At 40.1% G+C, this 144,179-nt stretch overlaps 1 long non-coding RNA gene across 3 annotated transcripts; it reads left to right on the plus strand.

The window, feature by feature from the left end:
• Positions 1–49,505: 49,505 nt before the first annotated feature.
• Positions 49,506–115,072, plus strand: LOC131583104 (uncharacterized). 3 transcript variants are annotated; one of them, XR_009278444.1, is made up of 7 exons: positions 49,506–49,557; positions 52,382–52,510; positions 57,454–57,538; positions 65,409–65,521; positions 99,804–99,988; positions 110,996–111,051; positions 114,484–115,072. It is a non-coding gene; the product is annotated as an uncharacterized LOC131583104 (long non-coding RNA). The 3 variants fall into 3 exon arrangements; XR_009278445.1 differs by lacking the exon at positions 65,409–65,521; XR_009278446.1 differs by lacking the exons at positions 52,382–52,510; positions 57,454–57,538; positions 65,409–65,521 and having other exon boundaries at positions 49,508–49,557.
• The last annotated feature ends 29,107 nt before the right edge of the window (positions 115,073–144,179 follow it).

Here is a 144,179-nt window from a genome sequence, read left to right on the forward strand (position 1 = left end):
TGGAAGTTGTGCTAAAAAAGGGAACCAGCTTGGCATGGCCATGGAGGCAGAGGCCCAAACCTCCATCAGGCTCACTCAAAGCAAGAGCTTTATGCTTCTCTTAGTGGCCTGGGTGAGGCCCCCAAGTAACAGGCTGTCAGCTGATTTGGTCAAGCCCTGCCTTTCCTGTAACACCTCACTGGGTCAGTATTGTGAAGCAATTTCTCTTTATTCCATGAACATCTCCATTCTGTGTTGGGGAGCCTGTTGTTTTTCTTATTCCTGTTGCTACCACAACAAAAGGGAGGAAGTCACTGGGCCAAGAAGCAGAGGGAGACATCACCCTTTCTTTATTTTCTTTTAGCATTCCATGTGCAGGTCCCAAATGAAAAAGAGGGAAGACTTAGAGAGCCTGAACATCATTCAAATAGTCAGAGACATTATCAAAAACTATTATGGCTATTTATTTGCAAAGAACTTAGAAGTCCTGTAGGAGGGACTCAAGTAGATTTTTATTTCTTTCTAGATGTAAGGGAATGGCAAATGAGAAGCAAACAACTCGAAATTCACCAGAGAATTTGGAGTGCAAATTTAATTTATATGAGAAGACTGTGGTGATGGGAAATATAGAAAACCCTAAGTTTTGATGGTTGGACCAGGCTCAGAGCCTAAAGGCATATATCACTGAAGAGTATTAAATATTTAAAAGAAGGTTTATTTAGAGTCCTCAAAACTGACAGAATCTTAAATACAAGATCATATGGCAAGAAAGCTCAATATCATTCTTGTCAGGGTGAATTAACTGTGGTGTGTAGCCCTGTATAAGTAAGCAGCCATGGAAACTCCCAGCTTCATTTAAAGTCCTGAAATACCAAATTATGTCCATTGAGAATAGAAAAAAGAATAAGACCAGGGTAAGAAGAAAGAAGATGAACCCAAGCTTTCTGAGGAATTTTATCAGCACATATTTCTCAGGTAACTCCTCAATTATTTTTAAAGAATACAGAAAAAAATCGTATTTCCAGGATCCATTGTTTATTCCCCAGTACCACTGGCATTGGTTGGAATGAATTACACTTATAGTGCATTTCATCATACAATTTTTCAGTTAAATCTTTCCCTTTTAGGTGTTTCTTCAAGCTTCTGGGGAAGTGCTCCTCCCTTGTTGTAAGGAGATTGAGCCAGGCTGTAGCTGAGAGATTCATTGTGAGTATTCATCTGTGCCTCTATTTAATCCTTCTCACTACCACAGCCCCTCTTGCCTCAAAAAACAGCTCCCCTTGCTTAGACTGCTGAAATTTGTGACTTAACAAAAAATAGTTTGGCCCAGTAAAGGATAATGAATTCCAGTGTGTTGGTCATGCTGCTGGAAAGGACGTGGGACTCCCCCACAGAAATGGAAAGAAAGGAGCCTTGGCCAAGAGCTGGCGTGGTGCACACATTGTTACAGCAATGTGCACCTCCTTTTACCTCATCTGTGCACCAAAACATGCTTTGGGAACATTTTGAGGATCTTCACAGTGCCAGAATTTCTCCATCTTAAGCTGTAGCAGAGAGCTGCCAACGTGGTGTTGTACTGCTGTGGGAGCCTTTCTGCAGGTCAGTGGGGGAGTGTAATCAGTTTAGAACTGGATGTTGTAACTTACTTGAATGAAAGATTTTTTTTTCTAAAGGTGACATTAAGATGAAATATTTAAGATAAACCAGAAGATTTGAGTGGAAATTCACAATGTCCCTCTGAAACAGTCCATGCTGATTTACTGATCTTCCACTTTCAATTTATGAGCTGAGACCAGAGTATACCACTGGAGGATGAGAATACAGTAGTCATATTAGAGCCAGCTCATATATCCTACGGACAGACTTTGGAAGAATTAGAAAGTATAATAAAGTGCTTGTCCCTTTAAGACACTGCTTTAAGACACTGGGATCCTTGCCAATTTAGATCCCAGAGCATTAGATATTTTAAAAGCCCTTAAAACTGTCTCTCTTCTTTTTCCTTTCCCTTGTTGTTTGAGGTTTTCACCTTTTAACAATACAGAAACAATGGTAGGAGCATCCTTTGCTTTACAGCTTTCTCTCCCTACAGCATATTGAGAGTGGAATTCTGTTCCCCGTCACATTATTTTAAACATGAAATAACTCTTTAGAAGGCCGAGCATGTGTGTGACATGTACAAGAGAGGGAAAACATACCTTGTTTTAAGAAGTCAAATCCTAGGTTTTACATAGGAGCAGTAACACTGGGATACACAAGGGCATCCAGGTACTTTTCAAGCATATAAATACTGCCAGGGCACTGCAGTGACCTTTGGTCTCTGACATTTTCAGCTAATGGTCACCGTATGTGGCAAAAAAGGCTGAGCCTGGGATTGCTGGGGGACCTGCTGGGAGGTTTGGATGTCTCCTTGGAGAGCAGCACCTTATCAGCCAGCTCAGCAGCCCATGGGTGAAACAAAATCCCAGTTTGGGCTCTGCTGCAGCTCCCAGTGTCACACACCCGATGCAGCCACTCCTCCCAGGGAGAGCAAGGGGGCTTCAAAGCCGTCACAATCATTCTGCAAGTATTTCTGAAGTGAATTTTGTTCAAAAATAACCACTCAGCTAAATAACCACTCTCAGAGTGCCTAAATAAGGAATTTTGTTTGAAGATACTCTCCCAAGAAGGTTTTTGGAGAGTTCTCTTTGGGCTGGGCTCTGAAATATAGTTTGATACAAGACAAAAGGAATTTGGGTGAAAAGGAAAGGTGGTCTGGGACAAGAATAAACAGAAAGTGAAATAATAGGCCATCAATCTGGGTCCATTTTCTGAACAATACAGAGTAGAGGAAGGACCCAGGGATCTTTGTGCCATAGCAGATGAATGGAAAATTGTGATTCATTCCCCTGTTTGCTATTCCTTCAGATCTGATTTTTCTTCTGGTAGGACCCAGGCAAAGATCCCCTCCAGTTTTAGGCAGCAATTTCATCTCATGCAATGGGGAGATTAAGCCTGCTGAGAGACCTCTTTGAAGGAGGATTCAATATTCCCTTCTCTCTTCATGGAGATTGTAAGATAATGCATCTGGAACAACATTAGCTCATCCAGGTCTGTGGTTTTATTTTTGATAATTAAATCCCAGAAATCTTATTCTTCATCTGCCTGAACATATTTTTGGGTAAGGGGTAGACTTCAGCTACCACACATGGCTGTGGTCAGATATTGTGAGATCTCCTAAACATGAACAGAAAATTTCCGTCCTCTAAGTCATATCTAAACATTCCTCTTTCTCTTTTGCTGTATTTTCTTTCTGCAGCTGAGAGAGTTATGGTAGTTCAGGCCAAGAGAACATGTTTATTTCTCCTTTGATAGTGTTTACTCAGCAGACTCCCAAACTTGGGTTCAGGCTGCATTTGCTTTGAAATGAGAATTATTTTGATGGCCTCAGCCTTATTCTATATAGTGCAGTGGTGTCAAGAGCTAGCATTAAGTCACTGTCTGTCTGGATTAAGTTTTAAGGGTACAATGAAGAGTCTGTGGATGTCTTGTTAGGAGACAGCTGGCCAAATGGACATAGACTTCCTTCTGAGTCTCAACAACATCTGCATCCTTAAACAAGAGTATTTCTTACAAAACCAAGGAGGTTTCCTGTTAAGTTTAGCCTAGAAGTGAGATAATTATGGTGGAAAAAAGGCTGAAACACATCTTAGGAGCTTTTAGGAGCTTATGACACTTTGTTTGGTCTTTTGAGACAGCTATTAGTCATTTATCCCCTTTCAACTGCAGAGCAACATCTGTGCTCTGCTTCACCTTCCTCAGGACCATTCAGCAGAGGTGGAGCAGATCTTCCCACCAGCATCAATCTCCTGTCTCAGGCATCTGACTCTGTGTCTCACAAAGTTTTGCATTTTGTCAGTGAGGACATTACTTTTTTAGTGACTTCTGCAAAAGCAAGCTTCTTATAATGTTAATTGCAACATTATAAAAACATACATTATGCATTAATTCTAGTCTTACAACATCTCTAATTATTAATCATACATCTAATAAACAAATTCATAAAGGGCACTAGTTTCAATTACACTGATATAAATTATGAATAAATTATGAAGTGGCATAAGATTTGTGCTGTGTTGTGGATCAGTGATGATGCTTTTTTTATAAAGCAGGTGATGTTAACCTAAGAACCCTTCAAGATCTGTCAGTCCTGTAGAAGATATTCTCAATACAGCTTTCATGTTGTCCAAACAGCCACAAACATATTTAAATATTTAAAATATTTAAATAGTTCCATTTTTTTTGGTAAAAAGGCTGAATTTTATTATTATTTGAGAAATGTAATGTAAAAGAATATTATTTTTCCCAGTAAACCAGCAAAATTTCAAAGTCTTATTTTTAGCTTTATGAAGTATTTATTTTCTCATTTTATATTTTGCTCAGAATTATTATTTAAAAAATTGATCTCCAGAAGTTGCCTGGATTCACTCTGTTGTTAAAAAAAAATCAGCTTTTTTTTGCCCAACTTTTTTTTTTCCATGAAATTTGCTCATATCCATGAGATGATGATAAGCAGACTGGGGAGGGATCTGAAGAAATTGCCCTGCATTTTAGCCCTCAATTATACAAGGTGATCTTAAGAAAACAAGAAGTCAAGTCCTGAAAGGTCTCTGAATAGCAGTGGAAAATAATTCATGCCAGATTGTTCCTTGTTAGTAGTAAAGAGAGACTGTTATAAATTGATTAACACAGAGAGCTGATGGATATTCTTCACGCCTAAAGAGCAGTTTCTTTGGTTTTACAAACTGATAAAAACAGGTGAATCAGAAGCCTAAATGACAGTGAAAGCAAATACAGAGTAAAATACTCGGATCACAAAGTATTTGAAAATGCCCTGGTGGGGCAGTGAATCTTGACTTTCTAGCATCAACCAAACAAATAAAAGGTCTTCAAAGTTATGAACTCTGTTATCTTTCAAAGGGTGAGATGAGAGAAATCAAAATGGTTTCATGGCAATTCATCTGATAGTCTGATGGTCTAAATAAGTGTTTTATAAACTGCAGCCAGATGTGTGTCAGGATCTGTGCCACCTCAGACCTATAGAGCATGGAAAGATACCATAGTAAGTCATCATAATAATATTTTTCATTAATAAAGATTTCCAGCAAGTCTACAGATGTAACAAAGTGAAAAATGGAAGGTGTCTGGTCAGACCTATCTACCTTTGCAAATAAAGTCTAGTGCTGATATTACTTCTCTTAAAAAAAACCTATCAGTTTAGGTTAGATTCCTATCAGAAGGTGAAGAAGTTACTTCTGCCCTTGATGAAGACACATGGTTGGTGTTTGGGAGGCTGTACCAGTGCAGGCACCTGCAAAACTGAGTCATTTAGCAAACTGGTGCATATTCATAGTAGCACAAATAGTTTAAAATGGAATCTGGAAAGGAAATGCTTTTTTCTTCATCATTGACTTCTTGCCACAAGTCATCATACAGCGTCAGGCAGCTCTGGACTAACATCATCACCCTGCAGCTCAGGTGACTCCCTCACCTGAGGCAGTGACCAGGATTGTGATCGCCAAATATTCCTTGAGAGAAGCCCTTGCAAACAGCTGAAGGCTGGCAATCCATCTTATAGGCAAATATTTATGGTTAATAAAGGCATGGGCAGGATGCTGGATTGATTCATAAATGCTTTTTGGCACAGAAAAAATTACCCAAATACTCAGTGAGTCACATTTGAAGGGAATAATTAGAACAGTTCTTAGGCAGTCTGAAAACCTCATCTCTATCAAAGTGTCTTTGGAAGGGAGCTAAGGTGTTCAGTTTAACCTACAAAAACACAAAGCTTATGTAACTGAAAAAACACCTCCAGGGGTGGAAAAGCCCTGAAGAAGAATTTCATAGATTCATGAGTGTTTTAGATTGGAAGGGACCTTAATGCCCATCTAGTTACAACTCCCCTGTCTTGAGCAAAAACACCTTCCACTGAACCAGGGTATTCCAAGCCCCACCCAGCCTGGCCTTGGACACTTCCAGGGATGGAACTAAAATGATTCAAGCAGTCCATGTGAATTTGAATTTGGTCAAAACGAGGTCTGCACAGTATTTCACTAGATGTTCTCAGGTAGGTCTTCAGGCATGAGATCCTGAAGAATGAATTAATGCAAGGGGACTTGCTCTTTTCCTCTCTCATGTGTGAGGTTTCTCCTGGATGCCACAGTTCCTTCTCTGCCAGTTCATTCCTGCCTCAGGGGAAGGACATTACTTAAAAAAAATATGTTTTGGGTTTTAAATACGAGGTTTTGCATTGAAATAGATATCTGAGCCAACCCAGCAGAATTTGTGTGATATGACAGGAGCAGAGTGGCAGTGGTAGACCAGAATGGCTGCCCTCAAAAATGGGAGACAAATATTACAACTGAAAGGAAACCTCACTCCCTGCATTTGTGTATTTTAATATGTAACATTCTTGTATTATAACTGCTTGGTGACAGACTCTAAACTCCTGCAAACTTTGGGATTCTGTTCACTATTTAAATCATCATTTAGGTGTGAGGGTCAGGATTAACAGCAGGCAAACTTTAACCATGTCTGCTGGACCTCAGCAAGCCTACCAAAAGTAGGGAGTGGGTTAGCTAAGAGAGTAGTCATTGGGGAAAAATGAAACTCAGATGTATTGAAAATGTAAAAGAAAATTACAAGCAGCACAGGGAAGGAAGCTGATTGGACAGAGTAGGGAACCTTTGCAGCTCTTGATAGAAAAAGTGAAATTCAGTGAAAAAAAGCAATAGTGAGAGGGAATAGGAGACAACCAGAAAATAGGAAAAATGTCAAAAGGATGCTTATGCTCTACATGGAGGGTTCTGAACCCATGAAACAGGGAAAGAATTTATATTGGCTTTGGTTCTGGTGACTTGCACTGTGTCAGAGGAGTAAAACTCAGGGGTACACAGGAAGGTTATAATGTTGTGTGGGTTTGTCCAGAAGATGGCTAAGCAAGGCAATCAGGAGGAATGCAAGGAGAGCTGTGTGTTATTTGTTAGAGAAAATAAGTTATTGCTGCTTTGCCAGGTGGGTTGAGGCAGAAATCTCATACCTCTGAAAGTAATACCAGATCCCAAGGGCTGGCTACGTGGAAATCTCCTCTATCCACAGTGTTCGTTAGGCCATTTGCCTCTATAAAGATCAGACAAATTTATGTTGAGCTAGGTCACATGAGGCCAAAACCTCACCTGCTTCAGGCTTTCAGGACTCTGCTTTAATGACAATTTAGGATCTAATGGAAGGCCAGGAAAAGGGTCATTTTATATCTGGAATATACTAGTATCTAACGCCAAAATGATGTAATATATCTGATTGCACATTATGTATAAATCAGGACAGCTCTTTAGTAGAAGGACCATATGTTTTCCACGCCAGTGGAGATTTATACAGATTCCTGGGACTACCTGCCCGGGTTAAGGCACTGTGACTCTCTTTTTCCCTTCCCAAAAAGCTTGGCCACAGTGCTCCAGCCAAGCTGGCCTTTAAAATAACAAGCCACAATAGCAAGAATGACAAAAACAAGCCCCAGAGCCAGCAAGTGTGCAGTCAGGCTCTGCTGCCATAAAGCTCAGAGCTGGCATTCTTTGGGAGTGTGGGGCGGGGGGAGTTGCTGCATTCCCCTGGAATGCGGCGAATGGCTTGTAAATTAGAGTCCCTAATGAAACCGTGCTGGTGTCCAACTGCAGCAATCATCTGGTTAAAATCAGGCAGTAATTCCACTAATTTTACTGCCCTTCTCCCAGCCCTCAACGCCTCATTTAGGAAAAAATGTTTATGTTTCCCTCAAAACACCTGCATTTTAACTTGGGTCCCCAAAGCAATTATTTTTATTTTATTTTATTTTTAAGACTTTCTGTTGTGAAATGCAGCATCCCTCCCTTTTCTGAGCCGAAGCACATGAATGCCCTGGGATTCCCAATCTTCAGGCATGTTTAACTAGCACTATTTTTCTTGCACACTTCACAAGCTTCGCCATCCTATATATTTTCCACCCACAGCTGCTGTCCAGAAGTGTTTAGGATATATTTTTTTCTCCCCATCTCAGTAAATGATGAAATAAAACTACGTAGAGCTGTTTGCATTGTGACTAAGGAAGTTAAGGTTGATGGAGGTGATAGTGACTGACACTTATCCAATTTCAGGCTTTCCAAAACGTCTGTGGTTCTTATCATGATTTAGTCTCTACTAGACCTTGTAGACATTAAACAACAAGAATGAGCACTATTCTCACTCAGGAAAAGAAACATTATATATTGGATGCTGGAATACTACCACGATGTGCTGTGAGATCTTACCATCTGCTATTCCATTAGGGTGAGTTATTCATTTTGTCTCCTTGGTTTCATGTTCATTTAAAGCTTTGATAGATTATGACTAAAGATCTCCTTCAAAAGTTGTAAGCAGATATCCCTAGCCCGTGATGATACCATTTCTTGAAGCACAGACATCCCAGACAAGGGAAATAGGCTTCCCATAAACAGTCAAATGTCTTCTTTTCTCTCCAGTCCACACAATCCTGAAATACTTAAACTGTCAGCAAATTCTTTGAGAAAACAGATAAATTTCCCACTCCCCAGTCACCTGCAAATATCTCCATCCAGTTTGCTGAATTCCTACAGTCCTTTCCATCAGGGCAAAGTCTCATCCAGGCCAAGGTGTGCCAGTGCTGGGATATAGATCCTGATAGATCAGGTAGGCAAAACTAGGTGCAGCATCAAACTCCCTCCCTATTTCACCTCAGAAATAAAGAACCAGGGCTTAAGATATTGTAAGATACTGTAAGATAATGTAGCTATCCATATGACTGTTAATTCTGCAGTTATAATTGGGTGGAATGGGAATTTTCTATGCTAAGCCAATTCCGTGGGGAACACTAATTTGTTGAAACTGAAAATTAAGTTTTCTCTAGCTAGCAAGGAAAATGCTGGCCAAGATTCTGAAGAAGCAGATCTGGGAAAGCTGAATCTTGAAGCACTCAACTCAAGAGTGAGGAAGCATCTCTGAATTCCTATTTTCTTTCCCTTACACCAGTGTAGCACACTCACTGTTAGTAAACCTGGAGTCAAGCATGCCTAAAGGAGGGAAAGAGTGGTTTGTTTTGGTTTCTGCATCACTTGGTAAATGGCAGAATCTTTGATGCTCTCACAATAGAGAAAACAGATAGAAATATTTGCCCCTACAACACCAAAAAGCAATTTTCTTCCTTCTGCTGCTGCTGGTTTGATAAACAAGTTATTCTGGACACATGGCATAATATTTTAGTGGGAAGACAGTGTGCTGATTGCAGTTAAGGGCTGATGGAAATCCTACATGCAGAGAGTCTCTGCTGCCTTTTGGGATTTCTCTCTGGGCTCAAGGCTAAGAACAGAGGCTGGTTATGTCCACCAAGGGCTGAAGCCCACGATGAGATGAGGGAAAAAGAAGCAAAGTCAACTTCTGGACACACCTGGTCACAAGAGGAGATTTAGGAAAAAGAAAGACCTATTGACAGCACCCAGAAACACTGTGGGGGGAGGCAGTAGCTCAGGCAAAGCAGAAAAACCAGGCCTATGCTTAATCTCAAACTTCAAAGAAAAAAATTCCTCAGAGCTAATAGGTCCCAAACCAAAATATGGTCAGGTATGGAACATGTGGTCACCACAGCATCCCAGAGGCTGCGAGAGGTGAAGGCTTACAAAAGCAACTGGGAATCTCCCTATTTTTTTTCCCCTTTCTTTTTATTTCCCCTTCCCCCAATATTTTCTGCTTGCCTGCCTCCTTTAAGCCTTTGTTTTGGGCTAACTGCATCTGAACTCTCTTGGACCTGATGGTGCAGGCCTACAACAGAGCAGAACACACAAATGTCATCCCAATAATGAACGAGAATGAAGGAAATATCATATTGAGTACTGTATCACATCCAGTTTTAATTAAAAGTATCACAAGCAGATTTATGTCCAGCATAACTTCTGCCGTTTCCAGGTTGTATTTATCTTCTAATTTAATTGTTTTTTAGTGCCGTTTATGAAAGCTGCCTCCCGACCAGAGATAATGCTGCATTTTAACACTTTATCTGAATTTACTTTCAAGGAGCTTTCTGCTTTTTGAATTTTTACTCAATTTGACATCTTTCTGAGAGCTGGCAGAAGCATAGTGTAGCTTGATGCTTTAAAATGTGAAATTGTTGGAAGGTAGGGAAAGAGCCTTTCTTCAGCTGACTCTTATTATGAACTCACTGCTGGGACTGAGACTCCAAATCAGCAAATAGCATCCCATTAAGGTCAAAGAGCCTGTTGAAGAGTGTGAGGCAGTATGAGAAAAAGAGAAAGTAGGGGACCTTACCCTCTAAGGTGTTGCTGAAAGCCTATTTGAAAGTCTAATATTTGATTTTTTTTGGGAATACAGTTATTTTTTTTAATCTGGATGAACTTAAAGCTTCAAACTTCCAGTATTTCTTCCAATCTTTAGCCAAAATGTACCAGAAGTGATAATGGTTCCCTTTTACCACTGAGAGATTAATAATCTCCTAATTTCTGTGTTTTCCTTTCTTTCTGTCTTCAGGGATCTCTGGCAGCTAAATAAGAAGAAAGGTATTTTACTGGGAGCTTTTCTGCAGTTTGACAGGTGGGAAGTAGGGAAAGAAACTGCTTTTCATAAGAAAACAGCAGAGCTAAAATTAAAAGTAGGACTTGGCTCTTAACAACTTTAAATTACTAGACAATTTGAAACCCACATTTCACTGCTTGACTTTTTGCTTGGAGAAGTCAAACCAGAACCCCGAACACATCCATTCTCAAACCTTGGGAGATTTCACATCCTGATCTGAGCTTTCCAACATGCTCCCATTTCTGATTAATGCATACCAAACCTACTCTGTTATAAAGTCAAATCAATGCCAAATGTGGTGGTGATTTTTTGATAGGGAATAAGCGACATCCACCAATATATTTAACACAGGTCAGTAGACAGCCTACAGTCATGACAGTCTTGAACTAGTGACCTAGAAATGAAAGACTCCTTAATCCCTTTACCAAATCCTAAACCACTCAATTCCTGCCCCACCTCAGCAGCCAAGGTCTTTTATAGATGTGCTGGAGGGTAATATGTAAGCCAGCAGAGTGTAAATTAAAGAGGGAAAAAAATGCTCTACTTGCAATAACATCGTAATTGTGGAATTTGAGAAAATAAGGGACTCAGGAGAGGTCTTCAGTCAGCTTGTCTCAAATTCAGTGCAAATTTATTCTGAGAATATTTTGGCACCTGCAAGCAGCCCAAAACTTTTATAAGCATCATAGCAAGGGAAAAGTGATGCAAGTGAAAGACTGCAGATAGACTCAGGAAAAGGTCTTGATTGTTCATCTGACCTGTTGGCTTCCTCTGTTGCTACATGAGCTTACTTTTATGGCTGTCTAACTCCACTGATTCCCATGACGACATTAGGAAGTCTCACTGGCATACAATTGGAGGGTTTAATCTACAGGGATGAGACTCATGCCTTAGAAAAGAAGAACAGAAGCCACAGACATCCATCTCATAAATCCTGTGTTGTTTAATCTGGTTTCTTCATTTTTGTCTTGGGATTGCCATAGGAAGAGGTTCTCTCTTGTGTTTTCCTACTCCTTCTCACAGGTCCTGACAAGAGGAACCATGAGAAAAATATTCATTTCGGAAGCTGTTTCCAGTAACATAACAGAAACTTAAAAAGGAGTGGGTTTGAATTCTAATTGAATTCAAAGCTACACAGCACAGACCAACAACAGCAAACTCTGTGCCTGTACAGTTGGAATTTTGCTGCCAAATGTGGTTAAACAGTTTTTCACTTTTCCCCAAAACATGAACATTGTCTAAGTAGAAAAGTATTTCCATTTGTAGAAGGGACTTTTTTTCATTTTGTACATCTGCAGGCATAAAAGGGCCATAATAGACCACAAATTAGATCCGGGAACTGAAATAAGCTCAGCTTGTAACTGAGACCACAGGTCTGTAAAAAAACTATAGCATCATTTTTGGGTGAGCTCTTTTTTTTTTTCTTGTTTGTTTGCATTATTTTTTTTTTATGGCAAAGCAAATGAAAACTCATTTTATATTCAAATATGACACCATCTGTTCCCTGAGTTAGAAAAACTGGGTGAACTGATCCAATATACATTGCGCTAGAAGGAGGGGAACAAATGCAGAAATATCTCTTTCTCTCATCTCCTGTTTTGTGTCCCACTGTTCCATGACTTGACCACAAAGGACTTGCAGATGGCACATGGGGGTTTTTGTTTTGTTTTTTTCCTCTGTTTGATCTGGTCCTCCCATTCTTCTGGGCTAGAATTTTCCCTTTCTCAGTGTGATCTGCTGTCTGTCTCCTCTCCCCTCCGAAACAGCCTCTGCTATTGCTCTTCCCCTGAGGTGATGGAGAGCAGATCACGTAGGATCTATTGCCATAGTCCTGTGGCAGACCTGTTCTGAGAGAGGTGATGCTGTTGGGCTTGAAGGGGAGGTGGTTTGTCATAGGAGACATCTCACTGCTGTTTGTGTTCACTTCTCCCACTCCTCACGTGATCCTATGTAATGTAGGAGCTGCCTCCAGGAATGGCTTGGGCCAGCACAGTGACCAGATGCTGAAAGTTCCCCCCTTCTGGATCAGTCCTATGAAAACCCTTTTTGTGTTTAACTCTTTATTTGTAACCATGAAAAGAATAAAGCAGATCCCTTGCAATCACCTGAAGCACTGGACAGCAACATGTGGTAATTAAATAAAAGGAGGAAAGGGACAAGTAAAAAACTGCCATGTGTGGAAATCCCTGGGAATATGGAAAATACTCTAGATAGCTTTAAAGCTCATCAGTTGAAACAGCACAAAGAAAAGCTCCTACAAAAACCTCTACCCCCTACCCCCCCTACAATGAGCCAGAAAAAGAGTCCCTAAGCTTACCCAAGCCTGACAATGGCTGGTTGTGAGGCACATGTTAAACAATTTTGGGTTAACATGGGCAAAGGAAATCAACTATGAAACTGTATTAAGGAAACATGAGACAACTGTAATCTGCATAAAAATAAATTTGGGTATATTCCCAACACACAATCTCACTGTGGAATGGCAGGAAGTGGGCTAATGGGAGGGAAACTGCTTTCCCTAAAGAAAACCTGCTTGGGATTATATTTTTTTTTGTGGAAATAAAGCTACTTTCATATTCCTCTCATATTGCTGTCCTGTGTTTGGAGTTGAGTGAATAGTTTGGATTAAATAATTTCCTCCATGAAATGAACCTTCTATTATTATTGCTCAAAGACTGTTGATAACATGCTGGGGTTTCCTGTGCTTACTCTTCATTTCTAATTGTTCATCAGCTTGAAATTACATATGTGTATTCCTCTAAGGCTTGGTCAGGGTTTGGGTTGAGTGTTTGATACCCTTAGGGCATTGGAGTTCTATCAGTTATTGTGACAGGTTCCTTCAGTTTCACCTTTTCCACGGCCCCTTCTGGAAGGGGTGGGCCACTGGAGCTCCCAGAAACAGATCAAATCCAATAATAATTCCTGTTGGGGTGGGCTCTGCAGAAGGTGATGCAAGGAGAAAAGGTTGTGTGAGCTTTATCCTTTGCTCACTGGAGCAGGGAACAACTCCTCTGAGCAGGGACCATCACCCAAGGGGACCTTTTGTCCCTCTCCAGGGCTGTCCCCTGGCTGCTACAACACAGGCTTCCCAGTTTGCAGGCAACAGGTTTGTTTTTTGTTATCCTTTTGGCTTTACTCCCATTTGAGCAGCAACCAACATTTTTTAAAACTTGGAGCAAGGCAAGGCCTCTTGTGTTTCTTCCCAGGAAATCCTTGGGGCTAATGGGGTGATCATGCTGGGTGCCACCACTGCTGGCCAGGCTCTGGCAGCATGGGACACTGCCATGGGACACTGTGGTGACCACCTGGGCACTTGTGGTCTTTGTCTGGGCCACCCCTTGTTCCAACCATGCAGTTCAGATATCCTGACTGAATGCCTAATTCATCATTTTTGCCCTGACAAAATTCCCATGAGGAAAAAAGGTCAATAAGTTCAATAGCTTGGTGGCACACCAGGTGCTCAAGAAAATTGAGATTTTGCTTGCTTGGCTGCTAAAATCAAAGTTGTTTGAGTAGTTTCAGAGTGCTCTTTTATGAACACCTCTGGTCCCACCTACTAAGGGTTCAGGCAGGGTTCTTATGGTATCCCACCCTGAAGAAGAAGGGAACTCATCTCAAAAAATATATTCCCACTGCAGCTGTGCAAAAGCAGGCATGAGCCCAGGGTTGTCCCTGTCTCCCTTCTGTGAGCAGTTATTTCACACAGGGAAAAAGAGGGAGCAGAGGCAAATAATCATTTCAGCAAGAAATGTGTCTAATACTTTTCTTTCGTGAGTCACTGAGGCTGCCAGCTGGGTGTTTGCTGAAGGAAGAGAACAACAAAATACAGAGCAGGACAAGGAAGGACAAAACTTACTTGGCTAAAAGCAAATCCAAACTTTTCATGTTGTAAATTTGGAGGAAGGCATGCAGTCCCCTCCTTCCTTCCCCACCACTCACACACACCAAACAACCTGAAGCTTGTAGTTAAGAAAATAAACTGCAGAGAAAGCCCCTGAAGGGCCTTGGCAGCAAACTGTTCCCACTAAATTGGGAATCTGCACACTCATAGTCTGAAATAAATTAAGATGCTGGGGGGTGGAGGGGAGGAAGAAAGGAAGGGAGGGAGAGAAGACAGGGGAAAATCAACAGCTCTGGGGTGAAACACAGGTTGATGCTGCCTCATCATTTTTAAACCTAAAATAAAACAAGCAAATTTTCTTTAACTGCAGGTCAAAATAAAAGGGGAAAAAAAAAATTCTTCCCTCATCTGTTCACGGTAATTACTAACAGAACTCAGCCCCTGCCAGCTGCAGAGTTCATGGATAAATGGAGGGACACATTATTCTCTCTCTCTGGGATCAAAAACTCAAACTTTGTATCTCAATTTGCCTGTGGTATGTCTTTCATATACTCCTGCAAAGTCGTTTCACTGGGCTGTTCAGTCGGGACTTTTTCATCAGACAAAAATTGTGATGTTTGCAGGCTTTCAAGTTTATTTTAAGTTTGCTTCTGAATGAGAAACATGACTCCTGCAATTTCCCAAACTTTTATTATGTCATTATAGCGTATTTATTATTGGCTCTATCCACTTTCCTTGTTAGCAACCAGTCCCAGCAGGGCGGGTTCATGCTCTAACCCACAGACTTTGGCTGCTCTGGATGCAATGGGGTGTGGAAGTCCTCTGGAGGTACCAAACCTTGTGAATATTTGGAAAGGATGAGGTGATATTCGCCAGAATAGCTCAGCTATTTACTCTGGTTCCAGTGCAAACTAGTAATTGATTTTTCTGCATAAGTCACTCGTCCCGTGGTGTGGCATTTCCTGGTCCATGAGCTGTTGAAGTGGCAATGATGATAGACCTCACTGAAAGCAGTGTACATCGACCAAGGGGAAAAGGATCTTATCCTATCCCTGATATTTGCCATTGGCTGGTTCTCAAGGCAGCTTAGGGTCCTTTGCTGAGCACAAGTAGAACAGCCTAGAGATTTCTTGAAGTTGTCACAAATAAATTAATTGGATGAAATAGAGTTTGCTTGGAAGCTGCTGTGATTCAACAAGTTGATTGATTGAATTCCCATATGAATTCATCATACTGCTGAACATTGCCATGGATCAAAAAGTCCTTCCCTCACAGATAGCAACAGGTAATTAAGAGCCACAAAGTGTGCATGTCTGTGTTTGCATGCACTGTTTCAGGCAGGGCAGTGATGGGGTGTGTATTTGTGCTCTTTGTGAAGTTAAAGGATCTCCCATGTTCTTTACAGACTGTTCAGCAAGACCCAGAGACACGTGATCTCATCATAATTTGGTGGTAAAACAGATGATTTGCAGTACTTTTTGAACCTCTCTGATGTGGGAGCATGGAGAGCTTTTCTGCTGTAAAAGTAGTGGAGTGATTAATGAGAATTATGAGAATTTTTAAGAAAACTATTACAGCTTTTTTCAGAGTAAGGGAAAGAAGGAGCAAGCACAGGAGCAGAGATCAGATCTAGCTATTATCTGTCTCACACTTGCTACGTGCCCTTGGTCAGGGCTTCATGTGCTGGTTTCCTTACCATAAACCAGACAGGGTTATCTTCTTTCACTGCCTTTCAGGACACTGCGAGGTTTAATTCATGCCTCCTTGCAAAACACTTTGACATCCTGGGGCTGAAATGCAAAGCCTTTTTATGATTCAGGGTTTTATTCATTTTAGTGTTGTTTCTTTGTGACACGTGCTAAAGACATGGCACCGTGGCTGCAAAGTGAACTCTGTCTGTCCCAGCAAGTCAGTCTGATGGACTGCAGCATTTCATTGATGCATTTTAATGTATACCTTTTATACCTTCGCCACTCTGAAGTGGAAAACTGACATTATCTGGTCCGATCTCCTGCTTTCTTACTGGCTGATTACACAACAGAAGAGGCTAGGCCTGGGGCAGATCTATTTTCTACACCTATTATGCTGTTGCACAGTTGAAGTTCAGTTGTTAGCCGCTTTTAAAAACGACAAATGTGCTCTAATTTTAGAGCATCATAGCAATCATTGTTTTTATTTCAGTAGAGAGGAAAAGTGGAGGGAAAAAACAGCTTGGGACTTAATAAACACCTTAGCCTGCAGCCTTCGACTTTATTCATGAGGTTTTTTTATCTTCTCTTCCAATCTCCATGCACTCACTGCATCTTCTTTACTGCATAGTCTTAAATTACCATTGCAAAGGTTATATGTTTATTTACAAAGAGCTGGCTATGAATGGTGATCCTAAAGGCGAGGAGGGTGTCTCATGGCAATAAACATCTCTTGCTCTCTTAAACACCAAGGCCAAATGAATAAGGTGATGTTTAGTGCCTCAGACATATTATGGTTTATGGCTTCATTAACTACCTGACCTGTATTGTGTGCAAATTTCATCAAAGTGAGATGCATATTTATTCCCTGAGGTGGGCTGGCTGATAATGTTCTTATTCTTAAAGGAACAGCACAAGCAATTACTTACAATTAGTGCTGTGAAAGTAAGGGAATTTTGTGAGGCAAGGTAATTTCACATACCTGAAATTTCACTTAACAGAAAGAAGATAGTGCAATGAATATTTATACTTGGGTGAAATTGAAAATACACCTATATGGCTTTTCTTGACTCTTTGCAGCACAAGGGATAATTTTAGTCATTTAAGCAATTAAAAAAAATAAAACAAATAACCCTTTTTGGACGTTTTTTTGGGTGTGTGTAGTCTCCCTTTGCCAGAGCTGAATCAGGTCTTTAGGATCAACTGAATGTGAAACCTAAAGTTTTCAAAATTTTTGCCCCATCCCACTCCCCCCTCTTTGCTTTTTCTCCATACAGTGTCAGTATGTCCTAGGAGCTGTATTTAATTTCCCTACAGGGTGCTGGGGATATTATTATCATTGTGGGTTTTTAAAATTATAATTATACATACAGATCCTCACCAAACCAGTGGTTTCAGTGGTTACACTGAAAACCTGAATTTCAGTCTACCATCTGACTGGAGGCCAGTTTTCCTGGAGCACAAAGTGCGTTTGGGGTGGTTTCATACAGAGATGTTGGGATGAGGGTTTCCCTGCTATGAGAGGGATTATTACTCATGGAACAGCTGCAGCCAAAGCAAAGGAGTCTGTGTGGCTCAGGAGTGAGTATAGAAGATACCCCATAGCCACAACAGTGTTTGTTTATAGGGTTAATAAAAACACAGCTTTATATTCATCTGCCTTTACTGTAGTGGAGATTTTTCCTAAAGCCTTGAAGGATGCCTCTAGTGTTTGCAATGACCAACTTTGACTTTGCTGGTGGGTCAAAGGTAACTGGAATATATGTGGCCCTTTGGTATCTCAACTGTATGTGGCCTTTCCACTCCAGGATCAGTCAAAACAACATGTGCAGTCTGTCCAGTAACATGATCACAGCTCTCAGCCCTGACATTTCCATCAGGCCTGAGCCTCCTCCTCTCCTTGTTGCAGGTACTTACATTTTTAATTCTATCAGACCAGGAAAAAAGACACTGGGAGCAACCAAGCTCAGAGGATGAGTTGGTGTCTGGCTGACTGCAGGAGACAGCTCCAAGGAGTCCTGCTGAAAGGACTTCTTGAGAGTCGCATTTCAAGTGTAACCAGAAGTATATGATGTATTTTGCCATGTGCACTGACTTAACCAGAGAATGTCATGGAGATAATTCTGAGCAATTGGATGTCTGTGGTCTAACCACCAGTAATAGCTGAACACATGATGAATGGCCTATGGTCAAAGTACATATCCTGAACACGGGGAAGCACAGCTTAAGCTGCTGTTCCTCTGTGGTAAAGTTGTTCTGTGGCACAAGGAAGTTTCCTTGTTCTGTGAATGTTTGCTTTCCAGCTACTGTAAAAAGAAAACTTTAGCAATTAATTTGAGGTGGGGGAAAAATTTTTTTCTCAAGTGCACTGAGATATCCCAGATGGCAACTTGAGCTTCAGCCTGGGACTGGACAGTGATCCCTACAACCCATGAGGCCCTCAGCAAAGCAGCTCATCCACCTTTCAGATGGAAGGGACCCACCTCTCCTGCAATAGGGTCAGAAGTGGCTTTTTAGCAAAGGCAGGATCGAAATTCCTGTGGGCATTCAGTGCAAGCGAGCGGAGGCTCCAGTGGCTGTTTGCTGGATGTTTGGCATTCTTCGGATTTGACGTTCCCTGACAGTTTTCCAGGGGTCAAGCACAGCCTGTGCTTGGCCTCATGTATCCATTTGGTCTCTTGCTAGTTTCTTCCTGGGAATAAACTCTGGATCTCATGTAGGAGATTTTTGATTTGGTCATTAGCTCTAAACACCATTTGTTTCTGGCAGCAATGGCCAGACTGGTTCCATTCCTCACAGGAGTTGAAATATGATTGCTAGGCAATGAGCATGCCATAGGGGAAAACAAAATGAAAGGCCTGCACATGGAGATTTCATTGGATATCTTGGAATCAAAAGAACTGCAAGCCACCTTTCCTCAGTATCTGTCTTTAGCCACTACTGCTTCACCACTCCCTTCTTTCTGGCAAAGGACTTCAGCAGATAATAGTCCTGGTTTTGGGAGACAAAATACTTGCCCCAGTCCTGCTGATACGTATGGAACCAGCTTTTCACAATTTTGTCATGCATCTGGGAAATTTTCTCTATTTTTGCTGCTGCTATCTTAATTCTATCTGAATCCAGGTATTTTTTGCGCAATTTCTTGAAATTCATGACATTGAATAAAAAAACCCTAAACAATTAACTAGGTCAGATGCAGCATCTATAATAGATACAGAAATAATTCAGAACTTTCTCTATTCCTTATGGCTGGAATGAATTTTTTTCCCATTTTGTTAACAAATAAAAAGAAACACAACAGCAAAGACAGAGCCATACAGAGAACAAAAAAGCTCCTTGTTTAGACAGAAAGTTATAGCATTTTCTCACAGCTAACATCCAAACTGGGAAAACTTGCTTTATTTTTTCTACTGCCATGAGATTCAAAAACCATCTAAATTATGAAGCTAAGGGAAGTGTTTTTTTCAAGGACTCAGAACAGATTTTAAAATTCAGTGTTCTCTGCCTTAGTGTAGCTTCTCCCAGCACAGGTGAACAGTGGCACCAGCATTGCAGGTACTAAATAAACCCAATACTTATTTTTTTTAGCATTCACACATATATAAAAGGCAAGAGCAAAAAGAGGGGAAAAAACCCAACCCCCAAAAGACCAAACAGAAAAAAAAGGGAAGGACAAGCAGCAAAGGAAGGAATGAGAAGAGTGATATGCCTCAGTAAAAGATAAAGTTTACAAGGGCAAGGACAAAATTAGACAGACAGTGTAGAAAGCCAATGAAAGAAAACACGTGTGATCATTAAAACTGTAATGTCAGCACTGACCTGGCCAAGTAAGTAGAGAACAACAGCTTGTGAGTGTTTGAGAAGTCCCAAACCTGTTAAACTTCTTCCTTGAAAAGTGCACTTTCTGACTTTCAAGTTATTCAACCTTTCACCTGTTAGGCTTCTGCCCTCAACCTTGACTCCTGCTATTTGTGTACTGTGTTAGTAACTGAGGTTAGAAATCTAAAAGAGGGTAAGTAAACGTGCAGGAAGAAAACTCCAGAAGTGTGCAAAAATTTGGAAACTTGAATTACATGCAGCTTTTATTTTTCCATAAGAGTTATTTAATCTGTAGGGGAAAAAAAAAAAAGGTTTGTCATTCCTTAGCAGCTTTGTTCAATCTAATTTAATGTTTTTTCAGTTAATAAAAATGGTCTAGGCATGAGATTTGGGCAAAATAAAATCAGACCTTGGGAACTATGTTACAAAAAGTAACAGAGAAAAAAGCAAGAAACAAGTTTGAAACCATGTTATGGTAAGAAATTATATTGATGGGAAGATTCTGATTTCCAAGCACTGACTTGATGTGGGGAGAGCCCACAGGACCTGGATCTCAGATGTTTTAAATTGTTACATGGAGGGGATCTGTTGTACTCTGTCCACTGACCTGGGGACAATCCTCAAAGTTGTGCCTTGCTCCACCTCATTGTCTGAAGGAGCAGATCCCCAGAATCAGGCTGTGCTCACAAATGACATTTTCCCCACAATTTACTGTCATTCTGCCTTGTGTCATGCCACAGGGGGTCACCCAGGAAAAAGGTACCTGTTTTTCACGGGCTCCACAAAGGCTCATACCTATTCAGAGATGTGCACACAGCAGCAAATGTACTTAGAAGTATTTCTGAACCCAAATAATATATCTGTGGTGGAGGCAAACTAGATTTTTCAGCGTATCCTCTCCCAATGAACAGTGCTCCTTCCCCGAGATGCCAAATTGTTCAAAGAAAGGTTTGATGAAACTGCTACACTGCTCTACTTCAATACTTTCTAAAAATTCTTCCATTGCTTGGAACTCTGTTGTTTTGTTTGCAATGTAAGTTAGGTAAGTTAGGGAAAAATCATGTGAAAAAAACTCAAACCAACAGAATTAGAAGAGAAATTAAATCCTCTTCTCCTTAGTGAATGTGTGGAATTTTGGTGTCTAAAAATATTGGCTATTTAACCTTTAGTCTTGACTTTAGATAGGAAAGCTTTTTTAAAATGTCATATTTACACATGGAATGGAAAAAACATTTCCCGTCTTGATCTAAAATGTGAGTTATGTGTATGGAAATGTTGTGGGTGCTTTTGTAGATTCTCTCTCCATTAGGGTTTGTGTGCAGTTTTGAAATTACATCATGGGCTGGACCCAGCACAGACTAAAACAGTCCCAGGGAAACAAATGCTACTGGAACATCTGAAGATTTTATAAAGTGATAAAATGCCCCTGGAGGGATAATGAGTCTTGAGAAAATTCATTTATACTAAGATTTCAAAGTCAGGCTACCAGAAAATAACCTCCAGTCCACTGAACTCTGAGATTTTCATTCTCTTTCTGATGTTTATGCACAGAAATTATTTCTGACCACGCTGAGACCAAATATTCTCCTAGTCTACTTACTGTATTCCCCTAGATGCTTGTTTTATTCCTTTATTTACAATGAATGGTGGAGATTTGATGTATAAATCATTTGCTGATCTAGTACACGGTGATGGGATTCTTATTAGATGGTTTACAGATAAGCATAGGCACCTATCTGGACAAAATAGGGTCATCTCAAGGATAACCATCAGGGCTTGTATATCAAGAGAGTCCAGGTAGAGACAAGTGTACTTGTGGAGACACCACGCTAAGTGTAACCAGAGAGAAGAAATTTGTTGCTCAATTTTGCACAAGCTGGAAGGTGGTGCAGAAAACACAGATTTTTCTGTGCCAAGGAGGAATAATGACAGTAACTGAGCTGCTGGTTCATGCAGATGTGCTCTTTCATTGCAAGGCCACCGAGGATAGGCCAAAAGGCTGGATATTACTGAGGGAAAATGCTGTGAATGACCAGCAGCCCAGGAGGTCAGAACTGGGGCTTGCAGACATCTCTCTGTAGCCAGGAGATTGCATGAAGAGCTTTTGAATAAGAGCCTTCTTTCCTGCCAGAGCCTTAGACTTTGCCTTCACTAGGATCAGAAGGCATTGTTTGAACATGCTAGCTCACACTTTTTGATTAAAAGCTTTGAGGTGAGGCCTTAGTTCCATTTAAAGTTAATGGCAAAATTCTCACTGACTTTTCTGGAACCAGGATGCAATGTCTTTGCGTGAACAAACCCATGTTTCTTACTTGTCCACACTAGATAGACTATTAAATCAAGACTGTGATTTATGGAATGCATTGCCCAGCTACACTGATGTGTATTTTTAAATTTTAAACCTCTTTCTTTTTCCAAGGCATGTTTCCTTGAACCTTTTACCCTAATATACATGTACATTACTTAAAGAAAACTTTAAAAATCAATAAAATAGTTAAACCCTGTGTCACATGTATGAAGTCTTGCTCTTCTGTATTAAAATGATTTGGACTGTATACAGAACTATCAGTTCTGTATTTAGAACTGATGGCTTGTTGTTATCAAGCCCCATATTGCCATTGTTACCCAGTAATCCATTAAAACCACTTCAGGGAATGGGGTAAATGGTAAATTTTATCCTGAAGCATTGGGAAACTATAGTGACATCCACCTAAACAAGGACACCAAAGACAAGTAGAGGATTTTACTTCAGAAAGTACCATCCAAAATAAGACCATATTCATAACTCAGTCAGAAGGCAGTCAAACATGTGGTGGAGAATGTTTGAAATTTGTTGACGCATATATGTCCAGCTGAAATTCTGCAGGAAAGAGATCTGGATAATGCTCTGTGTGGTATTCTAACATTTCTAAACTATCAATGTGATCATTTGCACAAAAAAGTACTTCTAAACAGCTGCAGACAAAATAATGGTATATATTTAAGGTGAAACGTAGAAAATGAGGGTGACTAAAATCCTAAACTGCCCTGGGGGTGGGAAGATTCCCTTTCCCTCTCTTCAGTCTAGGACCCAGTTTTGACAAAGGGAAACGAATACTTTATATATTTTCAGTGTTAATAAAGGAAGACCCATGTTATTTCATGTGATGTTACCATGAAATTACTGGGTGGAAGTGAGCAAAAGGCCAGCTGGGAAGGCAGCCATCACCGAGGTGCTGTGGAAACACAACCCCTTCTGCCCAAGCATCCTGTTAGCCAGGGGTAAAAGTCATCCCCTGCAGTTACTGTTTAACAGTGTCTGGAGAGGGAATGTGAACCATGCAGGGAAATCCCCACTTCAAATCAAAGCCTGTTGCGAGGCCAAAAATGCCTCTGTGATTTTATAAAGGTGAAGGGAATCAAACAAAAATAAACATCATCTCAGGAGCGTTCCGCATCCCTCTGCCTGCGGTCTCCAGATGCTCGTGGGCCTGAGTCACACATGCCAAGGTGGATACGCTGGAAAACCCAAGCAATGTCTTGGTGGAGCTGGAAGGTGTCTGGGTTTGGTTTTTGTGATTCCTGCAGCTCATTTAGAATGAGAGTCCCTCTGAGGTAGACAGTGTGACATAGTCCAGAACTGAAAGGTTTTTGCGCAGATGAGCTCCGCAGGTCTGCAGTGGATCATCTGGCAGGAGGAGAGGTTGGATGTTACAGCCCAAAAACTGAACCCCACATGGGGCTTGAGAGGAAGGAGAAGGGGCTGTCCCCTGAGTACTGGGAAACACTGACAGCTCCCACCTCTGGACAAAGCTGCCCTGTCTGACAGGACCTGGTCTGTCTGGTGCAGCTTGCTGAAACTTTCCTTGGAAACCCCCTTTTCCTTCCTCCCACTTTTTTCTGTTTAACAGGAGCATTTTCTGAAATGAAGGATGCTCATGTTAGCATCTCCTTTCAGACAAAGGGAGCCCCTTTCCTGCCATCAGGACCAGGCTCTGCATTTCCCAAGGCTGTCCAGGCAGCGCCTCTCAGCTCCTCTATCCCTTCCCCCTTCACTTTTTGTTGCCATTCCCAGAAAGGAAAGTGAATTTTTGAGAGTGTCAGGATAGTGTAAATGCTGATATATAGGCCACAGTTGTTTGAGGGCCTTTTGAGAGACAAACTCCTCCCCTCTCCTCTGTTCCCTTCAAGTTGGGAATGATTCATCAGCTGGCCTTTGGCAAGAAAAGAGCCCTGCCCTGGGTCTCGGGCCTTTGACCCGGGTGAAGAGAGGGGTCAGGCCGCGAGCAACTGTGCAAGCGCCGCTCAGCAGCTACGGGCCTGGGAGACACAAGGGAGAGGGGAGGGAAAGAATGGAGTGGGACGGTGGGAAAAAGTGGGAATTTATAAAAGTTAAGAGTATATTTCTAAGAGTCTCAGCGGATCAGCTGACAACTGGGGTCAGGGGTCGTATTTATGCTTGATTCCCTGGGCATGTTACAGTAACATCTGCTTGTTAAGGGCCTGTGGGGACCAAATGCTCCTGACCTTTGCCTACGGAAGGGGACAAACCAGGAGATTAGGGGTGTTCATATTAATGTTTGTGTTTGACTTGAAGGTTTCCCCTTATCTGAGCCTGGTTTGTCAGTTTTGCCAAAATTCTTTTATGCTCTACCCAAATAAACAGGTCAGCCATGCCAAGGGTCTGGCCAGGGTTTGAGGTCATGAGGTGTTTGACGTCACTTGACTCCTAAAAAGGAGAGTAGGAAGGGTGGAAACCCTTGCTCTGGGAGGTGAGGCTCGGTCCACCCTCTGCTCTGGGCACAGTTGTCAGTCATGAACATCTGGAGCAAGCCCCTGGTCCCTGCCTGCATCTAGATTTAGTAATGAAAAAACAAATGCCAAGATGTAACCAGAAGCTGACAGAAAGGATAGGGCCTCACTCTAACTTCTGTGGTAGATTTTGTGACCAAAAAAACTCATGTATGGAAATTCCTTATTGTATACAGAACGAGTTAATGCCCCCTCACAGTTGCATTTGAATTTCTCTTTTGGGAATCAATAACCAGAAATGACATCCCTTTATGAACTATAATCCCAGAACTGCAAAGATCTTCCTCCAGTTGTATGGAACAAGAGAAAGGTGCTGTACAGGCCTTTTACTTACAAAAGTCTCTTTTTATTTCCCCACTAACTAAAAAGAGGTTGGTTTTTAAGCAGCAGATACACTGTGCTGAAATAGGGATAAATAAGCAGTTGTGGAAATTTTTCCTTCTACCAGAGCTTTGGGGAGGCAGACTTAGTTGAAGGATTTTATCCTTATGTTTATGTCATTGAGAAAGGGACAAAAAATACTACCCCATTTAAAGAGAACAGAAGAGCACCTGACCACTAACAATGGGCATTGAACATTTTCAGTGCATTAAAAAGTTCCTTTTAGTACCTGGCTTTATCCCAGTCACTTATAAGATTCAATCCATGACTGTGAGTATCTATGAACACAGAGCATGTGGCTGCATTTCTGGACCTGGGAAAATAGGACTGTTGATTTTTAGCTTGTTTACAGACACTGTTTGTGACATTTGTGGTATTTCACTTCTGTCCAAAGTTAGTCTTAGCTCAAACCCCAGAGACCACGTGAAGTTTAATTTCAGCTAAAAAAAGCCTCAACCCTGGAAACTTTTTGTTTGTAGGAGTATATTTTGGCTATTTTTATCGAGAGGCAGCTACAAGTTGTCTTATATCGTGCTGTCGTTTGTGTTGCCTTATCCTTGTGTCCAAAGTCAGCAACAGTTAAATTTGTATTGTGCAACCCAGTTTTAAATGTACAAAAGAGAAAAAAACCCCAAGAAAACACAACAGGGACTGGTGCAAAACAGAGAACCTGGATGAGGTCCAGGAGCTGGAGGAGAGCTGAAGCAAAGTGGATCTAGGTGATCTGTGCTAGTTTAAAGATGGGGTCTCGAAGTGAGTAGACTGGTGAAGGAGAGGAATGTAGACCATTCAAATCCACCTTTGTGATTATAAATAATAAAAAATTTCATTCGGAAGTGCATTCTGCCAAACTTCACAATAAACCTCCTAGCAGGTCATTGAAATTCTCTTAATCAGGGTCAGAACCCACAAGCTGGGGTCTGCCCTGTGAGTTCAGTGGGAAAAATATTCTTCTTTCCAAATAGTCTTTTTTCCTCTTTCCTTTTCTCTTTCAGTTGGAAGGGACCTCCACATAAACATGCAGAGCAATTTTCCAGTACATTAACCCGGGAGGGGGGAATCCTCACTAGCAATGCAACGGGTAGCCTAAAAAAAAAAATAAAAATGGAGCAACCGGGTGAGCAGAAGATGGATGAGCCTGGGATATAAGACAGGGTAGTTTTTCCACTGTCCTGCCCTATACACCTAGGACAAAGACTTCATTGAGTGAGATGCTTGACATCAGCCTCATAAACTAGTAGTTGGTCACAAAAGGTCTGACACTTGAAAGTACCAGTCCCTGCCCTCTTTGCATTGCAGCTGCACAGAGGGGTTGGGTCTAACAGTTGTGTCCCTTTGTCGTCCCTTAGGACAAGAGGTGAAGATAAATAGTGTTGACTTTAATGCAGTCACACAATTTTGCCTTTTCCCAAAAGACAACATTTCCTCACAGGCCTTACTTTATTACCTCGAGCAGCTAGAACCACCTTCCTTCCCCTGGGGGTGGGGACAGGCTAGAGGTAGTAGAGGGCAAAGGGAAGAAAGATGAAACCCAAGCCCTGGTACCTCTTCCCCAGCAACGAGGTGAGCTGTAATTTTTTTCCGTCTTTGTTATGGTGGCTTTCTTCTCTTTCTCGTGGGATAGCTGGAAATGGCCTGAAAAGCTTGGAAAGAAACTGAAAATGTATGAATTAAAACCCCACCACCTCTTAAAAAATTAAATACTCCCACAAGATCTACACCAGGAAGAAGGCTTGAATTTTCTGCGGCAATTTCCTGGAGAAAACTTGTGAGAATGTGTCTGCAAGCAATTGCCTTGCAAAATGGTCATTCATTAGTTCCTTTGTTGTCTTGTAACCAGAACCATAAGTATTTCACCTGGAAGTGTAGATAGAATCAAAATATATGTTGGAGGAAGTTTTTAAATAGTAGGATCTTTTCCACTGCAGACAGCGATGGAGGAAATTTAGGAATGGGGAGGCTTCTGTTCAGATTTGAACTTGGCAGGCCACAGCCAAGTTCAACTGTTTAGGATATTCTCTGTCTGGTATTATGCTCACTGGCTGTGGAATGGCCTTTTGGATGTGTCTGTGTCCTCCTGTACAGTGACTCACTCCTTCAACAACGAGCAGAACATCTCAAGTCATTCGTATTTGTCCAGCTTGACCCTTCCCTCTCCTTCTCTGCGGTGGACTGGTGGTAACGACACCACAGAGGATGAATGAGCTAATTAAAAATGTATTAAGGGGAATTCTACACTTGGAAGAAAAATAAATGTTAGACCTGGGACATGAGGGCTGTGGAGAAACAAAATAATCTGGCCTATGATCTATGCTAGATTGCTTTTGGTATTTAAGTCAGACTGGTTCAATCTGAACTAGGCATCTCCCCAGGGCAACAAGTCAAAAGCTAGGAGCACCTGTAGCTGTTTTTTGTACAAAAGTATGTGGAAAGAAAGCCTCAAGAAAAGGTCCCTCCTGATTATGATTGCTTCCATTTTCTGAGGTAACAATATTTTTAGTTTTTCAGGCCTTGTTGCCTAGTGGAGTTTGTTTCTTGGCTTTTCATTGACCTGTGATCTTGGACTGACTTGAAAGGCTGCCTTGTCTGCTTAAAGAGTGGGGTTTGTGTCTGTTTAATAAGTTGTCGGGAAATCTAAGAAAATAAAGACAGGCAAGGTCTCTCAGGCTGTTTTGAGTTCTATCAGCCCTTAGGACTTGGAAACTAAACAGAAGATGAGAAATCATGCATTTGAAAAATAAATTTGGTTCTGTAAGACCAGAGGGATAGGCAGGAAAAGAGGCTTTTTTGGCCTCAGCTTTGTCCTCTGCAAATGTTATAACTGAGTACCCCATCACTGTGTTATGCATTTCAATAGAAAGAAAAAAAAAAAAGCCCAGTGGATTTGACAACTGTCTGGCAGCAAAAAGAGTCCTGGGCAAAACTGCTCACCCCAAGGAGCCAGTGACAAAGTCCAATTGACTCTGATGGGACAGGACCTGTCCCCTGGGAACAGTCCTGGCCAATTTGGCCAGGGACTAACTGCTTGCTTTCCCAAGTCACCCCAGCAAACACTGCCCACTTCTTTCTGTGCCTGCATTTTTCTGTGATCCTCCAGAGCACTGAGTGACCTAATTTCTGGGGCACTGAGCATCATCTGAAGTCAAAGGCTGCTGAGGGTGTTCTTTGCTCACTCACACTTCGAGAAATCAATTGAGATTTATTTCACAGTCAGCAAAATCAACTCAGGCTACTAAAGTCTTATTTTCAAAGCTGTTTGAAGTCAGCTGAAATTAGGGGCTAAAACAGCTTAGAAAACCAGCTGGCACCTATGTAAGTATCTTTAAAAATCTGCCTCCATCTCCTTATACTTAGCATTTCATTTTTATTTTTTTTTTTTTTTCCCAGGGTGCCCATAGTTCCATGACCTCACTGAAAGGAAAGGCACTAAAATTATACAGCAGGTTTTCTAACACACACAGACACGTTGCAGTGTATGTAAATGCGTGTCTGAGGTCTGGAAAGAGGTTGAGCCTTTCACTGGGCTGAGGGCCAAGTAGGTGCTGGAATTAGAGCAGTGTAAAGATTATGTCTGTGAGGTGGGGGAGGCACTGAATCGTTCAGGGGCCTTAATGCACCTCTTCAGTCCCCCTGGGGGGTGTGCAGAGATCCCTGGGGTGCACATTTCCCCCATCCAACCAGAGCCAGCCCCTTGGAAGGGGCAATCCTTTAGCATGACAGGATTATCTGATCTGCACAGAAGCATGTACAGAAAGCTGGTGATATGATCTCCCTTTCATCCTCACCTAACTTGTCTCTACAACCCCTGTGGGGATGTGCTGCCTAATGTGCAGAGAGAGCCTCAGCTCTAAGTCATAGCCAGGATAAGGAGGGTATACTTGCTTTCCCCCCTCTTTCCTTGCTCTCCAAATTCTATTATTGTGTTATTTTTTAACAGTCTGAGAAATTTTCAGTAGCAAAATTGAAGAATTTGGGCAGACCCCTCCTTCAAGTGGAGTAAAATGGTCCCAAGCAGCCAAAACAAGAGTCCTCTCTCACAGAGGTGTCTTTGTGCAATATAAAACTAGCAGAGCTGGGTCTGTGCCACCTTTTCCTTGCCCTGTGAAAAGTGGAGGGCTGAGAGCATGGCTGAAAAAGGCTCAGGACATTCTCACAGTCGGGGCTGGCAGGACTTGTCGTAAGACTGTTCCAGCTGGCTGGGATCAGAGCATCCCTAGGGGTGTGACAGATTCCCCCAAGAATGAACAAGCAGACTGAAGAACATGAAGATGTGTCTCTTTTCTCTCACTCCCTGCTGGGATCCCAAACCCAGGTCAAAACCAGCTAGTTTCAGCCCAAAAAATAGCCTTTTGATATCTCTTCCAGAGCCAGTCTTTCTATAGGAGCTATTTAAAACACTGCAAGTTTCTGCTATCAAGATTTTCCTTCTGTTTGCCTGGGGAAAATTACTGATACTGAGCTTAAATAGGCATCCTCCTCCATACAATTCTTTTCTCTAAACAAATTAGCATAAGTTGGAAAACTGTCTTGGAAAGGGGACAAATAATGACTCGACCAGAACTGTTTATGTTGGCTGAACATTATGACACTGGGAAAGTCCAACACTGGTCAATACTTTTTTTCCTTGGGAATTGACAGTAATAGCTTACTCAGAAGAAATGCAGCATCTTGCATATTACCAATACCAAGTCTGGAGCTGCTGGCAGAGCCTTCTGTTATTTTAAGGATGTTTTACTGTAATTCTTCATTTTAAGGAGTTGCTTGATTGCATTATTTCCAGTATATGCTTTATTCCAAAGAAGCAGCTAGGATTCTTCCCAGTACACAGCTGTCTTGGCACTGTGAACTCTTTCCCTGAATTGTTGCCTTGTAAAAAGTCTCATTGATTTTGAAGTTTTCTGACTTACATTTAAGTCTTAACTGTCTGAGGTCCAACATACCTAACCAATTTTCTTTTACTTCATATTATATGCTCAGCTATCAAGTGGAATTGACTATAGTGGTTGTAACACCGTGACATATGGGGAGAGTGGCCCAACGCCTCGTGTAGGAGAGCTGGGAGTGTCCTGTCCTTCACTGCAGCCAGATCCCCACCACATGTGGGTTCTGACATCTGCAGCACACAGATGAGGAACAGAAAATATCTGGGGGATGAAGGGAAAAAAAAAAAAAAGAATAGAAAAAGCAAATTACTTCTGATGGTGATTTTGAATGATGAAATATTTTGACTAGCTCATAAAGTGACTGCAAAGGGAAAGACAAAAATAGCTAATGGGAATTTCACAATTTCATTTTTTTTTTAATTCATTTTACCCATAAAAAGATACTTTGAAGGCTTCGTGTGGAATTTCTTTAAAATTCACAGAGTTCAGGACATCTCAAAGAAAGGTGATAACATTTGAATCCCTTTTTTTTTACAGATGGTGAGACAAAAATATTCCTCACATTCACCTTATACAATAGTCTCTGTCATCTAATAAAACCTGGCTCTGGTAGGGCCACTGATTGCTCAGCCTGGGAAGAGAAGCCATAGAAGCTTTTAGGGCCTCCTGAATTTTAGTTTATTCTCCACAGCGATGGAAGGGAATTGGAAATATCTTCTGGAGTCAACTAAGTTAAGATGGTAAAGTGTATTGACAATACACATTTAAACATGCTTCTAACTTTAAGAGCAGAGTAGTTTTCCTGAAATAATCCAAGACTGCTCTGTGTTTAAAGTTAGATGCTTATTTAAATGGGCAGCTAAATCAAGATATTATTAACTTTTTCTATCAAGAAAAGCAAAGCTCTAAAAGAAGCATCTCCAACTTGAAATGAGAAGTTGTTTTTTCTTTTTTATTTTAAGAAGTACTACACAGAGAATAATGTTCTGTTAAAACTAGCTTTCCTGTGGAAGCTGCAAAGAGAAACATCCTAATTTTATGGGCCTGTGAAAAAATAAAATATTGTTCATTTGAAACTGGATTTTTTTTCTGAGTAGATAAAAAATAACAGGCATCTTTAAAGAAAACTTATTGGATCAAAAAGACTAAAAAAAAGAAGAAAGAATAAAATGTCTGGAGTCATATTGATCCTTAAGAAAAACTTGGATTGGACCATAGCTCAATTTAAAAGCTGCCAACACCTGAAGAAAATACATTTTCATCTTGAAAGCTTGTGTGCTTCATTTCTAACCCATTTGTTAGTCCAATAAAAGGTTGCACTTTAACTATCTTGACTCACTTGAGAATAATTGGCATTTCTTTCATTTTATGGCATCATTTAAGTTTAAGAATGGATTATTTGCTTGCATATTCCTGCCTTTTGCTGCTGCTGATGGATGAATTCCTACTCAGCAGGAACTCTCCAATTTCTCTTTTTGAGCTATATACTGTGCAGCTACTGTGAAATCTATTAGACCGAAACCCAGCCCAGTGCAACGGGCTGGAAAAAGGGCCTTGCCATGACTCCTGCCCTGCAGCAAGGTGCTCAAGGGGGCTGAAATGTTGGGTTACAGGTCAAACACAAGGTTGTGTTCTCCAGGGAATTCAAATAAACCAAACTGGGAAGCGCGGACGATGATGCGGGGAGAACGATGTTGCTGCAACACCACCAAAAGAAAAAAAAAAAAGAAAAGAAAAAAGAGTTCTCTGTACATGTGTGCATTCTGACCCCCAGACAGTGTTGGATTAATCCCTCCAGGGCTTGGATACCCTCTGGATTAGCCTCATGGAGCATCACTCACTGCTCCTGCTGTCAGTACTCCAGGGGAGTCACCATGAACAGGCTGTCTCAGAGCCCCCTGCATCCACTGGATGGATATAAATTCCATCTTCCTTTTACAGAGTCCGGGCTTGGTTTTTATGTGAAAAAGTAGGGATTTTGCCCTTAGCAAATTCTTGCTTCCTGCACACAAAATGTCCTGTCTGAGGGAATTCTCTCTATCAAAGGAGAGCCATTTTCATCCTGATTTGTGTCTGAAACATGAAAACAACATAACAGCTGCATGCTGCATTGAATAAAGAACATACACATGCATTTAAATCACTTATATCTTACTTTTTTATGATGCAATTGTGAATTATGTTCTTTTTGCATCTGTAATTAGAGGGCAGAACAGATGGTGAAGGCTCCGTTTAAAGTGATGTGTCCATTAAAATAACCTATGCTGCCAAATGATTGCTCACTATAACAGGGTGCTCATTCACCAGAGAAGGCTTTTTGCTCTGTGGAAATACGCTGGGAAGGCCTCTGGACTTGACAAAATCCTTTTTAATTTTAGGGTTTCCCTATAAAAAGATTGACTGTACAGGGTTAGTGCTAAACCCTCAAAGTGTATGTTTGACTGTATGTTTGTAATTTTAGGATGACCTTGTTTGTAAAGAAAAGATGGCTGTATATAAAAGATAAAGGGAAAGGAAAATTCAAAGAAAACGAGAATACATTAATTTCCTTTAAGGCATAACTATTTTGCGTTTTTTAACTAATTTATTAAGGGTATAAAACTAATTATTACAGGTTATTCTAGCCAATCTAGAGCAGGGAGTGACCTATTACCAGGATAGGGTCTGTCCTGAACTCAGTGCAGAAGTGATTAAGGTCCATGGCTAAAGTGTTGTAGAAATATTTAACACTGATCAGTGCAGTCACATGTGATGGTTACATGAAAAGAAGTATTTCTGAGTCTGATAATGAGGGTAAACACTGAAACCGCCCCTTTCTCTTCTTATCCTCTTCTTGGGAAATCATTTCACATAAAGAGAATGGGGAAATAAAAGATCCACTTTTAATCAGATTTCCTTTTAGCATGAGAACAGGTGGAGAAGTCACTGTTAGAAAACATCATCTTAAGGAATAAAACCTTTGTGCTTTGGAGTGAAGCCAACTTTGGCCAGTTGTGATTGCAGTGCACTGCCAAAGTCAGCTAGGGAGCCTGTGAAAGCCTGGTCATCAGTCTTCATCCAAGTTCTTAGTCCAGATGTATTTTAATAATATAATTTGGTTTTATGAGTGCATGTGTGTGTTCTCGACAGGGAGGTCAATGACTGAGTGGAAAATGAGATTTTTTCTTAACAGATATTCCTCCAATTCAGCATAATGCTATAACAAGATAATAGCAATGGCAGAGTTTCTGCAGTGCTGCTAATTTCAGCTCTGAGATGGAGAATGTTTGTCAGGATCGTCCCTCAGCCCACCTGCTGAACCCTGGAACATGGCCATGGTGAAAGGATGCAACCTAAAACCACAAGTCCTTTTACTCGAGCCACCTAAAGAATATTAATTGATATATGGACCAGATAGCTTAAGCCAGTTTAGAATAATTTATCGTGGAGATACCAAGTCAAAGTCTTTGGTGCTTCAAATGAATATAAAGGCCTGTGACATAAAGCAAGCCATTTCTGTTCAACATGTGAAGACAGCTGAATGTTCTGCATGCTGACGTGTGATTTTGATTTGTGGGCACCAGTCAAGTGATTCCCGTGCTCAGCTGCCCCATGGCATTGTGAGGCTTTGCTGGGCAGAGGAACAAGAGCTTGTAAAGTTGCCTGGCTCAGGTAATTCCTGGGAACACCAGGCTCCCAGACACATTGATTGCTGGCATGATACATAGGTCCCTAACGTAGGGAGCAGCTAACAGCTGAACAGATTACATCACGGGCTGAGAAGAAAACAAATTGTGGTGGCTAAACACAATCTTTTTAATTGACGTTTGCGTTATGTTCTGTATAAATACATTTTTGAGGGGTGGGGATTCTGTCAGCACTTGAGCAGTTTCACATGCTGCTGTTTGTGCTCTCTGGGCTGCAAAGCAGCTCTGCAGTCATCAGTAGATCTCAGAGTGGATCTACTATTCTGAGCAGGAATAATAATACAGAATAATTCTGAGCAGGATTTGGATAAACTCTTTCTTTTTTTCAGCATACCTAAGACTTTTGTGTTTCCATACCTGCCATTGATCATCCTTTCCCAATTATTGTAACATGAGAAGCACACATGGTTTCCAGACTGCACTTCTGATCTCTAGTCCACAGCTGTTTGCTTAATGAATGCTTGTGGCTTGTTTCCCTTTCTCTGGAATTATAAAAAAAAAAAAAAAAATAATAAAGAGGAAGAAGGGAGGGAGGGAGGGAGGGAATAGATCAGAAAAGAATTTCCTAATTTAAATGTTGATTATGAAATAAGTGGACTCCAAGATACTGTCCAGGTTACACTCCAGTAAGATCAAAAGTAGTGTTCTGAGCCTGGTCACCCCAGAACTGGAATGAGTCTGGGTATGGGAGATGAGGAGAGCATCAGCACTTAAATAAACGCACGAGGAGGTGATGAGTGACATGCTTTCATGGAAGACAGTTTTCAGGATAAAAACCCCCCTTTTTGGAACAAGCACACTCCAGAAAATTACAGCAGGACAAAGACAACATCAATGCAAAACTGCCAGCAGCCTGAGATGTTCTGCCAGGGTAGAAAACAAACGATGGGCACAAACTCTGTAAGGCGCTGAGTTAGGATAGCAATAATCCTTAATGGCAATTGCAAAATGATGCATTGCATTTGGCAACAGAAAAGAAAATGCAAATTGATTCTTTTTGTTTAAATTTAAGTGCTTATCAAAGTCTGTAGGTAGACCTACAGTTAGGCTCATCTGTCAGACCAAAGGAATCTAGTTTACTCTCATAAATGTAAAAGATTTTTTTTTTATTTTATTGGGGTTTTTTTTTTTTGTGTGTGTGTGTGTGCTTTTGTCAAATACCCCCAACCCTGGTCCCCCTTTGCTCCCTCCCTTTCATTTCCAATACAGACAGTGTTTTTAAGCCTGGTCTCTTCATATTCCCCTGTTGACACACCTCTGAGCCAAGCTGATGGACAAAACGAGTCTCGCAGCTGAAGCCCTTCAGAAATGATACACAAGAATTAGTGCTGATATGCATGGAAGGGGAGCTCTGCTTTTGTTTCTTCAATGGCTGAGGAAACTGATCTAGGACAAACTTTGGAAATCTATTACAGCCATCTGATGCAAAGTGATTTTTAGCTTTCTATCACCTTTGACACTTGAATACTGGCATAACTTTTGTACTACTGTGGTCCTTGCCAAGGGGAGTTCATCAGATAGCAGGGATTAGGGACAAGTGAGCTAGTTCAGCTGGAATTCCTGCCCAGCTCCCCTTTCACCTCTGTGGCCTATTCTGTGATATGTACTAAATCTGAACCATATACATTACATTCTACTATCACCATCCTGTGTAACTCCTCTTTAATCTCTTGCTGCCATTGAATAGTGTGGAGCCAGTACTTCTAAATTTCATGACGCCGTTGAATTCCGTGGGGGAAATCTGGGCTGCATTGAAGTCAACAGCCAGCCTCTCATGGGTGGTCAGGTTTTTACTCAGAGACTCCACTTCCACTTTTCTCAAAAGGAGAAAAGCTGATTTCAAGCCAGCTAGAAATTTTGTTGAGTGATTTTGGAGGGTCAAAATGCAGCTTTTAAGAAAATCACCTATGTTAGAGAAAAATGTGCTTTCTAACGACATTTGATTTCATAAAAAAATGCAGTGAAGTATTTTAATAATGTTGAAATATCATGAGTCTACACTAAAGCATAGATTTTTTTTTTTTCATCTCAAGTTACTTTTATGACAGAAAATTCAGTATTTACTGTGCAATTCTCTCAAGTCTAAAATATCACCATGGAATGAATACTCTGATGTTACGCAGATTAAATGTTTTGTTTTGACTCATAATAAAATTTTATTTTGAAATCTCAGTTCATGTTAAAACAGCTTTGAAATAGGAAAAGAAACATAAAATACCAGTCCTTCCTAAGTATGGGAAATATTCAAGCTCAAATCCATGTATTTTTTATACTCTTATTCACAAATTTGTTTGATCTATTCAATATTTTATTATTAAATTATTTTATGCATTCAACTCCAATTTAGGAAAATAGCAACCACTGTGAAGATTATTTCTTTAGAGATTTAACTTTGATCATGATGTTGGTGAAATCTCTCCAATATTTCAAGTCCACATATTTTCTTGTTTCTCTCACTGAGCCCTTGCTGTTTCTGAGTGCTGCCTTCCAATGAAATGTATCCTTAAGTGGTGATCCATGTACCTGCTGACAATAAGGAAGATAAACATGGATTCATAAGCTGTTATGTAGGGGCAAAATTGTGAATTTGCTGATATAAAAACAACAACAAAAAAAAAATCAGATAAAAGACACAAGCATAATATGTCCAGCAAAATACAAAAATTGACTTCTGCAAAATGCGCCACTTATTAGCAGAACTGAGGAATACAATGTGTTGCTTGTAATATGAAATAGGTATCTTTAATCAAAAGTTAATTGATCTGTATACCATATTTTTCTTACATTCTTCTGCTCTTTCTCTAACTTCAGACAAACATGTATCAATTTTTCAATATGTCACGCTGGTTCTTGGGACTGATCCTCATCAGAGATCCATTGGCTTAAATTTGAAGCAACGCCATTAACTTCTAGAGGGAATTTAGCCTGTTGCATCTGGCTCACATCTTTCCCTTTCATTCAATTAGTGTTTGGCACAAACATACAGCTACTTAAAAGCTTTCGATCTGGTTGGGAAAAGTCCTTATGGCGAAAGACAACAGAAAGAGCAATCCAGTGACCTGCAGGCTTAGGTGACTGAAGCCAGATGTGTTCAGCTGCTTAGTGGTCTTATAGCCACTTTTTGGGCAAGGCAGAGCAGCATCTAACATTGCAGGAACCTTTCATGTTGCTTTGGTGGAAGCATTTCAGCGTGGATCTTAAATCTAAGTTTTTTTAATGTCCTCAGGAGGAATGACCAGACAATTATGGTACAGGATTTGTTGTATGTGTTAAAAAGATGATGCAGTAGAAAAGGTTCTTATAAATGTTGCTGTTACAAATTGCAGGGTTTTAGACAAGAGCTGGTTTGGCTTGAGGAGAAAATATTAAATGAAGAATAAAAATGTTCACTGGGACAAATGTGGGGAAAGTTCAACATCCTGGTCACTATTGCAGCAAGGGGTTAATAGGACATTGATGGGAATTGGATTAGGACGAGGATAAAAAAATAAAATAAATTGTGATAGTTTCTGTAATTCTAGACAGACGTTCATAGATAATGAACAGAACAGAACATGTACTATTGAGCATATCCAGTAGATATGTTTGCCAATGTCACAGTCATAATTGTGACATAGAAGACTGTTTTTATGACACAGTCTTTCTGTCTTTCTGCTGAAATTACCATAAAATGGGTATTTTAGGAGCAGTTTTTCACTATGTGTATGTTTTCAAAATTAGAGATGTTATTTTGCCTAAACTTACTGTTAATATAAGCTGGATTCAGATCTGTGACCAAGTGTAAAATAGCTTTATAGCTCATATATAGTTATTCAATTCATGGAGCCCTGATCAGAATATGGTGCACTCTAAGGGGAAATGGTGGCTTTATCATTAATGTTGGTTGGGATGAAAAAGGGTGATGCAATCTATAACAGGCCTTCTTTTCACAGCACACGTGCCAAACAAAAACAAAAATACAAAACTCAGCACATTATAAATGACATAGGAAATGAAAACTCCCAACCACTGCTCAAGGGAAATAGAGAAAAGAGAGAGATAAGCAATCATTACAGTGCATTCTTTTTCTGCTCAATAATATTAAGTTCAGGCAAAACTGGAAGGGCTCACATCTTCAGACAAGGAAAAATGTTTTTCATTCCCTTTAAATTCAATCTTTCATTCTTGTCTTCTTATTTATTTGACTTCTGAGACATTATATTCATTCAGGTGCTAAGCTCCCATTGGGCTTGAAGTGGAATTAGCTTGGGATGTGGGAAGCAGGAAACTGAGCAACACAAACCTTTGCACCAATCCCTATGAAACTAAATTAAGTAGTTGGCTCATCTCTTCTCACCGTGTCTTACTTTGCAATAGAACAAAGGGGAAAATTTAACCCTAGTGTGAGAGGTCAAAACAGTTAAGAATTAAACCAATAGGAAAATTTCTCTTTATTTGACTAACAAGAGAAAGCCTTCTGTATAAACAGGCATCCTCCTCCTCTTCCTAATCTCTTAAACATCCGGCCAGGATTAGGGTCCTGTTGCACTAACTGCTATATAAACTCAGAACACAGAGCAGTTCTTCTGCAAAGGCTCTTTATTTTAAAGGCACACAAGGAGAAGGATGGAGAGAAAGAGATACTGTACTCAAAAAAGAATCAAGTTGGTGAGAAATCCTCCCAGATCCCAACTTTGGAGACACAAACATAAGGGCATTTCTGGGCAAAGTACTGCAGTTTCATCCAAACCCACTAACCTTAGCTGCTGTTGACATTGCAGAGAAATAAATGAACTCAAGGACCACCTTTGCTTCACAACTCTACTTTTTGCTACTGGCCAAACTTTATCAATACAGATGGTTGCTAATCCTAGCCTGGCAAGATGTGGATGCAACTGTTTTATTAAGGGATTGTTTCACAGCATTAATGTGATTGCCAAATTTGAGAGCGGGAAAGACTTTTGGAGGTTTATCATCCTCTTGTTGTTGATGTATGGATAGTATATTAGAGTCCCCTGTTATCAATTTCTTGTGGCTCCAGGATACCAGCCAACAGAGATCTCAGAGCTTCCAATCTTTTATTTTGTGTCTGCAGTGACTTTCTCCTGCAGTGAGGCATTAGATCAACTCTGTCGTCAGCTTAGGGGAAATCCATCAGTTAGCATCAGCAGAGGAATGAAGAAGAATGACCTGGCAAGGAGCAAAGTAACCTCAAACTTGAGCCAAGAACTTGTCAGAGTATAACTGCATCACCCAGTTTTCTCTGGGAGATGGGAGAAAAAACATGGAGGGTGACTGCCATGGTGATCAACATCCACACCCTCTCTGCAAACAAACACCACCTTCAATAAGTGCCTTTTTAATGTGCATTGAGTCTTTGTGTAGGAAAAGGATGTGCAGTTGGCAAGTACAGAGCTGTAAGGGGATAGTTTGAACATGCTGATAAAACGTCTAGCTTTACTCCAGAGTTGACTTTATCATTTACCCAGGGATATTGTTAGTAGAAGATGATAGCCATGCTCCGACAAGAGACAGACAGTGAAATGTATATGAACAAAACAGCCATTGTGGTGTATTCTATCCTGTTTGTGTGGTGACTTCTCTATCCATAATCACACAACTTTACAGGCAGAGATAAAACACAAAGCAGGCGGGGAGAGGAGGGGGTAAAGAAAGGGAAAAGAGAGAACACTGAGATCAGGGGGCTGTGGTAAGAAAGACACTATCCCTCTTAAAGTGTCACCACTAAGAAAAGAAAAGAAAGAGAAAAGAGAAAGAAATCTCCTGTGTCTGTGTCCTTAGGCAGAGGGACAATGGCTGGAGCAAAGGGGTGAGGTGTGCACTTTGGAAAATGAGGTTAGCTGGTTCACTTCTGCCAGATGGTCTGCAGGACTGGCTGGAGCATGGAGGCAACAAAGTCAATGCCATGAATGGAGAGAGTGGCTTTCCTGCCCTCAGAAGAAGCTGTGGGGATTGCTGAAATTAGATCTGGGCTCACGCTGCAAACACTTTCCCCTGAGCGTTCACTTGCAGTGAAAGGAAAACAAATTTACACCAGTGTGGAACACCCCTCTTTTGTACTTGCTTTCCGTGGGTCTCTCCACCCACTGAGTTTTATTTGTCTAATGAAGGCTTGAGGGCTGTGAATTTTAAGCTCCCATGTCTAAAAATTCCTGGCTGAAGTGGTATACTTCAATGAATTTATTATTTCTGTTGGTTCAAATCAATATAAAAAGACCTATTCAAGAAATTTCAACAGGGTTTTAATTGCAAACGATGGACATCCCATGACTGAAATTAAACCTAAGGAAATAGTGCTGGATGGATTGCCTTCAGCAGAGTGATGCCACCAAGGCTGTGGTGAGCCAGAGGAGGATTTTGGCACTACCTTTGCAGATAGGACTGAATTTGCACACCGGTGGCTAAAGACTTGATGAAATCACTTGCCAGGAAGGGTTTTGTGGTACATAGCACAGGCTAGGGAGGAGCTTTGCCCTAGACCCTGCCAGACAGGCAGCAAAGAAGATTCACTGATAATGGATAATCACTTTGCAGTCAGAAATATTGGTTCTAACTACTGGAGAGAGAAAGGAGAATGATGGAATTCACCACTGCTAAATCCACCAGAGCCCTATGACTCAAAGCTCTAAAAGTGAACAGCTTCATGCAATTATTTTGAGTAGGTTTGAAAAGTAAAAGAATCTCTTAAACTCTCTAGGTAGAGAAAATAACAGCATGGTTTTATCCTTCTGCTAAACACACGCCATTAGAACCACAGAGATAAAGAGCTGATATCCCAGAATTTGGCAATACCATTTATCACCTGTTTCATCCTGAAAGTGAACCAAGGCCTGGCAGCACCTTCTGATGTCCCCTCTGGCCCTGGAGTCACAGAGTCTCATTGAAAGCAAGAGCTGAGCTTCTCCAGACTTAGCCAGCTTGCAACCGATTTCTCCTCTATTAGGTGGAGAATTGCAATGCAATTAAGACTGGTTATGACTCTTCATCTGTATATTTTTAGAGGGATTCTGACTGTTTTCAATTAGGTATTATAAGGTGCTTGGAAGATTTTTTTATTATGAGCTTGTAGTCTTTAGATATGTTTTAAGTGAATGAGTTGCTTGACTCTAACCAAGTGTTGGGCTCAGTTTTTGGGTGAAGGTGGTTGCATGCTCTGAACATCCCTCCATCTGGAAAAGTCACAGCTCATTCCACAAGGACCACCAAAGACCCAAGAGATATGAACATATATATTTTTTTCCACTGATAAAGGCCAAACTGGAACCACAGATTCAGTAGTTATATTTTGCCACCAGTTGTTGGATAGATTTACCGCTCTGTGCCTCTTCAGGCTGAGCTTTGAGTTCAGATCTTATTTTTGTTGTAACTTTTTGTGCTTCTGTTATTTCTGCTTAGACCTGTTAATATGAAAATGTCTGAACATTGAGGTGTGGGTGGAATCACATCTCCAGGGAACAGAGTGACCTTGTTGCTGAATCTTTTAAAAGCCAGACTGACCACAATGTGGTGCAGGAAAATAATATTACATTAGCAGGGAAATTGAGTACTTTAGTGACCTAATAGGTATTCTCCAATACTAACTTCTGTAGATTCACAATAGGAAAATATTGATTTAATGAGACAAAAGATAAAAGGAAATTCTTGAGGAAGAGATGAATTTCATGATGATTCACTCCTTTTTTTTTTTTTAATCATGATGAAGACAATTTGTAACCAGCATTTTGCAGGCAAACCCAGAAGCTATCATTTGTCAGCAAATAATAATGCATGGGGAGCATCCTTTTTCTTTATGAAAACAGCATAAATCTGAAATTCTTCCTCGCTGGAAAGAAATTTAATATTTAAAGGTAATTTGACCTGTACATGTGTGTGCCATGAATCTTTTATGTGACCTACAGCAAATGTATTTATATAGTATTATTCTGAGGATAGTTATCTCTTATTCATTTTCTGGGATATTATTTTTCTTTCTTTGACTAATGTACATTTGGACTTCTCATTTCCCCACCCAGCCAGAACTGTGTTAACCTCCCTGTTTATGTCTTTTTTTCTTCTTTTTCAGGGTATAGTAGCTAACACTGGACCACATGTGGCCAATATTATGATAGAGCTGGGTTTTTTTTTAAAAAAAGTATAAGATATGTCTTTTTCCCCCCAACCCTCTACTTCTGTGGTTGCTGTTATTACATAATTGAGTCAAGAATGATGTGTCCAGTGAAGGGGAAAGCAGTGAGAGAGTGGGAAAGAACTATTTTTATTGTCTCTCTTTAATTCCTGTCCCTTTGCAGAAAGCCTCTGAGGGATGTTCAGATGGTTCTGTTGAGTGGTGTGCTGTCTCTGACCAGATCTCCCTGGTAAAGGACAGACCTCTCAGACTGAAACTCTCAAAGGGGTCAGCACAATGGATAAATCCCCCTTGCATCCCACTTAGCCATATTTGAAAGAAGTCTGCAGGATTTCGGAGGCCTTGTCATATCTCTCGACAACAGTGAGTTTCAAATGCTGAAATCCTGTTCTGTAGGTCTGTTTACAAAAGCTTTGATTGACAAAATGACTTTGCTTGGGATGTCTGATGAGGCTACTGCCTCCAGCTGTGCCTCTTCTGCAAAGATATTTATACTGCTTGTCAGTCAGGCCCTGACACGCCATCATTTACAGCACAGCATTTTATCATTAAATCATCACCCATTTCTGCTGGTTTTCAAGTACTGTGTGCTAAACCTCAGTGGTTTAGGAGCTGATTGGCTCCATAGCTCACAAGTCTGTGGAAGAAGGAGTAGGATGGACATTTGGGACAGTAAACTCATCAGATGTCCCAAATGGAGCTGTCTCTTTTCATCAGTCAAAACCTTCCACTGCAGCTTTGAGTTCAATTAATCTGACCTCTAATTGCTTTTATTCGTGTGGGTTGGCCTCTTGGATTTGTTACACTGGACCAAATCAAACAGAAATGACCACTGCTGGATCCTCTGGTCCTCTGTGTGCTTGTGAACTGTTCTGAGACAAAAAGACCATCAAGGAAGGAGCCACAGGCTGGGTTCACAGTCCTGGAGAAGAGCAGGAGGAACCACAGATGGACCTTTTCTTGTGGGTTGTCAGTAATAGTTGGGGGTCATTTTCTGCGCTTCAGGATATGTTAAAAATTTGAGCTTGGGAAAGAGGATTTTTCCATAGGTCATTATTACCTTTTTTTCTGATGTCATGAAAATATAAGCTGTTGTTATCCTGTTACTTAATACCAAACACAAGTTTTGGGAATAAACTCTTTGGCAGCATTCTTCAAATATAGCACTGGCAGAATTACAGAGAAGAAATTCATATCTATGTGTTGTCTATATTGCTTGACACATTTTTTTTCTGGGAAAGCCAGCTTGGTTCAGACCTGGTGTAATCATACCAGACTATTTGCCCTTTCTTTAGTCTCCTATTGACCTTCATACTCCAGTGACTCTTAATTTTTAAGCTTAGGGAGAGATAGCCTGTTGCTTCAGGATGTTGCTTCAGGCCCCTAGTGGCACTAAATGTGTTGTTTAAAATCTCTTAACAGTGTAAATCACATTGTGTCTCTTATAAAATTGAAGCTGAAGTTCTCAGCAGGATGAGGAGGAAAGAAAGCAGGCTGGGGAAAATGGTGGATAAGTATAAAAAATACCCCAAGAAAAGGCTGGAGAGCAAAATACAGAAGTGCATATCTGTGTATAGACATTTGTTCATGGCTGTACATCCATGTGCCCACACACAGAGACAGGGCAACATTCCTTAGGGTCTGACAGTCATTGAAAAGTAAAGTGACTCAAACACAAATATGCCATTCTATTAATGTGATGAAAATTTGCAAACAGGATTTATGAGAGACACATTATTTGTCTGACTGATGTACTTTGGATTTATGTCTGGCAACATATAAGTAGCTGTTTGCATGTGTAAGTACAGAGTTTTGCTTCATCTGTGTGTTTATTTTTCCTGTTTTCTCATGTAAAGATCTGAGTATGGGTGTAAAAAGATGTATTTGTGATAAGCTGGTAGACATTCAAATTGTAAAGCTTATCTGATGCATGTCTGGGTGAATGTTCTGCAGATCACAGGATCATAATCACAGAATGGTTTGGGTTGGAAGAGACCTTAAAGATCATTGAGCTCCAGCCCCAACCCAAAATAATTTTGAAAACCTCACAGGAACTGGACATATCATGAGATATTTCAAATGGAATAATTTTCTTGGACTGAAAATATTTTAGATACATGAGAAAATATAAAGACAGGGAATAAAAAAGCCACTTGAACTTCCTAACAATTTCAGACCAAGTAGTCACATAACATGTTGGCTGAATTTCCAGGATCTTAACATTTGAGCTGGCAGCACTATATAGAAGTGTTTTGTATTGAAGGCCCCCAGGAAATTCAGCCTGTGGCCTTGTAATTTGTCTTCCATAGCTGACAGGAAAAAAAAAAAGTCTTTGATCTGATCTGTGCTATGGATGCTCAGCAAATCCTTAATTTTTTCTACATGGCATGATTAAAAGGGAAAAACTTCAGAGTAACTTCTGCATGGTAGAGATTCTATTTCAGAATATGAAAAATATAATTGATCTGTGCTAGCCCAGGTAAATACTGTCCTCCATGTGAGACCCTGTAAACACACTTATAAGTGACTTAATGAAAAATCCCAATTTGTTTGCCTTATTTCTTTGGAGCATTTTATCCTAAGAGGGCAGCAGGAGCAGCCCATAACCTCACAACCCAGGACTTCCTCTGGATTCCTTCAATACTTCCATGGTGTTGTGTTTCTCTTGTGGTCTTCCAGCTCAAGATGTTTCTCACCCACTTCCCACTTCCTCAGAAAGGAAATCCTTAGCCTAAAAGATTAATGCAGATTAAAATTAAAAGATTAAATTTCCTTAGGTATGGAGCATAAGACACCACCCAGAAATGAAATTCCCCACATGTAAGTGATAAAGCTTCTAATTTTTGGAAAGGATTTACCAAAACTGTGATTTTTTTGAAATAAGAGTAGCCAGTGGCAATTGACCCTTTGGGCATTTTGTTGTACGGGGACAGACATCCTTATTTTTTCTCCACTGTAGGTATAAAAAGTCTCAGAAATTGAGTGAATCAGGAGGTACAGTGGGCCCAGCTCTCTCCAGTCTGGTGCTGCTTTCATAATCTTGGGAAGAACACACATTGTGGGTGGTTTATTGCACCAATCACGAGCATCTGGTGATGTTTCTTCTTCCCAGAACATAATAATTTTGAGAGATATCATGACAAGGAATATAAATATGTCAGTACCCATCTTTGACATTTGGACATGGGGAAATCAGCGTTGTTTCAATAGATCACAGATCTCTTAGGAGCAGTCAGTAAATTGCTCAAAGCACTTCATTGTGACTTGTGAAGGATTCCCCAGGTGAGTCTCTAGAAAATGGGTTCAAGAATTACCTGTTAATATTCCTTCATCAGCCGAAACAGAGAAATGGAGAGAGCACAGTGTGTAGCAGAGACACAACCCCTCTTACTCAGATGACTCACAACAAATTAATTGTCTCCTTGGGAGATCAAAATCTGTTTACACTGTGTGCTCAGATATCAAAAATCATGTGCACTTTCCTCTGAGGGCAGCAGAATGATGTGCAGGTAATATTACAATCACTACCACACAACAAAATATTCCAATTGATTTTACCACACCCTGTCAGGTGGGAAAAAGGAAGGATGGGGATAATGTAAGAACTTTTTGTTCTGTTTTACAAGTCCCTCCACTTTTTTTCTTATTTTTCAGTCAACCTGACTGAAACAGAGTAAGCAGACTTGATCTCCCCATGCCTCGGCTGTCCTGGGGATTGAAAATTCACTGAGCCCAGCATAGATGTGCATGGAAATTGCACATTTTAAACTGATGGCTGCACAAGAGCAGAAGCTGTGGCAATGCTGACACTTTTGGCCTGGAACTTGGCAGGGCTCTGGAAAAAAAAAAAAAAAAAAGTGGAGCTGCTGTTGTAAATGGCTCATTTTCTGACTTGGTGGGGAAGGACTTTTCCTTTCAGATGTAGCACTTCTGCAGATCACTGACAAGGAGAAGACTTTGGTATCAGGCCACTGGCTTATCTCTAGCAAGCTGAGGGAAGTTAATATAAAACATTGTAATCTCTTTCACAGCCTCCAGGACTCATAAGAAACTATAAGAAGTTTCTCAAGTTTAAAGTGTTCTACAGGATACTAAATCTTAAGTCTCCTGGAGGCCACTGGGGAAATGAAAAGGTGTAGTTGTCACATTTTGTCAAAGTATAACATCTATATAATAAGGCAGTTAGTTCCCTTTCTCCAGATCCAGCCCAGCTTCAGCTGCTAAGGCCATGTTCTTTGTTTTTCCAGTTTCATTGATGTGTATTTTTTATCAAAGCATATTAAAGCAATCTTGGAGCAGCTCTTCAGGTGCTTAAAATTGGTGTTGAGACACTTTGAACGACGGGACAGATTTATTTCAGCAGGGATTCTGCCTCATATTCTCATTCTTTGTCCCTTACCTTCTCTTTAGCCCTTTAGTTTGGATTTCTGCACTGTTTTTTAATTATAACAATAATGACACAGAAATGTTATATTGTTATCCTTAAATTTTAGCAAATGTGCTTCAGTTATGAATGGAAGAAGCAAAGGGATAATTGAGGAAGTTTGTTTGTAAATCTGATCTTGGATTCCACAGACAGGAAAGAGACTCTGCTTGAGATGGGAGCTCTGAGGAAGAGGAAAACCCAGAAAAGATGTGCTCATATCAAGCCAGAGTAAATCAACTGCAACAAGAAATGAGCAGAAGAAGTGAACAAGCAGAGTAAGGGAGGAGACACGTGGTCATAATGATTTCAGGTCATTTTTGGTAGAGTTACGGAGAGAATGAGTGGTGAGGAGACAGGGAGGAGCTATAGAAAGCACCAAACCTAAGGAAGAAACAGAAGGAAAAAGTGTCTTAACAGAGTGAGAAATAAAGCTCTCAAGGGGGGATGGATGCTTGAAAAATAACTTGCTCATTAGCCCATGGTTTGTATTCCTTGCCTCAGAATTGTCACTTCTAATTATCTTTTCACCTTTGGTTATTAGCTGCAATCACAGAAAACTAATGATCACCAGCCTTGCTTCAAAGTATTCACTGGGTAGTGCCTGAGATCATAACAGTTTTCTCAATTTGACCATATAACTAAAAATTAAATAAAAAGTCATGAGTCCATGAGTATATGTCTTCTAACAATTAAAGTTCCTGTATAAGAAGAAGGTTAACTGCTGGATGCCTTCACACTCACACATGCCTGATATGTTTAGTATCTCAGACACAATTTTCCTTTCCTCACTCTCTTTTTTTATCCTGTGGAAGCTAAAACTTTATTATAAAACTGAAGATAAGTGTATCAGTTTGCTGGATGCTGGCAGAGCAGAACACAAGCAATGAGAAGATAAGGGAATTTGGTCAAATACAAAAAATACCATGGAACCTAAACCAAATGACATCAGATAAGACCTCCACTGACTTTCTATTAAAAATGTAATAAATAAGGATCACAGAAAAAAAAAGTCCTATTTTTTTTCTGGCACTATTTTTTTTGTTGTTGTTATTGTCTCTAGTGCTTCACAAGTATATCTGTACTAGTATTGTTTCCCATTTGTAATAAATAAATGTAGATCATGTTGCATTAATTTCTGACAGGTTCAGATTAGTGATGAGACTCCACATATGTGTGTGTGTGTATATATATATATATATACAATTTATAGACTGATCCTGAAATCATGACCAGCAGTTTTGAGAGCATGATAGAGGCTGGTAGGTAATAAATTGGATAGAAAATGAACTGGAAGTAGTGTAAATGTTCCTGTGATCAGCAGTGGCAGTGTTTGGGGCACTATTCAGCTTTCCCAGATGTTCAGAGCTGGGCTCTGGGATGGCAGGGATTGAATTGGTTTGTGGTGCAGAGTGCAGCCCTGTTCAAGCAGTTCAGCTATACAAACCCATGTTATTCTTGGCTGGTGGAGATGTCTCTGCCACTTCAGCTGCTGCTTCATCAAGTGGGAAGAGAGGAATTGCTAAAAAAACAGAGAAAAAGGGGTCTGCTATTCATTTTAAAATCTCTTCTGTTTGCTGGAAACTTTCAAAAACAGTTTATCTGCAATGTCTTTAGAATGTCACCAATGAAGGACAAGTACAGATAGCTTTACTGCTGGGCTTTCTTCACCATCTTGGATATTTTCCTGTGCAGATGCAATTATCCCTCATTGGCAGTTTTTGTGGACTTAGTAATACAGAGAGTGGGAGTCAGACCATGAATTGCTAACAGCACATATTTAATTGGCTGCTTGGCCTGGATTTGAATGTGTTTGGGTCTTGGTATCACCTTGCTAGGGGCTCAGGTAAGCTTTACATCACTGCATAGAACTATAACAATAATAAAATATATCCTGATTCATGGCTCAGCCTGTTGGAGAGAGGTAGGGGAATTGTGGCTGCTCTTAACAGCAGTCCTCTGCTCATTTCATTTCCTATGATGCCTACAAACAGAAAACGGTCACAGTTCCAGTGCAAGCAGCACATTAGAAATAAAGCATAGAATGGATAATTTTGGCTTTGAAAGCACTGTGGAGTTGTTTTATTTCTGAGGACATTTCATAGACTGTTCCCGTCCTGGAATATTTCAGCCTTTCCAACAGTTCAGTGTTCACATCTACCAGTGTGGTTCAAGCCAGGCTGTGTCAGGGCTTTGGTACTGATAAACTTTGAATGACAGGGAAAATATATGTTACAGGCTGGAAAAGGGAGAGTGTTTTTGATGGGAGAGAAATCCCCTTGGGGCTTGACGTTTGTCTGTGGCCGTAGGTGAGGTTTGCTTAGTGATGTCTGCCCGGTCTCCAGCGGACAATAGCCTGTGCCATAAAAAGCTTCCATGCATAATAGGTAGTATTTGTTGGCCTCTTCCTTGAAGAAATCCAGATGAGAGCTGTTTATATCCATCAAGGGACAATCTCCAGTAGGAAAGATAGTTCTCTTTGGCCACAGGATATCTATGCCATTTCATTTTATTCCACCTTTCAGTCTTATGGATTTTTTCTTCTGCCTTTTTTTTCCTCTTCTCACCCTCTCTTTATATTTAGCTTAAATGTGGGGAGTTTTAAGTATCTATAACTTCGTGGAAAACCAATAGGACTGAAAATGATCAGCATTCATCATATACTTCAATTAAATTTAATTAAAGAATGCTAAAAACAATACGTAAAAGTGTATGATCAGTGTCTATATAATTCTTTCTCCCTCATGCTTTAAGTTGTTTGTAGGCAGAATCAGGTTATAAAAAGTTAAGAGTCAACTGTAAAAATCAGATCTCTGAGAAAACATGCTGGGAAGAGAAAAAAGAGACAACAAACCTAACTAAAAAAAAAAAAAAAAAAAATTAAAAAAAAAAATAGAATCAAACAACCCTAACACATTCCTGCTGTCTGCTTGACAGCACTAATCTTTTCCTGTAAGATACAACGTGTTGTAACTTTACACCAAGGTATTTCCCCACTGCCAGGCTCAGTTTGGGGTGCACAAATGTGCACACACATACACACATGTGCACCCACACGTGCATCCCCTGGCAGATGAGAGTCAGCAAGAGGGAGAAAGTGTGTGTCACACCCTCTAAATTCAGGTGGCCTCAAGCAGTGCCATATAATCCCAGCCTCAATTAAACTTTCCAAGGTCAGTGGTGTTCTACCAGGTCAGACATAAATAAGTCAGGTGAGAGTCCTAGGGCACTGAAAAGCCATATTTATTCTTTATCCACAGTTCATAGCTATCAAATGAAGCCTAACAGAGAGAGAGGGAGAGAGAGAGTCTGGCTCTCAGAGCTGCTTCTGTTGTAAGTATTTTTTTTTAAAGAAAAAAACATAGTTCTGGCTCACCCCTGCCTCAGAATTACCTAAAACTTCACTGTGACTGTGGAAGTTTTGGAAAGCCAAAGGAAGAGATTTTAATTCAGCAACAATTATGATTAATTTATTCAAGTGAGAGTAACTCAGTTGTGCTGAAGATCTTTTTTTTATAAGAGGTAATTATTCTTTTAAAATTTGAGAACAGATGCCACCATAAACCCCTCTTGAATTGAGATATACAGATTTCATGTACTGATTCAGCCAGTAATTAAAACGGGCCAATATTGAACAGTCTATTGGGTTTGTAAACACAATATTTAATTTTCTCTTGTTTTGGGAGAGCAGAGGAAAGGATAGGGAGAATATATCTTAGCTCAAAAGTGTTAAATAAAGACTGTGGACTTTCTCTGGCTTCTCTGGGTGTCAGACCCATTGAGAAGAGTTATCACATTCTGAGAAAGTAATTAAGGACAGTTGAGGTCCACTGATTTCTGTACTGTCTGAAGAACTAAGTGAATTTTCTAGGCCTCTATGACTAATAACCAAATTAATATATATGTTTTAATAAACCAACATACCACAAGTCTGCCCTGCTGTACTGCTTAGTATTTTAGAGGTAGAGTTTCGACTTGAGGCATTTGACCTTTCTCATATTATTGTTCAAGAGGGAAAAAACAAAAAAGAAAAAAAATTTTGAGAGCTATTTTAGGGAGAATTACTAAAACCAAAAAGAAAATCATTCTCCAAATTCTCACTTGTCTACCTCAGGAAAAAAAAAAAATAAAATGCAAGTACTGTTGTATTTTAAGGCTCATAAGCAGAAAGTGTAAGTGCTTTTTTTAAGAGGGTACAGAGGTCTGGAGCTGGTTTTGTTCTGTTGACCTAACTTGATTTACACCAGTTTACACAGTTGAGAAACTGATACATTAATGCTGCTGGGAAAGTCATCTCACACCTTTGGTTTGTTTTTCCTTATTTAATCTTTTTTCATTATTGAGATATGGTGATCTGTTAAGCATGATAAGATATATATATCTTTTTTTAATGGCTTTCACTCTTCTGTTGAGAAATAATTTTGAGAGTGCAATTAAGTAATAACAAAAATAAATTTCCAGATATCTTTGTGAATATTAGTGCTAGCTTTTATTTAGTATATATAAGGAGATCACATCATTAATTATTGCAAATATTCAGACAGTGGATACTTATACACATGGTTTTGAATCACTGAATATATACAAGAGTAACTTTTAATCTGTGAAATATTCAAACACATGTATAATCAGACATTTATCTTCTTACAATAACTTGCAATCAGGGAATGGAAAAAATAGTAGGTGATTAGCATGTCCAGACACATAATGATGAGTGTTGATTGGTTAAAGTGAGCACTTTCCAAACAAAGAAAAGTATTTGTCAAAACTGTTATACAATTTGGGATACATTTGCTATATTCATTGTCAGGCAGCTGTATTAGTGATTCTGATTCAGAGAATTTGAAGATAAAATTAAAAAAAGCACAGGCATTAGGGAGAGTTTATGGTGGACAAAGTGCCCCAGAAATGTATTTATAGAAATATCAGTTCTATTTAATAGGCATTAATATTAGAAATCATTTCAGTGCTCGGTGGCAATTAGTGTATGTGTTGAAGTCTCTGCTTCTGTGCCTCTGGTTTTAACATCTGTAAGTATGAGGGAAAATCTTGACAAATGTTTCTGAAGGTTTTATGTTCTCTTTATCCCAGCACTGGATTGCAATCTGTGTTGTGCCCACTGCAATAACAGGAGAATTGGGATCAGATAACCGCTTCCACAGATTAGATGTGAAGAAAGGGTGTTACAACAACATACCCACTTCCTCTTAGCTTTTAACCATGCTCTGTGTTTCAGTGACAGGACAAGGGGGGGGGAAAGGAAAATTTATCATTTTGCTACATCTATTTCTATCAGTTTCCCCAGCCAGCCCTCAAATACGTGTCTTAGTGGTGAATACGTTACACGACTCTTTCTTGAGGGAAGGAATTAAAGCAAACCTCAAGCAATCAATGCCCTAAGAAATTTCACTAAGAGCTGGACTAAAAGGTGATTAAATGAAGCTGAATCCAAGAACACATTTTCCCTGCAAGGAAAGGATAAAATGTCCCTTTAAGGCTAAGTTGATATAAATGTATATAGAATTTTTAAATATAACTCCCACCTCACCGAAGCACTCAATCTTAAATACTGGCACGTAGGAAGGCCATGGAAACTCCTTCAGCTGGAGGGTCTTTTTCAAAACTTCAAATTCTGAAAAGGCTTAACAGACTTTTTGATAATTTACAGTCATCTCCACCATGCTAGACATACTAATTAAGGGTTATGAGCCAAGTGCTTTTTCCAGGTCCAACTTAGATTAGTTACAACATCCAGAGTAATTAATTGGAAAGAAAAGAGGAGGACATTAAAGAGGGCATTCTAAAGCTCAACATTTTGCATTGCACCTGTGTGTTCTGTTCTCCATCTATTCAGAATGAGTACTTGAAGTCAGTGGCTGAAAAGAAAGTAAATGATCATAAAGTTTTCTTGTGAGGAGATTCTCAGCCTGAGGAAGCAGCACCGCAGCAGGGAAATTGAACAACTCTTGATCTTTCATGGATGTGGATAAAGTCACTTCTGAGGGGAGAGGATAAAGTGAGGAAACATGTGTTGTCTGACTGTCATGTGAAAAGTAGCAGGAAGAGATTTTTGGTCCTCAGAAGAGGGATTTTAGACTCTTATAACTGAATTCATTGTGCTCCTAACCATGTTTCATGTCTTGTTTCCCCCATTTAGCAAAGTTGGATAATGATTTACTTTTGGTGCAGCCTGGAGTGAGAAAGAAATTGGTAATGAATGGCCTTTTTCCACTCTCCAGAGTGCTTCAGTGTCTAAAAAGTCCCAGAGGTTCCCCCAGAAGTTCAGGTAGGGATTGTTCTACTGGCCAAAACCTTTGCTCTAGATCACTCCATCCTCAGGATGCATCTACCATCATGGTCAGGATGCAGGAATTGTTCTATGCACCAGCCAGGCTTTCCAGAACAGCTTTTGGGTACATTTATGATACTGCACTGGAATCAGATGTGTGTGGAAAACAGGACATGTTTCATAATTCCTCACACACAGTGCACAGGGACAAAAGGTAAAAAAAAATAAATTCATTATTATTTTTGTTTTTCTATAGTTTTTTACACATCTCATGTTATATGATTGACCAAAGCCAACGACAATAAAGTTATATAAATATTTTGTAGGTCTCTAAAGATTCATGACTTTCTGTACAGTAACAATGTTCTTGATGTTGTTGCACTGTCTGGAGCTAATGTTCTGATTAATGCATGTTTTGCTTCCTGATTTAAGAAATAGCTTATGGCTAAAAATCCTTAGATGCTCTCTGACTTATTGCATCTTCTTCTCTATTTTTTCCCCCTCTTTTCTTTCCAGCTTCTTATTCCTATATATGTGTATAATATAAATATGTGTTTGGAAATCTGTCAGCTTTAGAGATATCCCTGATGCAATACTATTATGAGATGTCTCTCAAGACTGGTATTTGTATAGAAAAATGAGTTTTTGTTAGACCACATTTGTGAATCTATCACAATGGGGGGGTGGTACTCCATTCAGTGTGTGTTGTTTGTCAAAACAACAACAAGCAAATGTGGCCACATCATTTACAGGCTTGTGGGGGACAGGAGGGAGGCTGCTTCTCCTGCTGTTAAAACAGCATGAAATTCAGGGTGATCTGTCACAAGCACAGCACAGAAGTGTCACCTGCAGCTCTGCTTTCCCAGGCAGTGGGGGATGTGTTTGGGAAGGCAGGGGGTGTGGTGGGGGTACTCCTTGGACCAAGTACCTGAAGGATCTGCAGGGAACAACCTCTTGGAACGTGACCTAACTCAGTCCTCTGGTCCCAGTCTGAGCCCCACAGCCAGCAGCAGAAGGCTGGCTTAGGTTGTCTCCTTGGCTTTTCAGAGAGGTGGCTGGGGTAGAGGACAGGATTGTGAACTCTTAGCCAGAAATACAGAATATAGTTCTGTTCTTTACACCCTCTCCTTGGGCAGCAGCGCCAATGGAAACTGCTGTGCTTCTACAGGGCAATCAGTGTTCGATTTTCCTTCCAATTTCCTCATACCAAGTGTTTATGGTGATGACTTTAGTTTTAACTCAGAAAGCAATGCAGTAAAAAATGGTCTTTCCCAAAAAAATTTGTTCGCAAAGGGCTTTGTTAAGGGTAAACCAAATATATTTCCTCTGCTACAGGGGCTGCCCACAGATACAATATATTTTATATTTTTGAGGTCTGTTTACCAGTTAGCCAGTTAATCCTCTGGTCCCTTCGACTGAACTTGCTGGAGGAGTGGTGTGCAAAAGAAAGTGCCCACTTTGTTTTTATCTGCCAAGCTGTAAACCACCTACTTGTGTCCTTTTGTGTCTTTTGTGAAGCCTGTTAATAGCTGTTACTGCTAATTGCTGTGCTTAGCTCGCTGTGTTCATCTCTGGGCAGGAACCAGGGAGATCAAAGAGCAGGATACTCCATAAAGTCTTGCAGTGTTCATCCCGCAGCTCTAATTCACCTGCACATGGCTGAGACACCACACAGGGCTGGTACAAAACATCCAAAAACAGATGGAGAGAGAAAAATTGAGTTTATTTCAGACAAACATTTGAACTGCTTCAGCTGTAGATTCAAAATGTAGATTTAAGATGAAATGTTTTGCACTGCTTTGAAGCAGGCCAGTGCCTTTAGAGGCTGTCCTGAGACCTCTGTTATCTAAAGCAGACTATGAGGGATGATCATTTTTTCCTTTTCTTGAAAAAGCAGTCTAATAGAAACACATGACTCAACAAAACTTTCCAAGTCATGATGCTTCAGTCCTTCAGCAGATTAAAACCCACAAAATGCATTGGTCCATTCCCTCAAGATTGTAACAAATTTTTATCAGCTCTTTATTGGAAGTGATATAAAAATCCTAAAAATATATATTGTTCCATTAAATTAGAGCTGAAGGATCAAGAGCTTTCTCAGCATCCAACATGTCTGAAAATACAAGTGCCTCAGAGGTGAAAACACTCACCCATTTCTATGAAGGGCTTCCAATCTGATGTTACATTGGAAACTCCCTCCTTCCACCTTCCCCTGACTTAGAAGTGGGGGCCCTGGCATTATTGTGGAAATTCCAAAGAGCTGTAGATATTCCCAAACACAGAAAGGCCTCCCTGAGGCCTTTCTTCAGACTTAAATGTTGGATTCTGACAGGAGACATGCCAATGTTGCTGAGCTGCATTGGCCATGCACACTCTTTGAGGGAGAAATGATTGTCCCATCAATGATTTGGGTAACAAATTCATCTCCTGCAGAATGGAGACTATATTTATATGATCCTTAAATAATTTTAGGTTGAGAATATCAGCCATGTTATCAGCTTTGACACAACTTTGGACTTCAATAGGCCTTAAGGCTGTTTTGTTAAATTTTGTAAGAAAGTCTTCATTTCATGTTTTTGTGCAAAATATATTAAGAATCTAAATATGTTTCCTCATGATGGTCTCTTGCTTAATAGTATTCACCAGATCTCTGGCATGTTATTACGGATTTCCTGCTCGTGTTAGCTGTAGATTTTTGTCTCTGCTCTGATGGATTGTTGATACAAAATTACCAGCTGATGTTTATCCACAGACATAGGAATAACAGTATTATTAACTATTCCTATATATATTTTGTGTCATTATGACTGTAAGGGCTTGTCTGAATAATAAAGATTCCCTTGAGTGGGACTCACTAGGGTAAATGACTGTTTAATAAAGACAGATAATGTAGATGAATCATTTTGACTACTTAGAGGAGCAATTGTGCTAAAAACTCCTAACTTACACAAAGTCCTTCTGAACACATTAGGGGTCAAATCCTGCCCCTTGAGATCATTGTAACATTGCTGCTGAGTAGAAAAGGGCTGAGGTCTCACTTCAGGAGCAGGGACAAAATTTTTGCAATGGGAACTTGATTTCCTTATGTGGGTGAAACGCTCAAATGCCACCATTATTTAAACACTAAGACTGTAAGTAGCATAAAAACATTAAAAACATGCCTACATAAATGTCTGTATTCTGTCTTCATATGTTGAAATATGTGTTTAAAATAGATTTCTGCCAAATTATATGGCTTAGCTCTCTCTTCTTCATGATGTGATACTTCATGGTACACTGAAAGAATAAGAATATGAGTTTATTAAGTTTACTCAGAAAACTATTCAGTCATCTGTATGAGCTCTTGGAGCTATGTCAACATTTTCTTGAAAGATATCTGAGATTATTTGATGTTTACTTTTTTAAGTACAGTATTTGTGAGTAAAAGTGCACAAGAACATTTTATTACATTTTAAATGTAATTCCTGATCCCAGGGTGCTGTCTATATAAATCTGAACAAACCTACGAAATCACTATCTATATTAGATCAGCAAATCCTCTCAGTCCCAGAACTGGTCAATGTGTTAAGAATAAGAGGCAAAAGTGAAATTCCTTGGTAATAAAACTTCTGAGCCTTGACAACTGTGAAGTAATGCTATTTCTTGCAGCATTGCCTAGACCTTTCAAAGTGCACTACTCTTTATTATATGCCTTTCCTCTGCCCCTAAACCTTCACTTCTAAAGTGCACATCTCGCAGGTAACTAGTATATAATGTACTTTTCAATCAACCTCCTAATTCACTCAATGTAGCATGAGTTTTAGATAAACCAGGAAGATGTGAAATACAGAATAAAAGGTTTAGATTGTATGATGCCACTCACCTGTTTTAAATCTTTTGCTATCTGTGCAAAAAATACGGAAAGAGTTCTCCTTCAGGATAATTCAGTGTGGCCCAGCTCTTCTCCCAGGCAGCAATGACAACAGCTCCCAGCATTTCTGCAAGGTCCTGCTCCTGATCTTCAGGGAGATTTACACTTTTTTTCCAGCTTGTTCTCTCCCAGGCTCTTGCCAGGCCTGATGTAGGTGACACAATTTTGCCTCCCTTGGATCCATCAGCTCTGTGGGGACAATTTTTCCCATCAAGTCCCAGTACCTGTGCTGGCATTGTTCTGTCCTCACTCTGACATGCTTCTGTGTTCCAGCCTGGAGTGGAAGTGAGCAGCACTAGGAAGGCTGAGATGGTTTTGCTTTTGTGCAGCCTCCTTGGTTTCATGGAGCAAGAATTTCCTAAAGGTAAAACACAGGGTGAACCAGATTTCATCATTAGAGTGGAACAAGGAGATTCATAAGGTGCAGGTCTCCTAATTACCAGATTTCCCATAAATTATGTAAACTTTATATATAAATCCCCTGAAGTGAAGAACCTAAACACAACATTAAAATTTGTGTTGTGGTTTGAAAGCAGATCCAAGGTTTTGCAGGGTAATTGGCTGCTGCTCTTATTGTTTATGCTTGCACACACAGGCTATGGTGGGCTTGTCTCTGCTGGCAGTGTGGATAGGTTTAATTTTACTCTGATCAAGGCAAAATACCTTGCTGAGAGGTATTTTGGTTCTACATCATGCTCAGGTTCTACATCATGCTAATAAACTATGTGGCTCTCGGACAAGAGATGCTTTCCATCTGGCAAGTCGAGAGCATGGGCTTGAGTAGGATTTCAGTTGTGTGCAGAAATCCCTGTGGATGTGACCCTAAGTTTTTGAGGGGCCTAATACATGAGATAAATATATGACAAAAAACATTGACCCATCTAGAGAACACACGGTCCAGAATTAATAATCACAGGGTTCATGGACTTACTTAAAGGCAAGGAGCAGTGAGTGATTATGTACACAGATTTGCTTCCTTTTTATTTTTATTTATTTTTTCCTTTTTTTTTTTTCTCTGTCCTTGAGTCAGGCTAATCTTCACTGCACAAGGTAGAGCATGGCAAATATGGAAACATCTGTGTTATGCAAATTCCTCTGGAATGGTTGAATGACAGGTAAGTGACTGAATTTTGGAGCTGTTCCAGGTAGAGTGAATCAACAGTTTCCAGCAAGTCAATCCAGCAAAAATCTGCAGGGTTCCTTTTGATGCATACAGAGCTGTGAGCTTCTATGTTGACTGCTTTCAGCTGAAACCAGAAACAGTTTAAAAAAATAAAAAAAATTATTTAGACTTTAGAGGTACTGAGATATCTAAAGGACAGACTGAATTTAGCCTGAGATTTCTGCTCCAAGTTTCCAGCAAGCTTGCCTGTGATAAGTTTTCCTCCCTCCCTCTTGTGTTACTCCCTTGGACATCCCTAGGGAGACATATGAGTGTGTCCTGGAGCATTTTGATCCTCTCCATGGAGAGGGGAGCTCCCCACGTGAGCCCAGGGCTGCACAGGCCTCTCTCTCACTGTGTGAGCTGAGGGAGAAGATTCCAGCCCTTAGACATCAGAAACTTCCCAATCTGCTCTGTGAGAATGAGATGAGGATGAAGATTTGTGAGAATTCTTGGCACTGGGTGCTGCAGGACCCTACACCACCAGTCTCACCCTAAAAACACCAGCTCTGCATTGCTATGGACAACAGATGGGGAGGGCTGAGGAACAAATCCTGCCAAGTAGTTCTCCTGTTTCAAGAAGTTGTAGTGCTTCCCTTATGGATGGATGTGCTGCTAGCTGGTATCAGAACTCATGGGATTAACATTTCATACCCATAATATTGAAATAAATTGGAAACATGGCTTTGGAGAAATAAAAGTGCAGTTATACAAAGAGTAGCATGATGATATTTTAAATGTAGTCTTGGCCCAATCAAGAATCCTTATAATTTAATTTTCACTGGTCAGAGATCTTTTTCTGCCAAATATTTTACATTTCTTAGATCTGATTAATTGTAAACGTGCTGAAATGCTCTCTGCTACTGCTGCTGCCTCTGATTCATTGGTGACCTGTAGAAAGAGGCAACACATGCTTATTGTTAAAGGAAAAAAAAAAAAAAGAACAGAAGGATCATCTATTGCTCAGATGAAAGACAGAGACAAAATAACCAATCTGTAATGCAGATTTATTAATAGTCATTCACTGGTTTTCACTGAAATACTCTTCACGTAACCTTGACTTTATTAAGTAGTCCTTAAGGTGCATTTTGAAGACAGATAATGAGTTTGGGGAATAGTCTTATCTACATCAAGCTAATCTTTAACAGCTTGGAAGGGAACTAGCAGAAACTTTTCCACTTTAAGTGACATAGCCATGTTCAAATCAAGCCTTTTAAAATGTCATTTTAATAGAAGAGTTTACAGGCATTTTTAATCGCTACGCTTCATAGAGGAATATTATTTAAATGAAGAAGATAGAAAAAGTTATTGAGTTTTTAATAGTGTTAATGGGACTGGAGACAAGTGAGTGGTGTTGGGGCAGCAGGAATGCTGCTGTGGTGGAGTGGCACTTAGTGTCTTGATTAACAAAGACAAGGCAGCTCTTGCTTGAAAAAATAACTTCTTTCACAGCGGCTGTTGCTTTAAAAGGCAGGGCCAGGGTGAAGGCAGGGGTTTTGAGTGATATTTGGGTGCTAAACCTCCACATGTAACCTTGTCCAACTCCCACAAGCAGAAGCTCCCAAGAGCTCCTGACCCTTTGCTGGCACAAGGTTGTGTGTGTGAGCGGGAGAGGGATGAAAAAGAGAAACTAAAAGGAAAATGAGCAGAGAGTTGTTATTTTAGAATGAGCTCAGATTTACAGCAACTGTACTTTCCCTTCCGTTTCCAGCATGCCCTGGAAAATAGTTTCACTTTTCCTGCATTGTGTGTAAAGCCCCAGAGGTGTTTGTCCCCCAAAGGCACACAGCAGCCTTTTCCTCCAGCTCATGTACAGAGTTGCTCACACCTCAGGCTGAGTTTTAATCTGCTGGTACAGGCAGATGAGTTACACCAACCCTCTTCTGCTGATTCCAGTTGGCTTAGCTCATTTTGTTTAGCTTGCTTTATTGTTTGGGCATTAAATGTCCCAGCTCTCCCAAGTGCACACATTTGGTTTCTGACTAATGCACGGCCTCCGTCAGAGAGACAGCGTTTGTCATTTAGAATCCAGCATGACTTGGAGTCAGGTTGTGACTCAGATACCACAAACTATACACAGAATAGACCACAAATTCCTCCAGTAAGACTGAACAAGGCTTTCTGAGAAGCCACTTCCTCCTCTGGTTGTAGCCAAACCCTGACTGACAGGTAGCAAATAACCATCGGGGTTTTGAGTGGCAGTTTTTTCTCCTACTTCTTGTTAAAATTTTTGTCTGCTGAATTCATGGCTGTTTAAAGCCCTGGCTTTTTGTGAACAGTGCTTTTTGGCTAGATGTGGCTGTAGAAATCTTGGTTGGTTTTTCTGGAAATGTAGGCATCCACTGACTGAGCTCTGAGGCTGGGGATTCTGAGAGGACACTGAATGTGAAGGCAAAACTCAGCCTGACCCATCTGGATTCCCCTGAGCTGCAGCTGCAGCTCTCTTGTGCTTTGTCCACAAACCCATAAATCGGCTGGGTTTGTTCTAAAGGTTCCTGAACTTTGGCAAAACCTTTTGATGAACCTGCTGGGGGCTGGAGAGGGGGGAGGCAAGGGATGGGACCAGGGCTCCGGTGTGGGGAGGTTTGCAAGGAAACTTGAAACCAGGTGAGATTCCCAAAGTGTTTCCTTGGGCTGCAGACATGCAGGCAGCTCTCATTTGAAAACAGAACTGGGGTTAACAAATCTGCTAACAAGCCTCACACACTTTCTGACCAGTAGTAAATCCCAGCTCGATTTATTACTGAACACAGCACTTTGGCCTAAGTCCTCAGTGTCATTTGCAAGTGGGAACAAGTCACATTCTTAAATTCAAGTGAGAAAACTGGTTGAGAGAATCAGATGGGCAGCAGGCCTTTGATTTAACTTCTCTTTTACTTTCTCTTTTTAAAAAAATTTCATTTAATGAAACAAGAGAATTCATCTGCCAACACGCTATTCTGTGCTCTTTTGTCAATAGAAAAGTTGTTTTGCTAATGGTTATCTGTCTGCAAGTCCTTGACCTGCTTGTAAACACATTTCTGCAGGAAAACCCCAGGCCATGGCCTCGAGCATTTACGTCAACAAGAAGAGATAAAGTGACCAAAACTTAACCTGATCTGGCCTGGAGTGCCCTCTACTGCCCCTTGACCAAATACTTCCCCAATCTGTGTCCTTCTGAAAGGAACAGATTGTTGTGTAAGAAGTATTACCTGGAATGAAATCAATTCTGGGAGCCTGGCTGCTTCCTCCTTTCCCCCAGCTCGTGGTCAAAGCCTGTTGAATTGCTGGAGGTTAAGGAATAAAGTCAGGGCTGGTTTTGGTAGCAGGGCAGGCGTTTTCCCCAGGATCACCCCTTTGTCCCCACGGCAGCGCCCGGCTGTGTTCTGTCATGCCACGTTAAACACATCACCTTCCGAGCCTGCGACAAACGCCGCAAAACTCAACCAGCCCATCGAGCTGCTTTTAAAAGCCATTTGCTGATCCCCAGGGATTTGTTCTGGATCCACACAGCACAAACCAAGGCTGTGACACAGCCAGGATTTGGGGAGTCACTAAAATGGGGGAGAGGTCCCGGATTTTGGTGCGGTGCTGCAAGGCAGGCACTGGTGGAGCTGCAGTGATGGGATGACACGAGCATCCCAGTTTGGCCACTGCATCCACTCCTGGAGGCTGGGGTGAAAGCTGGCTGTAGCCAAAGACATTTCCAGGGGAGAACTGACACCAAATACTCCTGTGAAGCAAGGAATATATCTATATGCTCTTTTTGATAAGAGCTGGGCTTTAGAGGTGCTTCCCAGAGAAGAAATATACACTATGGAAAACTTGTACTGAGAACATAAAGGAGAAAATTATTATTATAATTATATTGTTCAAAGCAAAATAGTTTTATTTAATGATGAAAATCCATGCTTGATTTTGGATGCTTCTTAACAAACCAAAACCAAATGACCTACAAATGGATAATGAAATGCTACTACTGCTGATTCACAACTTCCTTATGCTCATTCTCCAGTTGTTCAGGGTGAACTGGGCTGCAAATCAGTCTTTTCTTATCCAGTTCTGATATCTCTAGTTGATCTCTGCACGTGAAACTGTACATGACAGACCAAAAACTCTCTTAGTGTGTAAATCTGGGGGAGAAGGGGGAAAGCAAAGCTTAAGGAAGAGGCTCAGTTGAGATGATGTTGCTGCATTTTGGTGCTGAGGGTCTCTTGGATGCTGGCAGGTTTGCAGGGCTCACCAGGCATGGTGGATGAAGTGTCCACCCCTAGACAGTGTTCAGGCCATGAAGCTGAAATCTGTGCTCTGAAGCATCTCCCACTTCTCCTGAAGGAAGCTTTTTGCCTTTATCTGCCCCTTTTGTTGGTAGATGCAATCTGAGGTGGGTTTCCTGTCAGCATCTCACAGACTTCTACCAAGTGTTGGGAGGGCAGTGAAATCCTTTAGGTTTAATTCCAGTGGGGTTATTTCCATAGGATAAAGCTGTTTTCTAGTTTTTTATGCATTTAACCTTGTTTTACCAATGCAAGGCAGTTATAGTTCCAGTTTTGCATAATGGGATTAATTCACAAACTTTCATCTAAATTGGACAGAAACTTTCAATGTTGGCTAAGAGAAAGTATCATTTCAGCTATTCCGACAGAAAATCAAACTTTGGGGAACAAAGTAGATTTTCTTTTCTTTTTCTATAGAAAGCATCTACTTAAGGAAAAGTGATTTTATTTTTCCAGTAGGAAATATTTCCTCTCCTAAATTGAAAATGTAAATTTTAACCTTGCTTAATAATTCAAAATAATTGCTCCTTTTTTAAATTTTCTTACAACATTTCTTTATTTCTCTGCTTCTAAAATTCAACAGGACTTTGAAGATGAACACAGATTTGACAGGCATCTTTTCAGATTGAAAAGATTGTTTTTATGGTGATGAAAACTTGTCTTCCTCACTAAGTACAAAGCTGTGTAATCAAAGAAAGGTGAAGGGCTGGCTGAATCTATTCAGTATTCTCAGTTACTTTCCAAACCAAACTTCTGAATGCATGTTAGTTATTCAGATTAAGTCATACTCCCAAACTCCCTCCAGGTTCTGCACTGGAGATGATATTTATACAGCACTAATAGAGAAAACTTGTGTTTCAAAAAATAATTCCCAAGTAAACCAAAGCTGGGCTCAGCAGATGTATCAGGGGAAGTTTCAGGGAAGTCTGACTATCTTTTGTTGCTACAAAGGCCAGCTTCAATTTAATTCTTAACCTCTCAATATTGCAAGGGAGGAAGCTTTAAAAGCATTAAGTGACCCATATCAATATTTCTGCTCCTAATCAAAATATGCATACTCTTTTTGTTCCAAAATTTGCCAGAATTAATTGATGTTGAAGTTTTAAACTGACTTTTCATAACGGAGCATTTTACCAATTTTAAATTTGTGAAAATTTTCCTGTCTTGGAGCTTTCATTTCAGTCTAGAGCTGTGGAACTTCTAGAAATTTCAGATCATTCATTGGATGGGACACATCAGGCTCCAGTGAATATCAGGCTCATATTACTGAATGTGAAAATGAAGTGAGTTCTTGCTATGGCTTAGAGCAAGAATAAATATTAGTAACAGCAGTGCTCAGATTCTTCAGCTGAAATCAGCATATCTTATGGTCTAAAATGTGCTTCATATTTAGAATCAGATGGGAGAAAGGACACACTTTTCTCTGCATGTCTCTGTCTTTTTTTACACTGATCAGTCCATCATTTATCCATAATCTTTCTAACACAGTGATTTGGTGACCTATTAGAAATAGTAACCCTGCAAGCATGAAACTGTACCTGGGCTTTTTTCATACAGGCTGATGCACTCATATATATCTGTGTGTCAATATATACTGGCTGACATAACAAATATTTTTGGTTTTAGAAATAAGAGGATTTTCCTTGGGGACTGTAAGTAGATTCAAAGGATATTCTCAGGTATCTGACTGTATTTCACTGTGATATTCATATTGTCAATAGTGGGACCTTTCAGTGGAAATTGGGGCTTTTTCTGTAAACATAATAATATTTCTGGATGGTGAAATATACAGTAAATGTTAAACAAGAAAAGAACTAAATTGCAGACTATTCCCTGGTCAGCAAAACTCACCCATTATTTTTCAGTTTGCTGAATCTGTAGTTTTTACATTTTTTTTAAAACTGTGACTTTTCAGATTCATGAGGGTAGCATAGGTAATCTTCATATTTATAAGGACACACTGTCAACTTGCTTTTCATAATTTATAAACTCTTTTTTTTTATTATTCCTTTTCCCTGTTGGAAGCCTGAAACTGGCATGTTTCCTTAATAGAGCTGGGAAGAAACTCTGCATTTTTGCTCAGGGAGATGAGTTCTCAGAAATAAGCTATCTGTGCTTCATGCAAAGGAGCAGTGTCTGAGTTGGCTGAGTAGGGCTGGAATTAGTGCTGTAGGGTCTATTTTGCAAGTGTGTGCATGCTTTAGATTTTCAAGTTGCAACTTGCATTTTGGCTTGGTGAGGGATTTGTCAATACATTACAGCTTTGTGTGTCTTTGTTGATGTGAGCTGGATGAATGTTCATTGCCTTGTTAGGCTGGACTCTTGCCTTTAACTGTCCCAACTGACCTCTTCTCCCCATTGCTTTCTTCACAACATCTCTCACATTCCCAGCTCCTGCTGTGTGCTCCTGGCACGGTGAGAACTGATATTTTCCTTCTGCCCTTGCATTGATTGGCAAGGACATGCATCCCTTATTCCAAGGTGAAATGAAAGTGGTTTGATAGCCATTTCCTCTTTCCCTTTGGAATTTCACTGAATTACTTTTCCAGGGGGTTTATAAAAGTAAATATTTCAGGCATTTAGGTTAACCTTGCTCCTGGGCTCCTGGAAGTGGGTAGAAACATTTCTGTGCTTTCAGAATTGATCCCAGAATTTGCAAGAGGCCAAGTTTGCTTTCAGAAATAATTCACGGTGTTGATGCTGATTTATAAAACACTATGAAATTTAGTGACTGGGTACTCTAAATACCATCTCTGGGCATGCTAGTCACTATTATGGCAGATAAAATCTGTTTGGAATTACTTTTAATGGCTGTTTGAATTTAAAAAGCTGGTAAGGATTGATTCAAATTGAAGGTCATGAACTCCTTTACCCATTTCCCCTTATTGGCTCAACAAGGGTCCTATTTCATGATCTGTTAGCCATGATGCAACTCATCTGTTTAGTTGAGAAGGTGCTGATATGAGCAATTAAGCTAAAGTGGCATTGGGGAAGAACCTGTTAATATCTGGTAGCGTATCGTTGATTCTGTCCGTCCATCTGCCAGTCTCTCCCCCATAAGTTTCCAACTTGCTGGTTAGTTTCAGCAAAATTTGGCACAGGAGTTGAGGTATTTATTACTGCTATGATGCTAAATGTTTTTGGAGAACTTACAGCTGGTGAAAGGGAGAGTTCTCATGCTGGAAGGAAGGACAACTCAGGCAGTGCAGACACGCTGTGGGACTGTTTAGAGCTGGATTATTGTGTCATGGTGATTTAGACAAAGTCTAGGACGTGCTTGAAGAGACTTGGAATCATTAGTACCACTGCTCATAGAATATCTCTTTATTTCTATCTTGAAAAACTTGAAGAGGGCCTGGACCACATATGTGCCACTTAAGTCCTTTTACAAGGTTGGATTTCCTTCAGCAATATCCCAAGGAAATAATATGTTTGTGAAGTCTAATACTGTTGATATTCCTTTTGGATGCCCTGCCCTGTGAAACCTGAGGGTAAATCACTTCAGAAAAAAAGCTCTGTGTGAGAGGTAATCTAAACATTTTTTTTTTTTCTTCTTGATATGCTTAGAGTCCATCCTGAGCTCTCCTGCAGGATTACAGCAGATCCTGACCCTGTTGACCTGGTATCAACCCTCTTCTGTAAGCTGGGCACAGCAGAAGAGGAGGAGGAGGACAGATACTGTGAGTGGCTTAGGGGCTTAGATGCAGTGGGATCTGAGCATCAGCACCAGTTGAAAGGATCAAAGGGGGTCTGTGACTCTCTAACCATGCTAATTAATGGAAGAAGTGGTATTTGGTCTTCATTATGGACTTTAAGAAAGGAAAAAAAGAGAAGTCAAGTTTTTTGTCCTGTGGTAAAGCACTGAGCAAAGCTGGTGAAAGCAACAGAGCTGTCTCCATTAGGTTTTCAGCAGCATTTCAAGAGGATGGAGTCACTTATGAAGCCACGCTTAGGCAGCACTTCCTTAAAATTAAATGTCTGATAAATGCTGATACTGCCTGTTCTGAATTCCTAATACACTTCTAGACAGAGCAGGGCCTTGCTAAGTTTTCCAGTGCTCATGGCATTGAAGAACCTTTAAGTAAGGGACTCCCTGGGTTTCTCCTGTACCATCTACTTTGGATGTAGGCTTGAGTCCAGAGGAGGTAATTTCTCTTACCAGCTCAGGCATCACCAAATGCTTTCCATTTAAATATCTCTGGGCTGCTACAGAGGTAAATAGGAGGCCACTGAGCAGGACTCACATCGGCAGCAACCTGGGGACCAGAGCCCTGATGGGCAGAGGGAGCAATAAGAGCATTTTAGGGACATTTCTGCTTTAGATGCTTAATTAGCTCTTAAAATGGGGCATGTTAACCTCTCTTCTGAATCCTGAACAGCCTTTCCTAATCTCTGACCCTTGCTTTAACTCTTTTGGATACTGCTTAAATTTGGAAGGAAATCATTGGTTACAGGAGGCTTTACCTTAGACATGGGCCAGGTTCTGACAGAGGGTTCACCTGCTTATTGTCTTTGTATGTCTACATGATAAGCATATCTCTACCTACCCACATGATATGTACAAATATATATGTCCAGGCCATAAAGACTGCAGTGCAGTAATTACAGTTCTTATTTATTTAACTATGCTTTTCTACTAGCAGTCTGCATGAATTTGGAGTTTTTGTAAATGTATGTTTATGTACACCAGAGGATCATCAGGTTTTAACTAAACAAACAAAAAAATCGTGGAAAAATATATTTTCTGTGGAAATACCTGCTTTTCTTTGAAAACGGGAAATATTTTTTTTTTTTAATTTGCTTTACGTGTCTTCCTATGCATTTTGCTAAATGCGAGGTGTTTGAGAGAGGAAAATCTTACACTGACTTTAATTTTGAAATATTTTCTTTCACTAAGTTTTCAATGAATGTGACTTCATACCTGGAAGTGTCTGCCATGACTCTATTTGTGACTGCTGCTTGATGTGCTTATGCTGTGGTGTGCATATGTTTGTTTTAAACTACAATAGTGGTATGGACCAAAACTGCTAATGGTGTGATTTTCATCATGGTTTCACTACAGAACACGAGAGCATGTGTGATCATCGGGCATTCAAACAGTGAAATGTGTAAAGCTATTTTTCCATAATTGGTCCCAGGGCAAGGGGTTGATCTCATGTATAAAAGCCTCCAGATATGCTCTTGGTATGGCTTCTAATTAGGGAACCAGGAAAGAACTGAACTTTGGAAACTGTGATGAGTCCATTCCTTTAAAAAAAAAGGAAATAATCACTTTGACCTTGAACTCCAAAAGGCCCTGAAATCAACTGATTTTACTCTTTAAGCTCCTTAACAAGCATGGGGATTAGAGACGAGCTGTGTAGAACGGTTCATATTAGATATAAACGATAATGGACAATAGAAATTCATCTGTGAGCTCAGCACAGGCATCCTGTGCAAATTCCATTTCCCCAAGATATGTGATACCATGTTACAGTGTTATATACACCACTGATAACAACATGACTTCATCAGGTGGGAAGAGACAGAAGAAAACTCAATAGCAGCAGGGAGATGCAACTTTAAGAGATGTCCAATCCTGTTCTAATCCAAGTCAGTTTTAATAACCACAGCCAGGTGTATAAAAGGTCAAATATAATCACCTTTCTACCTTGTGTGGTGAATAAATCATCTGTTTAGCTGTTTATTTCAAGTGTGATGAAATTCCCCTCCCTGACAAAAAAATAAAACTTATGAGAGGAATAAACCTACTATAGACTGAAACTGCACATTTCAGTGGTTTTCCATCTGTCCACAGCTAAACAAGGAAGGGATGCTGCTGTAACTCAAAAAAAAAAACCAACAATTTCTTTGGTGATTTCATTCTGGCAAGTTTTTTTAATTCTTTCTTTTCCTCTCTCTTCCAAGAAAAGCTGAAAAAACCCAAGTTGCTCTGAAAAAGGGGATCTCATCTTGAAATGGAAAAGTGCATCACATTTTCAGGAGAAAAGGAAGGAAGTGTGAAAAACACCTGGATGAGGAGAGGAGCTGATATAACTGAAATAATTGGTGGATTTTATTTGATAAATGTAACCCACTCAACAGTTGCCATCACCCCAAGAATATACTGATTTCCTATGCAGATCTTTAAAATAATTTCCTTTATGAAAATCATACCTGCTGAAATAATTTATCAAATTTATTTTAAAAGGCACCTCCTAGACTTATTATTGGTATTGAAGGGTGAATGATATGGCTACAGGCTACTGCCTACCATGAAAACTAGTAAGAAATGATGTTGCAAAATCCTTTCCCTCTTCTGTTCCTCAAAATTTGTTATTTTATTTCACTTTTCCTCGTTTCAGTCTGTGTGGCCTGGCAGACCTACTGGAACCAAGCCTGCAATAATATTGTCTCAGTGAGCTGATAGGTGTGAGGGCACCTGCAGGCAGATAAAATGTGTTTCTGTTTGTATCAGAATCTGCTATTGAGAACTCCAAATTGTCATGATTTCAGGACAATCTGCAATTTTCCCCTGAATGACTTGGAAAGCGGGGAAGCAAAATTAAAAAGAAAATCAACTCCATGCTTTTTCATTAGTTCTGGCAGCTTCCCCTAGAAACACACCCATACTCAGCAGTATCATTCTTTATTTAGCTCTGAACAGACTGGAGGACCTTAGTGAATTCTTTCTCCCTCCTCCTTTGCAGATAATAGCAATGATGCTGCCACATATTTTGCAAAGTGCTCTTTTCTGGAGCTGAGATCGAGTTACATCCAATGTGATAGACCCCACTGGCAGCCGCGTGTTCTTAGCGGAGACATTCCATTACCATGCCAAGTTATTTTTAATTCTATCTGGTTTTTTAATTTATTTTTTTTTTTTAAACCAATGCATAAAAGAAAGCTATTGAGTTGCTCAGTCAATGTTAGTTTATTATTGCTTACCCAAGTGTTTAATAAACCTATCCCAACCCTGGACGTAGCTTTAAATACTTCATTGACTGTAACAAAGCAGATTTTTCCTATCAGACCAAAGTGGCTCTATAAACTATAATTAAGCACTAATTATGAGCTCTACTGGTCAGATAACAGAAGGCAAGGTCCATTGTGCTACTGGCAGAACCAGCAATTAAAGGAGATTATTGTTGTCAGAAATAGAATAAAACAAACAAAGGAAAAATTTGGGAGGAGGGGAAGATTTGCAACTGACCTGAGTAAACTTTATCTCGTTTGTGGCTTTGGGAGACTATGACATCATGAACGTGAAGAACCCAATATATGATGACATAGAACAGATGTAATAAGTTCCTCTGGAAAATCCACAGGTTTTTTTGATAACAGGTTGTACAGTCAGGTTCTGCTTGGCTCCACTTTCCTACATTGAAAGCCAATCCCTTACAGTCCAAACCAGAAGTTGTATGTCTAGAACAAAAATATTTTCAAGGAAAATATTGTCTCAGTGCTATTTTTTACTTGTTCTTATAAAGCATTCAAAGCCAGAGAGTGCTTAAGAAGTAGAAAATGGGCTCATGGGCTTAAGAAGTAGAAAATGGAATTGAAGCTGAATGAAGACTAGATTCAGTCGCTGGGAAGGAGGGGAAAGACCCTCTACAACAGGTGAAAAGGAAGTGCGGTTTTATAAATTTGTTCCATTTTAACGTGACTGGCTTCTTTTCGCTTACTCCGTTTTTACACTGGCTTAACTTGATTGGCTCCAGTGGAGTTTTCAATTATGCCAGATCCCACTGAAGTGTTATTAGCAGACTGCTTGGAATTTCTCTTGAAAGTCTGAAAGTGTTTCTGAGTTAACAATATACTCTTCCCCTTTCCCCCTTTGAAATAAAACGTTAACTCTGCAGAAAACCTTGATGTCCTGTTGAAACAGAATGCTCAAACACCGAAATGATTTGACTTTTCACATACAAATTTTAAATTTCCATGGAAAATAGAGTTTCCAGTTACCTCTGGTGATTGGTATGCTAGTCACAGTTCATGTATTCCTAGACCTGATACAGACATTCAAGGGAGCCAAAAGTTCTTTATACACACACACACAGGCATATTACAGCTTCCTGGAACACTCTTTAGGCTTTCAGGTGATGGCTGGGAATGTGGCCAATATCAGAAGGTAAAGGGCAAAAGAAAGCCATGAGAATGGAAATGACAATATTTCTTAGGAGCAGGCAGGTGCTTTTGCCCCTGACTCATGGTTGTACCTAAAACTCGCAACACTGCTCTCTCCTGATTTTTATTTGTTTTTTTCCTTTTTGAAAGCAATTTGCATCTTTGGGAGAAAAAAAAAAAGGGATTAATAAATTTCAAATGTTCCCGGTGCTTCTGTGCCAACTGGCACTGGAGGGGGCCTGTAACCTTGCCCAAATGCACTATATATAATTATTAATTAGAAAGCAACCTGGGAAGCAATGATCCTCTCCCCCAGCACAAACCAGAGGAACTTTACTGAACTCACCGTAGGAAAGAAAATTGGTTTTCCTAGGTCACACTTGGGAGCAAACTTTATTTTGCTTTGACTAGTGGTTCGCTATCCAGAGTGGAATTATGGGAATTAATTGGAATAACTTGGGTGCTCATTTTATAAATCAGCTGGCAGAACTCCTGCCGTAATTAATGGGTCCGACTGGCAGGTTTCCACAAACACACACCCATTTCCCAGTGATTTCCACTGTGAATACATGCATTTTGAAGGAGCTCAACTTGCAAAGGGACATATTTAAGAGTTTATAACTGTCCCAATGACAGCAAGTTCTAATTTAAAACTCCTGTGTAATACTTGTTAGGAAGTTTTAATATCAAAAGGGCAGCCAAGGTCTTCCATGAGAAATTTCTAGACAGTGAAAGAAACTAATCCTTTTTAGTGATGTTTGGCTTCTTCTCTGCAGTAGCTGATCTCTGATTTCATATTTTATATCCATGGTTTGTTAATGAAATTTTCTCCTTTAAAGAGTAACCAGGCGGATAAGAAAAAAATAGCTGATACTTTGCAGTAAACGTTTGAAGTGAAATTCAAGTAGCAGCCTGAGGCTCACAGTATGTAGAACCAACTACCAAAGTTTTAGAGGGGTGGTTAATCTATTTTTCCTTCTCAGGGGACCTCTGCTGTATTAAATTCTTTGGTTGAAGGGAAGCAGTCAGGTTGGCATTAGAACTGACTTTGCAATTTACATCATTTGAAAAGGGATTAGTGAATTTAACATGTTCTTGGTGTCCCTGTGCCAGCTGGCACTGACAGGGGTCTGTTACATCACCCATTTCCACCACAGGGCTACCTGAAAGGTGTCATCAGTCCTGCTTCAAAGAGAACAGGAAATTTGGCAGCAGGAAAGTGTTAATGTCCAAAGGTGGTGGCACCACTGCTGTTTATGGTGCACACAGGGAAGACAGGTTTGCTCCAAGCTCATCCCTGGATGTGTTGTTCAGGCTCTTCTTACCTGGCACTCAGGTTCATGAAGATTTAATAGTACTTCAAAATGCCCTCTTATATGTGAGGCCACATCCTCCACAGCAGCTCCAGAGTGGAAGGGTGAGCTGGATCTCACCAGACATTCAGAGCCACAAACGTGGATTTCCCCTCTGAATTTTATCTTGTTCTAAGCTAGCCTTCTAGTTTAGTCATTAGCAGTTTTAGTCTGTCTGTAGACCGTGGAGAAGAAAATGTCATTTGACTGGACAATTAATTACATCTGACATAGGACACATTTACCTCCACATGTCCTGTGACCATGGAACCAGACTGACTGTTGTCACTGGAAAAATACACTTTCTGATAACTTAGAACTGTGCTGTCAAAAGGGCAACTTTTGTCCGTGGTCTACTGAAAGAACCCAGACAATTTCCTTTGCTTGGAAGGCTGTGTCAGTGGCAAACTTGAAGTCTTCTAGAAATCATTGCTGGAGTAGAGCTTCAGATTTTCATCTGAAGAGCCCAAAATCATCCAGTAAGAAACACAAGCATACAGATTCTACATGGGTAGGATCTGGAAGTCCAGAGGTTTCTTGGAGTGCAGAACAATGCCAATTTTCAGCAAAATATTCTGTGTTTCTTCAGTGTGGACTCTGGAAAATTTTTTTAGGAAGCCACATTACATTTTTGGGTGTGTTTTTATAACACTGAAGATATTGCCATGAAGTCAGATGATTTTTAGTAATGATCAAAATCCACTCTTCTGTTTTGTGGGCTTTGTTTCCAATTTCTCTTAGATATATAAAAAGTGTAGAAGAGGGGGAAAGTTGTTTGTGCAAAATTTTTTCTTAACTGGATTCTCAGGGCAAATTAGCTTGGGTATTGGAGTGCCAACCAATAAATCCATCTTGATATTGAGACTACTCAATTCCTTTTATCAAAAAGATGAGTGTTGCTGTGATGCAGGGGGAAGGCAAGAGATCATCAGACAGTCATATCCAAAATCAGGTTCAGGGCCTCCTACCATGTCCAGCAAGATGGGAAACGCAGGAGAGAAAAGCCCTTCTCAGTACCCCATCAAGAAATAACAGTTCAATTTCATGTATCAGGCATGAGACTGGGAGCTTATGTTGTAAATGAAAATTTGATGATTGCTTGCTTGCCCCCTCCCCATGCAAGTTTTACATTTCCTATGAACATCATCTGCTACTACGTGCTTGTAAAGCTGAGGTCTTTTTGCTTTTAATAAGAGTCCACCTGTTTGCTTTACTTTTAATTCTTTTGTAATATTTGAAACCCTGTAAAACTCTGTGAGTACTTCTGTTGGAATAAATATTATGGGCCAAATGCAGCACATGTTGCTCACAGCAGATTTCTCATATGAGCTGGGGCTGTGCTAATGTGTGCACAGTAAATGAAGGTGGGATGCCAAATAATTGAAGCAGGTTTTTTTTTTTCTACGCCTCCCCCAGGTTTCCCTGTTTGATTTGACCAGGCTGATGCTGTTGGAGGTGTGTGAGGGAGGTAGCAGATATAAGGAAAGCACTTTCTGCAAATTAGTCATAAAAGACCTCTCTGTCTTCCTTTCTGGAGTCAAAAAAAGTGCAAATGAAGCAATGGGAGACCAAGGTGTCTCAGTGCTCAGTTTTCTATGCATATAAACGACTTATATCTATCACCAGAACATGCATATGACATGTGTGCACATGTGCAGAGAGGGAAGCAGCAGCTTCCTTTCCTCTCCATACCTGCCAACTCCCTCTGAACTGAGGGAGAAGAAAAGAAAGATTCAAATTAACCACTCCAAATTACTTGAAAGTATCCTGAGTTATTAGGAAGGCAAAGCAACAGCCCAGCGGGGAGCGGAAAACGTAATAATGACAAGTTTTGTGCCTAAAGGGAAGGCAGGAATGAAATCAGAAAGATCCAGTGGGGTCAGGTGAGTAAAGAGTCAGCCAAGCACAGGAGTGAGAGATACCCGGAGGCAGTGCAATGTGCTGGCAAGGAGCCACACTGCTGGGGAGAGAGAGACAGAGCAGAGGGGAGGGAGAGGCTGAGGGATAACACACCTTTGTGGGCACTTGTGAGCTCCTCTGGCAGCACCAGCCCTGTCTCCTTGGCAGAGGCTGTGGATGCAGGAGGAGGCTCCCAGTTGCTGAGCCCCAAGGAGGCAGGAGCCAAATCTTCTGTGTTTTCCCCTCCACCAGGTCCCTACCCCAGACACCTGGGTGGGAGCAGACAGCAGGATGCAAGCACTGGAATGCTGAAAATACCAAAAGCCTGTGATCTATGGGAAGCTGGAGTGAGCTTGGCTTGGGAACAGGCTCCGATGCCAACTGTGGCGATGTCGTTTCCATCGGCCCGTGAAAGACAACTTCAAAAACAAGGTTTATATTTGCCACTGGCTGTTTAATAGGGGATTAGTTAAAGGGTATAAACTGGCAGTAGGTTGAGATGGATGTGACCACAGGGACAAAGGCTTAACATGATGTGCTTGGAAATGACATTTGCCTGTTGCCAAGCAGATGTGGCCCACTTGCACCTGTTGCTTTGGGGTCGTGGGCAAGGAGCACAGAGGGAAGGGAACCCTGGTAAGCCCATGGCTGGTCACATTTCCACCACACCCACTGAACTGTGATTAAACCTTGTGGAGATAAGGGTTTTTTTGAGGAGTACTATTAACAGGAGACCGATGAGCATTTCTAGGTTTCCAGAGGTGTGTCTATAACTCCAAAATTCTCCTAACTTGGGAGCATGTATGGAGACACAGACACTTGGACTATAAAAACATGACTGATTTCCTACTCTGATAGGGGTTAGGTTGTTCTTTCTCTCTTCTGATATTTTCCTTACTCCTCCAGCACCTAATTTTGAGAACCTCAGCTTTGGAAGATGTTGCTGTGGCTATTGCTTCCTATGTCAACCTGTCCCTGATGAGCAGGGAGTTGCACAAAGGGAACAAGAGAACTCTTCAGCCCCTTTCCAAAGCTCTGGCTAGTGAGGGAGTGATTCCCCTCACTTTTAACCAAGTGATTTTTCTTTTTGGCAGGAATGCCACTCAAGAAGAATGAGCCTGCCCAGACAGTGCAAGTACTTGCTGAAGGCAGCTTTAGCCAGGCAGACAAGCTGGACCTGCTTGAAAAAGAGGGCAGGGAAGCAGGGCTGGGAGGGATTCACTGGTTTTAGGGAGTAGTGTTGCTGCCTTGGATGCTATTGTAGGCACAAGCAAAGCTACTTCTTGGCCTTGATAGCATCTGGTGTCTCTGATCACAGCTAGCTACAGGATCTGCAGAGCAGGTTGATTGAAGGCCTTAGGACATGTCAAGGGGAACAAGCACAGGACAGAGTGCCAGCTCGCTGGGCAAGCAGCAGGAAGCCTGCCTTTATCAGGATGCTGCAGGCAGGAAATGATTTGAAGTGCACTGCCTTCCCTTGTAAAGTGATTGAGGGAAGGGAGGAGAGCAAGAGCAGGAGCAGCTGTGGCTGTGTTTCAAAGTTGGTTTCCATCTTCTTTCTTGAATTAATGCTCTTTCATTCCCCACAAATAAACCAAACATCCCAAAACCAAAATAAACCCCCAAACAATCAAAAGAATTCCGCTGTCCCTCCAAAGCTGCCTACATGATTCTTCCTCTCCTTCCTCTTTCCTTTTTTCAGGGATAAGTTCCCCAGACTGGTGGTATCACAGGTACATGGAGACAGTTAATTTGAATCCAAGCACAGCTCCCTTGCTGGTTCTTACAGTCTGCTCAGGGCTGGTTGTGGAGTGAATTACAGCTGTTTAAGGGATACTGTGAATGTCAGAGTGGTTGAGTGAGGACCCTAAGATGACTGAGGCTCAGAACAAGGTGGCCAGACTGCTGGTAGGAAAAGCCCTGCAGGAAGGTGGTGTGGCAGTGACAGCCAGGCTTCCCTTCCATGGCATCACCCCCAGCCAGGGGGAATGGCCCTGTACTCTGTAGCTGCAAAATGCAGCTGCCTCAGGAGACAGGAGGAAGCCAAGCCTTCTTAGAAGTGGTGATTATGGCATTTACATTTGAAAAACTGTGCTCTTATTGGGACACAGAGGGGCCAGTGAAAAGTTGCCTTGGTTTGGTTCCACTGCAGACATGCACTCCATGTGCCAGAGATGATGAACCCTCAGCCTTCTTCATTTCACTCTTTCAGCTTCTCTTCTGCTTGCTTTCCTTCTGTAATAGTCTGGGACACTTTTCTTGGCTGTTCTCTTCCCCCTTGGAGATCAAACACAGGCCCTGCTGCTGAGTTCCTGAATTTATGACAAGGACCGGCTTCTTCTAGCCTCAGTTTCCATTAACAACCAGCTCAGAGGATCTGCAATCAGAATATTTGTTTTGTCTTTTGGTACCAGGTATTTTATGAATGAGAAACACAGCAAAGGGCAAACAATGAGAAAACTGGCTTCACTGCTCTCTACCTGGTGAGAAGCCTTTATAGCCCTTAGGTCTGGCATAAAAACTTACAAACTCTACACTTGTAAGTGTTGTGTAAAAAGCTGTTATTGCCCTTAAAACTAGTCATTGGAGTTGAAAGATAAATATTATTCCATATCTTATTGAATAAAATATATTATATCACAGGTGATGGAGACAGATTGTCTCAATAAATTCTGATACTGTATTCGGTGGAAAAGTGGCAATAAAAATGCTGATGACTTGACACGGGGAGAATATTGAATGTCATTAACATGTTATTTCCTCTGTTCTGATATCACTGTCATGTTCTTCCCACTGCTCTAATCTTGATCAGTTGTGGGCTGGGGTTTTTTTTTTTTTTTTTTTTTTTGCTTTGCTTGTTTGAATGAGAAAAATGACATTTTTTTCAGCCCTTTAAATTAACCACTATTTGAGAAACGCTTAGAGATAGGAGGTGACATCCTCAAATATAGAAATTAAAACAGGGTTTGATATTTAACCATATGCTAAGTATGGGCAGAAGAGGAATCCTTGAAATTGTCACTATCATCTGATAGTTGATTACGACAGTTGTGGCCATCTGCACAGTGATATGATGAGCATGCTTGGAAATGCTTGGAAAGCACTTAATGAAGGTAGTCTTTGCTGTTCTTTTGCAGAAACTGAGGGGTGGGGAAGTTTAAGTGAGTCACAGGAGGTCATTTCCTAGTCCAGTGGCCGAGCCAGATCCCTGTGATGTGTCTAAGCCTTGTCGTACATGTGCTGTGAAACTTGATTAGCTGCACATTGAGGCCAACATTTTCCCATCCCATGTTAAACTGTACCTGCTGGAGCCACAGCCCAGCAAGTTTCCAGTTGTTCTGACCAGTGATAGCTCTGGTTTCACTTTCTGCTGCTGTGTAGATATGGATTGTCTCTCTCACTAGATATACTCCACTATGAGGGCTGCAGAGATGAGAATATATTTGTGTACAGCTATGAAATGAGCCACCTAGGAAAAATAGCAGCAATCCCTGTCTTCATCCCCTTTCTCCAAACTCGAATAAAGCCAGTGCTTTTCAGAAAGCCTGACTCTGCCCAGGCATTCCCATTCTGTCACTCTGTGCCAGAAAGCCTGTTGTGATAGCCCTACGGGCAACTCAGATCAGCTTGTACCAAAGAGCATTTGGATCACGTGGGTTGTTTGGCATCCTCATGAGAGAATATGCTGCTGGTCGTGAATGATAGCAATTAAAGGTGCAAAGAAGTCATCTGTCTATTCGCTAGGGCCAGTGTCTAGTCTGGTCTCCTACTGTAATCTTGTGCTTTATCCACAACTAATTCTAAATGACTCCAGGAGCAGCCACCACTTCTATTACAGGACCATTTCATGCACTGTTATAGTTTATTGTCAGGTGGTTTTCAGCAATTAAATTCTAAATTGATTTCACAGTTGCACACGCTGTTTCTGTTATTTATTTTGGTCCTCACCTGTCTGAGGAAACGGGGTGCCTCCGTCTCTTCATAAGTAGATGTTGCTGTAGAGCTGAACAGAATATTTTAAGTGCCTGCAAAAATAGACTTTTACATAGAAATAGTGTTCAAGGCAGGTATAACAGAGTTTAATTCTCACAAAGCCTCAGCAATAGTACTGATGGATTTTTAAAAGGGAATAACCCCATAGATACTCTCCTAAGTGTCACAGCACCTACATTTTTCTATTTGTTCTGGTGTCCTGTAGGAAGGTGTGTTATTTCTCCACATAGAACAGGAGATGGAATTAGCTACCTGGTATGGCTGCATTACTGCTCTGCTACTCACTTCCTGACTTCAGCTCGAGTGCCTACAGGTCCAACCCTGCTAAGTTAATGGGATCCTTTCTGATAAGGCAGATATGGGGCCAATAAACCATAACAACTTTATGCCTCGATTTACCCAGGTGTAAAATGGAAATAAAATTCCTCATGTTTTGTAAGACACTATTGAAAAAGCCAAAGGAGCTGGCTGTAGAGTTAAAGCTACAGAGTAAAATACTATTAGTACTTTAACCCTCATGTCTCACCTCTTTAGAAGAGGCACTTTCCAAGTAGAAATCAGAAACCTAATAAACTTCTGCGCTCAGCATCTCTTCTTTTGCCTAGTGCGCATGCTGGGGGATTTTAAAGCTTCCTTTTTCTTCCATTTTTAGTTATTTTTTTAAATGTATGCTGGGATTTTTTGGGAATAATTCTGGTTTTAGTGAGAGCATATGCCCTTTTTCCTGTAGAGAGTGTTCTCCAGGCCAAGATCAGCCTCAGGACTTTGTGACAGGAAAAAAAGAGATATTGGCACCAACTTGGCACAACGTCATTATTATCATGCAAGCAGTTCCCCTTTATTATCAACATATAAAGAGAACAATTAAATTTTGCAAGGCAGGACTTCTAATCTCCAGGATCAGATTCTTCACGGCAAGGAGGGGGTGTAAAAGTTTCTCTCCTGCTCTGTCTCTTCATGGCGCATGGTCCCAGCTGTATGACTCTGTTCATGAATATGCATGAAATCAGATATGACATTCCCCTGCTCCCATTAATAATCTTGTCATCTGACTTGTGCAGCATTAAGCTTCAGCCCGTGGCTCCTCGTAGCGAAAGCAGCCTGGAGGAAAGGGAGGGAGGGGAGGAGGAAAAAAAAAAAAAAAGGGCATGCCTTTTTTTATTGGGATTAAGTGCTTGAAAATTTTGGCAGGGGGTTGCCAGGAGAGTAAGGGGAGGGAGAGAAAGAGAGAGAGACGCACACAGGGACAGAGAGACGAGAAATCCTCCATGAATGCGTTGGCTTGTTAGAAGCCCAAAGCGGTGGGTGTAATGGTATGCGAGCTGACCTTGAATATAGCCACTGTGGGTTGCCCCAGCTTTTTTGTAAAAGAAGCATTTGCAGCAGAGGTTTGGATTTCAGGCTTTGCAGTCATCAATCATCTCAGCCTATTCTCCTCTTTGACAGCTCTGTACAAGGCCTGACATTTGACACCCAGGACCCCAGGACTTACACAGAGGCACAAGCTGAGGCCCTGGGGAGGAGATAGGGAGCAGGGGGAGAAAAAAAAAATCACAACAGGAGGAATTTTTTTCTTTTTGTTTTTAATTTTATTTTCGAAGAAGCTACAAAACAAATTATAACTGTAACAGGAATTGATTGAACAGAACATTGCACTGAGTTCTGTTCCCTGCATTGTGCAGTTCTCACTGACAAGGTTGATCCAGAGAGGTGGGAGAGGAAAGGAAGGCTGAGAGTGGTTTAGGGGAAGCAGGATGAGGCTTTTACCCTTTTTCTACACACCCTGATGTTACCAACCTACCAAAGTTTTATTCCATTTTAATAAAGTTAACCTGGCCTTGCTATCTCCCAGTGCAGGCCAACCAGACCGATGAGTTCCCTGAGACACATGGACTTGTTGGAGGCCAGGATGGTCCTAAGCCAGGTTGCCTAGGCTAAATTTCAGCAAAGCTAGTTGTGAAACTCAGTATTTGGGCTGTAATTCCAGGGACACTGGGAGTCTAAATGGTGTTAAAAAGAAGAAGATATGACCTGTTAAAGCAGATAAATGTTCTGGGATAAACCTCTTTGTCCAAGTCAGTGTTTACTTGAGCTGACATGTTTTGAAGGTTACAGTCTTATTAAGAAAGTTTTTCATGTCTTTTATAATACAAATATATCAGCAGTCATTCTTAACCTAACTTTTTTCGTGAGCCCACCCTTTGTTCTTGCATCCTTCCCTATCCACACAGCCTCCTGTCCCTCACACCCACTTCTAGTTAAGAACAAGAAAGACAAGTTTGATATAACCTTTATGTGCTGTTAAACTAGATATGGCACCAATTTCTTCTGAAGGACATCCATGGTTCCCTGCTACCTCCTTAGTCATATAAAGGAAGGGAATTGGGGATTTGTAGAAGGATTCTGTTGCAGATGACTTTTGGCACAAGGAAATTTGACACAAGGAGCAGGGGCAATGAAATATGTGAGTGTAAGTGGACAGGAAAGGACACAGGAAAGTATTTCTCCTCAATGTTTAACTCAGCAGTGGCACATGGCATATTTAAATGGATCTAGAAACAGGTGACAAGGACTCCCTGCTTTATGCTAACTTTGGATTCAGCTCAGAAGTATGTATCCAGCCTGTGAGTTTTGCTGACACAGGAAGTCAGGTTAAATACTCTGGATGATTTTCCAGTAATGTCAGGCTGTCCCTCAAGGAGGCTTTGGGTCACAGGATGGTTTATTTGAAAAAGTAGCTCTCTGTATTTTCCTCTATTTAAAAAAGCAGTAGCTCTTCAGGAATTCACTGTTTTAATCTGCTGTGCATTTTGTTATCTCTCACTTTGAGTATTTTCCATTTGCCAGCCCTGATCCCACCCCCTGGGTCACACAGAGATAAATGAACAGTTGGAGTGCATCATTTCTGGAACAAACCTTCAGAGAAGCGCTTCCAGAGTAGTTAGCAAACTTTTGCTTTCCATAAACAAAACTGCTTGCTCCAATGAACCTTCCTGGTAAAGGGTCACAAATGATGTCAAAGTGAATTAGCGGCTTTTTATGTGAATGAATGTTTGCAAACAGTGTTTGGCTGTCCTGCTTCAAACTCATAATTACAGTTGCAGCTCTTCATAGGGAAAAAAAACCCAAGCTCACTCTACAGGACACACATTTACTGCCTGCAGGGGTTAGGACGAATATTTTTCCCAAGCTAAGTGCTCTGCAGATTTTGAGGGTTGCCTTCCTCTGAAGGATCAGGGTTTAGCCACTGCTGGAGGCAATGATACCAAACTTGATGGACCAATAGGCTGATTCAATATGGCAATTCCTCTGCTTCTTGTGTTTTTCAAACTGGCTTCTGTGTGCACATGCCCAAGCAATGTTTTTTTGCCTGCTCTGGGAGAGCCTCTTGCGTGGAAACGGGCAGGATCAAGAACATTGGCTGAGTTTGTGTGTGGATGTGCATATGTGCCTAGAGACAGACATCAAGCAGCTGATTACTACTGTTTGCTTTCTCTGCTCCCCCAGTGTGGGATTCTCCTCCTTTGACACTCATTCCAACATTTTATTCAGTGTGACTTAAATTTCCAGGCTTTCGACTTTTCCAAAGTGCTCAGGGTAAAGGAAAGAGAGAATAAATACTTGTGCTTTGAATGATTATTTCCCTCACTAAATTTCAGGTCCAAGGAAAACCCCACCACAACTTTTCCAGACTCCAAACCTGACACTTGAGTCTCTTTTTTTTTCCTAGTTCTGCACTCAAAATGAGAAATTTGCAATATTAGAAAGGAAAAGTCTTAATCTATTGGGAAATCCTTTGATCCATAAAGTAAGAGGATTGTGTTTTATTTTTTTTTTCTCTTCTGTAAGGTTTTGAACAAGATTTAGCTTAGCTAAGCTGAAAAGACTTGAAATGAGAAGTTTGAAAATGTCATCCTGGGTGCAAATTATTTTTATGAAGTAATGAGTGAAGTACTGCTACAACCTGTTGCTATCAATCTGTTTTTGTGGCAAAGCTTCAAACTCCTCCATCAGAGAGCTAAGAGCAGCAGCACATGCTGCCAGAGGTAGCACATCCTTTGGCCATGTCAGGATTTCTCTCCAGGTCCTTCCATCCCTGGTTCAATTGTGAATAGACACGGTCTTAAGGCTCACTTTTAATCCAGTATTCTTCATCTGATTCCTGTATTATCTGCATGATTATTAGGCTGCTCTATTTGTTTATGTAGCCCTTGGGTTATTTTGAAAATCTGGTGTTATGTTAATGAATTCAATGTGTAGGTCCCTATCAAATTGCTGAACATCCATTGGGAAGTCACAAAGAGGTTGTCGTTGTCCATGAGATAAATTTGTGGTTTTATATCCAGGTTATTAAATACCTGATGGATTTTCTTTGAGTTTTTACATTTGTTTAGAAATCAGAACTCCAGCTATGGATGTACAGGACATGAAAAAGAGTGGAAGAGAAGCAGTGCATGGACTTTCACTTGCATTAGATGAACCACACAAAATGAACAGGTGAATATAATGTATGCAGTACAAATAAATTAAGGGAAAGTGAAAAAGACTATTACGGATTGCAGTGTGCCTGATTATAAAGAGACTAATTAAAAAATGTTAATAAAGAGTAGTAAGAATTGTCTAGTGTTCAAATTCCTAAATTGAGACACAAGAGCTCAGGCAAGACATAAATCAAAGTGTAAGTTTTTCCTTCAGCAGAATATAGTGAGAGCCAATATGTTGTTATGTAGTACATCATAAATATCTAGGGATAAACACTGGAGACCAAAAGAAGAAAAGATGGATCATTTTTATTTTACCGCTTCTTTTGTTGCCTTTTTTACTCAGTTACATTTTGCTGTATAAAAATAATTATTATTCTCCTCGTATGACCGCTATCGATGTGAAATTATGGAGTAAATGAAGAGTACAGGATCCATTTCAGCAGCCAGGCAGCCTTGTTTGAGGTGCTATAGAGCCTGGTGAGTGAAGAGTCCTCGCACTGGTGATGAGCACAGAAACAAGTATTTGTGAAACCAGATTGACAATTCATCTGCAAACAGACCAACGTGACTTTCCCTCTCATGCCCCCACGATGTAATAACTGCAGCTGCGTTCAGCTTCATTCAAAACCTTGCATCCTCTTCCCTCGCGCATGGGTGGGCAGTTCAGGATGCTAAATAGGACATTTTGACTGCTCATATCTGTACCTTGGGGCCTACCAGATCTGAGGGCAGCGGAGTGCCTGCTCATTTAACTTGCACAGCTGCAAAGCTTCCAGCACAAACGCTCCTCGAACGCTCCTGCGCGGGGGCTGGATGTGACGGCACATCGCTCGCCTGGAGAGGGAAAATAGAGACAACAAACTCCAGAGCCCTAGTGGAGAGCACCCTCCCCAAGCCTATGAGATTAAAGCAATAGATTTTCAAGTAGCCCTTCAGAGTGACTAATTTATATGGATATCAAGGATTCAGTTGGAAAATTAAAAAAAAGTAACTAGGGGAAAATATGGTGCTCTCTAAGTCCCAGTGGTATGCCACATTCATTTTACTAGAGAGTTTATTCTTTAGTACTTTCATGGATTGACATGAGGGAGGAATTCACATGTCAGGACAGATAAAATCTCCCTCCTGCCAAAGGAGTCTATTCAGACATGCATGTTAGTAGGTTGATAACTTATTCTGTATTGCAGAGGACTCAAAGATAGACATTTCTCCTTTTATCTCCATCTCTGCGCTCCCTGCATACTAAAGATACGGGGAAACAGCAAGATACATCTTAACTAGCCCTCTCAGAGAGCAGTGACTTCTAGCCTGTGCCAAGAGAGGCAAACTTAAAGGAATAAGGTAGCAAATAGACTAATAGCAAACACATTAGCAATGTTTATGCGCATTATTTGAGACCTGTGTGAATATAGTTTAAAAAAATACAAATTCTGGACTTTGTGGTTAATTTTTTTTTTTTTTTTTTTTTTTTGCCAAGAAAAATGCACAGTATTGCAATGCTCTTGTTTCATGTTGCTCTGCTAGAGGCATGGGAAATAGGTTGACGATGATGGGGGACCAGGAAAAGTAAAACATGTTGAAGAATCCATCTTTGACACGCTTTCCAAATACTAATGAAACATTCATGTTTTTTTGGGAGCTCGGCCCACTCTCCTTCTAAAGACTGGGGAATTGAATCAAACAACTTTATCCCTTGACCAGAGCAGTAGAAGTATGTCTGCTCTTCAAAATGGAATTAAAATTCAGGAGTGTTTAGTCTTATGCTTAAGCTGATCATCTCCATTTCATATACTTTTGATTTTTCTAGGGCTATCAAATGGCATAATTTTAGGGAAACTTGTTATTTAAGAGTATTAAATTATGTAAGTGTCATTCATGAAGAGCCATGTTTAAAAAATAGGGGCTAAAGATCCTCCAGAGTGCAGCTCAGAGCATCTCTGAACTGCCCTTTGGTAGAAGGACTTTTCCCTTTCTCCTTTTTCTTCCAGTGACGCAGCCTCCTTCACTGTGGGGTTAAATATGTGGGTCAGAAATAAATCAGCTTCCTGGATCTTTCTCTCATCCTTCCAACTCAGCTCCAAAAAGCAGACTTTTCTTATTTTTTTAGCAGTTTATATACGTAGATTGAGATTAAAGGGGTTTAGAAAGTGTTTTATATAGATTTGTATACATACCTAAAATATTTGCCTAGATGTATCTTATCTAAGCTTCTGCACGGATCTGAATTTCCCAGGCTTGAGCCACGCTTTGTGTAAATCGGTGTTGTCTCACTGTCTTTGCTTATTTACGTCAGCTCTGGAATTAGTTCCCTGTATTCCAGCCAGCACTTAGCTGCAAGAGTCAAAATAACATGGATATGTACTGTTTTCCTGTTATCTCTAGCCTCTCTATAAACAGAAACCATTAGAAATATTGTGAGAAAGCTATTTTGCAAGGTTTGTTCCCCGCTCAAGAGTTTTTAGATGGATATCTGACAAGAATGTGCAGTTATACCAATCCTCAATGCCTTAGTAGCAATTCATTTTGATTTGCATACCCCAGCTTTGAGCTCTTGTAGTTTCAGAGATCTTCAAACAACACATTGCTCATTTTTCCTTTTGCCTCACTGTTTTCATACATTTCCAAGATACCTGAATGGAGAAATACAAGAAAAATAAAAACACAAGAAAATTCCACTCCCCCATCTCCCCACCCCCTATTTTTTTCCTCTGGGAAATGCTGTCTATAGTGTGGTCCTTTCTAGAGAATGTTTTCATTCTACAAAAGGTCTGAGGCTTAGTTTTGGAAATAATAAGCTTTTCCCAGACAAGACTTAGTGAAGTAATGACTCAGAGGCACAGACAGACAAGTGGACTGTTGGTTTCATCTTAATTATTTATGTGGTGTTATCCTAACAATAATATATTATGACATATCTTCCAATGAATTCTCCTCTATTTGTGTATCACTTAATGGGAGACTGAGACATCTCAGCATGGATAATTATACAGAAAAAGTTACAAAACAGTAATATATATGACCAATTTATATTCAGTTATACATAATATAAATTCTGTAGTTGTTTCTTTGTTAAAGGTTTCTTTTCCTGTTGCCATTGACCAACAAATTATTTGATGATTTAAGAATATTTTAGACAAGGAGATTTCAGCAAGGTGAGTTCAAAACTGTGATTTCAGCTTTGAATTGTTCTTTTCTATTGATCTTCCTGTGATTTACAACCATTTCCCATCAGAAAGTTCTCTCCTGCTTTATGTCAACCAAATTTGGGGCACAGATTCATCCTTACAGAGAGCACCTGCTTTGTGTCCCTTGTGAAGGGAGATTAGCCTCTTGCTCTGAGAATTTGTTGCCTGTTGGCTCTCTTCACCATAAAACCTACCAAAAGAGTTCTGCATTTTTCTAGGTAGAATTGCTTGGAGATTTGTAAAATGATTTTGATCTTGGACCTGAGCCTGCCATTAAAGTGCTTGACTTGCCTTGACCACTGTAATTTTAGAAAGCTGACCCTTCTCCTTTGCAATTTACACAGTGTTTTTAGCCTAATGCAGAATTTCCCTCTTCTGCAGCTGGGAAGAGAATATCCATCATTTCCAGATGTGGACATATGATCCAGGAGGCAATTGAAGGGATTTTGGAATCATATGGTTTGGCTTATGGATTTGGATTGGTCAGGAGAGATTTGCCTGAAATCCTTGAGAGAGCGTGGCACCTCTCTGTCTCGGGAGGCATTTTAAAATAAAACCCAAAGTTAAATGCATTTTATAGAGAGGCTTAAAACTTCTAAAATATAAATCTCAAATATTTATATGTGGGCTGCAATGGAACAGAAGTTACGACCTCATATGTGAATGTCTAGGATTTGTTTTTTTCCTTCCACCAGCCCACCTGGAATGACTTTAGCTTTCAGCCTTACCTCAGGCTGTACCCAGGTTAGCTCCCAGTGACTTATGGCTCCATCAATCTGCACAGATATGTGCTGTACTTCTTCAAGGGAAGTGCTTTGTCTTCTATATGACTGCATCCCCACCTCTTCCAAAGTTCAAAGAACCCAGGACAATTGCTTACTCAAACGACCTTCCAGTTAGGATTGAGGATGCTCTCCCTGCCTCCCCGTGTGAATCAGAACTTTCTGGTGAACTTTGGCAGAGACAGAAACTTCCAGCACAATCCATCCCTTCTTGAACTAGAAAGACATGCGATGATGGTGATGAAATATCAGGTGAGATTGCTCAGTATGTTTTAAGGAGCTTTGAACTGGAAATGGATCAATTTAGGGCTCTTTTCTGAAGTCAGAGTAGCACATTTTTTACGATCCATTTCCCATGAACTAACAACTGTTCCCTATCCAGCAGACAGTTTACTTGTAGCTATTTTGACTTGCATTATTCCACTTAATGAAGATAAACATAAGTCAGACACAGGAAAGCCACAGAATGAGTATGAACAGGAAGTGTTCCAAGTATTCAGCATTTACTAGGCAAAATTGGCCAGTAATTCCTTTTGCTTTTCACTGAGGATAAAAATCCCTGAAAGATAATCATCATCATTGTTTGAACTAATATAACACTTTTATCCATTGGTCTGAGAACACTTCACAAAAATTATCTTGACTGAGAACAGCCTGGAGATTAGATTCTTATTATTTAAAATTTTATGGACAGACAAACTCATGGGTCACCCAGAGGTACCATGACTTTTCTCAAGTCAGAGTCAGAAGAGTAGAGAAGATTTCTGACTGCCATTTCTATGATTTCAGTGACATTGCAAAGGATGCTTAATGTTGCTTATTCGAGTTGCTTAAATTATTCATATTACAGTGACTATAGGGATGAATTTTTTTCTGCTTACATGCAGATTTAAAAGAAAAAAAGTTATTCTTTTTAAATGATTGCATGACTGTACAGCAGCATGTTTCATTCCCTAAACTGTTCATATATTTGATGCTCAGAATTGTTATTTAACAGATGATTAGTAACCTAGATCCCATGTCTTGATTTGGATTAGTATAATATTTTTTGAGCCAAAGAAAAAACATCAAATATTCAATCCATGCAACACTACCTTTGTGGGAAGATAACCACTTCCCTGGTCAAAATATTTATCTCCCAAACCTTTATCTGCATAGAAATTATGTCCCCTTATGTTTCCATAAAACAAATAATAGGACAGTGTGAACATGAGTAAAACAAGGGTTCTGAATCAAGATGGGGACTCATGGATGTTGTTTCACCCAGATCCCGTGACTTTACAATTAATAAGTGATGGTGAATGGGCTGAAATGGAGTCACACACTAGAAACAAATCAATGCTCTCACAGCTCCTCATGCTTTTTCTATATGCTTCAGTCATTTGCCATCTTAGGGGAATTTTGTTTCCTTATTTGTGGGTACGTGGTTCAAAAGGTTTTCCAGTCTTCTCCTGCTCATGTTCCACCAGTGACAATAAGTAGACAGTGATGAGCATACTGAAATAATTTCCCCAGCCAGGCTAAATACATGAAGCCCTTCCTTGAGACTTGAATCTATACCCTACAAGCAGCACCATATGGTTAATTTTTAAGCCAACTGATTGAGTGTTTAATAAAGCAGAGGCTGGGGGGGTGAGAAGGAGAAATGCCTTCCATAAAAGCCATTGTTCTGGTGGGCTGCATCTCTTAACCCTTTGTAGAGTGGCAGGAAGAAATCCATGGAATGGAGCTTTGCATCATCAGAGAGGAATGGGAGAGAAAGGTGTGCATCAGCTTGTGGGCCAAACACACCAAAAATGTTATTTATGCGTTACACTGGGATAATTACTGATTTATAGATCCAGTGAGAAGAACAGTGACCTGGGGATTAGGATCTCCAGGCTTTAGTCCTGGTTCTGTCATATGTAGCTGTCTGACCTTGAACACTTAACTTTCCACTTCTATTTTATCCACACATTTTCAGGCCAAGGTTCCTGCAGAGCACAACCCTGTTACTCAGGGCATCTCCTTCCAAAAATGTATTTACAGATTCTGCCTCCAAAATTTATACAAACCTTGACCTGAATTGGGACAATTTGGTTCTTTGAATTACAGCAGCACAATGTTGGCAGAGAACTGGAATCACCTAGTGGGGCAGGTCTCGTTGCTTAATTAGGTAGCTCACAAATATCTCTTGATTTTTTTCTCATAAAGTTAGATATGAAGCAGATGATCAAAATTTATTTATGCATGCATTTAAACAAGACAGCATTGTAACCAAGAAAGCTTAAAATCTTGTGTATAAAAAACAAAAAAAACAACTCTATTTGGGGGATGAAGTCATCTGCAGAAAAAATTACCCACACAACAACAAAACAGTGATCCAACTCCTGTGTTTTTAGATTGTAGCATGCCATCTTTAGTATTTATTTCCCTAAGAGCTTGCCTTTTTTAACAGATGTATACTCCCTTCATTGGTGTTTATTTAAAACCCTGCCAATATATCTGAAATCAGCACATACTGAATGTTGATGCACCACCTTGCCTAATTGACTTAGCTGGAAAATAAACAGTGAAAGGCTATTTCAGCAGCAAACTGGTTGATACAGCCACTCATTCCCTACCTTTATCTATGTACCACACAAGCAGACAAGCACCTGATATTACAGACACAAGGTTGTTGCTGCAGTCTTTAGGATTTTAGGGACAAACTTGGTACTGGTGTCACTGTCACCCCTTGGATCAAAAAAAGGCCTTTTCCCCTCTGCTGCCCTAAAAGCCTTGACAACATCCAGAAGATGCCATCATACCCCTGAGAACTTATTCAAACTTATTTTAAAAACAATAGGCTCCTGCATATTCGCAGTAAATAAGGATTATAAGGCTATTCACGCAACGTGAATAATTTGCTGCTAATAATATTGACACTCAATCTGTCTGCAAAATGTCTCTGTTAGCAGGAAACAATCACGCTGGGAGGTGTTAGGAAGACTTTGCAGTGGAGTGGTAGAATGAAGTAATTAAAAACTGACTGGAAAATGTATTGAAAATGTTATTTTTCTGGTGTTTTAATATGAAATATTAGAAAATAAGTAATAATAATGTGTAATTTATAGAGAAAAAGAGCTTTTTGCTAGTTTTGCTTTTAAACAGGCATATAGATGGTTTACAAAAAGAGACATGACTTGGAATATATTGGTAAAAAAAGGCAGAGACATAAAATAGTCCAACAGGAAAAAAAAAAATAAAAGGAAATTTTTGATGATGGTTGTCCTGTTCACTGAACAGGGACATGACAAAATTGCATGAAGTGTATTAGGAAGAAATTAAAAATGAAAAGATTTAGCAGAAAGGTAAAAGGACTCCTACAGAAATTCATATTTCAGTTTCATGTAGGATATGCTCCTTTCACACAAATTTTACTTTGTACATTATCTTTTGTTCAGCTTTTCATCAAATACAATGATTATTCCTGGGAAAATATTTAGCAGATGAAAATTACCATTTTCTGTGGAGTTGGGTTAGGAACTGATACATCTCCTTGAAGGAATACTTTGGGGATTTTGCATTAAAGATTTTCTATCACATTTTTCAGAAGTTAATATTTATTTTTGTTAATTTAATAAAAAGTTTGCTCCTCTGAAGTTTTTTTTAAGCCCTTATCCATCATATCAGGGTATTAAATGGCTACAGATTTTTTCCACTGTTATAAAAGTGTCTCAGTGTATTTATGCTATATATGTCCTTTATTAGAATTGAATTTTTATACCGTATCATTAAAAAAGAATATAAAAATAATAAAATGACAAAAAATTGATTTTCCATATGTCTTTGGTCAGGAGAAATTTTTAACTTTAAAATTATAAATCAAAAATAGAACACAGTAAAGAAGAAACCTTTGAGGTAGACTTGATATGAAAGAAGCTGTTTTTTTTAAGAAGTTTTAGTGTATTTAAAGGAAAATAGTTTTCTGGGTGTTGCTGAATGTGGCATAGTTTTTTTTCCAATAATTTTTTTTTGCTTTTATTTTTATTATCAAAATAGATATTAGGGGTACAGATAATTTAGGTTTTTGGGGTTTTTTTTTTGTTTGTTTGCTTTTTAAAGATTCCCCAGTTTGGTGTACTCTGTAATTTCTTACTCTCTCTTTACTATAGTGAATAAGGAGATTTTTAATGGCTGTTCATGGTAGATACTGGAAGAACACGCTTTGTCACACAAAATAAAATCCACGTCCTGGAATTTAATTTCTAAGTCATTCATTATGCCTGGATTTACTGTGTGCATTGCATACGTGATAAATAAAAGAACAGAATCAGAGGAAAAGGAAGAATATTTTACTCTGAATGTCAGTTTCCTAGAGCTTAGAACTGGGACAGAACAGAGCCCAGAAAAGCTTCCTAATTGTAAGCTAAAAGGCAGGAATCTCTGGGGTTAAGAAGAGGAATAGAAAGCTTTGCTGAACAGAATGATGCTCCTGGAAAGTTTAAATTTGTGTTGATCATCATGTGATGAGCTGAAAAGGCTCTGAGGTGGTGGCTTCAGACCCACCTCCTCTGAGCTGAATGGCTGCTCTGAAGATATACCTGTATTTGCAACTTGCTTTGAACACATGGGCATGTTGCTGCCAGATAGGAGAAAATTGGATCCCATCAGGAAATGACCAGTGTGAGAGAAGGTTATGAGTTTATTAACCTGATGAATAAAAAAGTAAATATTTGGTGTAAAACCTGTCAGAGATTACACTTGTAAAACTTCTAATTCAGCTATTTCCTCTTAGAGCTGTCAAAATATGTCTTGGATAAGTTAATACAACATTACACATTGCAGAAGCTTTTGCTCTAACCTGAAGTTCAATCATTTCTTAGAGCAATTTTTTTCCTTCCTCACCAACTTGTCTTATCAACAACCTACCTTTGTGTCTGCAGGCTGCCTTCTCAACTCTTTATTTCCAGAGCTCTAACCTTTGCACTGTGTTTTCAAAATGTTTTCAAAATGCTTAAAACCAATCCTTAAAACAAGAGCAACCTGATGGGCAATTACCAATGGACCCGAGGAAGGAATTTTTCTCATGGACTGGAATCTCACTGGTGTCTCTGCAGCCTTTCTCCTCTTTTTAATAGCAATTTTGGAGAAGGCTAGAAAGGGAATCATGGCCCTGATACAAATTTAAACTGAAGGAGGCAATAGGTGGAAAAGGAGCAGTCATCTCCCACCTTTGCTACCCTCATGTGAGTCAAATGACTAAATTTCTCTATGAAAATTGAAGATATTAGACAACCTTTGCCTGCAAAATTTTCAGCACCGAGAAAAGAAAATAAGAAACAGCTGGAGAAGGTTTTTTTTTATTATTTAAAACCAAGTAGGCCATATTAAAGTCTCTCCCTTTCTCTCACTAACTCTTTGCCCCCTAGATGAAGAAGGATTTATCTCATACATTTCAAAAAAAGTCACCCCTCTGTAACCTACAGTTCATTCAATCAAGGCTTAGTGTAAATAATCAGTATGGAAAACACCAATGAGCTTTGAAGAGCCCCTGGATTTAGGAGGAACTCGCTGCTCATGTCTGTGCATCTCCTCTGGGAAGCAGAGGAAGAAGAATGTGTCTTGATTTACACTGCTCTATTTCTCAGCTCTGCCAGCCTCTCTGCTCTGTCCACTCCACTACTGTCAGATGCTGGGAGACAAGCATATGGTGTTTACTTCCCTGACTGACATCTCTCTGGTTTTCCTCACTCCTCAAGAGAATCCTCTCCTGCCAAGTCAGTTTGCACGGGCTTGGATGTAGCCATGGCCCTCTGGTCGGGATCCAAGCTATTCCTCATTTTCCCTTGGCAAATGTTAGTAGAGGACAACCTCCCTCCTGCTTACAAAACCCGTGTTTCATGGAGGGAAAATCAAATCCAGAGAACAGCCTGACCCTGTGTGTCCTTTTGTAGCTGATCCGTGTGGGGCTGTTCAGAGGTGTCACCCGAGGCCGTGGCAGCTCCTGATGCTGGTCCTGGGGCTGGAGGGGAGCGGAGCAGTGGAGGCCCCAGGTGAGGCACTGCCAGGAAATCCTTGCCAAGGGGCTGTGGACAGCCACTGGCACTGCTGCTGCAGCTGATGAGGACTGAAATGAAGAAGAGGTGCCAAAGCAAAGGATTTGCATTTGCTGTAGGTTGTGAGGCTTAAATGGAGTTTTGCTCGGGAGTGGTTTGAACATCCCAGAGAGTCCTGCTCACCACTTGGAGACATAAGCTGGACATGTTTTGGGATGAAAATTAAGAAGACAAACACAAAAACTCCAGTCTCTTTTAAGATCAACTTGTGCTTTATTCCTTTTATTTTTGTCCTTCTATCTCTTCCCTCCCTCTTTTCCTCCCTCCACCACTTTGATCTGGTGGTAAGGACATCTTTATCACTCTTATCAGGTCCCCAGTTCTTGGCTGGCCTTTTGAAGTGTGACTTCCTGCACCCAGTGTTCAAGAAAGGGTACTGGGCACTGCAGGTTTCCTGTTGCTTTTCCTCTGTATCTGCAAGTTTGCCTCGCTTTCCTTCCTGTTTTTCTGTTTCATTTGTTTGTGCTTCCCTTCACTGATCAAACCTGACTCTCTCCCTCTGACGGGTTCTCCCTCACTTGTAGATCGTTATCACTCATCTATTTTTTTTCCCCAGCCTCAGTGTGATCATTCCCTTTTCTCTGCTGTGCCTCATCCTTTCTATCACTTCTTCCTTCCTTCCTTCCTCCTTTCATCTGTTTGTTGAGATATTTTTCCCCAGCTGATTAGTTTTGACACATGTTTTCTGTTCTTTCTAAGATGTTCCTTAGACTTGTTTTAGACCCTTGACTGAAGTGGAGAAAAGCCTGAAAATGAACCAGAAGATCCTTTGGGATTTTGCCCAAAGAATAATGGAGTTAGAAGCAACACTAATTGACTCAATGGGATTTAGGGTGAACTCCCTCTTCTTCTTTCAGCAAATCTCCTGAACATTTGCTAGTCTTTCCAGATCTCTGCTGATGGTAGTTTGTAATCTTTGACATGTTATTAGTTTGAAGGAAAATCTTCATAGAATGTTTTTATTTTTTTCCTTATTTTTACTAAGAAAAAGAAGGCTCTGAAGAGATATTTAGCCTTTGCAACAAGTAAATGTAATTCTGTATTTCACTACAGGCTCTAAATCTGTGTTGGGATTTTCCAGATGTATGTTGTATGAAATAATTCAGATGGTAAAACATTATTCAGGGGCTTTCCAATTAGTCCCACAATACCTGTTTGGGGCACTGAATAGAGCTGAGGCTGTTTTCTCTGCTTTTAAGCAGGTTTTTGCTTTCCATGGGGAGGTGATGGTTCAGTTAAGAAACCCCACAGCCACGAGTTTAGGCTTCCTCATGCTCCAGCACTATGTGAGTGCATCCAGGCACAGGAGGAGAGAGGAAAACTTAATTTCAGCCACAATGCTGATCTTTGGCAAACCAGTGGTTTTACGGTGCTTCATGCAGCTCTGTTATTTATTTATTTATTCTTACAGATCCAGCACAGTGCCTTAATGGGTGAGCTGGGCTATTGCATTAACTCCTCCATCCAGCTGGGCACAGATTTGCATCCTGCTGCCACTGGGCAGGGTAGGATCTGAGTTTGCTTGCTGGGTATGGTGTAGCTCTCATACCCAGCTGAGCTGGAGCTTACCAGGGGATACTTTGCCTCTTGGAGGTACAAATGGCAGCTGCTTTAGGCAATGGGAGATGGCCTTGGCATATCCCTGCTTTGTCAGGGAACATACTGTACTTTGCTCTCACCAGATGCTCATGGTGCGTTATCATCCCGTTTTCACTCTAGGAATCATTGGCTGAAAAAGCACTGGGAAGACTGGGGGGAAAGTGAATACATATTTTGTAACATAAGTTTATTGCAGTATTTACAATTTGATCTGGACCAAAATACTCCTATCCTAAGATGACTTTCTTCCGAACTTTTCTGTGTTATTTCATTCCTATAAACTGACATGCTTAATACCATGAAAATATCAAGTCTGCCTCTCCTTTATCTTTGGAAGGAAGAAATAATTGAGTGAGTAATTCCAGAAAGTTCTTTTAAAATTTAATTTAATTATCATTAAACTTTAGGAATATAAGTTCAAGAATAGGAAGGGGAAACAAAGGGGGAAGGAGGAAAAATTAATAAATAAAATGGGATCAAAACTTCAAATCTCTCTCCTCCTTTGATAGCTCACGGAGCCCATGAGGAGTTGTTCTGTAAGATAACATAATCAGCATGGAGGGAGGCTGAAAGGCTCTGGGTTATAAATGGGAAGGTGGATTGCTGCCTTTGCACAGGCTGTTTTCAGGCATCGAGTCTTTTTCTGTTGTTGTTTTAGCTGTGTGGCAGCGCAAGACAAAAGGGGACACTGCAGCTTTCGAGCTTTCAGGACTGGGGGCTGAGGAGGAAAGGAGAGAAGAGCATGATTGATGGAGTTCTGGTTGGCTTATAAAGGGCAGCCGGGAGTGCAGGGAAATAATCAGGGAAAAGGGCGTCCCGTACTGGCGCTCTCAGAGGGGAGAAATGAATCCTGCACCTCTGCATTATTAAGTTGTCAGGCGGGCTGATGATGAAAATCTGAAGGTCAGGCATAACAAGAAGCACCTTATGGGGGGATCATGACCTTTCTGGAAGTGCTACACTCATGTTTATCTGCACCTAACCCTTATCCACAATTCTTCATTTGATAAGAACATTGGGAGAAGGGATGGGGAAGGGGGGGAAGGGAGAGGGAAGTCCTCATCATATGTATAAGCAGTGTGTGAAATTAGGCTTCCTGTGAAACTGATTGTGGATGCTCAATTCACAGTGAAAGATAATAAACCAAAAGGACACACGAGGGATGCAGGCAGAAATTGTTCACTACAGTGGAACTCAATAAAGGGAACAAGAGCTTTCCTAAATGACAAATTTGGTACAGTGGTGCTAAAATCAGGATTCTCCCTAGCACCACTGCAGCAATTTGCTCTCAGCTCTACCACTTTTTATTTACTTTGGAAGTCCTAATAATGTTAGAGAGTGGCTTTTTCATCTATTTATTTATTTATTTCTCCCCAGCAATGTTTATTCTTTAACTGCTTACTTTAAACCAAAGAGTCAAGGTGAAGGACAATGAAACCTTAGATTCCAATTGATTTTTTCCTCTTTAGTTTCCATATCAGAAATGAGTATAAATATAAATATATTCCAGGGTTAGACGCCTGTCCTGTGCTTGCCTTATTGACTGCTTTAATAAATGTCATGACCCCTCCTGCACGTGCGTGCACACACGGGCTCACACATGCTCGCAATCAAAGAGGTGGAGGCATTGCTCGGGTATAAATGCAGTAATGATGCAGTGGCACAGCAAATATTCCAAACCTAAATCTGCTCTAAGAACGTGCTAATAAGCTTTTTATTTCGCCCCAATTTACAGCACCTTGATTGTGCTTTTCAAATCCGTGAAGTATTTAAAGCATGACAAAGTACGCTGGTGGAAAAGTGAAGTCAAACAAGACTTCATAATTATTGCAATATATTCACTTTTCATGCATAATCCTTTAAATTAGCAATACAATATATCACCTCTACTGCCACTAGAGGCTAATGCACCTCTATTGAAAGCCATGTTAAGGAAAATTATGTCCTATCTGGAAAAGTCACATAAGCTTCCAAAATATTTAATGACAGTAGGTTCCCATCCTGTAATTTTTGCATACTCAAGTAGCCTCATTAGCCTTGATTTTCTTACATCAATGGACAATAACCTATTAACTTTAATGGATTTACTAATACACACTGATGTGAGATCAGAATCGGTACCTTTGGGACATCTTATTTAAGGATTACCAGAACAGCAGGAAAAGAGATATAACATACAAACTAATGAATAGTTTTATTAGATTAATTGTGTGATACTGGAACCCATCAACTGCCTTTAAAATGACTCTTTAATGAACAGGTGACACTGAAAAATACTATATTGTCGATACAACACATAATGAACCTTCTGTATCACATAAAAATGAAAGAAAGGTTTTCTATTTCTACTGCTTAAGTGATCCAATTTATCTATTTTTACTCTTCTGCTCTCCCATGTGCTTCCGATTGCTGGGGTTTACAGACAGCTTTTCATATTCTATTAAAAAACCCAACTAATAACACCTGGGCTTTGTGCAGTGACTTCCATCTTCAGGTCTAGTGCTGATCCAAGGTGGAGGTTTATTCAACTTATTGCTGAGGAAATGAGGGCATGGGAAATGAAGTCCAGAGCCACTGCTAAGACTGGTGACAGACCCTCAGTCATCTGGTAAATTGGATGGCTTCCCCATTTTGAACTTCTTTTCTGCAGGTAAAACAGTATAATTTTAGAAGGATGGTGCTGAACTATGGTTTGGGTTTCACTCTAGGCTTTGGAATGGATTTGGTGGAGCACAGTCATATGCCCTCAGCAAAAATCCTCATGGAGCACGTTATTGTTTAGCACAAACAAGGGTTGCAGAAGACAGGTTGAATCTTAGCTCCATTGCAAATCCCTTTTGACTACCAATAATTGCAGGAGCTCTTGAATCTGAGAGCCCATGGAGGTGTAAAAATATACTTTTTTGTGTGGGGAGATTTGCCTCCAAGCAACAAAACGCATAAACCACTCCAGTTTTTCTACGCAACAGCAAATCTTGGGTTTCAAGGTTTCAAGGGGTGTGGGAATTGATAGCAGATTTCTAAACCATTTGGCCATTCCCAAAACTTTGTCTTCATAAGCAAGACTCTGCATCCACTGTGATGTGATCATCATGGCAAAATAAATTTGTCTCAGCTCATGTGTATTCGCTCAATATTGTACTTGTTTGTTCTGTATAATGTGAGCCTCCCAAAACACTGTTTGGAAGCAAAAGCCAAATGCAAGGAACTGTACAGAATTTTCACAGCTTTGTCCTTTGTAGAAACACAAATAGATTACTTCACCCTTTTCTGTGGTGGGGGCTCCAATTCAACTGCTTTTCTGCTAACCCACCCTCATTTCTGTGAACTTCAGCATCTGTGAGACTTGTGAGAGATTTTATTATCTTTTGAGACTTTTTCCCTCCTCCTCCTGTCATCAAAATTGAAACTGGCTGATAAATGAGACGGAGAAGCATGATCTCATAACATGGTTTGTTAGAAATAGAAGCTAACAGATAATCTGTGTAAAAGCTGGTGGCCAAATCAGATTTTCTTACAGATTTCAGAATTGTGTTCTTTTATATGTTTATACGACACGTTCTTGTTATTGCTTACCTTAAAATATTATGCCAGATATTACTTGAAGTCAGATGCTGCGGGTTTTTTTTGCCTGTTTTTTTTTTTTTCCTTTTGTATTACATTGTAATGTTGATATGACTTAGGAAGGGCTTGGCTGTCATGTATCCACACTGGCAGCATGTTATGAAAAAAATCTGGAGCCAATAAAGCAGAGTAGGATACTGATGTTAGAAAAACCTACAAGCAACCCGTCCCCAAACACAAAGACTCTGATTTTATGCAGTGCAGAGAGCAAAAGTAATGAAAAAGGAAGGCTACTAAACAGTTGCTAGTTAGATGTGGTAAGTTCTATGGTAGTCTGAGGTGAGGAATAAAGAAGCCCTTTTCTTCACAGCATCCAAAAGAATGAGTGATGATTTCCAGTTGAGCTCCTCTAAAATCAGATCTGGCCAGAAGTCAGTGGGCAAATTTGCCTCACATAATGTATTATCTTTAGGCCAAATGCAGCTTTCATTGAAGCCAATGGAAATATTTTCATTGACTTTAACAGATTTTGATTCCAGGGTGTCTGTCTAGTAAGGTATATAAAGTTCTGGACAATCAAGGAAAGGGCATTTATGTGTTATTTTGTAGTGGCTTTGAAACCCATTAAGGACCACAAAAATCAGCCCCATTTTTTGATCACACCTGAGGTTTTAGAGCCTATTAGTCAATGTCATGAACTGAAACTCTTTATACTGTCCAAAAAAATATTTAGGTGCATTTAAAAATAGCTCCTGAAAAAGGCGTGCCACCAAGCATTTCCACTGTTGTTTTTCTGCCGCCAAAGCATGACTATATGGCTTTAGTGATGACTATTTTTACTCTTTGTTTACAAAGCCTGCATTTTAAACTGTGATAATCCCCTCAACTTGGTGCAAGCCTCAGAGGGCTGAAAGCTGGCATGGGAGGTGCCAACCCAGGTGTGGTGCTCTCTTCAAAGCATGACGGAAGCCATGGCTGCGTTACAGGGTGGCAGATGCACACACATTGCTCGGCCAAGTTGCTGCTAAAAATGGCTTTAATATCAAAACATGACAGTTTACAAGCAGCCAGTTAATCCTTCACATGGGCCAAGTGCCTGTTGTGAGTGAGGAGGGGAAATTCTGATGGAGGAGACTTTTATTTTCCCACCCATCTCTGTCACAAAAGTAAAGAAAAATCCTATCTATTCCTTGTTCCCTATTCTCGTGTGTTTAATCTCTTCATCTTCAGCCTTCCTGGTACACTTGCCAGTCCATTTCTCATCTCCCATAATGTCTATCCTGTTGATGGTGTTTCCACCCATGTGGTTGCTCTTAGGTCAACTTTTCAAGGAGTCAGAAACTGTTTGTGCTGTGCTGCTCATCACTGAGGTGCATTATACACTGTGGTCTCAGTCTTGGAAACCTGAGGCTTTGATTTGTTTGCTTGTTTGGTTTGTTGTTGTTGTTTTTCCTCAGTCAACAAAACTATTTAAATCTATTTAAATTGAAAATTGCATGGGGTTAAATTCTATACATAAAATACAGGAAACTGAACATCAAAAAAGGGTAAGAATATTTAAGAGAAAAATACTGAATACTGTGCTGTGCTTTGAGTTTCCATAATAAATATTGTGTATGATTCTCACCTGTATGGAGGAAGTTTTCTGTCCTGGTTTGTGTATTGGATAAATGCATATAAGTGAGGGTGACCACAGGCTGTAAATTAATATGAGGTGTGTAGTTAATCTGGTCAGTCATCTGTATGTGGGGTCAACAACCAATATTTTTCTTCTGGGAGTAACTGCTCACCTTGGAAAATGGCTTGGTTGTTTCCCCATGGTGTTCTCTTCCAGCATGTGTAATAACTCACAACTCTGGTGAGGAAAACCAGCAGGAAGTTTTCTTCTGGAGACAACTTTTGCTTATGTTACAAGAATCCTGGAAAACTTGATCTGAATGTTGGATTTTCTGGGGACAATTTAGTGCATTTCAAGGGATAGTTTAGGGCTTGGTGTGAAAATGGGTTTTGGGGTCCAGGAATCTGATGATGTTTCAGTGGAAATGTGTTCTAAATTGGAAGATCCTGGCACAGGGACCAATCCTGAAATTTTGGGAAGGCACAGCATCAGAACATTATGTTGAAGAGGATTCTAACAAAAAAGATTTATTTTAAACCAGTGCTGTGGAGCCTTTACCTGGATTTGCCAGTCCTTTTGGTTGTGGGATACAGAAATCTTGTGTCATTTTTTCTACATAACTGTAACTCCCATCACTTCTTTCCTAAATAGTCTACAGTATTAACTCTGCCTTTTTTCCCTCATGTCACTTCCAAGATGAGAAGCATGGCTTCAGTTAGTGGCAGTGCTGGGATTAGAATTTGATGCCATGTCACACAGAGATTGACATAAATACCAAAGAGAGGAAATCTGGATTAGATGTAAGCAAATATAAACAGAGACTAAAGCAAAAACTACTCCAAAATCACACTGACTCTTTCAGAGTCTATTCATCAGAAACCTGTCTGACTTTAGCTTCTGTATTAGAAAAGAACACTGGAATTTTCACAATATCATCTCATGGAAGAAAATCAGTTTCTGGCCATCCTTAGAGGAGCAGAATAGTTTAAACAGTGTTTTCATTATGGTGTTTTTACTGGGCATTATTTTTACTATGGAAAGTCCTTTAGAATTAATGGGAATTGATTTCAGTGGCCTTTGACATATTACTGAAAATAATACGGCAAAATACAACCTTTTCCCTCTTACCGCTACGCAAAGGCTTTAACTGGGAAAGCAGTTTACAATGGTGCCCCCATGTAAGGCTTTATTCAAAAGATTTTACGCTTGATAACATCTGAGCCATAGGAGCTGTATGTGGGGTTTAGCATCTTAGCAGCTGCAATTCTTAATCCTGATTCCCTTGCCTCCATATTAAAAGCTCCATGGTCACAGGACAGCAGCTTTGGCCGTTCCACATTGTCATTCATTCCTGTCCCCCACACGCGTGCCTGATCATACAGGAAAATGAGTTTACAACCGACTACGCCTATGGGACTCCCGGAGGGACACAATGCCAGAGCCTTTACTGGCGGTGGATGGATCCTCAAAAGGTTTGAAAGTTTGGTAAGTACATCCTTAACCAAACTCTTTTGACCTTTGTTCAGATTTGTTTTCGGGGAAGGGCAAAGGGTTGGGCCAATTCTTGTTCCATCCAACTGGCTTGTCCATCTGAGGGCTATCATTAATCACTGAATTGCAGCCATACCTTGCTTTGGAGACTGGGTCCCAATCCAGCAGGGTACTAAACTTTAGGCACATGACTAATTCTTTAAAGTCAAAAGGATTACCCATGTGCTGAAAGTCAGCTGCATATTGAAGCAGTTTTCTAGATCAGGCCTCGAGGAGTTAGGGAACATTTGTATTTATTGTACAGCAGCACCAAGTTCCTTCATTTTCCTTTGCATCACTTTGGTTCTCCTTGTTGCCTGGGAATTTTCTTTACAAGAATTGGTGCAAAGAGGCAGTGGGTATAGTTTGGAGCAGGACTTCACCCACTCCCAAAGTGTGGGACTGAGAAACCAGTGCTCAGTTCTGTAGACTTTTGAAGAAACAAGTAGATTCATAATCTACCCACCTTCACATTTAGGGAAGTTTCCTATTTATGTTCTGTATTATCTGATCTTCACTCACAAGTAGTTTATATTGTCATACATTTACTTCTTGATGTAAAGATGCATTATCATATAAAAAAGTAAAAAGACATAAAATTCAGTATCCAAGAAAACCAAGAGAAATCACTTGTTTGGATCTTTTGTAGTAAGTGATTATATTACGTCACATTTAATTCTCAGCTTGCCCAAACAGGTAGCAACAGCAGTTTTACACCACTTGAGGATTTGTCTCCTTAAGAAAAACAGGCCTCACAAATATGCTTTTTGAATTGTAAAATGCAAAGGGAAGTGAACTGAACTACGTCCCACAGGCTAAAACCTCCCAAGAAAATGTGTAATACTAATTTAAGAAAATAATAAAGAAAAAAAATCTGTCTTTTTTAATGAAACTAAGATTTTCTGAGGGTACGTCAAGGGTTTTATTACTGGTTCTACATAATAAAGTAATTGTGTAATTAGTAATACATTTGTCACTCCTTTACTGAGGAAAAAGTAAAACATGTACCGCTTTTGTGTAAATCCTGACAGTGGTGATTTTTTTCCTGAGAATTATACCATTATATCATAAAAGTGTCAAGGCATGAGTTTACTGTTCCTACTAATATTCTAAAATATTCTCTTAGGCTGACATCTCTGTCAATTAAAATTAAACAAAATTGCATTCTGCCATATACACTTCAAATAGGAAGCTTTCAAGTTTATGGCTGTTCTTTGAATTGATTTTTAAGATGGCATCTGTAAAACTTGGCTAGTACAAGATGAGGTAGGATGTAGTTAAGGTTCAGTCAATTTTAAAAATGTTTTAAAGATCGTAAATTGACAACTGAAATAGACTGAACATCCTTGGGATTTTTGGGCTGTCAAATATAAATCCATTTTTTTTTAAAAACAGAGCTCTTGCAAACTGAAAATTTTATGAAAACATGTTCTTTCCTCTCCCCCTTCTCCTCCCCCCTCTCCTTTGATATTTTTGCAATAAGTTACACAAACAAGAGGGCTTCTGGTGTTGTTTCCAGTTGCTTGGTCTCGCGGGATTTGGAATTCTTCTTCTCCTGGTGTTTCCCACAGAAATAGAGTGAGAACGTGCTTTCTCACGGGACTGTATTTCTCATGGAAAATAATAGGGTTGCCGGCAGCAAACGTTTTCTGCAGTGATGCCCTGCCAATAAAGTCTTCAGGGAAATTATTGCCCTCAATAAGATGAAGACTAGTAAATTGGAACCCCCATCCCTACTCCACAAAGATATGTCTTTAGGAAGCTTTCTCCTTCTATTATTCCCTGGAAACCCTGACCTCAAGAAAATGCTGTAGACAGTAATGCTTGGTTTACACTTAATTTTGTTCCCCAGAATAAAGATGTCAGTTAGTGTGTAAAAATAAAAAAAAAGAACAATCTTCCCTCCTGGACACCTCGACTAACACATTTATATCAGCACAAGCCCTGGTGTAGACAGTTAGGTTGAGAAAAGTTGTTTTACAGGATAGCTTTATTTTGTTAAGGAACTACTTCAACTATAACAAATGACCATTTTTGCTCTCAAAAACGGCATCTTCTAAGGGGGAGTTTTCTGGCACAGCAAACCCTTGTACATGTAATCTTGTCTAAGGTGTGTTGAATACATTCTACTATTATTAATAGTAGTATTACTAATATATTTATTTTCCTGGCTTTACTATGTGTCCAATTCAATCATAATCCATAATATCAAAGATTAAATCCATCAAATTATAGTAATATCAAAGATTAAAAAATGGACTGTGTTAATATAAAGCACATATTTTTGGAAAGTAATCTCCTGCATGGAAATTCAGGCAGTGTGCTTTCCACTGCTGGAAATGCAACAGGTCTCTGTAGAGTGGCTAGGGAAATCTGCTACTTCTTAGAGAAAAAGTTTCTGGGGAGGGAGAAAAAAAAAATTAAGAAAAAAGCAAACCTTCCCCCATGGAAATGTGCTCTGAAAGAAATGCAGGTGTTGCCACGCAGGAGTTCATGTCAAGAGAAATATTTCCCCAGGGTCCCATGAGAGGAAAGGGGAAAGGGAGGGGGACTCTGGGGTGCGTGACCCAAGAGTAGGGAAAAAAAGCAGAGGCTGGTGACAGAAAGACCTTAATTCATGCACCATGTGCTTGAGTGATGTGTTTACTTTCAGCCTTCAAGTCAAATTCAAGCAGCAGCCAAAACCCACAGATCAACACATTTTTAGTACAAAGTTAAAGTAGGGTCATTGGCACCCTGAGTCCCCCTCCAATTTCTGAAACAACATTAAATCCATATTAATACCCACTTTTAGTTAGCTGTGTCAAAGGAGATGGTAATTATGGGTAAGTATGAGGGTTAGGATGAAACCAAATAGTTGCTGCTGGAGGAGGTAACATAAGCACAATTAGTTGGCAGGGGTATTTTTAGTCTTGCAGGAGATTTTAAAGCTAGTTCTGTTCTGGTTTAAGTCAGAACTTTAAGGGCCCTTCTAAACCAGCCCATTCTATGATTCTATGACTCTAAGAGGGAAATTTATTTTTTAAGCTGCTCTTATGCTAATTATGCCTTCTGGCAGTGTTTTAGGTGTTGTAAATCAACAACATTGAAGTTCAGAGGAGTTCACGCTGGCTTACCCTGGCTAAGCACATGGTTCAGCTGAGGTAGAGATGGCCTGAGGTCTTCTAGACAAAAAGTGGAGGAAACAGTTCTGCTCCAAGAAGGTAATGATGATTTTAGCAGAATTTGGCCTTCATTATTAGTCTGTTCCGCCGGGATGGCAATGTGCTACATACAGGAGTGAACTCAAAGCCAAAATGCTGGGGTGAAGTAGGAGGCATCAGAGAAGACTTTGTTTTCCCATGGCCTGTGAATCAGTGGAAGTGCTTTCTCTAGCCCTGCTGCCTTGCTGATCTGGAGTCCTTGGGGCATCTCTCTCACGTGTTTCCCTTACAGAAAGGGTAGAAATGCTGACAGCATCTCATCTGGGAGCTCAGGGTACTCTTATGGGTTTGGGGCAAGAGGGCTCTTTCAAGTCTGATTTTCACCATGGGCTGTAAAAGCCTCCTTGGTTCCAGAGGCAGACACTGAACCTGACAACTAACAATGAAAACTCTTCTTCAAGCAGCCAGTGTTCCCTGCAGAGGAGGGTAACTCTGCCCTTAGTCCATTCTGGGACATGTTGGGGTTTCAGTCTGCCAGCAACCACACAGAATTAGAGGATCATATTTATGCCATACACTGATGACTGAAACCCATCACAGCAAGCTTTTTCCTTTTTTTTTTTTTATAAAGAAAGTAAATTAATTTTATTAGAACAGTGATATGACAAATAAATGTATTTTCTGTGTAACTCCAGTGAAAATGGACCAATGCTTAAAGAAAACAGCCATGCAAAAGTGATTTTTTTTTTTTGTCTCACCTTTACGGATTTGTGTGAAGGTCTTATTTTTGTTTTATTTCTGTTGGCCCAGACATCTGTGCATTTTATTGCCTGTTCTCAGGAACTTTGCAATGTTTTTGCGAAGAGCGGTAGGAAAGCACAGAGGAAAAAATTGAGTAGATATAAAGCCTTAGAGAAGTGGCACAACAGGCAATTTCTCCATTTGCTCCTACAGATATTGAGCTGAGCTGGGGAAATTACTTTAAGTACATAAGGTGACACAATTACTACAGTTGGGTCTTTGTTTAATTTTCAAAAAGACAATCCTAGACACCGAATTCAAAGGTGATTGGTTATAGGCTCTTCAGCCCTTCACCTCTAGGTCACCGAGTTCAACACCATCCCAGGTTGCAGCTCTGCACTCTATCCTTTGTGAACAATTCATCTGAGAAATTTATACACCTTTATTTAGCTTGTGACTTTTGTAATGACAAATTTTGTGTTTTTACAAATATGTGCACGGTCCAAAATGATTTGGCATGTGGGCTGTGGGGGCCGATTTCAGCTTGTGGACTAATCACAGACTATTCACCATGACTGTTGCTTTGAGTATTTCCTATTCATGAGGCCTGATTAAGATGCATAGCTCTGTTTCATTTGGCTTCATTGGATGACACCCGTATTGCAAAGAGCTTTCGACTGACCTTCTAACCCTTTTGGTGAAAATATATGTGCACGAGTGCCCACAAGGCTCTCCTGCAGTTTTTTTTTGTGGGCAAAATTTCATGCAGACAAGTGTTGGTGAAAAGTGCCTGATGAAGAGCAGAAACAATATCTGAAGAGGTGTATGAGATTTATTCACGCTGGTGTTGTGAAATGCTATTTTTGAACTCTTTCCCTAGATCTTGAAGTGAGCAAAAAACTGTCGGGTGAAAAATCCCCGTGTGAAATAAATGAGTGGTTCCCTTCCATTTCTCAGTGGAGATTGTAAATAGAGTCACAGTATCCAGAAGCAGCTGAATAATTTTGAAGCAGTCTCCACAATAAAGTCACTGGATACTTGGAATTCAGTGGTGCCCTGGCCATAGTACTCCTGGGTGTAGTACAGACATAACTAGTTAGTAATATATTAAGTCTCCTGCGCTGTCATTTCAGGTGGAGTACTTTTACTAAGGATGTCAATCTCTACATCTATTAACCTTTAACCAATTAATTTCAGTTTAATTATTTTTTTTAATTAAAAAAAAAAAAAGAGACAAACCCAAAATCAGTAATGCGCAGAAATAAGAAATGATCAAACTTCGCCTTGGAGTTCTAATGCCAAAGGGAGAACAGGGCTACAGTCCAGGCCAAAAAATTGGCTCATTTAATTACACCTGCACAGTATTTCAATAGTATGCCTTGGTGAGAGGGGCTTTTAAGAGTAAAGTGCTTTGAAATAAAGCTATTAAATGGATACAGAGACATTGATCGATACACTCGAGTTATGGGGAGGGGGGAAGGAGGGAGAGGGAAGAAAAAGACTTTTTTTCTTCTCTGTAAGAGTGGATTTGGAATCTTCAAGTGCATAAGGACGGTAAACGATTGCTAAAAGTCCAAATTAAGAGGTATTAGTCTATTGTGTGGCAGTCAGTCACATCATATTCGCATTGCTGTTTTCTTGTCGGAGGTTTTGCCTTGATCTACCCCGGACCACATTGACAAGTCACAATTGAAGCATTCTAAATAATCCACAGTGAAATAAGGCATAGGGTGTCACTCTCTAGGCTACAGAAAGCCTGAGTGCAGTGAAGTTAGAAAGGGTAGCAAAGCCCTTTTCAGTCGCGTTTCTCAGCCGATTAAACTCATTCAGGGCCAGGCTGCTGGAACGAAAACAGAAAGATCACCTCCTGTTCTCCAGTGTTTTGTTGGCAACAGCAGACAGATGTAGAAAAGTAGAAACATTTTTACTATAGCAACAAAGGGGAAAGGGGTGGGAGGCAAATAAAAAAAAAAAAAAAAAAAGTTGGAATTTGTGGTCTTGTTAATGTACCAGGTACTTTGGGATGGTACTCCAGATCAAGAGACTCTGTCAGCACAGATTGGAATTCAAAAGATCCATGTGAAATGACTGTTCAGTGCAAACCTGTGTCCTCTTTTCTCCCCAAACTCCTCCACTGGTACAGTAATTAACCATAAGAACAGATTGACACATGGAGATCCAGTTCATTAACATTTTTTGTTTGGTTGGTTTCTTGGCTTTTCAGAAAAAACCCATTTACGACTGATGCCTTCTTTAAGAGTAACCCATCCACCCATGCAGCCACACTGATGTGACATATTGTGACACAAGGTGCCACAGAAAACTAAGCCGGGCCCTCAAGTGAAGGCTTGATTTAGCCATACATTCTCCACAAGTCACCGATTAAATTAACTGTTGTAGATTCAAGGTAGGAAAACGATAATTCATCTGCTGTGAGTAGTTGTGCAGAAATGGTTTGCTGCTGCAGGAAAAATAATCTGCAAAATACATCTTTAAAATATGGTACTTTTCCCTTTCAATGTATTAAGGTAAATAAATTCAGTTGCAGGAAATGCAGCACATTTTTAAGAGGTCGCTGCAATGATTTTTACCTGCTGTGCGTAATGCATTTGTGCATACACAAAATATAGTCTTAGAAAATGCAGATTTGCATGTGTAAATGAGAATACAGATGTTCAGATAAATATAATCAAAAAGTTTTTGCTAACTTTTGGTATAGAAATCCCCATACATCGAGTTAGGAATAAGTGAAAATTATTTCATGTCCCTGCAATGAAAAACCCTCAACTAAAACAAGTACAGGAATGATTCTGTAGCCATGTAATTAGGGCAGTAAAATGGGGGACCTATGTCCCAGCCTCTCCACTAATAAAACCATTCTGTATAAAATTATATTTATAAAGGCAATACTGACTTTTTTCTTTACCAAGACCTGTGGTTAGGGGAGTTATTTCAGATGTGGCATAGATTTCACTTTTATAAAAAAATTGGGACAAAAAAGGATTTATATTGAAGTGTTTCTGCCTCCTAACTAAATATGCTGCTGATGAACAGATTAAATCCAAAAGTTAGCTCTCAGAAAGCCAAACATTGTCACTGCCTTAGAGTCTTTAGAAAATTTATCCATTAACCTTTGTATTTACGTCAGTGCTGAGCCCTTTTGAAAACCAGATCTTTGGAGATGATTGTATAGTTTAATGTTTCTGGGAAAAAAAAAACAACAAACCAGCAAAACCAACCTTTAAATTCCTATGTCTGTTAAATATCTAAGATCTACTCATTTTCACTTGGGTGCTTTTGGAAATCCAAACCCAAAGCTAATTGCCCTTTGTCTCACAGCAGATAAGTGCAAGGAAGACTTAGCAAGGCCTGTGGAGGGGGCAGGTGGATGCAGGGGGTTTTGCTCCGACTTGTCACCATTGGGATAACGAGTTCTGACCCCTTGGAAATCAGAGGCAATTCCCCTGAGGACATGGAGAGCAATGTCAAGCACTTTAGCAAGTAGGCTCCTCCACAGATGAAGCACTTGAGCTTTTATGCACAATGACCTGCCCAGAGATTCAGAGAATTTTTTAAATCTCTTGTGGTTCTGGGCTTAGATCCGAATTTTGATCTAACATCTCACACGTCCCAGCGTTATAGAGCTCCTCTTCCAGTCTTCATTTCCCGAAAACTTTGAGTCTTGCCCACTCTGTGCTCTGCATTTGCAAGGACTGATCTAAAATATTGTCCTCATTTATCACCGTGTTGTGCTTTTACCATGCTTTAAAATTTTCTGCAATATATATCAGGTGTCTATGGATTTTGGCATGGTGTTGGGTCATCTCAGAGATTTGGCATTGTTTAGACTGCAAAATAGCACACGGGGTCAAGAGCAGTCAATACTGGGCCTATAAATTTTTGGCTGGGCTCTCATAAATTGTCCTCTAATTTGTGGCTTGAAAAAGACAGGGAAAACAAAAAGATATCAGAAGTCAAATCTCTTTGCCTCTACAACATCACTTGTTTTTTCAGAGAAAAAGGAAAAAGCTGTCCTTGCCAGCAGTCCACTGAGGTATTTGCTTCTATTGTCCACGTTGGACCAAAAAATCAGGGACCAGGTTGACTTCTGGCGTTGCGCTCCTACAGGGAAATGCAAAACTAAATCCCCAGGCAGAATTTCAGACAAACAGTCATTTTATTTACTTATATTCATCTCTTCTGGAAAAAGGGGGGGGAAAAAAGGGAGAGAAAATAGCTTGCTTAATCCCAGTACTAACACAATATTGATTCACATTCATGTTCAGTATTTATTGACGTGCATTGCATATGATGGAGGCTATCAATTAGGCTACTCTGCTGAAGGGAAGGGGCAATCATATTAGAAAACAGATGAAGCTCATAGTTTATATAGTCCTAATTTTATGTAATGTAAACCTTTCAAACCCTGGGCACATGAGAGTGAAAATGCATGTCCTGAAGAAAAAAAAATGCAGAAAACAAATGGATTTACTCTCCAGCTAATTACTGCGGGTGACTGTCCTCAGTCACATCACTGTTTCCTGAAGTTCTGTAATGAAATGAAACTTCACTTAGTACAAGCTGAATTTTTGTGTATTTCATTATCCAACATAAAATACGTTAGCACAACAGCTTAGCATAAGGTTTTCTTTTCTGAGTGGATCAGATACGTGAAATTTTGGAGGTGGTGCATAATCTTATCATGATCCCTCTGTACACTGAAGCTGAGGTTCAGCACACTGAGCCCCCATTAAACATCAATGTCAAGGTGAGAACATGGGCATATGGGCAGTATTCAGGCGACCAAGTTGTTGCATGCAGAAATCAAATATAAAACATTCCTTTTTTTTTGCCCCTTGGAGGTTTTATTGCATGGTTACAGCTGGATTTACACTGTATTTAATAAAACATTAGTAGCCATCAGGGATTGAAATATGTAACGTAATTCTCTTTCAGTAAAATAATTCCATAAATCCAAATATGAACCTATTTGTTTTTTTGCAAGTACTGTATGCCCACAATTAAATTAAACCCTATACATGGCTCTTTTTTTTTTCACCATGGAATTTAATGGAAGCAAAATCCACCTGCAAAGTTGATTTTGGATATATATTGACATTTTTTGGAGCTGAAGTAGGTCTGGTGGCTAATAAGTTTTGGGGAGAAAGAGGGCTGCTGGCTCTCCATCCTTGCTGAGCTACTTATGACACAAACCTGTGGAAAAATGAGGGTCAGTGCTGTGTTGCAGAGGAAGGTGAAGGTACTCCTAATTGTGCACCAAAAAGAAGTGCAGAATCGGTGTAATTTATGCCAAAACCACTGGTCCCTACCTGCAACTTAGGAAAAAGGAAAAAAATAAAAAGGAAAAAGGAAAAAAGAAAGATGCATCCATATCTTAGCAAGTATAATGTTTTGGAGACATCTTGAGTGTTTCTGGCAAAAGACACAGTTGGTCATATCTTCAGTGGGATGAAACAACTGCGTTGAGGTTTGCAGCAGCTACAGATGATTTTCTTGTAGGCATTGTGCTAATTGTCATGGAAAAAACAGGCAAAGGGAAAAGAAACAGAAAGACTGTGCAGGGAAATAAAACAAAGGTATTAGAAAATGGAGCTTGATGAGATATCTTGAGAGTTCTCCATGCAGTTTCCAGATACAAAAAAGTTTGAGTAGGGAAAAACAGCTATTTTGTTATTTTTCTAATGAAAATAAAGATAAGGAAAAGAGAGTGGATGCTCCCAAGGACACATTCTTGGCTATTACAGCAGGGAGCCATTTTCCAAGTAGAATGAAGTTTCTGTTTTGCAACAGCAACTGTGGCTAACTGCACTAGGAAAGGAAGATGACTCCAACTGGAATTTGACTAGGTCCATAAAACTGCTACTAGTGTACTTCTGTGTGAAACATGATCTTTGAAATTACGAATCAACAGTCTCTTTTGTCAGTAGTTTTCTGTAAACAACAATTTTGGCAGCAAAGCACAGTACCAGTGCTGCGGAGGTAGAGATTCCATGTCTTAGAGGAGCTGCACATCATTTTGTGAAATGCCTGAGGTTTTATCCGATTCTCCTCTTAGAGATCCAATGGAGCTAAATGAGTGATCCAGTCTGGCTCACGTGGCTGATGTTCCATGGACTAACAGAGGCACAGCATGAAGCAGAACAGGTGACAGCAGCTGTAGCATTTAAGCTCTGTCAGGAGTTTGGGTAGAGACAAGAACATCTGAAATGTGAATTCTTATTTCATATTTTATACAAATCCTTCAGCTTCCCTGCACAAAAAGGTGCAGTAAAAGACCATCATCTCCTGTCCTAACTAAGCTGTCTCTGACTCAAACAGTTTTTCCTCTTCTTCAGCTCAGGTGCCTCTTGCATTGAATAGCTGCACCTCACCGAAGATCAGAGAACTCTGTTTTAAAGAGAGAATTGTATTTTAAATTGCAAAACCCCCAGAACACTGAAATTGTGCAGCTTGGTACTTTTTAAACAGAATAAATGCTCTCACTTTTTTGAATTTTTGCTTCACTTTCTTCTACTTATACTTAATGCTTCCAATAGTTCATTTTCACATTGTCTCTAAAAAAAAAAGCAAAAGGAAATATTAAAGGTGTTGCAAGTGTTTAAATGTGCAGCTTATAATCGTTCCATTTTGCACTTTTGGCATTTCTGATTAAGCAAGTGTGAAACTTCTGGAAAATAAAAAAAAATTGAGACATTTGTGAGCTGGGGCTAATTATTGTTTTCAGTAAAAACCACTGACCACACTCCTTTTTTTTTTTTTTCCCCTTTAATTTAATGCAGTGTTTTATGTTAGATCAGGTAGGAGACTTATTTGTATTTATTTTTCTCTTTCTGTCAGTTGTAGCTGAAGATTGAAAAATTAGTGAGATGTTCAGGACACTAATCCAGGTGAACTTTGAAACACTGGGATGTGAACCAGGTGTGCATTCAGATGGTGGCTTCACATCACCATCCAAGTGCACTGAAAAGCATTTGCCACAAAGCTCTTCAAACATGGGGCAGAAACATATTTCACTGTGGCTGTATTCTAATTTTGTTTTTGTTTTTTTTTGTCCAAGAAACTCAAGAATAAGACAAGAATTACTAAGAACTCAGTATTTTCTTCTAGCTGCTGGTAAATACTTATCGAATCTTTCTTTGGGGTCAGTGATTTTTCATATGTCTTAGTACACAATGGAATTATTTAATTACTTTTGCTAGCAAGTTTACAGACAAGTATATCCCTATCATACTGCATATCCTCAAATAAGATTATTTACAATCCAATCTAAGGAGTGCTGACTGGTGTCATTGGAAGCTAAAGCTGCATCAGCATTTAAATTTCTACTTTTCTGGGCAAAAACCCAAGTGGCTGATTCAATTAAACTCTTTATGTTATATATTATCCAGAAGTTCACAATCTGAAGTGATTCTCAGAGTCTGAAGCCATGCCTTTATGATTGCAATTTGGTAGCAAGACAATTTCCGAGGACTGTTTTACTTGAACTGCAATGAAAATGTCAGGACATAACACACTTTCTGATGTGGGTTTTATGAAAGCCACTCCAAAATCAACCATTATTTCAAGCACAAGCAATAAATAACCTTCATTATTCATTAGAGTGTATATATGCATTTGTGTTTGCAAATACGGTGGTTTCCTGAGAAAAGAACCCTTTAATCAAAAGACCCTTCACTCATTTAAGGAGGTAACAAATGGGTAGGCAGGAGGCACAGGAAAAGACACTCTTTAATCGGTAATGGAGATAATCTATAGAGTTCCTGCAATGCAAGTAGTCCATCTTCCAGGCATAAACTTTAGATAAGGCGTAGGATGTGGAAAGATTCATGCAATATTGTGGAGCTACTTTTCATAACAGTCATTTGGAGGAATTTTGTTTATGGTCTATATTGAACAAAGAGAATAGACCTTTCCCATACCCCGTAAATCACGGCCCTCCTGACGGGTGTCTGCAGCGGCGCTCCACTGTTACTATTCACAACAACATTAACACCACTGAAATAATCTCTGTGAATTTACTGCTATTTACCTGTTCAGATTGCTGCACCTCTGCAAACAGTGGTGTGCCAGACCTGCAGCAGCTCCTTCCAACTTTAAACATTATGTTAGAATGCTAGCAAGCAGCCTCCCCACATCTATTTCATTTGCATGAGAGTATTTTTTTTTTTTTCTTATTTTTCAGGAATCTTTTAAAAATTTGTTTGTGAAGAAAATGGCGAATTTAAACAATTTTTTTGGCAATTCAAAAGCCTAAATTCTGATTTCTAGAACTGGCATTGTATTGGCAAATTCAAAACTATTTTCAATTTTAAATTATTTATTCTGGGGGTTAAAAATTAAATTGGAGGAGATATTGAATGAAAACAAGCTGAATGTTCACTGTAAAAGAGACTGAAATGCAACAGCATCTTGGGCTTTCATACAGAAGGGTATTTGTATAATGAAATCTCTGGTTTTGTTGAGAGGTGAAATTGGGAATAACACTGCTAGGAATGGATTTTTTATAGTCATTTAAGAAAATGGAAAAAAAAGGAGATATCAAACCGTAATGACCGACAATTTCAAACAGAGGCTTTGGGATGATGCTGGAGGATCAGATCAAACCAATTAAAGCACTGGGGAAGGATACTGGCTCCCAGCCCCTAGATAACAGCTCAGAGAGGAGGGGAGGAGGAGGACTCCTCTCTCTTTCTCTTTCTTTTTCCCACTCCTTTTTTTCATAGTGGGGGCACTAATGAACTTTTCAAGTCCCATGAAGACAACCCTTGTGTTCTGATTAGTCGCCTTACTTTTAATGAATTGTTTTAATCAAGTTTCAAAGCAGGCACTCTATGCTTCATTGCAGCAGCCCAATGACAATGAGCTGAATGTTACCAAGACAGTGCATCTGATGGACTTTAATGGATTTTATGTGACAGTGTCTAGTGGCCTCATATTAGACATAGCTTTACAACAGAGAACCCATGGGGTTGCACTATGCATTTAATCTATACAAACTGTAAGGATAAGGGAGAGGGAAGCTGTGGAGGGGGGGAGACTCTGAACCCTGAAGACCTTCAAAAGACATGCATTTCATACTAATAAGAAACAGTCTTCTGTCATTTTATTTTATTTTTTTAAATTTTGTTTTGTTTTGTTTTGTTTTTGCAATAGCAAAGTCCCGCCGTGTTTTCTTAGGGAATGTCATGAGTATAATATCTCCAGGGCTTTTTGCAATAACATTCTCGAAACATGAAGTTATCTGGAAAAATTAAGCTCTCAAGGAAATCTTGGCAGGGCTGTAACATTTCCTGGATTTCAGGTAGCGATTCTGAGTTGTGATCTCTTAAGTCCGTAACAATTTGCTATTTCTAATTTATTGCTTCATTTGTGACTGCTGCTACAGCGAGGTAAATTTATTCTGATTTGCACAACCTAAGTCTTAGCTCTGACAGTGACTAATTATTACCTGAGTTAAAATAATGAAAGTGTCGGAAAGTGTCCGAATGCAATTTGTTAGGAAAACATGTGGCATGCTGTGTTACCCAAGCCCAGAAAAGCCTAAGTGATCAGAAACCATGGAGAATTAAGAATTTTTCCCCCAAAGGTTACAAATCAATGTGGAAATTTTTCAGGGAATTGGACTGCTGAGGGGTTCCATTCACTGGAATATAAAATGCAGACCATGCCTTTCTAATTTTCTGCCTAAGAAGGAAAAGTTAGTTTTTTTAAAAGAATCTAAAAGAATATTATAATGGCAACCATGCTCAGAGAGCTTGCATCAATTGTAGATTATTGTTTGATATTATTTAAATTATACACTGGATGAAGATAATGTTGCAGGCATTCTTTCTCAGAAAAAAATACAAGAAATCCACAATAACACATAGAAAACAAAATCTGTCTGAAGAAACTCTGGAAGTATGAGCACCTTTAGCTGATGTAACACGTTATTTTTTATTTTTTTTTTATTGCTGGCTCATGGTTGGTCCTGTGTTCTGTCATTTATAGGCATGTCTTATCCACAGAACAGCTCAACTCCAGCTGTGTAAAATGAATCCTGAAATGAAATGGTCAAATGATGTTAATGACTCTGTCTGCTTGCAAAAGTTTCTGAGGAATGTTAGCAGCTCTGGGTTAGAATTAGAAAGCCTCTGACAGCTCTGTAGTTCTGGTTGTTCAAATAGCTCCATGCAAGCAGAAGGGATATCAGTAAATTAAAATAATAATGCAAAAAAATACTAAACAGCTATCTGGCTGAAAAAGTAAGGCAGCACAAATGATTTGGGTTCGCTTCATTCTGAGTATTCATCACTCTCGTGAGCCATTTAAGCCACACTTGAAATTAAATTTATCTTGAGCAGGATTTAATTTAGATTTAATAAGGCAATTGTTTTATTGTTAAGCACCAGTTGGATGTCAACACATAATGTTTCCTAGAGTGATAATTCTCCTGTACTCTGAGAAGATGCAGGGACTATATGAAGGCTGGCGATTTCATGGGCCATAATGGTGTACCTATGCTTAATATTGTTTAATATATCTGTATTTCTGTCTGTATTTCAGGCTCTCCTGCCACACCAATGTCCTGTTGTATTAAGAGGCTACACATCTGTGCCTGTCTAACACACCTGCTAGACCTCTTGAGAGATATGATTATATTAATTACAATATATTGATTGATTTCTACTTTACACGGACTGCCTGTATTTAATTTAAATATACAATGAAGCATATTGAGGACACAATTTGGATTGTTACTGTGATAAATAATTGCTAATTGTGTCATGATAGATCACCTATTTTAAGGCAATGTTTCTCTTATGCTAATAGCAACTGCATATATGGAATACAGTGAGAATCTGTTTCAATTATTCATATTTGTTCCTGGACTTTTCTATTCAGGTCTGGAAGGAACAATACATATCTTGGCACTTCAAAACAAATGCTGGCATAATTTTCAGGAAAACATTTATGCCTTTTCACATAGAGTCCATGCATGCTGTTATGTTGATTACATGAAAATATAGACGTCAGTATGTAATTCTGGTCTCTGTTTTGCTAATTCTAGTCTGTGTACAATATATATATATATATATATATATATATAAAGATCAGTCAGCTAAACCGTTAATAATATTTGTAAAAGCAACTGCTATTAAAGCCTATCAGTAGTACAATATTACTGTCAGTGGTTTTCCTATTGCCCAAATATATTAGATTATATTTGTTATTTTATGTGAAAACAAAAACATTATTTTTGAATCTTCCCTACACCTACGACAGACCTAACAACAAATTTTCCAAGTATTTACATTCAAGGGAGAAAAACCCAACAGCATTATATTTTTTTGCCTTCACTTCTGTTTTGTGTCTGCTTTCTACAAATCAAACCAAACTTATACAAGTCAGTTTGCCAAGAGAAGTTTCCATGAAAACAGCAATTTAAAAGAAGCCTGGAGAGTATTTGCAAATTGAGAATTTGTAAATACAACATTTATTATTAAAAACTTGGTTCTAAGAGTCACACTCAGTTAATCAAGGAACAGAAGCAACTCTGTGTGATTCACACGCCCAATAAAAAATAATCGGAAGAGACCCCAGACATATAATTTCTAATCTATGACTCCACTGAAAAAAACCAGCAGCTGTTCAAAGAAAATTCATGTACTGAGAGAGAGGATGGGGTTTGGATTTGAAAAGCATCTCAGACAGATCCTTTTGTTACTGAGTTCACTCGGAAATTTCTGCCTGGGCTGGGGTGCAGGGAGGGCGCAATGACCCCTCCTTGTGCTGATCTTTTGCTGCTGTTTGGTACCTTTTAGGAGGGGCTCTGGTTGGGTGCTGTTCCTCAGCCATTTGCAGAGGCACCAAGCTCAGCTGAGGAAGTTTCTGCTCTTTTTCCAGCTGTGCATTGTTCCCATCCTGGCAGTGCATCCCTGCTGTGCAGCTGGACATCCCTTTGGTCAGGCATCTCTGTGCCCTTCACCATGGCAGGAGTTTGGATTGGGAACACGGAGTTTTCCTTCCTCTTCTTTCTGGAGGGAGTCACCAGCAGGAGATTTTCGTGTTGTTAGTTGCAAGAGCCTGGCATGAAGCTAGAGGACAAAGCTGCTATAATTTGAGGATGAGGTGAACATAAAGCACTGAACATCCTATTCAACCCCATCCAATAAGTTGTGGAAAATCTATGCACTCAAGCCCTCCCAGCACTGCCTTTCATAGTTGCAAAGGATGTTTTCTACCCAGTCCTGCAGTGAGGTGTCTCCCAGCAGTGCTGTGAGGTGGTTCCCAGCTCAGAAGGGACAGTGTGCACCTACAGGAGCAGGCAGTCCCCTGGCACCCCTGGACCAATGGCTCCAGCACACGGTGGGATGCCCCGAGCAGCCCCACACCCAGCACAGAGAGGGAGCACAGCCAGGAAGGCTGCAAGCAATCTGGGCCAGTAATGAGCAGCCAATTAATTGATTACTGGAAGTATAACTGAATCCTATGCCTCCGAGAAATCTAAAATATAGTAACTGCTTACTTTATTGACAGCATTCATGCCATATTTAGTAGCTGGTATGTAAAAAGTAGCTGGACAATTTTGTTACACTTAATATGTTTCAGAACACAGCATAAAACATGTTTTAACACTATAACAACTATTGAGCAGTACCTCTGGGAACAGGCTTTATTATTAGATTACATTATACAAGATTAGACTAGTCAATAAGGGATTTCTTTCACACAGCATGCCATCTGAAATACCTGTTTTCTTTCCTTTTTTTTTTTTTTTTTTATTTTTTTTAAATTACTTCAAGACCTTCTTTGTAGGATCTTAGGTACAATATACCCATGAATCATAAAACTGACAAGCCCCAGGGCTGAATGGTCTCTGTACAGGAGATAGGAGGCCTAGAGATAAAGGTGCACTACAGGTATACAGTGACAGGGGTGGATTATAGATAAACAAAAGGCACAGTTATTAGATGCGAAATGCCAGGCAGGATTGTACATGGGGAATGCAAATTGTAAGGGCTGAGTCTCAGGGTCCCCACTCTGCTTGGACCGTCAGGCAGGAGGAAAACAAAGACAATACATCAGTCTGGGTGCGATCCTGGGGTTCTTAGATCATCCTTAGCTGCTGGCTGCTGAAGGTTTCAGCCAGGTTTTGGTACTTGGGTAAAGCCCTGGGGAAATTCAGGCCCCTCAGGAGGTTAATTCAAAACTCTTCTGATCAAATAATTTGCTGATTAGTTAAATAATAATTAGGAAGGCAAAGAATAGGTGTATTGCGAGATAACCTGGGTCAAGAGAGCAAACAGATGCCTCGATCCTCCCAGGATCTAGTGTCCCCAGTCCTGTTCCTGTTGTAGTAATCTTTTCTGCCACTGTTCAGATCACAGAGACTCGGCATTTTGGTCCCCCCTGGCTGGGGATGAGGCTCAACAGAGCCCCTGGGGGATTTTCAGGACAGCTCAATCCCAGTTCGGACAGGGATTCCCAGCCTGCAAGTCTGGGTTTCAGCCTCTGGTGCTTGCAGAGTGCTGAGGTACTATTTTAGTACCCGGTCCCTCTATGAGCATATGTCTGCTCAATTACACTGCTGAAATAGAGTGAGAATCAAACTCACTATTTGCTTTTTTCCCCAAATGATATCCGGTGCTATTCACACGTTTTCCCCCCTTTAAATTCCGTGTTGCACGCTGCATTGCATCTGTTGCTGGCAATTTCTCTCTTAGTCCTAAATTAAAAACCTCCACTGAACTACGCAGTTGCTGACTACATCCATGAGAGAAACTTCTATTCAGAATTCCTAGATGGAGAAGACTTGTGGCCTGCTTTGCTGCACAAGCTGGAAATGAATATGAATTGAAAGGACTATATTTAAGACCAGTTTCCCCTTTTATATTTTTATTTTTTTTTGCCTACGAGGATCTTTCTTCTTTTATATAACCAAATTTCCCCACAAGATTGACATTTCAGAAAAGGGGCAGAGGCAGATAGGTGACTACAGATCAAATTGGATTTCTGTAACCTTCCATTGTAAAGGTCAGCCCTCTGCAGTGGTTTTCAGCTTTTCCTTTCTTGATTTCCAAAACAGGTGAAATACCTTGTGTGCCCAGGTAACTTTTAATATTTTATTTTTATTTCGGTCTTTCTTTTCTTAAATGCTCAGTGGAGAAAAAGGTTAATTAGGCTGTTGGCTTTGCTGCCAAGCAGTGTCCTCTGACCAGGTATGGTGGGAGTAGGGACTGGAGAATGATCCCTTCCTACCCTTGGCATCCTGAACTCCTCAGATCAGTGAGAAAAATTCCTGGAAGTAATGACCTGTTGCAACATTTGAGGGGAATGAAGGATCTTTAGATTAGACACACAAGCAGTCAAGAAACTTCCCAACTGAGGGCAACATTGCTTAGTTTGAGCAGGATTTGGCAGAGACTTTGATGAAGGAACTGGAGAAATAACTCCAGTAATTACCTTTTCCCCATGTTGGCCAGTGGGTTGCCATGGACACTCTGTTCTGACCAAAACATGGGCTCTGCTGCCTTGTGAGCAAGCTGTCAAATAACCAATTGGGTGTCAGAAATTTATAGCCAGTAATTAACTGATAGGTTTATAATTAAGCGGAGATGCCCCTGAACAGCAACGCTTGGATCTGAATTCAAATTCTCACTATTTCCAAAATTTGGGGGCAAAAGAGAGCGACAATTTGGGTACAGTGCCATCTTTATAATTAAACAATGATTTTTGACAGGAGGGGAATCTCCAGCAGTTAATGACTGACTGCAGGAGTTGAGGGCCTGAGGCAAAGCTGAGGGCTTTTAATCCAGGTGGTCATTAACTGCCTGGGAATGCCTGACCCCGAGGTTAATTGTTTCTATTTTAAATCACGAAAATAATATACACATATACAGACCCCCCTTTCCTTCTTTTCTGCTGTACACATGTGTTACAAATACACTGTTCTTTATGCACTGAAAAAGATGAGAGCTGAGCTGTTGGGATGTTCTTGATGCATTTGCTAAAGTGTTCAGGTACCTCAGATATTCTCTAGGCACTTTCCAACCACAAAATCTGACCCAGAGCCCAGCCAGAAGGGACTGGCCTGGAAAGGCTCTGACTTGGGGCATGGAAGGAACAGGAGTGCCCAGTGGGGCTTTTAAAAGTGCTTGGGCTGCCTGTGAGTCGCTAATTCCAAAATATTGGGAGATGATTTAATTTTTGATTAGTTTGCTGTTATAATAGACAGTACCTTTCTCTGTGATTCTGCATGTCCTGGGAGTAAGGCACAAAACTACTTCCACAAGTTGTTTGTGTACCTTATCCAGATATTTCTTGGCTTTAAGCTCTGGCTGCTCCACACAGAGCAGGAACAGGCCCTCAAACACCAGTAACACTGCTTTCAGTGCAAATTCCAATGTGTGCAGAAGAAGCCCCAAGGAGTTAAGCATGGCCTGGAAACCCAGAAACTCTGAGTAGGTGACACCTTGAAGGGAGCAAACCCAAGAGCCAGCAGATACCCCACCTGAAACAGAAACAATTTCATTCAGATGCATTTTCTTCCCTGAGTCCTTCCCTGTCTATCCCCTCTTGGCTTTACTTGTTTTTAAAGAGACATATGTCATCATTGCCAGTTCAGTTTCCTGTGTTTAACCCTTGCGATATCTAGCCTGATTACTCCTAATAAAGCTTGACAGTTGGAGGGTTAATCCAACCCTTGGTCTCATGGTTTCTCCTCTGGAAACAATCTGTCCCTGAGAGCTTTCTGGCCTGTTGCAAGGTTATATCCCCCTGGGGTGCCATCAGTGCCAGCCAGGGCTCCTTTCCCATTGTCTGCCAAATGGCCACCAATTAAGTCAACTGTTCCCCAATTAGAATTTTGAGGAATTTATCTTGTTCCTCCTGTGTTCAAACTCCCAAGCAGGGGCAGTTCTTGGAGTCGGTTTCAAGGGCTTTTTTTTTTTTTTCTCTTCCATAGTGAGAAGAGGGGGAAATTAAATAAATAAAGAGCAGCTCTTTCCTGTAATCAGATACTCCTGGGTTTTTCCTGTTGCCCATTCACACAGCTTAATCCTGGGGTATGTGATGAGAACGTGGTAATATTTAAGGGAGGATGTTTTATTATTGTTCCAATCACCTGAATTAGCGTGGCTGAATTTTTTTGAAACAATGCTACTCTCAGGAAAAGTCTTCACTGTGACATCAACTATAAATATATCATGATTTTCTGAGGTAAAGTAAGAAAACAATAATTTTATTTTGAACTGATATGATAATCAAATATGCAGGCTTGCTGTTAGTTTTTCTCTTTGTTTTTTCTTTTTCCTCTTCCTCCAAAATTACTTTACTGGTTGTTTATGTCTTTTTATGGGTGAGTTAAAATTCTGGGCCCTGGGCCCTATTTAATATAGGAAATGCAAAATCTGGCAAAGTTATCAGGGTAATATCTTTAACCTTGATGTGAAAACATCTGATTGATCCATTCTAGGCAAACAGGACCTTTGGCTTTCTTCCTGAGAGAGCATGTGAAGGTCTTCAGCAAACACTTTATGTGATACCTCAGCCACCCTTACCATGGTGGAGTAAAATCTCTTGATGCCACAGGGACACTGTGCCAGGGCAGCTACAGTGTCACCATCAACCCACATACCTGAAAACATCTTTCAACAGAAAACAATTCTTTTCCCTGCAAGTTAAAATCCATTTTGCTAAAACTGCCAAGAAAAAGGTAAGAATTAAAATGTAAGACTGGAGATGGAAACATCTCCTGCCTTTTATTTGCATAGTTTAGACACTGGTGCCCAATTAAACTATTTTCCTTTTTGATGTTGTTGTGGGTGGACCTCCCTTTCTGGAGTCTGGCTTTGCAGTTGAATAAATCCAAGGTTTCAGAGCAAATATGGGGAACCTACTTTTCCACAAGGCATTCACTGTGCTGTTAAACAAGTTCACTGAAATATGGTCCTTGGTCTTCAAACATTTTGGTACTGGAGCCACAATACACACTTTTCTGCTGATCTTTTGCTGTGCTTGTCCTCATAGTTTCTGACTCTGTCCTGGTGCTGCACTAAGTGATGTGACTAAAATTGTAGCCAACATCTGTCATGTATCTCTCTTTTTTTTTCGAGAAAGAGTCAAGTGGTTTATTTTGGGATTGCTTAGGGAAGATTTTTAGTTCTCTTTTCCACACATTTCCTTCATATTACTGCAAATATGGCCAATTCACTCCACTCACATCTGCTTCCAAGTGTCACCAATTTCCTACAAGTTCAAAAACATGAGGCAAGATGGAGATAAAGACCTCATACAAAATTTAGCTGCCAATCCAGTTTTCTTTAGGGTTTATGTATGATTTTATCTGAAGTTGTGTGTCTGGCCATCCAGGTTTGTTTTCAATCATTACAAAAAATGGTGGGTCTGATCATTCATGGGAGAAATTGCAGAAGTTATTCCAGATGTACACAAGCAAGACTGCGACCTTTAGCACCTTTCTTAAGTCCTGTAGTTTTCTCCTATTTGACTGAAGGCAAATTGCAGTGAATTGTATGGAAAACTGACACCCTCAAATCTTTGCAAATTGTTAAGATTATATTATATTCTTACTTTTTTAGAATTTCACTTTTCCAAGATACACAGCTGTTCCAGGAAGAAGGGGTGAGCACATGTCCCATACACAGTGTAACTGTAGAAAACAGAAATATATAGAAAAGCTACCCTCGAGGGCAGGAGGTGGAGGAAGTTAGAGAAAAAATATAGCACAGTAATAATATCAAAAGAACAGGACAGCAAATTATAGCTGTCCCTGGTCAGATTTAATTGGGTTTTCCTCAATATAGTGAAGAGTGGTTGAGGAATTTCTTTGCTTGCCATAAAACTCCCAGCAGTCCCCCCAGACTGTACTCAGCTCCAGTCCCACTGAAGCAAGAACATAATCTTTACCCACACATCAATACCCAGCTCCCACATCAACAAGAAGGAAGCATGCCCCATTAAAGAGGTTAATTCCCATGCGTCAAAACAGGCTGTATTTGAGGAAGTGCAAGTAAGCATTTTAATAGAAAATTTTAAACCCATTGGGCCTGATTTTCTTCACATTGCTTTAAAATCAGTGCTGCTTGGTTTAGTTAAACCTTTGTTTTATTCTGGAGTAAGCTCAATGATGATGCGAGTAATTCTCCCCTTTTCTTAAGTAAATTAATGATTTTGCTACAACTTTTATCAACCTGATCTACTTCTACTCAGTGAAATTCCCAAATATGGGTGAAAATCAAGCACTTATTTCCTGTTTGGCTTGCACTTGCTCATCCTTGCAGTGGCTCTGTGCACAGTGTAATGAATGTGCAACTTGCACGGGGTTGTTTTGCCTGCCCATGCAACCCTCAGGTGAAAAAGCAGAGCACGTTTTTACAGATGCAGGTTTTATTTTCCTGTAGCCATGCTCCGGGCAAGTTCTTTGGTATTTTCCATCTCTCCCCTATGGAAAAACAGAGCAAGGAGAGAGGCAGGGGACCCAAAGTGCAGACATGACGAGCACACAGTACTGCAAATGCATCCCAATTCACTTGCTGCTCTACATGTATGTGAGGGATCAACTGCTGGGAAATTCTCTGCCCATATCAGGAAGATTAAAGGCCCTGATTTTTTTGTCCTTTCTTAGTTTGGGTGTTTGATTTTATATCTTCTCTCTCTTGCATATTTTTCTTTTGGAAAAGGTTTACCCACCATGTTTCACTTCAGGTAAAGACATGAATCTCCTCATGTTAGCCTGTGTAGGATGCCCTAATGTGCTAAATAATGAGTACCAATGACCTCCTGTAGCTATTAATGTAACTGCTCCACCAAAATGTGTTCCTTTGAGGAGAGGATCCCAAAGTTCTCTTCATGGGGCATCATAAAATCATAGAAGAGTTTAAGTTGGAAGGTCCTTTAAAGGTCATCTAGTCCAGTGTCCTGCCATGAGCAGGGATAAGTTCCACTAGACCAGGTCGCTGAGAGCTCCTCTAGTTGATGATTACAGGGATGGGGCATCCACCATCTCTCTGGGCAGCCTGTGTGAGTGTTAAAAAAATAATCAAAAAAAATCCATCATGGGACTTCCATATAGGAACCAGCCAAGGGGTGCCCCGGGTTGGTTGATTTTTCCCTTTCCTGGCCAGCTGGGTACGTGGCACTCTAAGGCAGGGGCCCAGCAAGACATGTCCTTTGCTGCAGGCCCTGCCAGGCCTTTTCCCTGGGCAGGGAGACACAGGATGTGGCTGTCACAGGGCTCTGTGCCCCACCAGGGCCACACTCAGCCATGCCTGGAGGAAACTGCGGCTGCTGCAGCACCAGCAATGAGCTGGTTGTGCCGAGGAGGGCCCCAAATAAAAAGAGCCTTTGTGGGCCCTGTACAAAGGGCTCCTGGTTGCTCTTGAAGAGCGTGTGTTGGGCGGGCTGGCTGCCTCCTTGGCACAGCGATAATGCCCAGCAGGGCAGCGGCAGGAGGAGCGAGGGGAACACAGATGTTTGCGGGAGGAACTGCCCGGTGTGCCAGCGGTGACACGGCCCTGCCACCACAGATAATTCAGCGGCCCCAAAGAGGCCTTTCTCAGGCCCGCGAGCATCATTAGCGGTGACAAACAGGAAATTGTTCCCCAGCCAACGGCTTAAGTAGATTTACAAGAAGTGATTTATTTCTGTGCTGTTACTTACAGCCCCAAAGCCTTATATGTATATATATAAATACGTATATTTAAAAAAAAAAATAAATTAAATCTCAGAATTTGTCTCATTTGCTGTGAGAAACAAAATTCCTTCCTAGCTACTTTGGCACAAAGTGGGTTTTAACAGGTCAAGAGCTGTGCTTCTCCTGCACATCAAAAGTGATATTTAATTCTCTGGGGAAGGTACTGAGGATCCTTTTCGGTGGGTGACTGGCTGGGGTGATGCTGATCTCAGCACACCTCCTCCTGGCTGTGGGGAGAAGTGGTGTCAGTGACATCCTCTGACCGAGTCAGATGGCACTGCCAGTCTGAAAATGCAACAGGTGCCCAGTGCAGGCCCGGGGTGTTTGATAATAAAGGGAAACCAAGATCCTGAAATGATTGGTTGCAAAAAAGGAAACTCAAAAACTCAAAAAACACAGCTGCAATTTTCTGCATTGTTTGTTACCTTTCACAAGAACTTCATCACTTTATGGGTCAAATTTGCTTTTTCCTTTATTTCCCTATTCAGTTTTGCAATTTGCAATTTTCTTGTTCCAAGGATAAAATGGTGCTTTTTGTTTATTTATCTTTTAGACCCCTGGGAAAACCAGGTAATCTTTCTCACAAGTTATTTTTTAACCTGATAAAAACCAAACAGACAAACAATTCCCTACTAACTCAGAATAATTCAAATAATCAACAAAACACACAAAACAGAGGACCTGAATAGACACATTTAATTGGAGTTATTTATCGCTTCCTATTAGATTCTGAGTTTTTTAAGGGCATGGAGTCAAATTCTGTTTGTAGAGTTCCTAGTATAATATGGCCTACTTTCACTTGCCCCTTTGCCACTGTAATAGTAATCATAAAAAAAATAAACAAATGTCAATTTTAGACCAATTTTCCTTTCTATTCTCTGAAAATATACTGAAAGACCCTGCATTTTCTCTGGTATTTGGTAACCTAAAAAAGAAACTTGATATAATACAATTGCAGCCAAATCACTATCACTCTGTGACATTCAGTTTATAAGGAAATGTGGGAATGTGCAGTCCATTCACAGTAATTTAAATGGATGTTTTGATTGGATTATGTAAGTATATTTGTGTTTGTGTGTGCATGTGTGTACATGCATATATGCCACAAATTGTCAAAAGAGGTCACTCCATATAAGTGATTTTAAACTTAATTTTACATTCTTGGTAAAAGTTCAAAGGCTAAATTTAGTTTAACCTTGGTTTAGCAGAGCTCTTCCTTCTGATTTTTCAGTCTGATGTGAAAATTGCTTGTGAAATAAAGACAAACATGGGTTTGCCTGAGAAGGCATTAATAATCCTATCCTTACATGTTTGTATAGAAGACAGGTACAATCCAGTGTTGATTGCTTCTTAGCTTCTCTTTGCTTTTGCAGGAAATCCTGGGAGATAATACCAGGTCATCACAACTGAGCACTGTGCACCCACAAACAAACACTGGCAACTCTGAAGAGCACAGCTCTGGCTGGATCAAATGTGTGGCACTGATAGATCCAGATAAACACAAGGAATCAGCATTGCAACACATCACTCTCTGCATTTCACAACCCACATTTGACCATTTACAAAACAAATCATTCAATATGTACATTGCATTTAATTTTTTTTGTTTGTTTGTTTGTTTTAAAAAACTTTTTTTTACAGAGAGCCTGAAAGATTATTTTATGAGATAAACTTAATGGTGAGTTTTCCAGTCTAAGTAAATAAGAATCCCATGGGAACTAGGAATTTTGGGATGCATTCAAACAAACACTGTAAAGTTCTGAGAAATGCCAAGTTCTTGGGAGATCAGCGTGTGTGTGTGTGTACTATGTGTTTGTATAGTCAACAATCTCCGAGCAATATGGTATGCCAGTTATTAATTCTGCTCATTGCAGATGGCTTCATTATGTGTATTTAATTTCAGTACTTAAGCAAACACACAAAAGTAGGGCTTACAAACTGCTTTAGGATACGGCAGTTATGTACAGTCAAATGAAATGGAAACAAAACGGAAACAACTGATACTCCTTGGGCTGGAGGTAAATCTATATTGATAGGATTAAGCCATTCAGAAGCATCCCTTGACTTGAATAGCCCTAAAACCACCAATTGCTTTGTTTGTGGTGTCGAGAAGGTACTGATCACTAGAGCCTTAATTTGCCACAGCAGTTAAGTGCTCCAATTCCTCAGCGCAGTAATTGCCACATGTTGAGTGTGCAGATGTCTAAACACGTGGGAGCACTTCCCTTTCCTAAAGACAAATGAAGATTTTCATTTTGTTTTGTAAACGTGTCAGGATTTATCACTTAGTCATGTGTCATGCATTAGGGTGTTTATACAATACGGCTTTCTGCACCCTGGTTCTGGACTTCTATGATTTCAACAACAAGGCCGTGGAGTAAAGAGGGTTTGTTAGACCTTCCCCCATTAACCCAAGCCTTTGGCTGGACTAAAGGATGCAAGAGCTCAGAGGGAAAATGATAAACAGGGCTTTTTGCAAGAGTGAGACAATTGGGACTCACCGTTATCCTCAAAGACTGCTTGATAAAAGAGACATCAACAGCAAGGCAGGTGGATATTTAAAACAAAACAAAACAAAACAAAAAGATAAAAATAAGATTCAAGTAATGATGTCCAGTAATTATGTGTATCTGTCCATTTTACTGTGTGAGCCTCTCCCCAGCCTCTGTGTACCACCCAAACATTGAATATCTACTTTTTAAACTTTACATAAAAGTGGCTACATTTTAAAGCATTTTGAAGTTTGCCTGTGTAACATCAGAGACAGGGCGACTGACAGTAATAATATTTCTGAAATAACTGTTCTGTAGGGGAAACAGGAATGGGCATACATTGTGAAGTTGGGAAGTGGCTCAGGCACCAAGCCTGAAGTTTGATTCATCTCTCTGTGGAGTTTAAGGCTGGTGTTGATGCTGCAACTATGGAGCATCTCCTGGTAGAGCTGAGGAACAGATCTGGAATCCATACATATCAGTGAATGTCTGGTATAGTCATCTCTCTGAAAGGTTTTACAAGCAAAGGCAGGATTAGATAGCAAGATGCCAAAATAGCTAACTGATATTTCTAATCAACATTTGATTATTTTTTTTTTAACCTGAAAATAAAAATAAAAGGCATCCAAGAAGGTAAAAATCTGCTTTTCTGCTCTGTTACCATTTTGGAGGCTGATACTATTTTGTTTGCAGAAGACAGGAAAACCCCCCCAAACCAACAGTTATTTATCTGTTACCAGACAAAGACTGTAAAGAAATCCAAGAAGAGTATCCCAGCACAAAAGCCTGAACTCTTTGACCTCTCAGGCCTTGGGCCTGGACAATTGGCCAAGCTGGGCTTTTTCCTGAGAACTGCCCGAGGGCAAAGGCTGAGAAAAGATGCACATTGTTCATGGCACCATCCATTAAAGACGAGGACTGAAAGGCAGAAGGATCTTTCCAGGTTATAGCAGTGCTGAGAATGCAGCCTGACACTCATTTTCAAGGTAATGTAATAAAGGGAAAAAAGTGAGTTGTAGAGATCTTAATTCTTTAAAATTTAAAAGCTAATTTTGTGTCTTTTAGTCAATTTCCTATGCAGGAAGGAAGAATTTATTAACTGGCTTCTGATGTTAAATGGAGTGCTAATGGGCAAGTACAACAATTCAACAGGTGCCAAGGAGAAATATAGAGACATTATATCAATATTAATCTTAGGGTCTCAAAAAAAGCCTTGGTAGGGGGTTTTATTAGGCAGGTTGTGATGGGAACACTCCTGCCACCTGCAGAAGTGAAAAGGGGGTTGGGTTCCCCTGTTGAAAGTATTCAAATGTTCACATTACAAGGTGTTTTAATGGAAGATTATGAATTTTGTGCCATTGGAAATTGCTGTTTGCTGACAGAGGTTGTCCTGAGCTGGAATTCCTCCTGGGAGAGATGCCTTGGAGCTGCTGTTCTCTGGCCAGGGCAGGGAAGGCAGCACTGCTGAAGAGCAAAAGTATTTCCAGCATTGAACACTCAGCTGGAAACCTGAACACCCATTATTAGTCTGGATAGAAGTCAAAAGAATAGTTGAACCTGTTAAAAATCTACACAGCCGCTATTTTACAGACTGATCTTCTGCCAGTAAACAAATGCTGACTCTAATGTACTTCTGATTTTGACCCCTGGGTTGAAAATTTTCTGTATAAACACCAGCTGATGAACAGGTCACTTTGTTTTCAAGACAAGACTCTCACACTCGCGCCCCACACAGCAGGTCCCTGATCCAGATAAAAGACTTCAAAATGTCCAGCAATAATTTTCACTGAGCAATTTTTCCTTTGTTCCAAGCTGTCAAATTATTAGTGGGAAAGGATTAGTAGGGAAGGGAAAGTGTTTTTGTCTAAATATCTTATTCAGGTGCAAAAAAAAAAACAAAACTATTTTAATGTTCTCAGGTAGAAAATTTCCACATTTTATAGACAAAAGGGATTGAAAATTTCATGGTACAAATGAAATATAACTTTAAAATGATAAAGCAAAATACAAAGAAAATATTTTGATGTTTCACAGTAATTTTTTTTTCACCCAGCTGCACATATTTTCTTGCTGAAAGTGTGGTTTTTTGCACACTAACAGCTTTTTCATTCCATACCAAAACCAGATAAAAAAGAAGGCACAGAATTTCCCTGGAATTTGAGAACTATTAATCTGTGACTCTGCTCCTCTTCACAAATGCATCAAAATAGCAAACAATGGGAATATCTGGGAGCACTGAAATAATAATTAAATTTCAGTGGAAAAAGAGGTACTCAGTTATTCAGTTAACTGGGAACCTGCTTCTCAGGGTTTTGAATCCTGAGAGATTTACCAGTAACCATCTTATCTACCTGGCTGTATTCTTTAATGTTGATTTTTTAGTAACAGAAATGACCTTTGGCAATATTGCCCCCCAGTTTGCAGACTGGGAACAGGGCACGGAGAGGTGCTGTGGTGACACAGCACCCACAGCCCCTTTCCTGAGGAAGGTTTTGCTCTGTGACAGCCTCAGGGAACATCTGAGCCTGTTGCTGTTTGCAGCCAGGGAATAAACTTCTCTGCTCCCAACATTTCATATTTGGCTTAATTGGAACCACTGCTCAGAGGAGGATGCTCTGAGCGCTGTCAGCAAAGCGTTTTTGGCCAGCCCATCCCTTTCCAGAGGAGCAGGAGAGATCCCAGCCCTGCTCAGGATGTTGCACAACTCAGCTGCATCATGTTCCTGCTCTGTCATGTCCCTTCTCGAGCAGTGTCGTAAAACAGCATCTTATTCACTTCAGTGGCATGTGCAGAGGGGAAACATCACACGGTGATCCTGGGAGCTGGGGCCAGGAAAGGGAATAAGAACTGCTCAATGTGAATGACAAATGACACCAACTCTGGGGCTGCTTGACAGCAGGGCTTGTTTTTTTGGGATGTGTGTGAAAATGGTAACAGACTTTATCTCACATGAAGAATTAGTTTCCTTTTCTAATAATAGGAATAGTAATCACAGCAATAATCATAACAAAATTCCCCCCAAATGAAATTAATATTTTCTGGGTTCCAGCATCATCCAAGTAGTCCCCCCACCCCCTTAACTCTATAAATCAAAAATAGCCCCAAAGAAACCAGCTCAGTTTTATAAATGTAAAAATATGCTGAGTGGGACTGGCAGCATCCCCCATTGCAAATCCAAAAAGAGATTTGAAAAAACCCAAGGCAATAAAACCCCCAAAATCCAGGAACACCACTGATGGGGTGTGAGGGAATGACGTGGTGGGGAGGAGTTTGAACATTCAATATTTGTGTTTAACAAAACTTTATGTAAGAAAAATAATGATGTCGCATCCTGTAGCTGCTAGATATGTTCAATAATTTTTTATTCAAATATAAATATTTAAGATACTGAGAAGCTGCTTTCTCTACTCCCTTAAAAATTCCAAACTGTACGACCAGTTCCCATAAATGACTAATCTTATTTTAAATGAAGCTAATTTTTGGCTAGGTCCTGAGGATTAAAAAATATTGGATCTGCAACAAAATCCATATTTTTTTTCCCCACATTGTATCTTAAAAATGTATCCAGACTAACAGCTTGTTTCCAGATGATATTAGATGCTCCTTTTGGTTTCCAAAACCAGGTTTTCATATCTGGTTGTGTGACACAGAGATTGGATACAGGTTCTAGATTTTTTTTGCCCCCTCCCCTTTGCGGAGTTCAGGGATCTTCACAAGCTTCTGGGGAAAAAAAAAAAAAAAAAAAATAAAGGAAAAAACCAGCAGGTTTAGAAAATCTGGGGATTTAAAGTGGAAGAGCACAGTCCTTCCCCCCTATGGCGGGTGGATTTATTGGGTGTCATGATGACACAATGTGTCTATTTGCAGGCGAAGAAAGCCCCCTACTTAACCTTCATCTTTTTGTGTGTGCACGTACCAGAAGGCACCACACTGTTGCTGGAAAGCAAATAATTAGTGACATGTTCTGTAACACCATTGCTATTTAAAGCTAAATCAGTGGGTTAATGCTTCTCGAAATGTGACATCCATGAGGGATTCTCGCTCCAGCACTGTTAGTCACTTGGTGGTCTCCGGAGTGACAGGATCAATGCCCTGAGTTTTAAAAGTCTCGGTTGCAATAGGAAGCAAGTGATTATTGGAGATTTATTTTTTTTTCTATTTTTTTTGGGGGGGAGGGAAGGGGTTGGATCCTGCAGGCACTGACCCTTTCTGCCCAAAGAGCCCCAGAGGAGATGATGCTCCTGGCCTTCACCCCAGCACACGGCTCACTGCAGCCCCTCTCCTGCGGGGCAAGGACGAGCAGGAAAAGCACGTGGGATCAACTTCTGAACTGCAAAATCCCTGAAGGCAGAGCCCAGGGCTCCCCAGGGCATCTGCACGGCGCTAAACACCCTGGCAGGCTGGAAGAGAGAACCCCAAGGGTTTATAATTGCACACCAGTGATAGAGAGAGAGACTCCAGGGTTGGTTTTGCTAAGGAACTGGAGCAATTCTTTACCAGGGCAAATGACCTGAACAAAATGCTTTGCATGGGTGAGAATAAAATCCAAAAGCATTGAGGAAAAAAAAAAAAAAAAAAAAAAACAAGAAGAAAAAGAAAAAGGAAGAAATAAAACAGTCAAATCACATTTTACTTCTTCTTACCCAGGAGACTGACACAGTAGCTTTTTTTTTCTCCTTCCCATTTTCCATTAAGCTGGTTCTTTAAAACACATCTGAACTTTTCCCATCCTGACGATTCCCACGGACAATTGGCAGAGAATCTAGGACAACTTGCAATACTGGGATTTTTTCCAGGCATGAGTAACTTGTTAAAAAGCCACTATTTCCCTAATACTAACAGTAAACAGAGTTCACATCCACATGAAATCCTCTGTGACCCATCGGGGAAAGTTTTTTGTATATTTATACAGGGAGATATATGAAATCATTTAATTCCTTTATCCATCAAGCACTTGGAACTCAGCATGTCCGTTTATATTTCACTTACAAAAATAAATATACACATGCATGCCAGGCTAGATTTAAAGGTATCCTTTTCCCCCAGTTGACAGCTCCATGCCTGTAGTTTTATAAGGGAAAGCTTTAGAAAGAACAGTATTTAAAATAAAGTCAGTGAGCCATGTTTTATGTCACGCTGATGAAATATAACTCCATCACACCTGCTGCTCCTACTACTTTGGGTGGTGGACAACTCTATTGAGCAGCTATTTGCCAATTTTCTGAGCATTTAGAAAACTGTATGTTTGGGCAAGCAGAAATTTTGGACAGACATCTGCTGGGTAGATGTATTAAATGTACAATGATTTCAAAACATCCCCTAATGATCACTACTTTTTTGGGACCTGTTGATATATCTAATTAAGCTAAATCTATTTTGGAGAAGAAAATCCAAATTTCAGTAACATTTGAAGTACCTCTCACACCGTGTCCCACCACAGAAAGGGGTTCTGCCTGCTCAAAGAAGTTGAAACTATCTAAAAATAGATATAGCCTATTATTTATTTCAGATTATTTAATAGATGCAAAAATACCAGGAAACCCTTGTAAAGTGCAAGAAAAAGGACAAGCTGAGGTCTGCCTGTGGCAGAATTTTGGGTGCCATATGGGATGGAGCACATAGGTGCCATCAGTTTGAGCACTGGTTTCTTGATTCCCTTTCCAAGTACAGCTACAAAGGCAGTGTGGATGTTTCCAGAAGGATCATACTCCCTGTTGTAACCCTGTTTTTTGAGAACTGAACAGAAACTGGGAGCCCTGCACTCTACTCACAACAGTGCAGCTCTCCCACTCAAATCTGTTCTCCTGGCTATGCCTCAGTTTCCCTAAAAGAAAAAAAACACAAAAAACCAACACAACAGAATGAGCAAAATACTTTGAAGTTTGTTTTATCCTAATTATAATAGTGCGATGTTAAATCATATGGCTAGAGTTATGTGATGTAAAGACTTTTCCATGTTTCTGACTTTTTCCCATCCAAAGAGGGTGTGAAAAGACAAAGCTGTGATTTCTTTCTGGTAGGGATTTCCAGAAAACATTGGATTTTAGAAGAATTGAAACAGAACACATTGGCTTTGGACTGCTTTCCTCTTGGAAGGTTTTGTCAACCTCACATTCACTGCAAGTGAAATTAGGTGTGTTTGTGTAGTATTTTATGTGCAGCCTTTTAGTCTATCCACAAAACATATTTCTCATTAAGAAGAGCCATTAACAACCCTCTTCCATTAGGCTGGATTTCCTCAGTGGATTATGCTTTTTTTGTTGGCAAAGTGGACACTTTCCTTGGGAAAATCTCTTGTGAAAAAAGGAAATTATTTGGTTGGAAGAGTGTTTTGACTTAAACATTCCCAAGTGGGTTTGCCATTCAGTGCTGATTTAGGTAGGGAGGGTGGGCAAGGTCGAACATTGACAGCACCACAGACCTGAATAACTCCCAGCCAACCCAAATCTTCCAGCTTTCCTGACCACCTCTGGAACCATGGATCACAAAGCCCAGGACAAAAGTGAAGCATCCACAGACACAGGAGAAAAGAGGATGTGGCCATGGCCATCCAGCACCTGAAGACTTCTTCACCTCCCCCAGAGGGAAATAAAAACAGGGTTTCTGTTCATACTCCATATATTCAGCCTTGGCATCCCTAGGTATCAAAGCAATTTCCCTGGTCTTGCACAGGAGAAACTATTTTTTGTTTTGGTGAGCTTTGTTTGGGTTTGTTTTTTTTTTTTGTTTAATGGAGCTCTGCATTCAGACTCACAGGATATTCTGGAAAGCTCTGAGGGTCTCATAGCACATTTCAGCCAAGGGCTTTTGTGTTTTCCTTCAATGTCTACATGGGAAAATGAATATATATTAGTTTAGTTTTCACTTCTCTATTTCAGGGGCACCCTTTGGAATTGATTTGAGAAGCATATCACAAAGGAACACACAAGGGAATGTCCCCCCATAATTATTCTCACTATGTACCTGATTAGAATCAGTAAATTGATCACCACCTCTGCATCTGAAAATTATCATTAAAGTCATAGCCAGGCTTCTATACAGAGGGAATTATTAGGGGTCTTTTTGGCATTGTGCCCCTAATTATTGTCTGGTGAGAAACCCTGAAAAATCCAGATCTTTTCTTGGAACTATTGAGAGATCTCCTATTATAGTAGTGATCCAGCCATAAAAAAAAAAAACCCAAAACCAGAAAGAATTGGTTCCATCTCTGAGGGCCTACAGTGAAACATTTGCTGAAGTTTTATTAGTTCTGGCATAATGAAAAGTATTTTGAATTTAAATAAAATAAAAGTATGGTAGTTACAGCAACAGGCTGTATTTTTGCTGTTTGGATGAAACGTTTCAGTCTTGCTGGGAATGAGCAGATTGCTTTTCCCAGCTCCTCAGGAAGTCAGTGCCAGTCTTGTAAACTCTTTCAGATTTTCTCAAAGTACAGCTGAGGCCAGAAACATTATTTTTTTTTTTTTAAGCAGTTACATTGCTAAATTCCCCCATCTAATGGATATTCCTTTGACTCAGGAGTTGAGGACCAGGCCCTGAGAGTGTTTTACCTAAACACCCTCTGCCTTTGTGACAATTTGGACCCCTCCTTTCAGCATTAACAATGTCCTCAACCTTCCACCAGGTCACGTTCGAGGAGTTCCATGAGAAGGAACAGGGAATTGTTCCGTGGGAGCTCCTTGTACTTCATTCTCATGGAGCTCAAGTCGTTTAAAAGGATGAGAAAGTTAGTGTAATGTTTTTCTCTTTATTTGTGGTGCCTCAAATTATTTTTTATGAAGTTATTTGTACACATTTCAGCGCTTCCTGTTTGGAGCAGACGTGGCAGCTGAAATACCATGAGAAAAACTTCTTATCCTGATGGCAATTTGGATCTGGCTAAAAGCAGGAGAATGCACTTAAGATCCTCACAGAACTCATGCTTTTTTATCCAATGTCTCTCCTGATTTATGGCTAAAGATGTGTTCTGACTGATGAAACAGATATTTTCTGATTTGGAGACCGCACAAATATTGAAAGTTTGGCTCCTAACTGGACTTTGAGGTTTGTAGTTTCACTAGATCATATCGAGCAAGTAGAATGTCAGTGTGAGATTAGGTGACTTTTGTACCAGGCAGATTTTAGGCTGGTCTAATCTGAAAGTAAATCTTGTTTTATTTTGTAAAAATAGTATATTTCCCTGCTTTGTCCCACCAACTTATTTAAAATTCATATTTTATATACTGCAGATACTGTCAAAAATCTTATTTTTTTTTCAATGGTTTCTTTTGTCATAGACCAGAACTAGGCTGGTTTTTTTGTTGTTGTTGGCTCAGGGCAAATGAAAGGATGAAGCATCAACAGATGCACCACCAAACAACCCAGTTCTGTCTGACTTGGTCCTTGGCATCTGTGTGCTATTTCTGTCAAACTCAATCAAACTGAGTGTTAATTTTTGAAGCAAAACCCCTGTGATTATTTCACTTGTGATGTAAGCCAGATCTAACCTCAAGACTGTCAAAGGCCAGAAGTCAATGACCCAATTTTTCATGCCATACAGCCCTCTATCTGTAGCCAGTGCTTTTCCCAGTACTCATTCCTATTCATGTAGATTATTCCTTCTTTGTGAAATTTGTTATAGATGCCAAATGCAGTATTTATATAAAATTCAGCCCAGTTGCAACTTTGAGAAGCTTTGCCTACAGCACACTGTGGCAAATAGATCCCAGAGTGCATGTCAAGTGTGAAACCTCATCCAGACAGGAATCTCACTTTGCACAGGGAAATACTTCTTAGAACAATCACAACTGAATGCCAAGAGTCCCCAGTGAAAAGTTTTAGTGAGAAATTTGTCTTTGGTTATTGCAATTATGGATCTTTCTCTAATTGCTCACTTACTTGGAGTATAAAATGGAGTGATCTTGGTATTTTAGGACCTTTTTACTCTGATTATACTGTGGATGGGACAAGACTTTGACCTGGATTTCTGCCTTCACCTGAGCTGACCTTGGGTTTTGATAGTTCACCAGTGTTGGTGTTCTTTGATTTTTTTACTTTTTTTTTTGCTCCCAAGGCCAGGAATGCTAAACCCTAGCAGTAAAAATTTAGCTTGTGTTTTTGCAAAACTAGTGAATAGTAACCCAGGTCAATGAGAGAATTTCAGCAAACTGGAAAAGTGCCATATTTAATAAAAAAAAGGGAGGGAAAAGGGCAGAGTGGCTTCATACATTGATAATATCTCTCTAGCTTTCTTTTGATCAGCGGGAGCACCGTGTAATGAGGCAGGGGAATGTCTTCTCTCTGGGAATGCAGTTATTCAGAGTTGGTGACAGCATGAAAACTCTGCATATTTGGTCTCCCAATTCCTCAACCTCTTCTGTTTTTTGCAGACTTCATCTTCCCCATGAAAGACTGATTTTGGAGGAATCTTTCTTTCTAGGACAGCATGAGGTTCACTGGCATCTCTGAACCCTATCTTGAGTGGAAAAGGTGTAGAGAAGAGGAACTGAGACACAAACAAAACTAGACAAGTACATAATTATAGTAAATAAAACAAGAAAGCTAAGGAATATTAACATAACTATAAAACAGTCATTGGCTGAATTTAATTTAAGTTGGCTGAAGAATGGCAAGCTAACAGAAATTCTCTCTAAGGTGCAGGCCCATCAAAAGTACTGAAAGTACTCAAGTACTTTATTAATGCATAAACTAGTTAACAGAATGAGATGAAAAAGTAAGGCTAGAAAATAACTCATTTTTCCATGGTTTTCTTCCTTGCCCAGCCCTATTTGCTGACAAAATTAATTAAAGCAGTGCATTTTGACAGATGCAGTAATTATCCAGATATTGTCCATTTGTTACATGCCTTCCTTTTGTTGTTATTGCATATTCAAAATCTATAGAAACAGAAGATATTTTCTAGAGTTGGCCTGCACACAGAGCCCACAGTATATCAAAAGTTAAAAGCAGTCAGGCTGTGATGGTATCGATGGTTGCTGGTCTCTGAACACAATTCCAAATGCACAAACCTATATTTAGAACACCACATTCCTTTTATTTTATTTTATTTTGTTTTATTTTTTTCCTTTTTAAGCTACAGCCTTCATGAAAAGGCTGTGATATATGTCCCAGTAACCCAGGTCTGAAAAGGGAGAAAAAAAAAAATCATATTAGCAGTGAGACAATAATCCTGCTGTCAAACGTGCAAATATTTGCTAATAACTGTTGCTGTCCTGCAGGCCTGGAGGAGTGCTCCATTTCATTCTTCTGGCTTGGTTTTTGACAGAAGACTTCCCTTAAATCTGTCCTCCACTCTCACTGGTCCAGGATTCCTCCCGTCCCACTGGTGCACTGGGCTCGGTTCCACTGCTGGTCTTTATCCTGGCAGCTCATCTGGGGCTCCAGGGAAGAACGTGAGAGATGTGTGGGCTCCCCCATTTGCTTTCCCTGGTGTGGTGCTTGTTGTGTTTGCTTTCCATAACCAAATAAATGTGGATGCTCAGGACCCCTGCAAACCTTCAGTGTTCCCTGGGAGAAGGCAGCTGTGGCAGGAGACCACCACGAACTGTCTTGCCTAGACCTAAAGGCAACATCTATGAAATTAATTGGTGCTTTCAAATAAAAGGCATTTAATGTAAAACTGATAAATCCATTAAATGCGTATTATGGCTGCCATGGCTTTATTCAGGGAAGAGATTTATTCATGGAACAGTTTGCTATTGCCTGTGCAGTTATCAGTGAATAATGATCTGGTGGTTTCATGCCTGAATTCCAGGTAGGTAATAAAAACAAAACAAAACAAAAGGATTAATGCAATTTATTTATTTCTGGTCCCTTTCTATGTGTGTGACTCCCTGCAGAGCTGCAGGCAGGCAAGTAAGAGCAGAGGAATTGGTCTGATGCTATAACTCCTGTGTGACTGGGTGTGTTTGCAAAGCTGTTGTGTCATTGACAATGCACAGAAATCGTGTGGGCACACCAAATCCATCAGTCTGGCCAGCCTCCCCAAAAGTGCACTGAAATCCAGTCTCCAGTTGAAACTCCCCAATGTCCCATGACTCCCCTCAATGCTTTGTTTTGCATTTTGGGTCCCAAGTGTTCATCTCCACACAAAAGCATGTACTGCTCATGTGTGTACACCCTCAAAAACGCTCTGATTTTATTTACAAGTCAAGGGAGCAGCTGGGAGACATTGCGGTTTTCTTCCTTTTTTCCCTCTCTCTTTTTTTTTCCCTTTGTTTGCTGCCCCATCTCTGACTTGGAGGGTCAAATCCATGGCAAGTTCATTTCTGGGCCAACTCTGCCAAATTATATGATGTGAATTAATGTCTACTAGAGCTTAGAACAGCAAACTCTGATTTAAGCTCTTAGGTTGAACTTGTCTACAATTGTTGAGGTGAAAGGCCAGTTCATACCCATTAATTAACCTAATCCATCTCAATCTACTTTATTTTATACCTTTTAGGGTTTGTGACTCTAAGAAATATATTTAGATAAAGCAATGCTGTTAAAACCCGGGAACATTGCTAAAGACACTCACCACCAGCCATTGGTTTATATTAGAGATCATTTCAAGCATTTTTTAAATGCTGGGAATTAATTTAATCATATATTTGTTAGTTAGTCTCAACACATGGAGCAGTTTCCTATCCAATTGGTTCAAATAAGCAGTCCATTAATGTCAGGGTTATTTTTGATTCAGACTTTTAGTCCATTTGTAGTAATTTCATTAATAAGCAAGCATTACTGTTGGACTCCCCCTGATTTTTCCTTCCACCTCCTCCTTCATTGTGGTTTTAGTGCTAAAACACATGAAAATGAGGGAGCACAATTACCTTGTGAAATCTGAACCTAAACACAACCCCTAAGTACAGCTTTTAGGGGCTCTTGTGTACATAGCAGCAGGCAGAGAATATTCAGAAAGATTAGCAAGGTTCAAGCTTTATCTAAAAGCATATGGGAATTTCTTAAGAGGATCTAATCTAAAAATAGGATTAAGACATATTACCAGATGTCTATCCCCTAAATATTCATTTTTAAACTGAAGATATTTAATGACTGAGTAATATTTAATAAGTTATTAGTTGACCATAGAGGCTTCTGAAATTGAAATTCCTTGGAAATGTCTATCACGATAATAATTAATGAGGATTTTAAAACAGCATCTTCATTGCAGTGGTTTTCTGCCATATTACAGAAACCCATTTTTAGAAAGTATGGGCTGCTTTAGATTTGGTTTGGATTCTTTTGTGGGTTTTGGGGTTTTTTTGTAGTATATGGAGAACAGAAAATTCTGTATGCTATAGCACTGAAATTCCTAAGGTAAAAATGAGCAGAAAGTAGACATGAATAGTTTGAGATAAAGATCTACATATTTGCCCATTTTTATCTGAATGTTTTTATTCTGGAAAACAGTCCAGAGTGACAGGCAGGAGGCATTTAGTGTGGTTTGTGTGGCTGTGCCTTGCATGTGGCCCCTGTGTTGTAGGACGCAGTCAGACAGCTCATTTAAAGGACAGCAGGTCTTATTGATCTCAGCATCCACAAAAACCTGAAGCACATCTTTAAATAAAGCATTTCTCACAGATTTAGGTTTTCTACCATCAGACAGATGAAGAAAATCTGGAATAATGCTAGTGCAGAATTTTCAGTATAGTCAGAAATGCGAGAACATGCAAATAAGCCCTGGTCCGCTTTCACATTTGGATTTCTATCTCAAAATTTCTAATAATTATCCATGCTTGAATCTCGGGCTGTGTTTATTTTCTGGTCAATGTTGTGGTAAATCCAAAGGCTGGTCCCAGACAGAGGTTGCTTGCTCAGATTCATGAGGTAAGCTAAAGTCAGGGTTCTCCTGAGAAATCTCATCTTTTACTGCTTTATGGCTGCGATGTCTTAAGTCAAGAATATAATTGAAGTACATTTCTTCTGATATTTGGGCACATGTTTCACAGAGGAGAGGAAAGATTATTGTTCTTTCTCTCCTCTCCCCTGTTAAATTTTTTTAAAATCATGGACTGCTACAATCAAAAAAAAAAAATTAAACTACTTTTATAAGTCTTGGGCTTTCTCCTGAAGTGGAAGGCTATAGGTACCTCCCATAAATTGTGATTGCACCAGTTCCCTCACCTGGAGAAATCTGATGTCCTTCAACAGGAAAAGAAAACAGCTGTCAGACAGAAAGTGCAGAGCATCCTGCCGGAGTGACAAAGGAAAAAATGCTGGATTTGTGGAAAAAACATGAAGCTCTTTGTAATTTCCAGAGTTTCATCCAGTGCTGTAGCTAAGGAGCAGCTCTGGAAGATGAGAGGGAGGAACAGTGCTGGGAAACTGGGGGAGCTGCGGGAGCCTTGTGGTAACACCTGGAGGTTGTGCTCCCTCTGCCCTCCCTGTCAGTCCCACTGCAGGCTGGCACATAAAACCCTGGGCACAGCTGTGCCAGAGGGGGAGATTTCACTGCTGAGTTTTACAGGTGTTGTTTGGAGTCACTGACAAAGCCAAGCACCAGGGAATAGTTTGGGATGGGATTTATCGCTTCATGCGTCAATCAGATAATCACAGTGGAGAATATCTGGCAAGTGTGCTGGTGGTGTTTTGGCTGAGCAATGAAGAGGATTGTTTCTTCTTCTTCTTCATGTACCTAAAATTTTGGCTCCAAGCAAACTTAGGAATCAAATGTGCATCCAGGATTTTATTGTGCTTTATTGTGTTATATTTTATTTTTTGTCCAGCCAGAATAGTTAGTTGTAGGGAAGAAAATGTAGTGAAGCAAACATTCCTGGAGAGATCTTTCCATTTTTTTTATTTTTTTTCCCTTCATCATTTGCCAACCACGGGCTCTGCACTTGGCTTCTCAATCAGGAAGAGAAAAGAAAAGATAAAGGGACAAAATAACTTTCACAAGGAAGAGGCAGCACCTCATGCCTGAAATATTATTTTGCTTTCATTAGTGAGAGGTAAAAGACATTAAAGTGGGGCTGGACTGTACTCTGTGAGTCTCAGGACCCTGGTATTCAGCAATATTACCCCTCAACCAGCTAATAACAAACATGAGGACTGGTCCAGTAACTGGCCTGCTGGGCTGACCTGGATAAATGTGAATTCAAATAACTGTTCTTGTTCTTCATAAAATCATTCAATGTTTTGTTTTTTAAGGGACCTGAAAGATCATCTTGTTCCAACCCCCTTGCCATGCACAGGGACACCTTCCACTAGGCCTGATTACCCCTCTCCCCATCCAGCTTTGCTGGTTCTTGTTTGTATATTGCACTAAAAGGTTGAGACAAAAAGCACAAAGATATTTATGAACCCAAACATACAATATATTAAAAATACAAATAGGACATGTGTTTTAGGGGTGGAATGTGAGTGGCTGATTTTCAATGTGGACTTAGACTCTAGTCTCCTGTTACTTGTCTGAGTTAAAATAGCCCTTTTCCATACCACAGCCATTTAAAGTTTAAAACCAAAGTCTTAAAGAAAAATAAATTAAAGATCACACAAGTATTAGAGTAAAAGAGACAGAAGTTCAGCATTTCTGAGTGATGGGTCACACATTGGAAAGACATTCTCCTGTGACCCAAAACTTCATACCTATGTATATTTATGAAATATGTAGCAGATTATTTATCTAGTCTACCCTTGTCAAGGAGCTGCAGTGTGGCTGTTTGAACTTTTACAGTCACCTGGAGAGGCAAAGAAATTTGGTGAAGTGCACAAGGCATGATAGGATGGCAGTGACAATGACCACACACAGCAGAAGTTTGGGAAGGAAAATAATAGGATAAAATCCTCCCACCCATTGGAAACCTAGAATACTTGAGTTTTCTGGGGGGAATTGCTCTTCGACTTCACAGCAAGTCACCAAAGTTACATCCTTGGGTGTTTGCACACTTCCACTGGAGCAGGAGGAGATTATCTACTGTGTAGAGAACTACACCTGCAGCCTTATCAGCCAAAATAATTCCTACCCCTTCAAAAATACCCTTCAGTGGCCTTCCTGAAGCCATGCTGCTCCCAGGACCTGGTGGCCCAGTGGCAGTGGTGGGGCCACTGGCAGCCCTGCAGCTCCAGATTTCTGATGAGTTACTCTTTGCTGGACATGAGACTCAGAGGGCACAGAGTGGGAAGGAGTGGTGGATCACGACACATAAACAAAGCCCCTCTGCCAAGGTCAGCATATCTGGCTGTGTGCACACCCTGATTCTGATCAAAGCTACCACATCTTGGCCTGTGTCTTCAAACTGACAGAATTTTGTTACGGCTAAGATGATGTTCTGGTATTGGAAATAAAAACATAAATAATACATAGAATAAACCAGCTTTATTTCTCACCCCAAATTCCATACAATTTTGCACATTCTTTACTCTGGCCCTCTTCTTTCCATCAGTTGCCAAACTAAAGTTTAGTACTGGGCCATTAAATAAAAAGCAAAAACAAAACTTTTATTGACATGAATGTTTTTTTTTTTTACTTCTCTCTCTTTGCCACTGGGGCCTCAGCTAAAGTGACCTGAGGCTAAATAGGCTCTCAAAGAAAGCTTTCTTGCCAAAGAAATGTCATTGTTGTTAAACAGTACTAATGAATGCATAGATTTAGAACCTTATTTACATTGAAATTTGTTTAGTAAGCCAAGTTAGGTCTGAAAATTGGGACAAACTGTTTCCTCAATAATTTAATAACTCCAAAGACCTCGTCCATTTGAAACAGGCTGAGCCTCAACATCCACTTACAAATGCAATGTCACGTTTCCCAAAATTGAATAAAATGCTAATAATACAGCAGATCCCCAGATCAGCAAGTAAAGTGGCTTTTAGCTCTGAGTTCAGCTGGAGACAGAGTGAATAACAACAGTCAGCTTACTCTGTCCTAAGCAAAATGGTTTTATTACATCAATTGCCTGTGTTTCAAGTGTTTTGAAGGGTTCACATTTATTTTCATAACCTCGCTGAATTTGGCACCCTTGCCAGTAGTGCTGGAAATTTCATATCGGGAGCTTTTCATTAAAATAGGCCAATTAACTCACTCAGGTCACATTCCCTATATGAACTGCTTTTAATAGTCAGCCTTGCCACCCATTTTGTGACAAACAAAAATCTGCAATGAAAAACAAATTCATTTATTCATTTTGTTGAGTCCTTCCCAGAGGAAAGTACATATCAACTGGTTAAACAAAAAAGGGGCACTTGGACAAATAAATAGAATATATGTCCATCATACTCCTCCCTGAAAGTTACAGCGTCTGCTTTGTGGAAACCATAACACTTGTTTCTGTCTTATGGATCAGTATTTCTGCAAAATTTGGTTTTGGTCCTTTGTGCCAGGTAGCCTTGGTGCAGAGGCTTGAATCTTTAACCTGATGGAAACTGTGCAGCACGGGAAAGGTGGAAGCTAATTTATAGCCTGGGTCTGGGCCACGCAGGAATGCTCTGCTTTGCTGTGAGAGACAGAGCTGTGTGCTCTACAATAAAGACAACAGTTGCCATTTAATGCATGTGTTGGAGGTAGCATGGATTTGATAATTTATTCTTGAATGAAAGTTAAATGCTCAATATGTTATGAAACGTGCAGGGCCCTGTGAAAGAGGTGCTCATGAACACCCTATATTCCCTTGTAATAAAGCAGGTAGAAGAAACCCTACCACACAGATGCCACAGAGATCAGACTCTGATGTCAAAACTTGAGCAGTCCTCCATTACTTTGGGGTTTATGCTTTTTTCACCAGACTGCAGTTATTATACTGAATTCCAGTCCTGAAATTTGTTCACAGTTTCCCACTGGTATCATTTTAAATAGTGTTTTAAATGGAAATAAACAAATGCAATCAGGCCATCATGACTCTTGTCCTGAAAATGGGGTAATGAGCAAACAAGAGAGACACCAGTAATGTCTAAATATTTTAAATATGTCTGAGAAATGATGTGCTGTTCCCACACAGCAAACAATTTGTGGAACACGGCAGATCTCAGTCAAACTAAGAGCTCCCAAACAAATGTACCTATCTTCACTACAAACTGTTAGGAAATACATTTTTGAAGCTGAGCCTCTATCAGAATATGATATTACATGACACTGTAACCTTTTTCCCTCCAGAAAACCACCCTTTATGAATAAAACATAGGTGACCTTTAAAAACTTAGCAGTTGTACTAGGTGATTGCATATTAACAAGCTTTTTGAGGAACTAGGACAGGCACTGTACGTTTCAGTTAAGGACAGATAATAGAACTATTCAAATAATTTATTATTTTATACAATATAGGGAAATGTAAGAAAACTACCTCAACAAGAGTCTACTTAAATTTTTGTACGTATAATTTTATGTGGCTTGCTCCATTCATCCAAATTATACAGTCACTGCTAAATGAAAGACTTCCTTTTAAAGGACAACTCTGATTCTCCTTTACTTGAAGTTTATGAACAGCTTTGGTTTGAGGCCACTTGACTGGACAAGTTGCAGTGACTACAAGGCATTTTTCATAGGTGATCAAAGGTATCTGAGGCCTTCTGTCCTTCCTTTGCCAGGATGAAAGGTTTGGAGACAAAGACTGAGCTGATTTAAATCAGTGGAAATGGGGAGATATCATGGCAGACACAGCAATGTATGAGGGAAAAGAAGACTCAGTCCTTTGGCTGACTTCCTCTAGGAAAGGCTCTTCACTTTATTTGATCATCTTTATTAAAGCCAAATGAAGAAAAGAGAGAGTAGGTTGACACTAAAGAGAATATTTCTACCAGAGGGATAACTCTGGAAATCCATAACATTTATAAGTTTGGATAATTACACTAAATCTCATCTTCTTCCTTCCTTCATTCTCTCCCAAGTTCTAAAGTCTAGTTATATGAAGTAGAAATTTAGGGTGATATTCTGATGTCCTCCAGCTCTTGAATGGTCCATCATGTTGGCATCTCTCCTTACTTACACATTCAGTGCATGGAGATCTGACAAATGAGAAGAAATAAATTGCTCAGCACTTTTTCTCTTTTTTTTTTCCTATCCCAAAACCAATCCTGTGGCATGTGAGCAGGATTTTATCTTTTACTGAAAAACCTAGTGGTCATAAACCTTATGCCATGAA

Source organism: Poecile atricapillus, chromosome 11 (assembly GCF_030490865.1).
Source record: "Poecile atricapillus isolate bPoeAtr1 chromosome 11, bPoeAtr1.hap1, whole genome shotgun sequence".
In the NCBI taxonomy this organism is placed as follows: Eukaryota; Metazoa; Chordata; class Aves; order Passeriformes; family Paridae; genus Poecile; species Poecile atricapillus.